Here is a 144179-nt window from a genome sequence, read left to right as displayed (position 1 = left end):
CTTTGTCAAACCGATTGTCAGGGGGTTTAATGAGCTTTGTGCTAGCTAGAGCAATAGCTTTAGTAACATATGTCTGCAGAAGCAATCCTACTTGTGCTGGCTGGCCAAGGATGCCTTCTAAGCAGTAAATCGGCATTGCTTAGCTTAGCTTATGCATTTATCCTTTACATATTACAATCTGGACAGAGCAATTTAAACTTTTCATCCTTTAACCAAGCAGATCAGTTTTTAAAAAAAAAATACACAAAACCAAAAGTGGCTGTGTAATGAAAGGGAAAAAAAGAAAAGAAAAAAAACCAGACATGGGTACACCAGCCAAGCTACATGGCGTGAGTAAACTCATTTTCTTTTAAATTAACCATTTTCCATCACCCTCTTGCTACATTCTGCTTCATGAGCTAATTTGTCAGACTTATGAAAAGCTCTTCAACATTACCCCAAATCTTTAGCAATCCTCCGTTATTCGGTTGAAAGGGCGAGGAAAGAAAAATGACTTTGTAACTAGCTATAACTTTTCTGCAGAATAATTGTTTTAAAGGTTTGCTATTGTATGATGACATATTATATGGTTATAGCAGTGATTTGAGCGGAATTGTTTCCACGAGATGGAACAATGGCAAATTAAATGAGGTATAATTTACTGAGTTAACCACTAATTACAGAATATTATGAAATCCTCTGGGCATATAATTACTACAAAACTTTTTTTTTTTTTTATGACTTTATCACATAATTGTAATGTGACTGCCTGGGTATTTGTGCCCCATAAAATGAAGTAATGGTTGAGTGACTGTAAAAGGAGAAATGCCAAACCTTGTGACACGCTATCATCTATATTATTATAATAGATTTTGTGATACATACACACACACATATGTAGTGCCTTCCTAAATTCTGGAGGCTGGAGCTGAGGACCTTCTGATTTCATCCAACTTGTAATTAATGGTTTTTTGGTAATAATACTGTCCTTTCCTGGATGAAATCGCTTGAGAATATAAATGGTATGTTTAGTTGTACTTGACTCTGGTGTCTTTTAAATAGGGGTGCTGAAAAATTCTCTTGTCTGCTTCCTACTCTTTGTCTTGTACTCTCTGAAAGTTCTAGCAAGTAATTTTGTCTGGGCACCGTCCAATGAACACTCGAGACAACACACATGGGAGAAAGGGCCACTTCATTAGCATTTTAATACCGAAAGGAGGCCGAGATCTGCAGTTGCAGGGGCAGCAAAAACCCCTTTGTGTTGCCCATCGCGGTTGCCCATCCCCATCCTTTGAGGCTCCCCCCATTCTCACCGGGAGGGCAGGCTGCTCCTCGTGTCCTGGATTGGGGGGGAAATATGCAGCTGCAACCAGCTGGAGCCAACTATGTTCCCAAACGTGGGGGGTGGGGGCCTAACCTGCCACGAGGAAGCCCGCCGGAGTGGCGATCCACCCCACCCACTTCAGCAGGGGCAGGGTGGGCAGCCAAGTGTGCCCCCTCAAGTATCTCCCCAGCAGAGACCCTTTTCCTAATGCTTCCCACTCCTGGGGAATGCTCCCTTACTTCTCCCGGCACTGCATGGCCCATTTCACCCAACCACGAGAAAGCTCCCTCTGCACATAGGGGCTCCCTCTGCACTTGAGCCTCCGGTGCATGATGGGTGCTGTCCGCTCGGTGCCCACGAGCAAAGAAGGAAGGGGGGGGCTGTTGCTGTGTCCTTAAAATACCTCTGCTCCCCCTAGCCACAGCCCTCCACCAATCCTCTCGCAGGGGAAGGGGCTCGTGTGTTCCGGCCAGGCCATACAAATCTCCCTGCTTGTAATTGGGCAATCGGGATAATTCTTCTCCTATAAAGTCTGACAGTGTTATAGCTTGTGCATTTGGTGTGTGAACAGCAATCTTTCCCACTGCTGGTGGATGGAATGCTTGATTGACACGTCCTATAAGGCTTTTTGTACCCCAGGATTAGCAGAATATTAACTGGAAAAGTCAGATGGACACTCAGATGTGGACTTGGTATCATGCTACCATAGTGTGCTGCTGTCAGATTTTTGATGCTGGGTAATCAAGATGATTGGAGAACTCTGAAGCATAGCCTGTTCCCATATGCCACATAGTACCCATACTAAGCCCAAAATTGGTTACATTCACCCTTTAGAAACCCTTTCACCCACTCTGCAGAAGTGGATGCTGTGGTAGCAATATTAGCAGAAAGCAGGATGGTACAATCCTAAGCATGCACTAAAATGCTACAAAATGGTCTCTTCAATTTGTTAAGGTTATAGGTTTTTGTATAAGTTATGAGAGGATTGGTGTAGGTTCCCACTCTTGTCCCAATGTGAGCAGGTTGCAAGAAAACACATCAAATACAGCAGAGTACTTTCAGCAGTTGTATTGAGCAAGGGATATCACATTCAGAGTAGTCAGTAAACAGTCCAATAGTCAGCCCGGAGAGCAGTCAATCCACATATAACAAGTCAAAATCAGTTCCAATAATACACAGTCAAAGGTTCAGTCCATAAGTCAGTAGTATCGTATACATACAGTATCCAGCCTCTTGAGTCACTGGCAGCAGTCTCACAGTTATTCCATCAACTCCCCTCCTGCTGCACTTGAGGCTCCAGCAGACTAAGCTTATATAGTCAGCTCAGCCAATCAGTATTGACTTGGTCACACCCAGGGTGTGCCTGTCCCAGGTGCTGGCTGATTCTGCTGAATCATCCCTCTACACCTGCTCCCTGAACCAACATGTAAGCTATGGTTCTGCTACACTCAGAACACAAGCTGACACAATTGAATGGTGTGAGAAACACAAATGGCAAATTGCATTTAAAAAAAAGAAATAAATTGTCAGTTTTTAGTTAATGAGTTTATTGTTAAGGAGCTTACCATATAAAATACGGATACTCTATTATTTATGGTCTATGTCAAAATTTGGCACCATCCGTAAAATATTGATAAAATATGAAACCACATGACTCTCAGCCTTCATAATGGACGATCAAAAGAACAGATATTAGAGTCTGGAGACTTTTCAACATATACATTTCATTTCATTCCTAAAATGTCTTTACATCTAATTTCCTAAGTAGCAGTGGATACTTTACAGTGTAGGGATTTTGCTTTTCACACTTCAGTGAATTTCCTTGAAATGCTATTGCTGGATGTTTATATGTGTATATGGAAATGAGAAACCTGGCCCTGAGTCATGCAGTCTGTGCACTTTTTCTGAAACAGAATTACATTCTAACCCTAACCCAAGCAAATGAGTTCTGAGTTGGATCTTCCCCACTTGTGGGAAAGATGGCAACCACAGAAGAGAGTCCTCTTTCTCGGTGTAAAGACATGCAAATGTAGAGCATTAAGTGCAACGTAAGAATAATTGACTAGAGGTTCCTGATGTACCAGTCCATTGTGATTATTAAACACGCACTTTTTTTTTTCTTTGCAAAGAGAGGCAGTGGTAACAAATGCCACACTTTATATATAATGACATCACCCCTAATGGAGACATTGCCAGCCAGCAAAGTGAGGGACCCTTAAGGCGAAAGACAGAAGGCTCTTAACAGACCTGTTATGTCTGCAAGAATAAATGCTGTCCTCAAAGATGTTCAGGGGAGAAAAGGCACAGCGGCAAATATTTAATTAAAAGAACTGCTTGGACTGATGAATTGCGGTTGCAGCTGCTTAAACAGAGATCTGGTCTTTAAATAAGGCATAGAACGTCAGCTGATAAAAGGAGAGCATATGAAAGAGCTCAAAGGGGCATGTGGCATAATTGCAAAAACCGAGAACCGATCACCCCACTCCCCTGCTCACAGCAGAATCTTTAGCTACAGACTGCCCCATCTCACTGGGTTGCATCATTATCAATTCACAAGTTGAGCCTGAAACTAAAATGTGGGAGAAGAGCAAGTGCCAAAGCTCTCTTGGAAAGAACTTTGGTCTTTTCTCACATTGGTACCTACGAGGCAGCCTGACAGTTTGTGAAGTTCCAATTAGTGTTGCTCAAGTTGAAACCTGGAGAGTCAGGTACTGACTCCCTTACACAGATGATGGGTGAGCAGGCTGCTCATTAGCACATCCAGGAAGCTTTTCGAGTTTTGGATTGAACAACTGAAAAGGCTACCCATCTGCCATTATTCCCCTCTGTCATGCCTCCAAGGCAAACAAATTTAGGACCCAGTCCTAATGAAAGACAGCCCACAGGGTGCAGCAGTACAGTCACAGTGGAGGTAGAAAGGTAAGTAAACATTTCTTTCACTTACCTTACTCTGCGCCTGCATGAGATATCGGATGGCAAGAAGATCCCATGGGTTCGTAGGAAGCCACACTCAATTGTCAAAGCACTCAGCCCCTACCCCAATTTATCAAGCTGGGTTGAGAAGAGTTTTGCCTGGCTTTTGTTGCTGGGAAAACTATGTGAACAATTGCACCTTGCTTGCACAGCACATTTCAACCTGTTAACCTAAGCCACTTCCTGGGAGCCTGAAGTAAAGAACGTTGTTAGAGACACAAAACGTCTCCAAACCTAGCTGTCTTCACTGGCTCCGTGGGCAAATTCAATAAAGAATCTCATGCTTATGAAGCAAATGGTCCCCAGAACTTGTTATGAATTATTTGTTGCACCCTTAGTGAAAGGACAATCATGACATCCATTTCACGACTGAGCAGTCAAGGGCCACCAAGATGGTTCCTTGTTGAGCTCAGTCCAGAAAAGATCTCATAGGCTTCTATGGGAGAAAAAAGTATAAGAAGTTGGATCACAGAGCTCCATGTGTATTTCATTCATTCCCCATCTATCAGACTTGCTGCTATTGTGTTTGTTCATTGATGAACTTTGCCTCTGCTGGTTTGCTAATGAGACTTTGAGCCCGCCAAAGGCAAGCAGGGGACAGGTGGTGGTTGGGTGTTGATGTGGAAGAGGAAAGAAAGAGGGAAGGTCAGGACAGAAGTGGGGCCTCCTTTTGGCCCGGCAGGATTTTCTCATCAACATTAAAGCAAAATGATGTTGATCCAAACAACCATTAAGTCTTAAGTAAGACTTCCTGTATATTGTACTGTAACTGCTTGCATTTAGGACCTAGTCATATGAATGGCTAAGAAATATTGAATTGCTCTTGTTTTGATTTCCTTTCATATTTTTGTAAAACTATCCCCAGAATAAAAGTTGATTACAATTTCACCCTTATGTCCCTCTTCCTTCCTGGCTGAACTATTGAGCTGTGCCATTGGCCACTACGCAGTGCCCAGAACACAAAGTAGGTTCCCTCCCCCATGTTAATGTGTGTTCCGAAAAGCACACCCGATAACAGCTGGGACTTACCTCAGCAGTAGAGTAGCATCCTTACTCTAGAAAGACTGGGAGCACAAGCCTATGTACTTTTCTACTCAGAAATAAATCTCATTGCTTTCAATGGGGCTTACTCTCAGGGAGGTGTGTATAGGATTACAGCCTGAATATTCTTCTTCTTGTCTGATGTGAATACTGTATGTCTTCTAACAGAAAAAAAGTGTAACAATTATTATGGCCCATGAAGAACACATGGCTGCTGATTCCCTGCTTTCTGACATTTATTGATAAGTCACCATTATTCATGTTCAAAATTAATTTTCTTATTAAGTATTCAATTCTCCTGAAAGGTTGAATAGAAAACGTTTTCCTTAGCTGGAGCTACTAAAACAAATGGATGACTTGATAAATTATAATATTGTGCCATTTAAGAGGATGTCAGAGTTTTCTATTAAGATTATATATACAGGTTGAGACTCATTATTCACGAGGGTTCCGTTCCAAGAACTCACATGGATGGCAAAAAACGCACTATAGCAAATCAATTTTAAAAACAGCCTTGCTGACCTTTTGAAATGCACACAGGTCTCTCTCTAGGAGCTTAGGCTTCACTAGGAGGCAGCAATCCCTCCCTTCACCAGGAGCCCCAGCAAGGGGGAAAGAATGGAGAAGGTGATAATCGCTGCCATTGAGCCTTCTTTCATATGCTGGGGGGGGGGAAGGGAGGAGTGAAGCTGGAGAGAGAATGATTGATGGATTGTCAGCCGGCTGCCCTCTCTGGAGTTATTAAATGACTGTTTTCCTTTAATTTAAAGGGTCCTTCTCATCAGCTTTGAGATAGAAGAATCTGTGGATACTTAGGTTATACCTGTAATCACTTGCATGACTGTCTCTCTGCAACAGTAAAAAGCAGTTTTTTAAACTGTGATTTTAAAGGGGTGCATTTTTCCCCTTCTCCAGGGATCAGCACGTTCCTTCTCATTTGCAGGAGCCATTCACGTTGAGTCAAATCCATGCATAAAAAATCCGTGTATAACAAGGCTGGACCTGTTCTCCATTCCACTTAGATCTTGGCTGAGAAGTGGTGCCATTGTTTTCAATCTATGTTGTGAGATCATAAGTATTTAGTGGGGGGAGGGACGTGCAACAATTCATTGAATGTTAGGCATGCTTTCTACTTGTTCATATGCTGTATTTTAAACTTCTGAGCTGTCCTTTTTCTACTGTCTCAGAAGAGGCCTACTCAATAATTACTATAGTGCTTTTCAGGATAAGATAGTCTGAAGACAGTAATCCCCAAATCTTGCACTGGCTTCTATTGAAATAGATGTAAGCTGAGATCACTATAATGGTGATCACCAAATGGTGATCTCTGAGAGCCCTGGTCTCTGCCCCCTTAAGGGGCTAGGGCAGCCTAGAGGTGGGGGGAAGACAGCGCTCAGGGGGCTGCAGGGGCTTGGGTGCACTTACTCAAGCCTCCTGCAGCCTCCCTGGGCTGTGGGGAGCCCAGCGTGACTGCTGGCAGGGCTCCCCGCAGCAGGGAAAGTGGATGCAGAGCGATTGTGCCCTGCCCCCAAAGTGGAGCGAGATCGCTTCACATCCACTTTCCCTGCTGCGGGGAGCCATGCCAACAGTTGTGCCGGGCTCCCTGCACCCCAGGGAGGCTGCAGGAGGCTTGGGTAAGTGCACCCAAGTCCCTGCAGCCCCTTGAGTGGCACGATCCTGGGGATTGCGCCACTGCCTTCCCCCTGCCCCCGCTGCCTTCTCCCCCCGCCCCTGCAAAGACTTACTGGCTCTCAAACTCTCCCAGAGAGTTTGAGGTCCACTGCTGTAATGAATTGATTTGTAATTCGTTATTTGCATCCCAGCCTTCCTCCAGGGAGTTTCCTGTGGCATACATAAGATTACAGGCGTGCCCCTGCATCCACGGTTTTTTTTTGTTTCAGAATCCCCATGGATACCTGAATCCGCAGATATGAGGGGACATCTACCCCCACCCTTTGGAGGCAAGGGGTGGTCCACTCCCCTCACTTCCGGAGGATCCTCTGAATCTAGCAGAAGCCACGAACATCTGTCTGCAGCCTCTGTTGGACTCAGACTGAGGCCTACAGGCGAAAAAGTCACTTATGGTTTTATTTTGTAAAACTGAAAGTGATGTTTTTAATGTCTTACAAGGCATTAGGAGGCCCAGGGAAGCCCTAGAGGGCCTCCTAATGCCTTAGAGCCCAATCCTAAAGAGTGCACGCCAGCTCACTGCTGGCACGCACTGTCACAAATGTGCCATAAGGCATCTTTACGGGCCCTAGCACCAGTGGAGCTCCATTGCTAGCCCAGTGTTGGCCGGTGCTGGGCTAGCGCAGGTGGAACACTGGATCTCTGGGCAGCAGAAAGGTAGGTGGGGGAGTGGGAGAGACGGGAAGGAGGCGTTCCAGGTGGGGGGAGGGGAATGGAGGATGGGGAGAGGTCAGGGAGGAGGCGTGCCGGGGGAGTGAGTGGTGTGGGAGGGAGGCGGGACTGGTGGAGTGAAACTGGCCGCCCAACACAGAGGCTCTTTATTCTATGCCAACATTCAGGTCATCATAGAATCAAGTAACCCCTTTGCGGGGCTACTCGCTTTACCCTGGGGAAGGGGACAAAAGTCTCCTTCTCCCAGTGAGGCGGCAGCAGCTCTCTCGGGCATGCTGGATGCAGCGGCAGCCATTTTTGGCGCCACTGCAGCCCTGTGCGCTGGGCAGCTCACGATCAGGCTGCCTGGCTTCTGTTACATTCGTTTGTTTGTTATCTCTACTTTTGGGGGGTTCAGCACTCCTACTGTAGACAGCTCCTCTATTAAAGTTTCTATTTTATATTTATGTACTTCATATGTATTTAAATGCCTTTTGAGTTGTATCTGCCAAGATAAGCAAGAGCTTCCAGTGACGTGTAAAAGCGATAAAAAAAAACTCAACTCCTCTGAACAAATTAAAGCATCGTTGTCACCACAGTCAGTTCAAAGTAGCAGAGAGCCACAATCAGTCTTACAAATAATTTAAAAGGATCCAATTAAGAATTGCTAGCTAGTAAATGTCAGAGAGAAAAGGAAAGTGTTCTGCTGGCAGACAAAAGTATGTATAAGTATTTACTCAAATTCCCCTGCTCTTTTATCCACTGGAAACCTTCCACAGACATTATAATACATCTTTCAATGGCAAAATCTCAGAATAATGAATAGAGGCAGCCTGTTTTGTCCTCTTGTAATGTGGATTATACTTAACCCCTTCCCTTTAAAATGATCATTTCCAGAAAAAACCTGAGGTGTTTGGCTGTATTTTTCTTGAGTATTAAAAACTACTCTGCCACCTCTTGTGGCAGAGCTAATAAATGTGGCATACTTAGTGGCTATCAAAAAAAGAAAAAAAATTGAACTAGGAGAATTAATTTTTCATTATACAGTGAAGACATCATAGCAAGGCCATAAGCACATAAGAGGCTGTTGTGATGAAATCTTTCATTGTCTAGAGTGACCGAGGGAGTGCCATTTAAATGAGATCGGTGTGGTGTTTATACTTGGATTTCAATATCCATTAATGGCATTATATGGATCTTCATAAGTGCTATCAGTATAAGCAGAGCTTTGCTCAGATCTCTCCTTAAATACAACACACTCTAGATTTCATCACACTGCATTAACCCTTCCTCTCTCCAGGAAAAGACAACACATTCATGCTGAAAGAACCAGTCTGGGGATGCTGATTAAATGTCACATGCCAATTTATTTAAATAGCCAGTTAAATAGCTGGGAGGAGACCATGACGACTACTGAGAGAGATCTTTGAAAACACTATGTGCTGTATGTGTAATAAATTCCAAAGAGGATATTCTTTATGTTGTTGTTCTTTTGTTGTTTTGCTCTCTCTCTCTCTCTCTCTCTCTCTCTCTCTCTCTCTCTCTCTCTCTCTCTCACACACACACACACACACACACACACACACACACACACACACACACTTTCTGAAGAGTGTTCTGTCTTGATAGAAGGCCAGAGAAATCTCTCAAGCATGAACCTCAAGCTATGACAATCACCAGTTAAGAAACTTTCACTAGAACATGAGAGTGACCATTTCAGTGAGACTATTTTTGCAGTATCACAATTGCTCCCACACTACTGAATGCCATGGTTTTCAATGAACAGCGCTAGATACATAGTCTTTTACTTAGGCTGTGGGTAAAGAATCTTTCCCTCATCTCTGTTTAAACAAAGCCAATGAAGAGGTAGAGCTTCATGATGAAAGATCACAGCTTTAGTAATTTTTCCCCAGGTTTATTCAGATGCCTTTAGTGCTGGTATGCTTCCTCATATTTTGAAAGCTTTATTTCAGTCCTGGTTAAACCTGATAAATATCCCTTGAGCTGGGTCAGCTGCCACCAGGCATCCCTTATCATACTGCATATTGCGTGTCCATAGATTTACAGATAGTAACCTTAGTAGAGCGCACCCAGACCAAGTTGAATTTATTCAAGGGAAACGGGGTGGATAATAATATTAGACTCTTTGTAGACTTACAGCCCAACCCTATCCCCTGCCACGCTGTAGTATTCAGCCATGCAATAAGACACATGTTACATACTATGGTGTGGTGGGACAGTCAGGAGACCTGTGACAGGTCAGGGAAAATATTTTTCTCTTACATCTATGTAGGCCTCCTGGTGGCCCGTGGGTGTACTCAGATGTATGGCAACTATATAGCTGGAATAAGTCCAAGGAGAGAAAAGGGGACAGGTGGAGGGAAGAAGATATGGCACATAGGTGCTGCCGGAATCCAGTCTCTTCCTGCCTTAGAATTATCCATACTTTTACCTTTACCAAGTTGGGCAATTTTTGGCACTAAGCATTCTGGCGTTTCTCTAGGATTTCTCCACCTTTTCTGCAGTGTGCAAGGCTTGGTGGACCATCAATTGACATTTGATCTTTATGTCCTTGACAAGTTAACATGCTGGCATAATCCAGAATTAAGAATTGTATTGGCAACCTTCAGTCTCAAAAGACTATGGTATCGCGCTCTGAAAGGTGGTTCTGGCACAGCGTCTAGTGTGGCTGAAAAGGCCAATCCGAGAGTGACAATCCCTTCCACACTGGGAGCAAGTGCAGTCTGTCCCTGGTCTGTCTCCCTGGCTATGGGCCTTCCTTCTTTGCCTCTTAGCCTCAGACTGTTGGCAAAGTGTCTCTTCAAACTGGGAAAGGCCATGCTGCACAGCCTGCCTCCAAGCGGGCCGCTCAGAGGCCAGGGTTTCCCACTTGTTGAGGTCCATCCCTAAGGCCTTCAGATCCCTCTTGCAGATGTCCTTGTATTGCAGCTGTGGTCTACCTGTAGGGCGCTTTCCTTGCACGAGTTCTCCATAGAGGAGATCCTTTGGGATCCGGCCATTATCCATTCTCACGACATGACCAAGCCAACGCAGGCGTCTCTGTTTCAGCAGTGAATACATGCTAGGGATTCCAGCCCGTTCCAGGACTGTGTTGTTTGGAACTTTGTCCTGCCAGGTGATGCCGAGGATGCGTCGGAGGCAGCGCATGTGGAAAGCGCTCAGTTTCCTCTCCTGTTGTGAGTGAAGAGTCCATGACTCGCTGCAGTACAGAAGTGTACTCAGGACGCAAGCTCTGTAGACCTGGATCTTGGTATGTTCCGTCAGCTTCTTGTTGGACCAGACTCTCTTTGTGAGTCTGGAAAACGTGGTAGCTGCTTTACTGATGCGCTTGTTTAGCTCAGTATCGAGAGAGAATTAAGAATAGCTAGATGCAAATTTCTGTGGAAGACCTGAACCTTAGATTATCCTAGGCATCCTCAGAGCATGTAGTAAGCACCACCCTATATGTGGGCGATTCCATTTTGCATTCAAACTGGTAGACACTCATCCACCTGAGTTTGCTATTCGGAGACATGCATACAAACGGAGTTCATTGGTGATGCAGTACATTACAGGACTTCAATATGGTTAAAAACTGGTAAGTTTTCTGATAGTTTGTGAACAAATGAGGTAGTAGAACCTCATCAGCTGGAGTCAGCTTATTAGAAATGCCACATCATCAGCAGTCATTTTGTGTCTCCCTTGTAGACACCATATGGTCCACATGGCTTCTGAAGTCTCAGGAGACGAGAAGCAGCTATTTGCACATCAGACATGGTATTTTTACTGACAATGTAATTTAAAATTATTATGTTAGCAATTTGTAATGCTATAGGCAGAGATACTCATGAATTGTTAGTTTTTGAACTCCCGGGTGCTGTGACATTATGGTGCTCTAATATTATCCTTCTCACAGACATCATTGTTGAAAATGCCTTTTGTAATAAAGCTGCCTGATTGGTGGAACTCTTAATTGTAGAACATACTAGAAATGTTCTAGAACCAAAGATGACTCTAAGATTAAAATCCTGGGCTCTAGAGCATCTTGACTTTATATTGTTTCCCTTTCCATTAGTTGACTGGCTGTTGTCCAGGACTTATCTGGCACACTCCATGCTATCTGAGTGACTGGGAGGCTAGTCGGTCACTGCTGGCAGGTTCAGTGTGGTTTAAAGGGACGATTGTATTAGTAAGAGCAGTGAGAGTTCTGAATTTGGCAGAGAGGTTCTGTTGCAACAGGAAAGAGCAGCAAGCAGGCAATGCTGAGTTGCTGTTGGAGCACAGGATGTGTCACACAGGGAAGAAATTGAGAGTTCCCCCTTCCCGTCCTCTCTGGAGATTGCACTTGTGGAGGTGAAAGTTGATCATAAATGTATAGGAGTTTAATTCTGTTCAATTAATACAATTGTGGCCTTTTAAATTTTCATTTACGGTTGTCTCATATCTTTTTGGGGTGTGGGAGCAATGTGGTTTTTGAGCAATACTTCTGGAATACAAAAATCAATGTTGCTTGTTTCCCCTGACTTTGAGAATAGACATTAGGCACTATCTGCAGTCATAATGTGTCATCTGTTGTCTGTGACATTTCCTGACATTGCTGTTACTCAAAAGTTAAGTAAATCTGACTCATTTTTGGGAAGACAGATGTGTCAGCACAGATGAAACGATGAAGGAGAAAAGTAATAGCAGAGACATATTTTCGATGAGTTAAGCCACAGGAGGGGGAAATCAGGAGGCCTTTGAGAAGTAAGGGGAAAAATTTTTCTTTACATATGTGTGGGCCTCCTGATGGCTATGGGTATCCTTGGATGTATGTCAGCTTTACTGGCATAGGACTGAGGAGAGCTAGGGGGTGGGGTGGGGCAACATAAGAACATAAGAACAGCCCCACTGGGTCAGGCCATAGGCCCATCTAGTCCAGCTTCCTGTATCACAGCAGCCCACCAAATGCCCCAGGGAGCACACCAGAAAACAAAGAGACCTGTATCCTGGTGCCCTCCCTTGCATCTGGCATTCTGTCATAGCCCATTTCTAAATCAGGAGGTTGCACATACACATCATGGCTTGTAACCCGTAATGGATTTTTTCCTCCAGAAACCTGTCCAATCCCCTTTTAAAGGCATTCAGGCCAGATGCCATCACCACATCCTGTGGCAAGGAGTTCCACAGACCAACCACACGCTGAGTAAAGAAATATTTCCTTTTGTCTGTCCTAACCCGCCCAAAACTCAATTTTAGCGGATGTCCCCTGGTTCTGGTGTTATGTGAGAGTGTAAAGAGCATCTCCCTATCCACTCGGTCCATCCCCTGCATAATTTTGTATGTCTCAATCATGTCCCCCCTCAGGCGTCTCTTTTCTAGGCTGAAGAGGCCCAAACGCCGTAGCCTTTTCTCATTAGGAAGGTGCCCCAGCCCAGCAATCATCTTAGTTGCCCTCTTTTGCACCTTTTCCATTTCCACTATATCCTTTTTGAGATGTGGCGACCAGAACTGGACACAATACTCCAGGTGTGTCCTCCTCAACAATGGGGAATAGGATCCTGCTTATGCAGCTGCCACCGGATCCACCTGCCTTCCCAACATACCTCCAGTTCCCCCCTTAAATGTCCCATTACTCCACTTTTCCATTGCCTGCACTTGTCACCAACATACCACTTCACACAGTGGCTGGGTGCTCCTTTGGTGTGTGCCAGCTATTTACTTATCATCACTGTGTCTGCCATGCCTAGATAGGACCTTCCACTGACAGAAAGCTAGTTACGTCAGTGGAAGGCATCTGTAGGCTTGGGCTTTTAGATGGTCTCCTCATGGTAGGGTCGTGCTCAGTGCAAAAGGCGATTTAATATAATGGCACCTTTTAGGAGCCAAGCAGAAGGTGTCCTTCAGCATGGGCATCTGGTGTTTCCAAAAGAACCTGAGAGACTAGGGCTGCAATCCTTTGGTAACCCCTAGTAAATACAGTAGGACTCACTGAGTAGTCACGCATAGGATTGCATTGTTGGGCAAGGTACATAGCAAAGCCATCGACTAGCACGTTCCCTAGTCAGTGTTGGAAGAGGGAGAAAGCAGAGTAATAATCAGCAGAAGCACCCCCTTCCTATTGTAAAAGGGAATCTCCCAACACCCAGGCTAGTTGCAATCAGTACAATACATACAGAGGAGCAAAGGTTTGATTATTATTATTTTTAATTTTTAATAATACTTTACTTACAGGCATAGTAGATTTCATGAATCTTCTGATAAAGATCAGAGGCTGTAACACTTGGGGAACAAGGGATCCTAGATTTGCCCCCTTTGTATGCAAGTATGATGGGGATGGCCCACAAGCATAGAAGCTCCAACTGGGCACATCCTTCTCTTCTGGTGTCTGGAGAATGAAAGCGAGTGTGAGAAGGAGGGGAGGAAGGAATTAGTATTAGGAACCATACCTACTGCAGGAATCACAGAAAGGACAGGTGGATGATCTCGGGTGACTGGACAGCACTTTGCCCTCCAGAGTTCTGCAGGCCATGTTGCACCAAACATCCTACAGACAGGCCACTGAATATGAATTAAAATGCTGGTAAACCAGTTTATTTATTTACTTTATTTATACCCCGCCTCTCTCCCCGAAGGAACCCAAAGCAGCTTGGTTGTCATCCAGTTGTCATCCTGGAGATCTTTTAGACCATTTTGGGTGATGATACACATAATGTAAAAATGGAACTCACAGTGGCTTTTTTCATCTTCGCAACTAAAAGAAATATATCAGTAGTTAGTTGCCTCCTTCAGCTGCAGTTTAATGTTCTGATCTGAAGAAAAAGAAACTGGTTGGTGCTAGACTGTGAAACAGGAAAGACAAAACAGTGAGAACTAGTGTTCAGTTTGCTGGTATACAAATATCTTTTCAGTGGTAATGGCTGGCTTGTAATGTGCCTGCAGAATGTCATGAATTCTCATAGATTAAGTCTGTCTTTACCCATTGTTGAAGGTGAAGTGCCCATGTCCTTTCGGAACACATGCTAATAAGTAGCGTGCCAATGTCAGTCACTGAAAAGATAAAAACAGACATTAGTGACAATTATATGTCAGATTTTCTGGGTCAGTTCACGGTGTTCTGAAAGAGGCAAATATGCCTTAAGAAATAGGCCCCTTAAATGTCCTTTTGTAGGGCAGCTGTTCTGCGTGGATAAGTACAAAGAGAATCAAATCAAAATTGTCAGACACTTCTGCAATCATAAGGGCAGAACAATGACTATGGAAAATAGCAGCGATTTTATAGAGAGAGATTTTTTTCGGTTGCTAGATAGCAAAGGTTGAACTCATACTGCAAGACCACAGTAGGACTGCATTTAAAATCTGTGTGATGGAAATATTAAAATGCACAGCAAAATGGCACAAACATCTTCATATCAGCGTCTGTAGCTATCAAGAAGGCATTTATTTATAACTATCTACTCTTCACAGTTTAAGATGAGGAGGCAGCGTGAGAAACCTATCACTCCCAAAGGTTTTCCAAGCTGTGACTAACTCTGAAATATACACAGAGCAGATGGTTTGGAGGTGATGGTGCTGAAATGGTAAAGTGAAGTCTATTTATGGAGATGGGTCCAAATGTTTAAATCAGACTCAACTAGATTTTGACCAGACTCAAAAGACCACTTGGCAGACATCTTTAGTGATTCTGAATGCACACAGGGATCTTCTTAAATTCTCACCAGTTGCTGCTGCACAGGGTACCCTAATCTTCAGGAACAGCTTTTGAATCCACTTTTATTTATTTATTTATTTATTTGATTTATATTCCATCTTTCTCCCCGAAGGGCACCCAAGGCAGCTAACCCAAGGAACTTTCCCAGTTCCACTTGGACTTGAGCCAGGACTTTAATCAGACTTGGACTTAAATCACTGACGCAGGTCCAAGTAGACCTGTTCCAGTGCCGGAGGCTTACTTGTGGGTAAGGGAACAAATGTTCCATTTTCTAAGATTATCTCTGGGACTACTCCGGTGGCATGACTGCATTGGTGGGAGAGAGAATTGATAGAATTGGGCTGAAAATTGTGGTTCTTGTAGCTCTGGAGCAGTTCAAGAAAACAAGCAGAAGTTTAAAGACACCAATGTTAGTGAGCGTGTGTGCCATCCCACATCTTCTTCAGGGCCTCTGAGAGGCAAGTGCAGGGAGTACATTGTACCTGAGCCTGAGATCAAAAAGGGGGCCCAGAAACCAAAGGGAGCCAAAGAGGGAGCCCGGGGGGGGGGGATTAAATTCTAATTTGAAGAGAAAAGGGAAGGAGGACCAGAAGAAACTTTGTACCCCTGATAAAATTCCTCTCATTGGCTCTGCTCTCTTCGGCTTAGTTTGAGATTGAAATACTCCAAAGGGAGGTTAAGACAGCAGTGTGGTCAATGAAATCATTGTTAGGGTCTGCTGAGAACAGTGGCGTCACTAGGATTCACGTCACCCGGTGTGGGAGGCCTGCGCGTCACCCCATGCAGTGAGCAAGACAACGCCCCAGGTGGTGGGCGTGGTGATGTACCATCACCCCGCCCCCACTGGATTTTTGGCTGTACCTTTTGTTAGAACACATATATTTCAATGTGGTTTGTTTCATTGCATTCTGCATGAAATTACGCATTGATTGATATATAACATGATGGTATTATTCCTCCAAACTCTGATTTTAGTGATTTTGAAAACTTGTAGTTACACACATGCACACCTAACTTACTAACACCATATTGCAGCAGTTCTCAAACTTTTAGCACTGGGACCCACTTTTTAGAATGACAACAACAGAATGCAACAGTTGCTATTTTATCACACTGACTTTTCCCCATTTTCTCATAGTAATTTCTTTTTAAAAAAACGTGCCCTGCTATGTCCCTTTGAACAATGTCAGTACCACAATCAAGACTCTTGTAAATAAGACACTTTAGTTCTCCAACACTAAAGATGGATCATATACATGCAACAAGAATTTTTCAAGAATTTTTTCAAGCCACGGAAATGCCCCTATGTTATCCTCCTTCCTTTAGTCAAGCTGTGTTATTTAAAGATTATAGTTTGGGTATGCAGCTTCAGCTATCTGTCATTCTATAGAGCTACTTAGGCTGGACAAAAATGCGGTTGTTGCTTCCCACAGAGATGAATGACCCCTTAAAGATAGACCAGGCATTCATGATGCCTGCAGAGGGCTGAAAGTGATGTCATTAGGCAGGAAGTGATATCATTAAACAGTTCATGACCAAAAATAAGCACTTTTTCTCACTTGGGAACTCATTAGCTGCAAATGATAGAAGAGAAAATATACTTATCTTGATCATATTCAAGATATGGGAGAGCTCAATTTTCAAGTGGGCTGCTCTTTCAGCAGTAACACCTCAGCATGGCTCAGCAGCTGAGAGCCTGAGGGCCGGATAAAAAGCTTCCGCGGGCTGCATCTGGCCCCCGGGCCTTATATTTGACACCCCTGGACTTTTGACACCCCTGGAGTAGGAGGTTTGCCTACTTGCGAGTAAATGCGGCCACGTGACTTCATTTCGGGCTCAACAGACTCGCAGCTGGGAGGGAGGGGCCTTCTTGGGTGTTTTGGGGAGGCTGCATTCATTGGATAGGGACCATTCAGGTGTTGTTGAATTCCTCTCAGCTTGCCCTTTTCGATGGACTACAGTAAGTACGCCTACTCACGAGTAAACGTGCGATATGGCTCACTTCCACTTTCCTTAGGGATCCATTCATTTTTTTCTTTCTGGTTTTTTGGGCCTAACTTTTGAAGGAAAGGAGCGATTTCAATTTCGTTTTTGCATTGCATTTCACTGGACATTCCACATCCAACAGTTTATGGCACGATGGGGTAGCTCCTAATGCTGCAATTTTAACGCATCACACCCCAGGGCGCCTCACCCCCCCGGCATGTCACCTGGTGCGGCCCACACCCCCTGCACCCTCCTAGCGACGCCACTGGCTAAGTGATTGTACATTGGAGGAAATGAAGTGGGTACTGCAGGGAAAACTGATGGGAGAAAGGATCTGCCCACTTTAAAAAAAAAAAAAGTTTGCACTGTGGGAGGTGAAATAACTTGCCTTATGCTTCTTGGCTTCTGAAAGATTTTGGTATTCAGTCACCCATGCTAAAGTTCAGTTGGCACAAATAACAACAGTGAATAAAGTTGATGTCATCAAGGTTTCCTGAGTCACTATTTTCTAAAATGATAGGCTGTGCTAGGCTGCCTAATGCATATTTATCTGCCACCCCCATTGTAGACATTTATACTGGCATTGCATCCTTCCAGGGCCAGCATAAAGCCCTGGCTTGAGATGCAGCCTGTAGTGTTCCATACGAAATTCTTATTTACTGACAAAGCAGATCTTATAATGGGGCTTTTAGAACTCTGTGCGTTGCAGCAAGCAGATATTCATCAGTGTGTAGGCTGGAAGAAATTAGGGGCAAAATGGATTTATTTCTATACTGTCTAACAATTACCAGACAACAACAGAAGTATGCTTCTCAGATATTAATTTTTCATATGACCTGACCAGAGTGAGTATGCAGGGGCAAGCAGAATCATATGAGCAAGCCCCATTCCAATCTATTCAGATTCAGTTGAATGCCTGTGTAGTTAGTGCAAACATAACACTGTTTATATGTAGACACCTTCACACTCCAGAATCCAGGAAAGCAAGGGTTCCCAATGGGATGCTGTGAGCCCGACATCTGTACCCTTGAATATATCTGTATATTCTTGTACAGGACTAAAACTCACTTTTAAACACAGAAGTCATATATTTGACTATTCTGATTGGGTTCTATTCTTGAATTCTGATAGTATTTGAGGTGAGATTCTGAAGTGCATCTCGCTTCTTGAATACTAAAGAAGAAGAAAAAGAAAGAAAAGGTTTCTTTTCTAAAGAAAAGGTTCTATTTAAAAGTTTATTGCACATTAGGAAAGTTGTGAGTAAGGATCCCAAGGTCTGGCCCCAAATAGCATCCAGCTTTGCATGCATCTCAAGTGAATGTGTCTTAAAGCTGACGCTTTTGCAAAATGTCAATCTTGATCCCTTTCAAAAGGGTCCGGTGGAAATTGGGAAAGTAAGCAGGCGGGTGGCTTGCTGTCAAACTGCCTTCTTGGTCACACCTTTTTGGCCCTGAAAATGTGTGGGTGGGGCATCACCTTTCTGTCTTACAACTGTGCCATTGGGGAGGCAATTTAAGAATGAATGGGTAGACCAGCCATTGCTTAGATGTTAGGTTGCTGCATTTGAATCCTCAAAAGGAGGAAGATCACCCCTTCTGAGGGTAAAACAGAGTTGATCTGAAATTATTTAAAAATCTGTATTTTCAAAAATAAGACCATGAATGAGTGAGTGATGTCATTCCCCATCAAGTGCCTTTGTGGATGGGAATTTTTTAGACCTTCCCTGAAAGCACACTTCTCTTTCCTCACCCATAGCATTGTTGTAGATGAATAAACTGTGTCATATCTCCAGGGAAGCTACTCTGTCCGCTTCCACCATGGACTCCTGCTGTGCTCCTATCATACCCTATATCTCAATTCAATCCTGTCCACAAGCAGGAACCCAGAAGGAACTTCAGGCAGAGATAATTGAAGAGGAGCAGGAAAACAAAACAAGATAGTTCCAGTTCAATCCAAAAGCTTTATCGGCGTAATAGTTAATACACAAAACCAACAATAACTAGCAAATAACATAACAAAGCAAAAGATAGCTAAAACATAGCAAAAACTTGACAAAATCATTATTAACACCACGAAGGGCCCAATCCTATCTAATTTTCCAGTGCCGGTGCAGCTGCAAAGCAGCTCCAAGGCAACGGAACAAATGTTCCCTTACCTTGTAGAGGTATCTGTAGCTACCCTCCCACTGCAGGATACAGCGCACATCCTGTTGGCACAGCTACACCAGGGCTGGAAAGTTGGATAGGATTTGATCCTAAGTCTCAGAAATGGATTCCAGCTGCTTATGGTGTCTCTGCATGATAAGTTGGATATAATAAACTATACTCTTGGTCAACTCCTTATTAGTTCCTCTTAGCATATTTTTAATTTTATCCTTATTGGCCCAGCTGAAATAGAAAGGAGAAAAAAAGAGTTCAGATAAAGCAGGTGAATATCTTGGTACCTTGTACAATAAAACACCATGTGCTGCAATGATTCATCAGCCCCCTGACCACATGCACACACTGTCAACTTTGGGGCTAAACTACTAAATGTGCCAGTCAAGATATTAGAAGGTATGACAGTGTATCTAGCCCTGGTAAACCCCCATTGATTGAGAGGGTTATCCAAAAAATACAAGTGCAGGTGTATGCTACTTTGCGATGTTCTGGCTTATGACGGGATCGCATAACTGATGATCACGGGTGGTGACGTGGTCTTCAGGGGCGCACACCCCAACCCTCCAAAAGCAAGGGGAGCTCTGCTCCCCTCCCCTCCGGAGGGTTGTCTGAGCCTCCCAGAAGCAGCGCACGCCTGCGCTCTGCCTCTGCACGGTTCAGACTGAGGGAAATTGCGTCTCTTGCACGATTTCCGGTTTCCTCTGTGCAACTGGAAGTTGTGTGAGAGATGCCATTTCCCTCAATTTGAGCTCCATGGAGGCAGCGAGTGAATGTGCACTGCCTCTGGGAAGCTCAGACAACCCTCCGGAGGGGAGGGGATTGGAGCATCCCCTACCCTGTGGAGGTATCGGATTGCATCAAGCGCCGCTTGACGACAGAGATCACGGTCCCAATCCCTGTCATTAAGTGGAGTATGACTATAATCTGGTCTCTAACCATAGTGTGGAGGCAACTGGAAGTGTAATGTCTTCAGAGCCACTTTGCCTCTCCATGTCCAGAAGCCTGGTTCACGTTGGAGGCAATAAGCCCAGCAACTCTGGACATAGCCCCATTGTTCTTATTTTCTTAGTGAACAGGGCTAAACCCGATGGCAGTCCCAAGTCTGAGAGCAGTGCCTAGAATAGTGTGTCCTGAATCACTTTATTTATTTGACTCCCCAGAATTTAGTCAGCTGCACCCAGAATTTAAAAAAATCTAATCCAAGCCAGAGCCTCCAATCTATGCTGACCCACTTCGTGGCATAAAGATGCATAGGGGACATTGCAAGGGACTCCAAAGATCTTATGCAGAAACATCGGCTGGAGCCTTTCCACAGAATTGTCAAATGCCGACATCCATATTGGAATGCCATACAAGAGTTGCGCAGTAGATTTAGCATTAAAAATTTTCAGCGCAGCAGTAATAAAAGAGTTTACCCCAACACCCGCAATAAAGACACAAGACTTCGGCTTGAATGGAAACGGGCCACTTTATTAACTTCAACTGCAGCAGGGCAATAAACACTGAACATCAATCGTGCGGGGCAATATGGGGGAAACGGTCCTAGCCGTCTTCCTCCCCCTGCGTTCTCATAGGGCATACCACCTGGCTCAAGGCCCCAGCCGTCAATTGCCAGCTTAGGTCTTTCACCGCCACCCCCCAAAGGGGGGAAGGCAGCCGGACTCCAGGCTAGTCAGCCGAACCGCACCATCCTGTCAGTCCAGACCAGGACCGGCTCCTCCTGGAGCTGGTCAGGCATCATGGGAGCGGTTCAGACTTACCCCTCACCCTGCTGCCTTGGATAGACACCAAGCCAAGTACCTACCTACCCAGCCCCGCACGTACCCTGCCCACACTGGGAGTGACCAACCCAGATTAACCTAAGAACTGCACCACCCCGTGCCAGTCTGAGGTAGGCGAAAAAACAGCCATCCAAGGTCCAATCAGGATGACTGCAAAAAATTCCTATCCGGCCCCCGAAGGCGACCAGCTAATCCCAGACTGGTTTATAGGGCGGGTGGGCGGGGTTGCTGGCCGGGAACAAACTGAGCCCAGCCAGAGCGCGCGCTCCGAGCTGGCGCTCTAGTCCCGCCTCCCCGGCCACTGCAGCCAATGGCTGCCCCAGCCTCAGCCTTGGTGCATGAGGCAGGGAGGGGGCAATCGGCTGCTAGCGCCTGATTGGTGCTAATAGCTGTTCCCAAAATGTGGTAGAAGCTCAAATATCTTGTGCAGAGAGTTTAGCCGCTTTGACCATTGTCTGTTGGTGAACAAGGTAGTTGAATGAGAGATTAGCTAGAATAGAAGGAGGGAGGATTGGGACCAATCTGGCATTTGGTTAGCATTGTTGGTAAAACAAGTGATAATTTTAATAGAGGGAGAGAATAAAATGATTACTTTTGGCATTCCCTTGGCATGAAGTGTGCAAGGAGAGCAGTGTATCAGTATTTCATTGAAACCGCTTATGGTCTGATTTACTGAACCCCTGTTTCACTACTGACAGTTATTGGTAGTATGTTATGATCCAAAGATTTCCTGGTTTGGGCACAAAACACGATCCTTCCTCCACAGAGTAACACCCCTCCTATTGAAACTAAGTTTTCATGTTCTCATTCTGGTGTGGAGCACAAGAAATAATAAAGAAATTTTGTGGGGTGGACAAGCTATGACCACTTGCAAATCTGGAGAGAAAATCCACATCTTCATAAGTGGATATATAGAAAGTAGCAGAGCAGTTGAAACCTCATCATTTGACAGATCAGTGTTCTACCATTGGCCTACAAAGAAGTGATGTTAATATTATAATGTCCCAATACAAATATATGATGTTACTGGCCGTGTTTTTAAAAACACAAGCACACATGGGGGAAAAACAGTCATGTGCCAGGGACCCAGTGTAATAGCCAATGGTAAGACTGTGTAATTCAGCTGTGAAAGGAAAAGAGAGAGACGAGGGCAAAAGTGCACAGAAGTTTTTTATAGAGCTCAGAAACCAAAAAAGGGGGGATTAAACTGGGCCTAAGTGACTCACATTCTTAATCAAGAGCCAGGGAATTCTACTGCTAACTTTCACTTTTTGGGTATTTGGCTTACCCCCTGACTTTGTTTGCCTGAGAATGGACACTAAAAAGATGACAACTACCAGCCCAACCACTATGCCACCTGCCTAAAGTGGCCAACAGTTAACAAGAATTAGGTAACACCTAATCATGAAAAAAAACTCCATCAGGCCACATCAACCTGAGATAGATGAAAAGATCACCAGCCTGGTGCTGAACTGGCTGGTAGCAAAAAAATTCCTACTGGGCCCCCATGACGAATGACCAGTTGCTTTTAGACTGAATGAAGGACTGGTGGTTGGGGATCGTTGACTGGAACAGAGTATGAGGTGGGAAGGCGTGCGGTTTCCTAACCTCACTCTCACTTCTCCCCGGAAGCAACCCAACCAATAGTAATGGGGGATGCCTCTTCCTGGCTTGTGAAGGGAGTGGCAATAGTGGTAGCACGCAGTGCCTGCTACCAGTATTCCACCAGTGTTGGTTGATCTTCTCCTGCTTCTTAGAGCTGTGCTTGGTTCTGATTTGTGTTATGTCAACACTAATGTATCAAGTGAGGAAACTTCAGAAATGCCTGCGCACACCAGCACTCACGTCTCTCTATATCATGCAGCGAAATAATCAACACTTTTAATTCCTGAGGCAAGAAACCATTTAAAAGGGTTCATCTTTTCCACTTGATCACTGGGGGTAACCCTGGAGTTCTAATTTCTAATTGTCAATGACTTTTATGTAGCAACCTTTTAACATATAAGTCACTGGAAAATTAAATCGGAATTTAGCTAAAGAAAAGGTCACCTCCAACATTAACTATTGCCAAATGTATAGAAATCCAATTACTTCATTAATGTTTGCTGCACTTTCTTTGCAAGATCTGGCTTTGAGTGGGTTTGGGTATGTGTGTTCTAAATGGATGGTTTGGTATAAGGGAAAATGGCTTAGATGGTGTCTAGTTGGTACAATATAATTTTGTTTCCTAGCTGCAGAACTATAATCTGAGATTTTGGGTTGTCATGCTGCTAGAATTTATGAGCTATTTTTAATATAGCAATTACATGTAGTGAAAAATGCTCAGGAGCTTTAGCAGATAAATGGAATTTTAATATTCTCTGTCCTATTTGGTTGTCCAATATTTTTGCGTACGTGCTGTAGGAAAACGTAGCGTACAATGCAGGAATCAAGAACGACGTGGTTCCTTAATAAAAGAGGTATATTGCAAAATTGCTGGGCTGCAAGTAAAGGGCATCTCATTAAACAAACAAATGAGCTGTCCTTAAAGCAAACAGTATTTACTATTAGTGGAAGGGTACATTAAATCGTGAATTGTAGGTATGGAAGTGTGGGTAATTATCCACAGTGAATTCAAATTATCTCCTCTAAACCTTGACTTGAGAAAAGGGAATAAAATAAAAAGAAGGCAGAATAATATATTCCCTGCATCACTGTTATTATTTTTGCTGGGAGATGAGACGTTTTTTAATTGAGCTGGCAACCTTTTGCTGATTCAGCACTGCAGGGGCCAACCTCCAATTCAGAAAACATTGTACAAGCTACTTTCATAAGGCTATTTGCAAAAGGCTCAGAAGTTACTGCTCCAATAAAAGAAGGCTTACATAGTAAGAAGGGTTGATGTTATTACTCTGAACTACAGCATGACTACTTTCAAGAGTGGTCAGACGGGCTTCTTGATCAGCTATACAGTGGGCCCTTGGCATTCACAAGGGATCTGTTCCAGGACCCCCACCCTGCATGTATACTGATTCCTGCACACAACCTCACTGCGCTTCAGAAAGCCTCCTAGACATGACTGGAAAGTGCTTCTGGCTGCACCCAGGAAGTCCTTGATGCCCTCCAGACATGAGCTTGGCCCGTGCATTGAGTCAAATCTGTGGGTGCCAAACCCACAGATAAGGAGGGTGGTTCTCTAACCTCACATTGGCAGATATAGGCTAGCATTCTTTGGGAGAGAGTAACCTCAACTCAGGTTGCCTTTTCTTTTATCTTGATCTTGCAAATCACTCACTGAAGATAAAAATAACACTTGATTGAAGTCGGTTCTGTGTGAAAAGAGGCACACTTACAGCATCTCTAAAACTGCAAAAATGTTTCAACTTTACTGTTATGTATGGGAAGAGAAAGTTGCATGTTTTGACTTTCATTTGTTGTAATAGTGCCATTTTGCAATAAACTAAATAATAATAATAATAATAAAACTTTATTTTTATCCCGCCCTTCTCCCCAGAGGGACCCAGGGCGGCTAACAACATATAAAACAGATTAAAACATAATTTCACAAACAGATAAAAACATATTAAAAAACACATTAGCAGAACCCATAAAAACAGTAGTCAGAAAAGTCAGAATAAAAGAGCATAAAACAGTAGTTCTTAGAGGAATCGGGCCTGTAAAAAAGCAACTAAAAGATGTATAAAAGATGTTAAAAAGGCCATAAAGTCAGAAGGCTTGGTTAAACAACAGGTCTTCAGGACCAGCCAAAAGGTCTCAAGAGAGGGAGCCATTCTCAAGTCAAGGGGAAGGGAGTTCCACAACGTTGGTGCCACTACTGAGAAGGCCCTATTTCTTGCCGCCGCCCTACGTACCTCCTTAGGCGGCGGTACTTGTAAAAAGGCCTAAGATAAAATCCTAAGATAAGCAGAGTTGAAACACATTCCTGGAATAATACTAGGAGCAGCTCCGCACTGGTGCATTTGCACCAAAAACAGGGATGCTGTATCCAGTGTGTGTGTGTGGGGGGGGGGGGGGAACAGAACTTCAGAGGGGAAAGGGAATTTAAATCCCCTTACCCCTCCATAAGCTTCCCACTCTGCAATGGGTCTCTTTGGACTTGTACCAGCAATTTCGCTGGAACAAATCCAAGGAGACAAAGGAAGAAGGGAGGGTTGAAAAAGAGTGGATATGATCCAACATGCATCATTGCCACAAGATCCAGTCCTCCGACAGCCTCCCTGCCTGCTGTTCTGCCCTCTTCCCACCCTGTTTTGCTCCTCCTTGCCCTGGTCGCTGTTTTACTTGCTCCGGCACGTGCTGGGCTGTCTAGCAATGGTCAGGAAGTGGTGTCACCTTCTGTAGCAGTGCTCCCAAAATGGCCACTGGTGGAGCTTTCTGCACTTCCTTGACAGCCATTTTACAACAGCAGAACAGTGTCCCACTGTTGTTAACACCCTGCGCATGCTGGCCTGTAAATGTGCTTCTGTCCGCTTACAATTTTGCGTAAAGTTTTTGAAAGACAGAAATCATTTTGGGTCAGATTGCTGATGGGACTGGGTTGAAGCAGCCCCAAAACCTAGAAGTCTAATGAGATTCCCAAAACAGACCAATTAGTGAGCCCATTTTCTAAATTTATATTAAATCTAATTTTCCATTTGGAGAAAAAAAAAGAAAAAATTTGGGGATAAATTGTTCCAGAAAACTGCTTTACTGATAAGTGGAATAATTATTACTCCATTTCCGCCAAACCATGTTATAAATGTAGTTTGTCCTTTTCAGTGTATTACTTCTGCGTTATCTGTCTTTGTCCCAAGTTATTCAGGGCAGCGTTCCTAGCAGTGTATCCATTTTATGTGTAAGTTAGTCGACAGTCTGAAAGCGACTTGCTCAAATCTTTATTGGTGAGTGAGTTTTAAGTTTGAGGGCCTAATCCTATCTAACTTTCCAGTGCTGATGCACCTATGCCAGTGGAGAGTGAGAGGCATCCTGCAGTGGGGCAGCGGTCATGGAGGCCTCCTCAAGGTAAAAGAACACGTGTTTGCTTAGGTCGGTGCTGCATTGCGGCTGCATTCGTCCTGGAAATTTGGATAGGTTTAGACCACAAGTCTCTCATATGTGTCTAGTTCTTTGTCCTTTTGCCTACAATGGAAACCAATCTGAGTCTCCCCTGATTCAGCATTTCAATTTCAGTTCTCTTTCCACTTTAGTTTTTACCATGAAAAAAAGAGTCAGAACAAGACAGTACAAATGGGAGAGAAAATCTCTGAATATGAAATTCTGTCAAAGCCCCACTCATTTAACCTTGGCATTGAGTCAAAAAGCTGCTGAGATCTCCATAATTTCTACCCAGTCATAAACCAATGGCCTGTAACACCCTCCCAATAATTGCTGGTCAGCCAGCTGTTTCTTGCTCTCCCTCTGGGGCCTTATAAGTGTCACTTTCTGGCTGGCTGCCTTCCTCCTCTCTCTAGAATAAGAGCGAAAGGTAAGTCTGTTTCTCCAGTCAAAACTGCAGTTCAGAAAAACTCTGATTAAGGGGACACAGGGCCCAATCCTATCCAGTTTTCCAGTGCTGGTGCAGCTGTGCCAATGGGGCGTGTGCTGCATCCTGTGGTGGGGAGGAAGTCACAGAGTCACATTTGTCCCCTTACTTTGTGGCTGCACCTGTGCTGGAAAGTTGGATAGGATTTGGCCCACAGTCACCTGACCTGCCCTCAGTGTGACTGGGTGACTCTTTCCTGTGACAATTGTTCACTAGGAAATGCTGACAACTTTTTGTGTTTGTGTGTGTGCAAGAGAGAGAGAGAGAGAGAGAGAGAGAGAGAGAGAGAGAGAGAGAGAGATTTGTATTCATTTCATTGCTATTACAGTTTTCAAAGAACTAAAGATGGCTTTGTGGTTTTTCCTTCTCCACTTTATCCTTATTTTTTATTTTTTTTATTAGATAAGACCTTTATTGGCATACATAACAAACAAACACAACACAACAAAGAGAACAACAGCAGTGAGTACAAGCCTATGATATATAATACATAACAATTGAATAAGTCAGGTATATTTGTCCCATATAAAACATAGTGGCCTAACATATAAAATATACTGGATAGCCTCTCTTGGGTCTACTTGCCACCATCATCTACAGATAGATTGCCACCCTCTCGGTGAAAGGACTGAACACATCATTCAGCTGTTATGGCTTATCACCGCCATCATGAATTTTGAAACCTTTTTTCAATTCTGAGGGTGAGCAATCATTTAATAACAACTTATTTTTTTCCATATCTGGAAGACCCACTTTATTAACCAGGATGGGCATTAGATAGGTAGAGTAAGAGCTATTATGCTGTGGGCAATACAAAGTACGTATATGTGGGAGAGATTCAACCGACCCCATGTTACAAGGGCAGAGACGATCTTGATAGGGAGTCTTATGATACCTCCCAACGGTCACCCTTGAGGGAATAACGTTGAACCTTGCCAGGGTTATGGCACAACGTTCTGTGGGGTCTGTCAGTGAGGAGAGATAGATTGCCATTTTCCCTAACTGGTATGGGATGGAATAATATAAAGGCGAGCATTTATCCTTATTATAATCTTGCAAGGTAGGTTAAGGCAGAGAGATAGTAACAGCCCAAGGTCACCTAGTAAGCTTCATGACTAGGTTAGGAAACTTGGACAATTTGGCATCCACTCAAAACAAACAAACAAACAATAAAAACCCTAATCTACTCAAAGAGACACAGTGCCACAGAACTTCTCTTTTTGCTACGATTCAGTTGAGATACTAATGTGTGCCTTCATTTTTTGTTTGAAATGCATTTTTTAAAACTCCTTCATCAGGAGTAGTTATGGTCCAGGCTTCTTGTAATGCTAGCTTACCTCCATGTACACCAGCACCAGGGTCTTGCCATCTACATCCTGGTGTGGCAGCTGCTGGAGACTACTACAGGTTGCTGGTGTAGCACCTGCAAAGCTGCATATTATCATCAGCGTGACAGAGACCGGCTGCCAGAGGAATTCTGCCAGTGGAGATGTGCCAGATCCCAAACCCCTGTCCCAGGCCAGGCAGGCCCCCAGCAGGCTCCTCAGAGTTATTTCAGCAACAGAGCTGGCGTAGCTTCTAGGAGTCCCATAGGCAACCAGGACATGCAGGACATAGGGACATGCTGCAACCAGTAAAGTAACAACAGTGTGTCTCCTCTTCCCCCTCTCACTAACCCATTCTCCACATAGGATGCAGTGGATGCTGAGCCAGTAGCCCTGCATCCTATGCGCCTTCGTTGGATTGGATTGGTTCCAATGCTTAATTGCTTCCACCTTCTGCCATTTTGGCCTTTTGCTGCCTGAGCCTAGGACTTATGCGTGAGGCTGAACTTTTCATGTAAGTAGCACCTGAGAAAAGAGCAGCAGCACCTATGAAGTTTTTAATGTTATGGTTCCAGCCCAGTTATTTTGTTTTTTTTTTTAAATCAAGTCTTTTCAAACCTTGACCCAGGAACCATATCTGGGGATGGGGGAAAGCCCTCCACTCTGTGAGTAGAGCTTACCGTTCTGCCTTCACGCTTGCGAAGCACAGCCAACAGTTGTGACTGCCCAGAGAGTCCTGGTACCCAAATCTGTGAGAATACATGTGGCACAGAGGCAGAACAATAAGTGCCGGTCTGAACAGGGGCCGCTTTTTTGGCGGACCGCAGTTTTTGTCGGACAGAGTTTGGCGACTGCTATTTCAATGATAGGATGAACTTTCCTACTTTAAGAGCACAAATTAAAGGTAAGGTTATTCAGGCTCCAAATATTCTTCTTTACGTTGTTTTCTTCCCCGCTAATTGCACTCCAAATTGCATTTCTCTTAATTAAAAACAAATATGAATGGGAACGATTACAAACATGACAAGAAATTTAGCTACTTTTTCCTCTCATATGGAAGCAAAAAGGTAATTAGATTTCTGTGGTGTAATTGATTTTGGTGGTTTCTTCTTCTGTTTTTTTTTTTTTTTTTTTAAATGGAGGCTCAGAAGGGAAAAAAAGAATAAATTACAATATATATGTTACTATGATTTATGTTTTAGCTTATACGTCTTGACTATTTCTTCATTTTCCTAACACAATTAGAGCCATGGAGCTGATGCCGTGAGTGAGTTTATTTATGTGGCTCTTTTTGGCTTCATTTTCAGGTTTCGTTCTTCAGGGCTGTATTTTAAATGGAAGAAGCAGGGAACCGGCAGGCACCTTTCAATCTGTTTGGAATCCCTGCTTACAGAAGAGAGATGGAGATGCCATTAAACACAAAAGGGATCACTGTGTGCCTGCTTCTTTTTGTATCAAATTTGGCAGCAGCTATTGAAATACCACTTTCTGGTAAGTTGTAGCTATTTTACTGAATGTTGAGCGTTCCCCTCCTGCTGGAGAACAGATTAAAATCCCTGTCGATGTGCTGTTTCCATTTGGAGGTTTATTCGGCTCTAATATCCTTTTGGGAATTCATATGTGATAGAAATGTAAGTTCTTTCTTTCTTGCTGTTCTCTCTTGCCTGGTTCATGCAGAGCGGTAAATACGTATAAATAGCCTCTTGTAAGGTAACTAAACATAAGAATTGACTGTGACTGCCTAGGTGAAAGCATGACCTTTAGATTGTGTCCAAATATTCAAATTTTGGTTGGTTGCCATTTTGGAATTTTGTCTGGTATCCTGGGATAATAGACATCCAAAATATACAATATCAAAGTAAAAATAATTGTATTACCTAGCAGCTGTTTCAGTAGCTGGCCTTAATGATGTTCCCCTTCCCCTCCAAAATACTTATCACTGCTATTGAAGAACTCCAGTCATTGATTGATCTTCTCTTATATGAAAAAAAAAAAAAAAAAAAAATCTGTTCTACTGTTGTTGGTCCAACAACAAAAGAAAACAACCAACCGCTGTTCAACTTAATAAAGTTTCTTCTGTTGAACTGGTCAAATACTTACGGTGAGCCTGTACGTACGCATGGTAAATGACTTGCAGCAAAATTGTGGACGTATCTACTCAGAAATAAATACCATCGTGTTCAGTGGGTCTTACTCCTAGGAAAATGTGTATAGAATTAACTCCTAAGATATTCAGATGGTCCTGTGGAAGGCACTGGGTGACATCATGAAAGTATCTGTTCATACATCAGTACTCATAAGAGTTAGTAGTGGTGTCCTCTGAGTGTAGTGACAGAGCAAATGGAGAAAGAACATGCTATTTTATGTACTCAATTAGGTGTCATTGAAGCAGGAAAAATGGACTGAGTCCAAAGTCTTAACAGAAAACATGGTTTTTAAGGAGCAATTTGAAGGAAGTAATGCAGAAGGCATTATGAAGTGATCTGAGAAGGAGTTCCAGGGGCAGCAAGGCAGAAAGACTGATGTCATTTGAGAGAGTGGAAGGCTTTTGGAATGCTAAAGGTTGTGAAACTGGAGCAGCAAAGTTCATGGCTCCACAGTCTTCACAGAAGAAGACTTCCTGCTTGCTGACTTGGAGGAGACTTTGCCTTGTGCCTAGTCTAAGCTGGATGCCAAATACATCTCAGAAGCATGAAATCATCATTACCCAATCAAGGAATAGTTTTGAAAATCAGCATTACTGGATAAGACCTGAAACACATTTTCAGCAAGGAGCTTCATGAAGAACTTAAGATATGACTGGAACTGACGATGCCTCTGGACTCTGGGAAATCAAATACTAGGTGCTTTCTTATGCCTGAGTATTGAAATAGTTTGCGGGAGAGTATTTTCCTAATCACATGTTGGCAACCTTCAGTCTCAAAAGACTATGGTATCGCGCTCTGAAAGGTGGTTCTGGAACAGTGTCTAGTGTGGCTGAAAAGGCCAATTCGGGAGTGACAATCCCTTCCACACTGGGAGCAAGTGCAGTCTGTCCCTGGTCTGTCTCCCTGGCTATGGGCATTCCTTCTTTGCCTCTTAGCCTCAGACTGTTGGCCAAGTGTCTCTTCAAACTGGGAAAGGCCATGCTGCCAGCCTGCCTCCAAGTGGGCCATTCAGAGGCCAGGGTTTCCCACTTGTTGAGGTCCACTCCTAAGGCCTTCAGATCCCTCTTGCAGATGTCCTTGTATCGTAGCTGTGGTCTACTTGTAGGGCGCTTTCCTTGCACGAGTTTTCCTGATGATGCCTCTGTTATTCCATCCCTTTGATCTGCATTTAATATTAATATTCAATTAATATTCAAAAGCAAGCACAAAAACTACTTCAGGCCACATAAACGAGGATGACTTCCCCACTTTAGTAATACATCACAGATAGAACTCTGCTGATGAGTCAGTTGTTGGTTCATATTACAAGCAAAAATTCAGTGCCAGAATTTTGAGATGAATGTCATTAAAGTTCCACAAAAAAAACTCTCTTTTTCTTGTCAGGGGTCCACAGCCCAGCTCAAAGATAAAATGACTTAAACTTTAAAAAAAAAAAAAATTTGAAATGCACCCTCATTGTCTCACAGTAGGCAGTGCAGATTTGATGCCAGGGATGGGCGAGTCCACCGTGGCTTGACTCAAGTTGAGTCACAAGTCTCTGCCCCCCCCCATGATTCAAGTCAAAAACGAGTTCTAATGGGCAGACTTTCCGAGTTGCCCAGAAAATTTTGGCAACTCGAAAAGAGTCATGAGTTTTTCCCTTTAAAATGCCAGCTGCAGCTTCCTGGGGAAAAACAGCTGCTGCCAGGCGCTCTCTCTCTCTCTCTCTCTCTCTCTCTCTCTCTCTCTGTGTGTGTGTGTGTGTCAGAGTTCTCTTTAATCACTCCTCTGCTGTCCCCATCCCATCTGTAAACAAGGCCGGAGCAGATGGTACAGACTACGTGAGAGTGGGGACAGAAGCGGCAAGAGGGAGGAGGGTCACGTGCAGCAGCTTACTAGTATGGCTCAATCCTTTGCAGCTCTACTTAGAAGTAGTCATATACAGCTGGTCATTCATCGAGGCTTCGTCCTCCCAAGTAAAAACGGAACCCTAAGGAAGTTGGAAAGCATGACTGCTACAAACCCCTCCCCCTGGCTTTCCCATCTCTTTCCCCCCCTCCCTCACTTAAATTGTCCAGCCAATTCTAAGGCAAGAACCTCCTTGGGCTCTTCCTTTTGCCCCGCCTCATCTAAACAAATCTGACCACCCATGCTTCGTCCGATGATCATCGGTTTCTTCAGAAATGGACAAGAGAGCCCGCTCCCGCCTCCCCCTCTCTTTCTTCATGCAAAAGCAAAACATTAACCCTTCCCTGCATCCTGGCTGGGACTTCTGCTTGCCCAGTCTGAATGGTGGCCCCACAAGGTTTTTCACACTGCGAAAACCGTAAGCAGGCACACGCAGACAGACTTGAGTCTGCATGCATGGGGATTGAGTGCTGAGTCAGTGGCCTCAGACTCGAGTCAGTGCCTGAGTCATCAACGCAGGTGACTCAAGTCTGCACAATCAACGAAAAACACATGTTTTTGTGACTTGGACTTGAGTCACCTGACTCAAGTTCCCATTCCTGATTGATGCACTATGCAGATGAGAACTTTGTACTTTAAGAAATTAGAGCATAACAGAAGGATAGGTATTCTGTAGGATATCTACATTTCAAAAGTTGGAAAGTGTTCATGGAGGACAAAAGGGGAAATGCATTTGCAGAAGAGCGTCATGGCAAGCTAATACGGTGTGATGAAGTCCAGTGATATTTTTTTTTCCAAAATGATCCTCACGAGGGGGTGTGTGAAATGGGACAGAGTGATGGGGTGATCACAGATGCCTTAGAACTTTGCCTGCACTATGGTTCCAATCCTGATTACTTTAATCATTAAAAGAACTTCTATTCCCTTGCTGTTTTTATCGATTTAGCTGTAACTTTTTGAAAAAGCTCTCTGTGCTGTCACTGTCACTCGCTCCAACCCCCACACCTCTCACTTTGTTCCTTCCTCCACGTGGGCTCTTTGAACAGGTAATGTGGGACTTATTGCTGCCAGCATGCTCCAGATTTCCTTCTTCATTTAAGGACCTCATGTAGAGGAAGGAGTGAGGTTAGCAAGCAGGATCTTTGTATTCCAGTACTCAGAAAGTAGTGATCTGTCCCCCTACCTTCTCACCTTGTTCCTTTCTCTACTGGGCTCTTTAAACAACATGCAAAATGAGAAGGGAGGTGTTAAGAACACTGTATGCTGCAGATCAGAATACAGCAATTTTGCTCCCTCCTCAATGCTTCATCTTCTATCTTCCTCCCCACAAGAGCCTGCACAGAGAAAGAGGCAGGTAAGGAGACTGGTGCCATTGGTGGCAGACAAGAGGGAAGTGATGACCATCTGTTCTCTCCTTCCCCCAATCTGCTGCCCAAAGCAGATATTATTATTCACATCATGGACAGATCCCAAAGGATCCCAAAGGATCTCCTCTATGGAGAACTCGTGCAAGGAAAGCGCCCTACAGGTAGACCACAGCTGCAATACAAGGACATCTGCAAGAAGGATCTGAAGGCCTTAGGAGTGGGACTCAACAGGTGGGAAACCCTGGCCTCTGAGCTGCCCGCTTGGAGGCAGGCTGTGCAGCATGGCCTTTCCCAGTTTGAAGAGACATTTGGCCAATAGTCTGAGGCTAAGAGGCAAAGAAGGAAGGCCCATAGCCAGGGAGACAGACCACGGACAGACTGCACTTGCTCCCGGTGTGGAAGGGATTGTCACTCCCGAAACGGCCTTTTCAGCCACACTAGACGCTGTTCCAGAACCACCATTCAGAGCGCGATACCATAGTCTTTCGAGACTGAAGGTTGCCAACAACAACATGGACAGACCAGTCCTGGTTTGGACACGAGTACAAAATTGTGGAAACTGACTGTATCATAAGAGGAAGAGAGCAGCATTGAAGAGCAGGCTTAGAACGAGTATGTCCCAGAAATAAGAAGGAACTGATCCTTAGAGAATTTGAACTCAATGGTACTTCTAAGTAGTCATGGTTAGGATTTGCTGTAAAATGCACAAAAGATAGACAGCAGACAGAATGTACTATATAGGTCCCATTTAGGCATAACAACAGGATTCTAGTTTGAAATCTTAACTTCTTTTCTTGCTTGTGAAGGGAACATGGGTGCATGCAAGCCTAAGACTCAAGCACCTAACAAACTAGAGAAAAATACACTTGTTAAATCAAATTAAACAACTCTAATTCCTGAACTGTGTTTTCTAGTAACTAATGACCACTGTTAACGTATATACTTAAATAAGTACATAAATGACATTTGTCTGTTTAATTCGGACTCATGGAGTCATCATTACAATACATCTGTTTATTTGTACACATCACTACACAGGAATAGGGAAGTGTAAATGTTTCTATTTCAGAGTTAAGACTATAGGCTAAGAAACCAAATGGCTTGTCCAAGGTCTTATTCATATTTTATGATCCAGCATGGAGATGGATTTTGGTCTACCTAATTTGCCTAATACCTGGAACCATCCCTCTCCCTATAGTATCTGAGCCTTTTTTGACCCTACATTTCTATTTGATTCTTAATTTCTGTTAATGAGGCATTTTTATGGATTTAATAAACATGAATTATACCCGGCTTTAAGTGTGCTGAAGAAAGTGAGGTGCTCTCTGAGATGGAGAGGATGAGATACCATATGGTGCAGCAAGATACCAGATTTTGTATGAGTTTTCTGGTTCACTGGCTTAAATAGAGTCTAGCCAGTACCCTAGTATTCATTCCCATAATTTATAACACAGTGGTAATTCTATTATGGTCAATTGCTCTTCAGGGCATCATTTCCATTTTTGTAGTTTGGTTATGTGGAGATTCACAACACTTTAATTTCGGCAGGATAATAATGATAATAAAAAGATGTAAATCCATGAAATGGTTTATTTGCATAGTAGCGAGCCCCTCTTATTCTTCTATTGAAGGTGCAATTTATGTTGGTATCTCATCCATGAGAGAGAGAGAGAGAGAGAGAGAGAGAGAGAGAGAGAGAGAGAGAGAGAGAGAGAGCCTTTCTTGCTTAAGCAAAGAGCAGCAAAGTGTCTTGTGGCACATGAAAGACTATTTCATGTTCAGATTATGGCTAAAGAATTATTTGTTCCATTTTAGCTTTGGGGCCCCTAATTTTCTTGTTGGTTAAGGGTGGGCTGCAGTGCTTAAAAGCAAATTAGTGATATTGTTCTGGCATTGCTTTTTGTCATTGTTGGGTTTGTTTTTGTTTCTTGTCATATGAAGTCATTTTTATCATATTTCATTGTCCTGTTTTTAGTATGCTGTTTGCTGCCTTTCTTATGGTCCAGACTTCACCTCGTGAGAAGAACAACTTCACAGCTACCCTGTTGGGGATCTTATTTAAGCAAATATTTAAAAGCCAATAAAGAAATAATATACTGAATCAGTTTTTAGCAATGTCATAGGCTCCCCTGTTAGCCCTGATCAGGACATGGAATATCCTGAATGTGGGGAGAGGGAGTCTATATACTTTGACAACAGTGACTCCAGGCTTAGATGCAAAAGTAAATGCTTACAAAACTTTTGCTTTCTAAGTAGTGAGATGGTTTCATGCTCTCACCCAGTGCTTTTAGCTCTAGTTCCCCAGTGCCTTGCTCCTTGAAGACCAAACAGGGCTAGTCTGTGAAAACACCCTGTTTTCAGGGAGCAGCAAATGTGTCTGTAGGAAGGACACAACTACCAAAAGGAGGGGTACAGGGAACTTGGGTGAGGCAGGAGTGGAAATTTATGGATCTTTTGCCTATTGAATTATATTGCTTTGAACCATGTTTGAAAGGCTGACTATGTATAGCTGAACTTTGCACATGATCTGAGAACATTCTCCTTGTGCCTTGATTGGTTAACCTGCAGTAAACAGCTGTATCTGCACCTTCCACTCGGTGTGTTATTGGATCACGGCACACTGGGCACTCCACTTGCCCTCAGGTTTTGGGGGAGGTAACATTAGCAAGTTTGTTTTCAGGACTGGTTTACATTGTGTTCCTTGGAGCTATATAGCAAACTCAAAGAACGCTTTTCTTGCTTACCAAAAAACTTCAGGCTAAGGGAGTTCCATGACTGCATTGATGTTGCAATCCTAGATATGTCTATTCAGAAGTAAGCCCCATTGTGTGCAATGGAATTTACTCCCAATTGCTCACTTTCTGGGAGTAAGTTCCAGTAAAGTAGTGGGACTTACATGTCTAGGATTGCAGTGCCAGTCACTGACAGAGCTTCTCTATATGAAGTGGTTCTAGGTATACATGTGTACTGTGTGCATAGAATAACCCTTGGGCACTATCCACCAGAAGGTTCTGCTGTACAAGCCAATTGAAATGAACGGGAGTTGTGCAAGACCATCACTTTTGTGCTTAACGGGGAAGTTCAGCATCTTAAAGCCACGTATGTCTACTATGCTTGCCTTCCTAACTGCCCAATTTTATCCCCTGACTGTACTGCTGGAACTCACATTCCAGTAGCACAGCATCATTTGTGGCATCACAAAATGCAACTTGCTGCCACACACTGCTGGGTTGCTGGATCCCCTGGCACTGGTAGGGTGGTGTGGGTGTGGGCAGAGTAAGGAAGTTATGGGCTAGGGGATCAGGGTCAGGATCAGGGCTGTCAGGAGGCAGGTCAGGGACGGCAGCAGGCAGATCATGGTGGCAATGTTGTTGCCAATATCCTATGTCTATCACCCGGTCTTGCCACGCCTCCTTGAGGCCACTTGGACTAGCACCAGTCAAGGGACTGGCACAGATCCAAGCAGACACATAGGGCAACAGGGAGCTTACCTTGAGGTAAGAGAATGAAAGTTCCCTTACTTTGAGAAGTCTTCCTGATCACCTCCCTGCCACTAGATGTATGTAATAGAATTGGGGTATAAGTAATTCAGTTGATCTAAAAGTTATAACTTCGCATCACCATCTTAATTTTTTAAAAAAGAAATTCTTACAGTTTTCCTTGGAAGATGCGATACCCCCCGTAATGCTGTTTCTTTGAGCTCTCACTTGTTTCAGCGTTCTTTGTCCTGGCGTGATTGACAACTATTGTATCCAATGAAAACAGTGCTTTTTGGAAAGCACAATCAGTGCTCAATTTCTTTCCTTATCTTTACTGATGCCTCCTATGGCACTCTTTCACATACCAGTAAGGCAGCGTTTCACAAAGTGTGCTCTATAGGCCCACCATAAGTGGCTGCCATCTGCTCCCTGCCCAGTTTGCTCTTTCTTCCCCCCCTCTCCTGTTTGTGGCTCTCCTTCCTCACTCTTCACCAGTATTTAGTGTTGGGCTTGGTGCTGTGCCACTACATGCATGTGCCAGTGCTCTGTGGCACCCCAAGACCCTGTACATGCACTGCTGAGGCTCTCCGAGACTACTTTCAGGAGTGTAAAGAGCTCCATAGATTGAAAAGTTTGAGAACTGCTGTTGTAAGGTAGCCCCTGCATTATTGGATTATGCTGCTGTATTATGCCATTACGAGGGCTCAGGGATCACAGTCCTCCAATTTTTTGTATCAAACCCAGGCCTACTAATTTCTTTGAAACTGCTTCAGAAGCACTTTCTTTTGCAATTACTAGTCCAGAATTAGATGGGAGTTGGAGTAGAAAGTGCAGAAATAAAGCATTTCTTGACAATGAATTGATTACAATGTGAATGTGCAGCATAGAGTCCCATACAACTAGTGGACATTTTTGATATATGATTGCACTTTCTGCTTACTGCGTCTCAGGATTTTACTGCCCTTTCCAAATTTATTTCATTTTGAAGCTTGTGGAAGAGACTATTGTTTGTAAAATCTCTCAAACCTGCCTACTGGGATGCAGATTCATTAGAGGAGCTTTGTAAAATAGTTAATACACCCTGGTGTCCTTAGTGCTTCACTGACTAATGCTGAGACTTCTTGGTTTTTTTCATGAGTTTTCTTTCCCCTCCTAATCTGATATAAAGTTATCTTTACCTACAGTGGTGTGTTGTGTTTCACTCTACAGCTTCCTTTACTGTACATCCTCCATTATCGATTCTACCAATCATTCCAAGTCATTCAGTTTCCTTCATTGATCTTACTCCTCCCTCTTTCTCTCAATCAATCAATCAATCAATCAATCAAAGCCTGCAATCCGATATACACTTACCTGGAAGTAAACTTCCCTTTATACTTAATGGTGCTTACTTCTGAGTAACCATGCATAGGATTGCACTATAAACATATTTATTTAGCATTTTTATATCCCCCGCTTCAGCCAGAGAAGTGCCTCCGGAAGTAACTGGAGGAAGTAACATTCTGGGTGCCATATCCCTCTCACTTCTGACATGCCCCAGCCCTTCCCAATTCTGCCCTGTTACACCCACTCTGCCAACTTACTAAGTTTGGTGGGACTTTTCCTCCTCACCACCATGCACAGGGCCTCCAAAGCATCTGCAGCTGTGATCCATATATACTGTTCCAGTCCACATGTAGCCTCTGTGGGCCTCAGAATACTCTCCGGAAGCATCAGAACGCCACGCTTCAGATGGCCTTATACAGGTGGAATCTTTATCCACTGATTTGATTCACCACTGATACCGGGGGTCCATCTTTAAAATGCCTTGTAACAAGAGGAAAAAGTGCTAAAATCCCATTTCCTACCTTTGTCCTGTTCGTGCTGCACCAGTTCATACCGCACCAGTTGCAAGCTTCTCAGGGTTAAAGATAGCTTTAAAGACTCACTTCCAAGTTTCTTGCTCCCCCATTTTTGCCCCAGAATGCTCTGTATGGAATAATTTCATTCCATTAGATTCCATTATTCATTCCATCTTGTGGCTGAAAGCAGTATAGCATCTATATCTTGTTACAAGGCATTTAACTGTGGACTCCCAGTATCCACTGATATAGGTTTCAACTGGGGTTCCGGAACAGTTCCACTGTATATAAGGCTATTATTATCTTCAAGCTGGCTGTAGCTATATTGTTGTCTGATGTATAAACTCTTTCAAGCAGAAACCTGACTGTTCATTTATCTCTGCACAGTTTCAAGAACAGGTATGGCAGTATGTCATAAATATAATCCAATAAAATGAAAGGGGTATTAATTAATTAGACCATAGTAAAATAGTCAATAAACTGTGATTGTGTTAGGAAATGACCAGCCAAAATTGAAGTTCAAAAGTTCCACCCTGTTTTTGTACAGGAGGAGGAAGAATTTGTATTTGTGTGTGTGTGTGTGTGTGTGTGTGTGTGTGTGTGTGTGTGTGTGTGTGTGTGTGTGTGTGTGTGAAGAGAAAGAGAGAGTATGTTTGCATGCATTCTGGTTCATTTATTCTTTCTGAATGCTTTATCTGAATTGCCCATCTCTGTTTCAGTGCGACAGCTCCCAACAATCACAGAGCAATCAACCAGCGAAGTTGGATTCCCTTTTGATGAGGAGTTTACAATCAGGTGTGAAGCTAAAGGAAACCCACACCCACAGTAAGTATTCTGTAATCACTTTAAGATAAACAAGAGAGTTATGACCTTAAAATGTGGTACTTGTTACCTGCTGTTTAACACTAGTTTCTTTCTGTAAAAGTTGTTGTCACTGTTACAAAAAAAAACAAAAACACCTTATTAATAATATTGTACTAAATTGTAATTTGTAGTTTAAATTGTAGTAAATATTGTAATATTGTACTAAAACACCTGCATGCCTATATCTGCAGGCTACTCAAACATGGATAAAATATCAAGCTAGCATGAGGTAGTCTTACCTCTATACTCGGGAGCTGGGATTTTGTCAAACTGGAAACACATAGCAGTACAGAGTGAAAACAGCCTACTCCAGTGTCTGTCAATCACTTCCAGTTTGTCACTCTAATTTTGTAGGAAAGCCCTTGGGAAGAGATTGTATGCCTTGAACGTCTTGGTTAATAGGCATTTAGACAGCACCAGCTATACCACTGGAGTTAAACAAATGTGGAACTGTAGCTGTCAGAATTATTTCTGTGATACATGTGTTCATCTAGGCCTTCTTGAAACCCATAATATTGATCCTTTGGTGATCATTCTTCATGTGATGTCCAATTTTTCACTGCATTATCCTGCCCTTACCACATGAAATGCAAAATGTAAAGGCTCCATGACAACTTGGGTATTCACTTCTCCCCTCAGGGCATCCAGACATGGTTCAATTAAATCAGGGAACTCCTGCCAAACTGAGTGTCATGGGGTTGGGGGCTGTTGTGAGGAGAAGGCAGAGTGTCTAGCAAGCATAACTGAAGTCTGTAGATTGGACCCTGTCTCTTCATCAGTTGCCTGGAGAGAGAGGGAGGGAGGGAGGGAGAAAGAGAGAGAATTGAAATCTGGGGTCACTGATGGTCAGCAGTGGGGCAGAGAGAGATGAGGAGAATATTATGAGGAGGGATGAGAAGAATCCACCCTCTTTGATCACCCAATCCCTGCTCTCTTCGTAACGAGAGCCTGTTCTAAAGAAATTAAATGTTATTTATTATTTATTTCAAGTCTTCCTCTCCCGCTGTTTAGCCAACAAGTTTGCCAGAATCACTTCCATGCAGTCAATGAAACCAGCAAATTGTACAAACAAGAAAATGAATTAATTGAATAACTGTATGCGCTGTATTCAAATGCACAGTGATGAATCAGTGATTTATTGAGGAATCTTCCCAGGGGTGAAGAATAAGAGCTAAAACAAATGTGGCTTAGGAGGTCCACCTATCAGATCTCTGAATGCGTTGTCCTTTTTTTAAATAATTAAAAGAGTTGTGAGGGGCTCTGATTTTGGAAGAAGCAATAATTGTATAATAACAAGGTTAACTGCAGTCTGCCTACATTTTGTACAGCTTTGCCTTCCAACCATCACAATATTTTACAACTATCCACCATGTCCTCACAGCTGACACATTTATTTGGGTATTGTTTATGTTCCTAATAGTGCTCAAAGTGTAAATTTTTTTTTTTTCATGTAAAAAATAAGCAAAAAAGCTATATATATATAGCTATATATATATATATATATATATAAGTCCAGCAGACTGCCAGGAGATGTGCTAACGACTACTGGCTCCAGCTCTGCTCCCAGATGCAGGTAGCAGTTGACACAGGCAACATCAAGGGGATGTATGATGGTATCAAGCAGGCCCTAGGTCCAACACAGAGGAAAATTGCCCCTCTGAAGTCTGCCACAGGCGAGGTCATCCAGGATCGGGCGCAGCAGATGGAACGCTGGGTGCAGCACTACTCTGAGCTATATTCCAGAGAAAATGTAGTCACTGAAGAAGCGCTGAACAACATTGAGTGCCTGCCTGTGCTGGAGGAGCTTGACAGTGAACCAACCCTAGAAGAACTTCACGTGGCCCTGGACTCCCTTGCCTTTGGCAAGGCACCTGGAAAAGACAGCATCCCTGCTGAAGTCCTAAAGTGCTGCAAAGAGATCATCGCTACTGAGCTGCATGAAATCCTCTGTCTCTGCTGGAGAGAAGGTGAAGTACCTCAAGACATGAGGGTACTTCACAAACATCATCACGCTGTACAAACACGCTTCACAAACATCATCACGCTGTACAAGAACAAAGGCGACAGGGGTGACTGCAACAACTACTGCAGCATCTCTCTCCTTAGCGTTGTAGGAAAGTTGTTTGCCCGAGTTGCACTAAAGAGGCTCCAGGTACTTGCAGAGAGCGTTTATCCAGAATTACAGTGCGGATTCCGAGCCAGCAAGTCCCCCACTGATATGGTATTCTCCCTTAGACAACTGCAGGAGAAATGCAGGGAACAACGACAGCCACTCTTTATAACCTTCATAGATCTCACGAAGGCTTTCGACCTGGTCAGCAGGGACGGCCTCTTCAAGATTCTCCCCAAGATCGGATGTCCACCCAGGCTCCTCAGCATCATCAGATCCTTCCACAAGGACATGAAGGGCACTGTTGTCTTTGATGGCTCCACATCAGACCCCTTTGACATCCGAAGTGGCGTGAAGCAGGGCTGTGTTCTTGCACCAACCTTGTTTGGGATTTTCTTCGCTGTCCTGCTGAAGCATGCCTTTGGAACTGCAACAGAAGGCATCTATCTCCTGACCAGATCAGATGGAAAGCTCTTCAACCTCTCCAGAATGAGAGCAAAGTCCAAAGTCCAGCTGAAATATCTTTGTGACTTCCTCTTTGCCGACGATGCAGCTGTCACTACCCACTCTGCCAAAGATCTCCAGCAGCTCATGGATCGTTTTAGCAAGGCCTGCCAAGACTTTGGACTGACGATCAGCCTAAAGAAAACACAGGTCATGGTTCAGGATGTGGACTCACTTCCCTGCATTACAATCTCTGCGCATGAACTGGAGGTTGTCCATGACTTTGTGTACCTTGGCTCAATGATCTCCGACACTCTTTCTCTCGATACTGAGCTAAACAAACGCTACCACGGTAAAGCAGCTACCACGTTTTCCAGACTCACAAAGAGAGTCTGGTCCAACAAGAAGCTGACAGAACATACCAAGATCCAGGTCTACAGAGCTTGCGTCCTGAGTACACTTCTGTACTGCAGTGAGTCATGGACTCTCTGCTCACAACAGGAGAGGAAACTGAACGCTTTCCACATGCGCTGCCTCCGACACATCCTCGGCATCACCTGGCAGGACAAAGTTTCTAACAACACAGTCCTGGAACGTGCTGGAATCCCTAGCATGTATTCACTGCTGAAACAGAGACGCCTGCGTTGGCTCGGTCATGTCGTGAGAATGGATGATGGCCGGATTCCAAAGGATCTACTGTATGGAGAACTCATGCAAGGAAAGTGCCCTACAGGTAGTCCACAGCTGCGATACAAGGACATCTGCAAGAGGGATCTGAAGGCCTTAGGGATGGACCTCAACAAGTGGGAAACCCTGGCCTCTGAGCGGCCCGCTTGGAGCATGGCCTCTGAGCATGGCCTTTCCCAGTTTGAAGAGACACTTTGCCAACAGTCTGAGGCAAAGAGGCAAAGAAGGAAGGCCCATAGCCAAGGAGACAGACCAGGGACAGACTGCACTTGCTCCCGGTGTGGAAGGAATTGTCACTCCCGGATTGGCCTTTTCAGCCACACTAGACGCTGTGCCAGAATCACCTTTCAGAGCACGATACCATAGTCTTTCGAGACTGAAGGTTGCCAATAATATTATCTGTCTTAATATTTTATTATAAACTGTCTTTCAAATATAAGCTCTCAAGAAAATGCAATCAGTGAGGCTGTTTCTCCAAACTTATTAAAATAATCAGTAAACTCAATGGAGTACAGTATATTACTGTAACATTATTTGTGTGTTATGTGGATTACAAATTCACTCTTCCAGAGCATCAGTAGATTTTAACATACAGTGTTCATAAAGTGAGAGTTGTTGTGAGTAGAGATGAGTATGAGATGAGATTAAGTGACAGAGTGTTGAATGAGATTCCTATTATTGTCCCAAAATGACTTGTGGATAGTTCACGGCTGACAGAACTATTGCCGTAGATACTTGCCTATAAGGATCTCTCAGATAAGGGCCCAATCCTATCCAATTTTCCAGTGCTGTGCCAATGGGGTATGCACTGCTTCCTGTGGTGGGGAGGCAGTCACAGAGGCCTCCTCAAGGTATGGGAACATTTGTTCCCTTACCTGGGGGCTCCGTTGCGGCTGCACCGGTGCTGAAAAATTGGATAGGATGGGGCCCTAAGTTGAGGGCAAGTTTTGAGCCAAAAACCATGGAATGTTCAATGACCCTCGGATAAGTTGGGGTGGGGTTTAAACTTAGGGGGGGTGTCTTTGTCTGATTTTACCCTAGGCCAGATCCTAAAAAATAGCCTACCGGTAATTGTTACCTAAGAACTCTACAGTCTCTAATTTATTAAAAATATAGTAAAAGACCATAAGATACATTTTTATTCTTTAACTTTTTAAATTCTGGTCTTCACAACCTTTTTGTAAACATGATCAGGGTACGTGTACTGTAAACAACATACCAGCAGAACAGTCGTTCTCAACCTGGGGTACATGTACCCCCAGAGGCACTCAACAGGACCTTTAGGGGTGCTTGAAAAAGAATTGAATAATGGCAGAAAAAGGCAGGTAGTGCTCCAGAATGCCTTGCAAGGTCAGCAAGGCAGGAAGGGAGGTAGCTAGTTGGCTGTGAAATCTCCACCAATAGTTAGTTTTTGATCATCAATTAGTGTATGAATCAATGCTCATAAACCAGCACAGTAAAAAAAAGCTGAAACATAATATGGAAAGTGATCAACTGCCAAGAATTTCTCAGGACACTTCTGGTGCAAAACAGTGAAAAGAATTTGATTAATGGTTCTTCTGCAGTGGCTCCCAAACTCTTTTTTTCACTTGCATACCCCTTGGCAGCCTATTTCTATAAATTGTAGCCCTCATATTAGCTAAGTGTTTGTAATTAGTATTAATAATATAAGCCCTCATCTCCTCTATATGAAAAGCCATGCATTCATCACAGTATTTTCTTTTTATCTGTTTGAAGAACTGAAGACTATGGCGCCTTCTTTATGGTGCCTGGTGTGTTAAGCCAGAGGCTCTGCATATAATATACAACTTATAACACATAACTGGGAATGTGCAATTCAATTTACAGCAGAGAGACAAGCAACAAGGAATGACTGTGAGCAAGTGCAGCTGCACATAGTTGTAACCCTATTTACTTAGAAGCAGACCCATTGCTTTCCATGGGTGTTATTCTTAAGTAATGGTGTGCTGAACTGTAGCCTGGATCTTTGTTTAAAAAGCGGGCGGGGGGAGGAGTTGGAGGAGACCCATTGGGGCAAGGAGCCCTTACCCAGTGGTAAGGGCAAAAGTTTCCCCTTGTCTCTGGCTAAGCCACTGCTGGCCACAATCCTGCACTGGATACAGCACAAGCCTCCTGGCTTGCCTGTTCCAGCGCAAGTTAGGATTGTGCCCTTCGGTTGGTATTTATCTGATGTGATTCAGTATCTATACAGTATAATCCAGAGACTTTCATTTCAACTAGAGGGGACAAACTTTCAGAAGTTTTGATGTGAATGTCAAAATTTGCATGTTTGATGAGGGAGAACCTTTCACTGAACTTCTAAGCAAAATGCCCAAAAATAAAAACTGCTTCTTGTTCAAGTCCTGGATACTAATCACAGCTCAGAAAGGGCTGTGTTTAAAAAAACAAAACATTAACAGCCTGATTTTTAAAGCTGCAGGACTATTCAGTCCCTGTGATCACAGGGCACAGTTTGAAATTAAAGTAGCTTTGAAATCCTCCAGCTTTTTAGACATAACTGAGGCCAGGTACCTTCTTAATTGGAGTAGAACAGTGACTAGAGGGAAGACAATTCTCCAACACATGGCTGCAGGCAGGACTAGGACTGGGACTAGCACAGGTCTGAGAGGAGGGAATACAGTGAACATATATTGTCAAAGCTTTAGCTCTGTTGGATTGGGAGCTTCTGAGAACTTGGTCAAGCAAGGAGAGATTTCACACTTCCTTTGCTCCAAGGTTCAAGGGCTTTCCCAAGTTTTGCCCTCAGGGACAGCATATCACCTTTAAAAGAGCAGCCTTGAAGCATATGTCCTTCTAGGTTTCAGGTCTTGAACAAAAAATGAAAATTCAAGGAGAAAGTTGGAAGCACACTAAAAAACAAAAGAACTGTAATTTAAAATAATAATGAAACTGAAATGGAAACAATTGCTTTATATTATCTATAATTTCAGTGCTTCCTAATACTAAAGAGCATTATGCAAGACCAAAGAAAGCAATACCTATTTTGAAAAATTACATTGTTTTCCTTGTGATTAAATTTGTTGTGTTTCTTTGAAATACCTTCCTGTGTGTTTTCCATTCAAGTTGCAAAAGAAAATGGGAATGGAAGGCTTGTTTATTCTCCAAAGGTTGAGAAATTTCCTCTTTATTCAAATGATCCATTTAAGACTGCTGCCATAATATGGTTTGTGTGGGCATTGGCTCCACCTTGCACAGTCCTCCCAAATTTTGGAAGTATGAAAGTGATTGACTTACTATGTGTTGAGAATCTGCACACGACCCATTTCCCAGTTCCAGTGTGGGATAATTTGAGCAGTGAACATATAGTCACTCATTTGTGCTCTCAGTGAGTTTGAATATTATCTCCTAAACATCTCTGCAATTAATTAGACCCCTGATGTCATGTAGCATTGATTGGGCTTTTTATCTTTCCAAATGAATTGCATTTGATTTTCAATGGGGAAAAAAGCACAGCATGAGGAGCATTAAAGTCTTGAATCTTGTCGACGGCATGAAATACGTGAATTTTTGCCAACAAGTTTTTGTTAATAAGCAGTTGAAATTAAGTAAGTCTCAACAGCTTTTAAAAGATTCCCAAGCAATGCAGCCCATACTGAATAAGAATCTTTGGTAATTATTCACTAACCTAAGTGTGAGCTCTTGTCAAAATTCTAATTGTGATACTCATTGTTCCTTACTTTAGCCAAGTAAAAGATCCAGATTTTGATTCAATAGAATCAAATAATTAAGCTTTCTCTGGACAATATAGTTTCAGGTCATACATAGGAGGGATCTCATTCATTAATATTTCCCTATCTCCCCCCTCCCCCCCCCCCAAAAAAAACACTTCCTTGCACATACAAAACCAGCAAACTAGAGAAAACAATTCAGTCTGCCTTTCTTCCTAACATGCTGTTTTCTAAATGCAGGGACTTTTTGGTCCCTGCAGTTAGAGATGTCCCTGAGCATTCAAACATAACAATCCCATCTCTGTAGTCTCAAGTGGCATTGTCCACAATGCATAATAAGACATTTGTTTCAGTTGTTGATTTTGTCTGCAGCCCTGCATTTATATTTCATGTCAGAGTGAATTGCCTTAAAAAAATACTTAGAAACAAAGACCATTTTCTAATGGCCCAATCCTGTCCTTGCTGAATGCCATCTTGGCACCCTCTCTGCCAGGCTGCAGAGCCCTACCACCAGTACAAAATCCAGAGCAGTGCACACCATCAACAGTGCTGGTTAGTCTGACTGCTGGTGGGTTTCTACCGACAGGGAGGTAAAAAAGGTCAGGAATTGGGGGAGACTTAGGGTGGAACAAGGGCGGATTACAGCGACACCAACATACACCATTTCCAAACTCCTGTTCCAAGCCTGATATGCTTCTAGCAGAATTCTCAAATCTATGCCACCAATTAAAAAGCTGACATACTGTAGATCTGAGGAGTCCCATAAGGGACAGGCAGTGGCAGGTGAGGTAACTAGTACAGTGTGCACAGGATACAGAGGGCACCACCCCAGCAGCCCTGCATGCTGGCATGGGATAGAATTGAGCTGTAACTCTTAATTTCTTCAGCCATATATTTCTGGTAGGGTTTGGATCTACGCCTTTTATGCATTCAAGCGTTGTGTCCAAATTCTTCATGCCAAACTCTTATCTTTTCAGTTTTAACTGGACGAAGGATGGGAAACCATTTGATCTACAGGGAGATTCACGAATAGTCACATCCAGAAATTCAGGAACATTCATAATCAAGAACCATGGAACTACATCAGTTTTTCAAGGGAAATATCGCTGCTATGCTAGCAATGAAGTAGGCACCGCTGTGTCAGAGGAGATTGAACTAATAGTTCCAGGTGAGCATTTATTTGTGCTGTGTCAGATTGCATACTCCAAGGAGCAAAAATATGTGCAAAAAGCTGGCATTTAACTCATGGCCTGTGGAGTGTAGGATTCAGAGGTACACTGCTCAGAAGCTGGATCGTTAAAACTTACAATTGTCTTACTTTGATGCACTATGTACTTTTCCTAAGGACTCTCCATATACTAGATGAATGTGAACTTAAGTGTTTCCTTTGTTCAGCAACATTCATCAAAGACCAACTGAGAATTCTGTACATTAGTGGTTCCCAAACTGGTGGGTCACGACCCACCAGATAGGGAAGCACTTGTCCCTGCTCCTTTAAGGGGGGGGGGAGCAGCAACGTGATTCCCAGGATTATGCAGTGCTGCTGGGGATGGGAGGGAGGTTTTCATTTATCAGCTGCCAGCATCAAAGTCCTAGGGGACCTGGAGGGTGCAGGGAGTCCTCCTCTGGGCTCTCCATGCCTTCAAACATGTAAAAAGAGAAGGAAAGGACACTTCCAGTTTTCGCTGTGAAACCAGAAGCATTGGTCCTTTTTCTTTTTTTTATACGTTTGGAGGCACAGGGAGTCTGTGGAGGGCTCCCTGGGCACCCTCTCTGATCCCCAGGACTCTGGTGCTAGCTGCTGGTAAGTGAAAAACCTCCCACCCCCAGCAGCAGCAAGATCCTGGGGATTGCGTTGCTGCCATAGCCCCTCCCACACATGCACCTACAGTGCTCCCAACTCCCTTGTAGGAATTTGGGAAGCACTGCTGTACCTGGGGCGAGGCTTCCCATTGCTGTAGATTTTCCTGCAGAAACTTTTGCCTGGGCTGTGCATTCTTGTGAATTCAGTAATAATGACAAAGAGGCAAAGAAGCTATATTGTTTCATTTTTACTCAGTCAGTTTGCTAGTGCCGTAGCATTATGCTGCGTGTGTGTTTATTGTAGATATTTGTACACCACCTTTCAATCGCATTTTCTCTGAGGCAGCTGTCTGAGTTGCCCACCACTGCTAAACTGCATCCCCTTCCAGTCCCTACGCTGTTTCCATCTAACTCGACAAGCAGTTGTGGTCTTGGAGAACAGCTAGGAGAGAAGTGCAGGGTGGACATAATTGTAGGGGGGGGAGGAAGCAGACCCTCATTGTGACCCAGTTTGAAAACATCTGGAATAAATACAGATAAATCTTCAGGATGCAAAACTGCCACAAAATGCTACTTTTTAAGGAAAGCTATCAAGCTTCCATCCCAAAGCAACTGTACTGAGCTTATAAAACGCTTGGTTGATTGGGTTGCATATATTGTCCTCGCTGTTTAACATTTCTTGTTTCGGGCTACTTGCTGACTATTCCCACCATGCAGCCTCTCTAAGGAATAGGCCAGCAGGCATATTGAGAAGCAAGCAATTTAAACAGCATCCTCCAGAGAACTGAGTCCTTAGTGGCAGGAAATCATTTGGTTTTTCAAATCATATTTTAATTGCTCTCAGAAAAGACTTGCAAGCCTTGTCCTTCTGTCCATAGAAACGTACAGGTCCTCTGAAAGAAGCAAGCCCTTGCAAATTCACTGCCTTTTGTCACAGGTGATCACAGAGACTCTTCCATAAATGTGTCTCATCCTTTTCTAAAACCATCTAAACTAATGAACAGAACCGCATGTAAGGAGATGAATTCCGTACTTGTGCGTTTCTAAAGAAGTTCCTTCCTTTGTCTTTGCATTTACCTACAATGAACTTCATTGACGTTATATCTTTAATATTATGTAAGAGAGCAGGAATCCTCTGTAGTCCTTTAACGGCCTAATCCTAAAGGCCGTACATGCTAGCAGAATGTGCATTCTGCTGGCATAAACAGCTTTATGGCTGTCACAAACGCAACACTGGCAGTGTGTGCAGCTAGGCCACTCAAGTGGCAAGTGGCTGGGTCTGTGCAAAGACAGGTTCTGAACACCCACTGGTACAGGTAAGGCTGCTCACAGTTAGGAGGAATGGGGTTGAGTGGAACAGTACAAAGATGGGCCAGATTGGATCCAGGAAGGGGGCAGGTTTGGTGGCAATGACCACCTGGTTCAATCTGCCTTCTTGGATTAATGCTATACAGTTGGCACAGGTCTGAGTTGACCCATGGCAATTGCTGGAGCTTATCCCGGGGCAAGGGAACAAATACCCCCAAGGAGGCCTCAACATGCTGAAACTTCCCCATGGGATACAGTGGAAGTCATTTTGGTACCACTGCATCATTGTGTAGGAAGTCAGTTAGGGTTGGGCTGCAACAGTATGTTTAGCACTACCTCTTCCCAAGAAGCTGGGACATTGGGTTTAAGCCTCCTCTCTTCTTGTTCCTTCCTACTATTAAACTAGACATGATGGAAGATGACATGAGAGCATCTTGGGAGCATGTTCTGAGGGTGCATTGTTCACTTAACAATACATCTTAGGGCGCAATCCTAATCCCTTATGTCAGTATTTTCCAGTACTGGCATAGTGGTGCCAATTGGGCATGTGCTGCATCCTGCAGTTGGATGTCACTCATGGAGGCTTCCTCAAAGCCAGGGAATGTTTGTTCCCTTACCTCGGAACTGCATTGCCCTTAAGTCAGTGCTGGAAATCACTGACATAACGGGTTAGGATTGCACCCTTAATAATGTAAATACTAATAAGAAAGCAACCCTACATTTGTTCTTGAGATTAGACATTATAGAAAAGGGTGAAAAAAACATGTGAGTGTAGCCCCTGCCAACGAGGGTAACAACTGGAAGGGAAGAGTGAGAACAGCTGCCAGAAAAATGGTTTACTATGCACATTTTGGATTTTGGCAATGATGAAAATAAATGTATAATCAGTAAACAAGGGAAGAAACCCTTAAGTATATTCACTGTCAGGACAAAATATGATAGCATGGCAAATGGCAAGTGTTTATTTCCTGTTTACTTTTCAAGTATTTGGTCTTATAATTACCTCTGAAGAAAGCATCCCTACACTGAACGCTTTGGGTTTACCACAATAAATTCTATTGCTAGCACCTGTCGAGAATTCCATCTCTTCCCTTTTTCTCTTGCCATCGCTGGAACCAAAGACAATAGCATGCTGGATGGCAACATTTGATAAGTGCTGCTACTGCAGGGCTCAGAATAAATCAGTTTGATTTGTGCAGAAACACAATTGGAACCAGGCCTGGTAGGTGTGAGATCATTGCGTGCCTTCATGATAACAGCCTGGTCATTGGCTGTACTCGAGCAATGGTTTCCGAGGAAGGTGCAAGCTGCCTGGCAACTCTGCATCCCAGTAAAAGTGAAAAACAGGAACAAGTCACACTACGTAATGCTTCTGAGGATAAATTGTGCTATGCAAGCCATTCAGCAGCTGGACACTCCAGCTCAATGACGGTGTGACTCCCAAGTAAAGCCAGGCTGTTGCTGACGGGGAGAACAAAAGCGTTGTTTACACACCACTGTTTGCCCAACAATGCAATGAAAAAGGCAACGTCATTGCTCCTCTGCTGAATTTCAGTGAAAACAGCCACACGTTGCCTGGAGAATGGAGACACAAGCTTCAGAATAACGCTGTGAGAGCTTCGTACGGCTTCAACCCAACCGTGCAAATGTTTAATGCTCATTTTACAGTTATGGGAAATTAAAAAAGAAAATTTCAATAATTATGCAGTACCTGCATAATTGAAGCCAATTATATAGGCAGAGGCACCAACCGCTGAGCTATTTAACTGAGACAATCTATTCCTTTTAATTATCAGATGCTCCCAGAGCCAAAAAGGAGGAGGAACTGCTCCGGGACAAAGATATGTTAACATGCCATTTCATTGACCATAAAGCAGCAACACAGCCCTTTTTGTGCACCCTTCCCCCATACCATACTTAGCATATTATAGGCTTTGCTAGGGCCAAAATAAATCAGACACTCTAAAGGCTGGAGCCGATTCTAAGGTCGGTTTCAAGCACTTTCTTTTGGACTTCATAATGGAAATGGGAAGTCAGTGTTTGATTCTCAGAATGGCAACTGAAAATTCATTTTTAAATGTATAAATTAAGATATGTTTAAGTTTATAAGTATTTGAAGTTGAGCAGATGCTGTTCTGTAGCATAAAACTGTCCTTGTTTTAATTGTTCTTGGGCATAATTTATTACATTTATATTCCACCTTTACTCCATGGTGGCTCTCAAGGCAGAAGGCATTTTGTTCCCAGATGTTCTCCCATTCAGGTACAGGCTATTGCCAGACCCAGCATTTCTTTATTATATAAATTTTGTGACATATAAATAAATACTATCACTGATTGCTGCTGACTTTTTAAATCTCTGTTTTTAATATGAATGTTTTTCCTTGCTGATTTGTGCTTTTTATAATATTTTTATTGTGTGTTTAATAGCCCCCTTGAATTATGAAGAAAGATGGAATGTAAATATTTTAAATACATAAATAGTGCCCTAATCCAAGAGGAACATCCATGTGCAGGAGCAGGATTCCATGCATACAACTAATGTCAATCTTTCCAGGCTCATCTGGGGGTTGGTGGGCCAGATGGATGCACCATTTAATGTGTGGGGAAGAACATTGCCATCTGGGGTCAAGAGTTGCTCCATATAGCGTGAGCTGTATTGGGTCTTAGGTACATAGTGCAAATGGTGGAAATGGAAAAGGTGCAGAAAGGAGCAACCAAAATGATTACTGAGCTGGGGCATCTCTCCTTATCAGGAAAGGTTACAGCTTTTGGGGCTCTTCAGTCTAGAAAAAAAGCGCCTGAGGGGGGACATGATTAAGTCATACAGAATTATACAGGGGATGTATAGAGTGGCTAGAGGGATGTTCTTTTCCCTCTCACACAACACCAGAACCAGGGGATATCCACTAACATTGAGTGTTATGAGAGTTAGGACAGACAAAAGAAAATATTTCTTTACCCGGTGTGTAATTAGTCCCCTTGCCGCAGGATGTGGTGATGTCATCTGTCCTGGATGCCTTTAAAAGGGGATTGGACAGATTTATAGAGGGAAAAGTCCATCACAGGTTACAAGCCGTGATGGGTATGTGCATCTTCCTGATTTTAGGGGTATGCTACCTAATAATGTCAGATGCAAGGGAGGGCACCAGGATGCAGGTCTCTTGCTGTCTTATGTGCTCCCTGAGGCAGCTGGTGGGCCACTGTGAGATACAGGAAGCTGGACTAGATGGGCATTTGGCCTGATTAAGTGGGGCTCTTCTTGTGTTCTTACATAAGACTAAGTGGAAACTTCTACAGATTTGATTGGATTATGTTGCTGCCTCTTGTGGTATGGATTGAAATTATTAAAAATTGACACTTGCAGTCTAATCCTTTAAACATTACTGTTGCAGTGAAACACTTGTGTTGGTAGTGCCTTTTTAAGAGTACACCCTTCCTTTATTAAACTGCAGGACAACTGTGCAGCACTTGTCCCTACCTCAAAAGCGGTTGCCCAGCCTTTAAGTGCACTTCATTCCTTGGAACAGCACTAGAGTGAAAAGGAAAAGAAATACTAAAAGTGCAATCCTATGCATATCTATACATAATAGCCCAATCCTATCCTTCCCCCTGCTGACAACAGGTGTGCCAAAATGGACCATGCGGCAACCTGCAGAGGAGCAATACAGGAGGCTTCCTTTGTGTAAGACTGGGGTCTTCAAACTCCAGCCTGGGAGCCAAATCATGCTCTTTGGAGGATTCTGTCCAGCCCGCATGTTTCTGCAGCCTCTCAGGGCTAAAAATAACTGAAAAGATATACTTCCGGGTCTCCTAGCATTGGTATTTACCGCATTCAGCCATTAGAAGTGCTGAATGTAATGCAATGGAATAATTCCTGTCCATTCAGCATCTGTAGTGGCTGAATGCATTAAATCACATCTTTACAATCCTTTTTCAAAATGCATTCCCCCTCTTCCTGTACAAGTCAGTTTGCCCTCTGCTCCACCCCTCCTTCCACCCCACCCATTTCTTGTATTCAATCAAACTCTTAGCACATCATTTCGCCATGTATTTATTATTTATTTTTCTGGCTCTCGGCACCGTGTCAGATATATGATGTGGCAATTGTGCCGAAAAAGTTGGAGACCCCTGGAATAAAGGGACACTTGTTCACTTACTGGGTGGTAAGAACAAAATGGCTGGCACAGGTCTGCATGGACTCAGGCCACAGGATTGGGTCCAGTAAGTGAACCTATCCCTTCCCAGTCCTGATCCACTCTCCCCTGCCCACCATTCTGCCCTCATGCCACCCTCCCCTGCCCTTTCTTGCCTCTCTGCCAACTTACTGTCATCAGCATCTAATGATCCATCACTACATGCGGAGCTGTTTCCGTTTCACCACTGCCAGCAGCCTGTTTGCAGCAGCCATGAAGCACTCCCTGCTATTGGAATGCTAGTTCTGGTGGCAAGGAGGGCATGTAGGTTTGGGCCATAAGTCCAGGGTGACCAGATGTCATAACTTCAAAAGAAGGCAAGGCATTCCAAAATGCAGGACATTCAAGATATATGTAGGACCTTACAAAATAAAAGCTAAAATGCTTGTATATTGATTTAATGTAGTTAATTTAATTTATTAATTTATTAAATTATTAAATTAAATATTAAATTAAATATAATTTAAACACTATATTATTATTAAATTTTGAACATATTGTCAGGCCTTTGGCATCCCAGGCCCTGAATTGTTATAAGCCAGGATGTGGCAGGAGGAGCCTCGATGTCCAGGCCTGGTGTGAAATGTAAATTAAAGGAACAGCAGCACTGTATATGTATGCTGATGTAATCAGCTGCTGCACCTGTTTCAGGTGGGAGCCATGTGACCTGGAAGGATGTGTGCAGAGTCACGTAGGCTATGGTGGAGTGCTGCAATGCACCACTGGACAGCCAGTCAGAGTGGGTCACAAGACTGTCTTGTGACTATGAGGTCGCCCTACTCTGACTGAAAGAAAACAAACACAGGTCATGGTTCAGGATGTGGACTCACCTCCCTGCATTAGAATCTCTGCACACGAACTGGAGGTTGTCCATGACTTTGTGTACCTTGGCTCAATGATCTCCGACACTCTTTCTCTCGATACCGAGCTAAACAGACGCATTGGCAAAGCAGCTACCACATTTTCCAGACTCGCAAAGAGAGTATGGTCCAACAAGATCATACAAGAGTATGATTCAACAAGACGGAACATACCAAGATCCAGGTCTACAGAGCTTGTGTCTTGTGTCATGGACTCTTCGCACACAGCAGGAGAAGAAGCTGAACGCTTTCCACATGCGCTGCCTTTGACGCATCCTCAGTATCACCTGGCAGGACAAAGTTCCAAACAACACAGTCCTGGAACCAGCTGGAATCCCTAGCATGTATACACTGCTGAAACAGAGATGCCTGCGTTGGCTTGGTCATGTCGTGAGAATGGGCGATGGTCAGATCCCAAAGGATCTCCTCTATGGAGAACTTGTGCAGGGAAAGTGCCCTACAGGTAGACCACAGCTGCGCTACAAGGATATCTACAAGAGGGATCTGAAAGCCTTAGGAATGAACCTCAACAGATGGGAAACCTTGGCCTCTGAGCGGCCCGCTTGGAGGCAGGCTGTGCAGCATGGCCTTTCCCAGTTTGAAGAGACACTTGGCCAACAGTCTGAGGCTAAGAGGCAAAGAAGGAAGGCCCATAGCCAGGGAGACAGACCAGGGACAGACTGCACTTGCTCCCAGTGTGGAAGGGTTTGTCACTCCCAAATCAGCCAAACTATCAGCCACACTATTCAGCCACACTAGATGCTGTTCCAGAACCACCATTCAGAGCGCGATACCATAGTCTTTCGAGACTGAAGGTTGCCAACACTCTGATTGGCTGGCCCCGGTATATATGGGGGCAAGAACAGGCTCCAGCTGTGGGTTGCTGTGGTGACGTTTCTGCGTGTCGTGCTGCTGGTTTGTTCTGTGACTTGGTCTGCTTATCGTGACTGTGCCTCTCTGTATCTCTGACTCCTGGACCATTTGACTGACTGCTCTTCTGCCTGCTCCTTTTACCAACACATGCTTCTGCAACAAACAAGCCTGTGTCTGCTTCTTTGGCTCTGTTTGGGATTGCCTGCTTCTTGTGCTGTCCCCCTAACGCCCCCTTGCCACTCTGCTATCGGGAAAGCAAGGGCTATCCTCCCCTGCTGCCCTGACACATATGATTTATTAATTACAAGAAGGCAATGCGCTGCCTGCAGAGGCCCATTCACAGGAAAAAGGAGGACATTTAAGTTCTTTTCCAGGACACAAGAATAAAAACAAAACATGTCCTGGAAAGAGAGGATGTCTGGTCACCCTGCATAAGTTCCACTATGTCCAATGGGGCTTACTTTCAGGTAAGTGTGTATAGAATAGAAGCCTAAGTGTAATCAAAGTGCTTGTGCTGGGAATCCAAACCTAAATGTATCCTTCGTATTGTTGTCCCATCTGATCTCTCACTGCCACATCTGATTCTCAGTAATGGAGTTAACACACTATTCTGTGATCCAAATTCTGTGTCACTGGATCCTGGCAATGTATCAGATTCAGAACTCGAAAGTCCATCATTTTAAACAATCATCTCAACTTTTTGAAGAATGTTATTTCATTTCTAGTCTCTTTGCACTTAGAAACTATGCTTCTTCAGAAATCTGAAGCAAGCTCTAACTTACACCTTCATTGAGAACGTGGCATTTTTTTTTACCAATGCTTTTCTTAATAAGAGAGCTGACACATTACCTGCCAGAGCATGTGCTGTAAGACGACATTTGTCTATCAAGGATGGCTAGTGTCAAAACAGCACTGCAACCAACTTCCATTAGCACTCAGAATAATGAAAGTCACAGGGTCGATTATCTATGAGAGTTGAGGTTTTCAGAATTTTTTAAGTACATGAGCATCTTTCATCTACCATATTACAAACCAGATTGAAGTTGAGCAAGCAATTTTTTTTTAAGATGATGACCTAAATCATATTATGTTATCATTGCCTGGCAATTTTCCTGGGTAAACCTAGATGCATCAGGGACTATAATTTTAGCACTTGAGAAAAGAGAGCACATTATGGCATTCATCTCTCTATTATCCCTCATGCAGTTCTCAAGGATGTTCATGCATATTCACTTGTGACTTAGTTGAGTGTCACTGTGGCATACATTCACCATTCAGTTCAAAATGAGGCATCACACTTGCAGTGCCATTTCTGGCACTCCTGCTATTCACAGACATTTTTTGATTTACAAAAATGGTTGATTTTTGAAAAGACTGTAATGGGAGTGAGAAATGGCAAGTCTGGAATAATGCAAAATGGAGCAGATGGAGTAGGATACTGATAGAATTTAAAAAAAACTTCTTCCCTGGAATTTACTATGGAAGGATATTCTTTCTTTTTAAACTCTTCATTTTATAATTTTTTGTTGCGTTAGTAACTAAGTAAGAGAGTCCCTTTTGTGTGGAGCATAATTTATAGTATTTATAGTAACACTAACACAGTATATATTATAGTCATTATTTATTATAATACATTTTCAACAACCCTTTGACAGTGTTGCTGACATTAGATCGGCGTCTCCAAACCCTGGCCCGGAGGCCAGATGCGGCCCGTGACAAGCCTCTATCCAGTCCGTGGCAAGCCTCTGGTTCCCTGCAAGCCTGTGGCCTGCTCAACCAAATGTGACCAGAGCTGTGCTTCAGTTGTGTCTGGAGGGTGTTCTGAGTGCCAGGGAGGTCATGTGCCTCCCCTCAGAATGCCTTCTAAAGGCCTAAAATAATAACTTTCTGGTTTTCCTAAAAAAAATCCTGTCTGAAGGGTTTAAGGTTGTCTTAAGACCTTAGGCTTTCTGAAACTTTCTAAAGTAATATAATTTTATGCAGGTGTGTACCGCTTAACAACGGATCACATATATGACGGTGATCAAAGCACAATAAAGCTGCTCTTAATGAGGCAATTGTGTTTCCCATAACCTGCAGCAGAGTGTCTGTATAGTCAACAGAGAGGCTCTTAATGCACAGAAGAGGCAGTCTATCTCTAGTAGCCTGTGCAGCTAGTTAGTGTCTGGCAGGGAGTGTCTGTTTACACAACAAAGGCAATAGATTCGACTGAATGTTCACTTAATGGCCTAATCGCATAACAACGGGGATAAGAGAACATATCCCTGTTGTTAAGTGGCACACACCTGTATTTAAAATTTATTTTTCTGGCCCCCAGCTCCATGCCAGATTTTTGATGTGGACCTCTGGCCTAAAAGTTTAAAGACCCCTGCATTAGATGATAATGATGATGAAGACAATGATGATGATGGAAGATGATGATGCTTCTCAATCTTGAAAGGGCTTAGAATTTGGAGGGCAAGGGAACCAACAATTTACAAGAGAAACACTACCAAACAGCTACTGCCATGCTTCTCATACTTTTTTGAATGGCATCTCCCTTTACCTACTGGACCATTGGCCACAATTCCCCAATACAATCCTATAAATTGTACAGCGAGGCAGGTTTTTTTATGAGAATTCAATGGCTCCCCTGGCTAGTTCCCATGGTTTCCTGGGGAGCCACAGCTCACAGTTCAGGAACCACTAAGCTACTGGATTGGATGATGTTCTGCAATGAAGATGGACAATTGTTCTCCTGCTAAATATAAGAAAGCCACTTCTTAAAAGTTGCCTCTATTCAATTAGAGGGATTTCCTTTACCAGGTGGTGGTGGTAGTGAGCTGGTTATGTGATATGGTTTACACAGGCTGACCTATGTTCTCTTGCATATTGAAGATCAAATTTTCTTGTGTTTGTCCATCACTTGATGGCTATTATATCAGAGGATGACTTGCATGAGTGAATAGGCCATCAGAAGTATGACATCATAGGTAGAACTGAGATCACCTCAAACACAAGACTTTACAGTCATGAGCAGAGTTATTTCATACATTCAGCTGACACCCATTATGCATAGCAATCAAGCAATCAGAAAATGAATGATGGATGTGTATGTGGACCAACCCTTAATCTTCCCAATTTGCAAACAACACATAGACACTATAAGAGAGCACTGTTGTCAAACAACTGAATGCAATGTAGTCAGAATGTCTCTGTTGTCACTATTCTGTCATTACTTCCCATAACGTTGTGAAAATTAGGAACAATTCACTAAAAAACCCTTTTTTGTATGATTACTGTTGTTCCAGTCATATGATTACATGAAACTTAACCCGCACAGTAATTGATGTCTGTCCTTCAATACTGATGCATCAAGCATAGTAACAGTCTGAATAATGTTTCTTAGATTCCATCTTATATTCAAGTGTCACTGAATTGTGGTCAGCCCAGATACCTAGGTGTTTCCTAAAGTGTTGTAAAAGGTTGTATTTGAATTAATTGTGTTTGTAAATGAAACGGAAAAGTCACGTTGAGCTGGATGCTAAAATGTGATGCTAAAATGACTCTCATCCACTTCAGGTTATGGTAAACCAGGGTAGCTTGTGGGAATTGGAAGCCAGTTAGATTAAAACCCAATCCTAGCCCCTGCCAGCCCAAAACATGCACTGCTGCTGAAAGAATGTGTGCTGTGGGCTAGGAGCCAGATGGCCAGGAGAGGTAAGTAAAAAACATACCTCTCCATAGGCCACCTGTTCTCCAAGGGGTAGAGTGTTTGAAAAAGTGTTATTTTTTTACTCAGAAGTAAGCCTGTTGTGTTCAGTAAGACATAAACTGTAATCCTGTCTTAATCACCAGAAACAAGCACCTCTACCAATGGGTCTCCTCAGACCTATGCCAGCTGCTTATCTGGCATGAGCCTGAGGAGAATTCTGGGCCCATGTCTGACCTAGGAAGTGGGGATAGAATCTTAACATATGCAGCTGTCACCAAGATCCTCTCCCTCCTGCCTCTAGCTTGGCCCTCTCCCCACCCCAATCCACCCATGATCCTCCCATCATCTTGAAGATGGTGTAGGTTCAGTGGGATGCTGATGTGTACTCGTCCTCCAGGCATTTGCACTAGTGGCAGTGGCCTGTCAAACAATGTAGCGGCTTTCATGCCATCATCCTGGGACTTCTGATGTCAGATTAGGAAATCTATCACCATAAGGCCCATGTAGGCTTGGACCAAAATGCTGCAATCCTGTGCACACTTTCCTGGGAGTAAGTCCCATTGTACACAGTGGGACTTACTTCTGAGTTGACATGCATAGGCTTGTGCTGTAGGACCTTGATTTGGGAAACCTGTGTTCAAATGTGCTTTCAGCATGAATCTCAGTAGGTAGCATTGAACCTCTCTTTCTTGAAATCTCATGTTCATTCCAAGTTTGCGTGGATGATACATTAGCTGTGTGTGTGCCCCTCGCTTATAGGCAGTTCAAGTGTAGGGCATGCAAATGTGATCAGATTCAGGATTTGTTACAAACTAAATTAAATTATATCCTTGGTGTTGCTCATGAAATTGGTCATGGACAATGATTCAAACATGTGCTTGCAGTATTCTCCTAAGGGAATGTGAGTGTCTTGATTTGGAAGACCGACCATCAATAGGTAACAAATAGAGAACAACATGAACAGGAAGGTAATATAGATACTATTCCACAATGTCTAAAGATTTTTCTTTTCCGTTATCATAGGTATTCCTAAATTCCCCAAAGAGAAGATTGACCCTATAGAGGTAGAACATGGTGACTCAATGGTCTTGACTTGTAATCCCCCCAAGGGAATTCCACCATTACACATTTATTGGATGAACATTGGTGAGTACGATTACATTCTCTTTGCATCATTTAAATCTCTCTCTCAAGGCTTTCTTCCATAATTTCAGTTCAATTAAAATGGTAAATGTTCATTGAAATGTCTCTTCTGGCTGTAAAACACAAAAATGAACTCAGAAGTGCCTTAAACAATGGATAAGGAAATGCTGAAAACTTATTATATAGATGAATGTGCTGTATCTTAACTACTTCTACTCAATCCATCCAGTAGCATAGCTAGAGGGGGGCAAAAGAGTAAGTACTGCAGGTGCCACAATGCACCTGTGTAAATGGCCCCCCCACTTGCTATCAAAGCCATTCCGGGCAGTGATGGCAATACACATGATGTGCCATTTGGTTCGATGAGTGCCTTCACGTTGCTTCGCTGCCCAGAATAACTCCAATGACGAGAGGGAGGGGATCCTTACATAGCGCACTGCGGTACCTTCAGTACTTACTGTTTTCCCCCCTCCAGCTATGCTACTCAAGCCATCTCAGAATATGAGAAGATAACATGATGAAGCTAGAGACAGTGGACACAATCCAGTGACCTACAGCCCCTTCATATGCATGCAGGAGATTGCCAGAATGGCTAAACTATTTTCTAAAAATGTGCAAGAAACTGGAAATTGGCAGCTTAATTATTGTCTTCCCGCAAGCTGCCTGTAGCCAGCGTTTGGGAAGAACTGAACATTCTAAGTTAATTCTGGATGGCTTACATTGGTCTTTGCACTTGGAAGTACTGCTATTCAGGATGAAAATTCCTGAGTCAGAATGCTGACTGCCAAAAGCAGTAAACTAAACAGGGTACAGAACACAGACTATAAGGACAAGTGTTGTGTGACAGGACCACAGAATGACTTGGCAGCTATGATGTTTCTAATATGCTAATATTGATACAGTCAGTTCTCGTTATCTGCTAGGGTTAGGTTCCTGGAAACCCTAGTGGATAGTGAATTCACAGATAATGAACCATTGATCCTATGGGATCAATGGAATTAGGTATAAGGGGTACACTGGGGGAGGAAGGGGTATCTTTCCTGCCATCAGAAGGACCCAGCAGAGACCCTCAGGAACCCAACAGAGTGCCAAAATATCTCTGAATGCTGCAGAGACCTTCCAGAGGCTGCAGGGACCTTCAGAATGTCACCCACAACCAGCGTAGACCCCTTTAAAATGATGGAAGCTTCCACTGGCCATTTTAAAGGGGTCTGCACTGGTCACAGGGGCAATTCTGAAGCTCCCTGCATTCTCGGGTTAGTCTCTACATAGCAGAGGCGCAGATAATGAGAGAGGGTAGCAATTCTGCTCCTCGCAGATAAGTGAATTCGCATATGTTATGTGACAACTAACTAACTAACTAACTAACTAACTAACTAACTAACTAACTAACTAACTAACTAACTAACTAACTAAGTTGTTATGAAGATAACTAACTAACTGCTGGCTTGAGCCATTTTTTTTTCCCGCAAATACAGAACCAAAACAATGCATTCTTGATTGCAAATCTTAAATTCTGTCCAGGTTCAGCTGAAACCGAACTGACATTGTGCATCCAAATTGTACTGTCCCCGTTTTTGTGAACAGGTGCATATGTATGCCCTCCCCTACTGCCCACCATCACCTACACCTCCCTATCTCATCTACTGCTTAGTATCTTTTCAAAACTGCCTGCCCCGGGAGGATCCTGAAAGCAAAAGTCAGCAGAGGAAGTAAAGAGGAAGTGATCCTCTTCTCCAGAGTGATTGGAAGCTGGCTCCAAGAAAAGAGAGCAAGAAGAGTGCCCCAACAAACTGTGGGCTGAGGAAGGCAGCAGACAAGTGCAGGATGCAGGAGGCCCCCTGTCAGTTTGCAGCCTTCCCCAGTCCTCCACTCAAAGCACCCACTTCATGGGTGGACTGGTCTTGATTCTATCTACTGAGTATTTTGTAATGGATACCATTTGCATTTGGTGGCTGTGTATAAACACAGATATTTATCCTGGTTAAACAGCCATAGTCTTTCGGTTAGTTTTTCCTCTTCTGGATGATCTTGTAAAGAACTGATGTCTACAACCCTGGTTAAGAAAGCATCAAAACACAAGAAAAGCCCCGCTGGATCAGGCCAAAGATCCATCCAGTCCAGCTTCCTGTAAGTCACGGTGGCCCACCATGTGCTTCAGGTGGGCCTGAAGCCACACAAAACACAGGTGGGCCTTCAACACACAAGACACAAGGTTCTTTCAGACTTCGTGACTCTTTCACATCAAAGCTCTTTCACTCTTTCCTTCCTTCGGAGCAAGCATTTGACAGAAAAACAAGCCTGTTGTCATAATGGGGGAGGGGGGATTATTACCATATCATCATTATATATGTACTTTTTCCTTGCTAGATCTGCAACACATCCCGCAAGATGAAAGGGTTTCGATGAGCCTGAAGGGGGATCTTTACTTTGCAAACGTGGACGAAAACGACAGCGGCAGTGATTATTGCTGCTTTGCTGCTTTTCCGAGACTAAGGACAATTGCACAGAAAATGCCAATGACACTGACAGTTACGCGTTGTAAGTCGGGGAATTCAGTCCCCTCCCCCCACTCTTTTCCTCCTTGTTCCTTTCATCCCCATCATAATGCCTTTCCCTAAATCTTCAACTCCTCTGGGAATACTTAACATGTGACATGTGTCTCTAATATGATTTTTCCTGAAGAAAATATATGCTAATATATTTATTTTGGGCCTGTTATCAGCGACACACGAGCAAGGCCTAACTGCAGCTGTTCATCCTCCAAAATGCTTCTGCTCTCCTTCTGTACTTGGTGGCTATGAAATCTAATCACGATGCAGGATGGAAATCAATCTCTTTTCACTGAATGGAAGCATTTCCCATTCAGTACCAAAAGAGGTTCTGAGGAAAGTTCTTGTTCACACAGGAAGAGTTCTTCATAGCTTGTTTTCCAGTATTTGATAGATGCTAAGTGCAGCATATTCTCAGAATACAGTCTGGGAGCTCTAGGTGATTTAGGAAAAATCTAAATCTATCCATCCATCTTGATTTTGAAATGTGATCAAATACACTCTACTAACAACTCATTCACACCCAAATCCCCCATCACCAATGGAGTACGTATGCTGTATCTGCAGGGGGACAATTAGAAAGGTCTCCCTGGGATAAGTGAATTTTTGTTCACTTAGCCCAAGGAAAACCTCCACTGCCACATGGGTCTCCTCTGATTTATGCCTGCTGTTTAGCAGGTGTACATCTGATGTGTGTAATGGCAGCGGTAAGAGAGACAGATGGGGTTAGGATATCAGTGCACACAAGTGCCACCATACTGCCCCCAGTCTGTCTCCCTTCCTGCCCTCTGCCCTGCCTGGGATAATCCCCATTCTTTCTCGCTCCATTTCACCCTGCGACTATCGCAGTTACCTGTGCTGATCCAGCGGTGGGCCTCCCATGCTGCAGCTGGTTATGGAAGTGCACTCAAAATGGCTTTGAACTATAAAACCTCTAAGCAATAATAAGAAAAATAGTCAGTTTGGACATGATGCTAAGTTACTGCCAATTCAGCACTACCTGGATGAGCTCAGGAAATGGCAGGAGGTAGGAGGAGGAGTGAAATCTTTTGCTTGTACTTTTGAAGAAAACACTGTTATCTGAGTTCATGTGTAATGCAAAACTGTGATTGTTCAAACTCTAGTTTATTAACAAACTAGGCTTTTGTCCACAGAGATCTTCATTCTCAATGGCCAACCTAACTTTACAACACAGGTTAAAATGGTCTGAATTGGACATCCTTTTGGTGTTTGCACTGTGTGTACATCAGTTTCTTATCACTGTTCATGCTTGCATTACATGGTTATACTTGAATTTGTTTTAAGTGAGAATAATGTGTTTGTAGCCAAGATCTGCATCAAGCTTGTGTCCTTTTATTTTTAGTTGAATGGCTTTTTTCCTCATCACACAGCAGCTTTGGAGAATTTCAAATGCTTCTTGCAATGTGGTACAGTATAGATATGTAGGATACTATATATGTGAGAGTCTAATTTCCAAAAGGGTTTGCAACATCACAGCCTGAAATGCTGGTTTAGTTTGATTTGCTTCCATCAGAGCTTTAATAAGTTTCATGATCATACATGTTTCCATTTGGTTTCCATTTTCATTTATTTCAGCCAATGATTCCAGTTCACCTAGTGCTTCTAAGGGTGAGTTGTCTCTACTCAGCTTGAACCACTATGTTTATAATATGGATTTGAACAGAAGAAGAGAGCTGAAGTAGGAGTTACTGCAAAAGAGAAGTATTTTACTTGATACATAACTGAAATAACAGTTCACATTTTGAAATAACAGTTCACAGTTCACAGCCTTTGGACAAATGTACATTGCCAGATAATGAGGAATAAACTCAGTTAGGAATCAGTGGCTGCAATCCAGAGGGCCCCATTGATACATCTACCATCTTGTATACATACATTGTAGCTGTTCAGTCGTTTTATTTCCTAAGAGCTACTTAATGCTGCGTTGTAAACTGATTCTAAAACAGTCCCAACTCGAAATTCAATATGGCTATGTCAAACCTTTCCATTTTTATGTGAATGTTTACCTCCTTGGCCCAGAGAAACAACTCTTGCTGCCAATCCCCCCCCCCCCCACTAATCGCTAAATATGTCTGCAGACCTACAAGTGACTTGGAGCACAGATCCACAACTGCAGATATTTGGTTTTGACTTTAGAAATAGAAAACCATGGATATTCCTTGCATTCTTAGAAGTAACCAACAACTGAAAACATAGATATCAAAACTTGGTACATGGTTATTGGATTCCCAACTGTGCTTAAACCATGAATCTATGCAATTAAGTGAGGAAATTATTATTATTTGTGTTCCAGATCTTATGGGATTAGGGGGTGTCACTTAAATTCTAATAACAGGAACCATGCAGGAATGATCACCCAGATTTTGTAGATTGTGACTGATCATATCAGGAAGAGTTGAATTCATCTTGCTTCAAGAGGTCTGAAATTGCTTTTTCTCCCTTTACAGCAAATTTAATCAAGGACAGAAAACCAAAGCTGCTTATTCCTCCTGAAAATACTGGCTACAGCTCAGTAGTGTCTGTCATGAAAGGAAGTACCCTTTCATTGGAATGCATTGCTGAAGGACTGTGAGTACAGCCATTTTATAGCTTCTACTAAAAAAAAACCTATGAACAAAAATAAGCAGAGGTTGCAGTTGCTGAAGCAGTTGCCCAAGATTTATATCCATCTCTAACTTTAAGCCTGGATTTAGGCAGGGGTAGTAGGTCAATCGAGGAGGCATAGTGGCTGAATGGTTAAAGACCCTGGACTGTCAGGTGGAAGGCTGGCAGCCTAGGAGTTTGAGACACTGGTTGTGTGGTACATGGTGAACTCCTGTTACTTGCCTCAGGTCCTGCCAGCCTAGCAGTTCGAAAGCATGTAAATGCAAGTAGATGAATAGACACCACTTCGGTGGGAAGGTAACAGCGTTCCGTGCACTTTGGTGTTTAGTAATGCTAGCCACATGACCATGGAAGATGTCTTTGGACAACACTGGCTCCCTCAGCTTGGAAACGGAGATGAGCACCGCCCCATAGAGTCAGATACAACTGTGGAAACCTTTACCTTTAGAGTAGCTCAGTCATGGAGCATCTTCTTTGTACCAGAAGACCTCAAGGTTCAATCCTGAATTGCTTAGGCTGGAAGTACACCTGTCTGAAATCCTGGAGAGCTACTGCCATTCATTGTAGACAATGCTGACTTAAATACACCAATTGCCTATAGCCAGTGTAATAGTTCTGACTTTGGGCTGTTGAGTGCAACCATTTATAACTGTGAGAGGGGGTGGAACCAGTGGTGATGGTGCATGCCTGATCCTGCCTTCCCCTTTTGCAACCTCCGTGCTTGCTTTCTCTTCTCAGATATTCACCAACTGAATATCTGAGAAGCACAGATTCACCAACGGAATATCTGAGAAGCACAAGAAAGAGGAGATCCATTGGGGAGCATGAGCTTATGGAGGGGTAAGGAGATTTAAATCTCCTTTCTCCTCCAAAGACTCCTGATCTGCCACTGTATCCACTGGATATAGTGCTCGCTTTTTCCATGTGGCTGCACCAGTGGGAGGGAGGGGAAGGGTAGGATTGGGCTCTTCCTGTGCTCCTGTCTTTCTTGGAAATACAAGCAGGTTTGCATCTGTAGAACTATGTAGCTGACTCCTAATAAGAAGAAATGTGTTTGAGGTACTAGAAAGACATGCAATAAAATTGTGAACAATCAAGAAACGCTGCAATTTAATTTATGGGTAAGACCACTAACAGACCAGACAACGTCCAGATTACTTCTGTCAGGTGTTTGACTGGACATCTCCTGAGCTCCAAAATGCCTTTCTGTTCATTTAGGCAGCACTGCTATTCACAGGCATTTGGGATTATGTTTTATTGGATTCAGGGAGATTGATTTCCAAGTAATCTTGCACAGAAGCACACCTTAAATACCCACAACATTAAAGTTGTCATCCTGCTCACAGTGTGCTGACTAGTCTGTGTGAAACCAATGAAACCAGGTTGTCCATGTGTAAGTGAGATCAGGCTCGTAAGCAAAGAATAAAAATGCATTTTCTCATCTGAAACACACAAGGCATTCTTACAAGGATAAATGCCAAAAAATGGTTGTCAGTTTTTATGTGTGTAATAATTTGTAATTGGTTTCATAGTTGGGATTGCATTTTAATACTGTAAAATTCAGTTCTTCAGGAGCTATATATAAAACTAGAGCACAAAGTAAAACATTCACAATCCAGGATGGCAAAGTGTATTTATTCTGAGGACAAAGAATTGAACAAGTTTATTTCAATGGCTTCAAAGTTTTCTTGGATTGACTAGCAGCAATGAGTATATGTGAAACTATCATGTGCAGAAACACAATATGGTGGCCTTCTCTGAGGGTGGCATTGTTACATATGCTAAAACAGCATTTTTTTTTTTGCTCTCACAGCACACTGACCTCTATGGTTTTCTGTATGGTCTTTGCCTCTTGTGATGTCACTTGCAGCTTCAGGGAGACTCTTCTGGGTTCTGCAGCTCTGTTCTAAGGCAACTATCTGTAGTAACGAAATGACTGCCCACCTTCCTCCACTGGTGGTGCCGGCGGAGGATGACGTAGACAATCGATTCTATTATGGGGTACAAGCCATGATGTGTATGCGCAACCTCCTGATTTTAGGAATGGGTTAAGTCAGAATGCCAGATGTAGGGGAGAGCACCAGGATGAGGTCTCTTGTTATCTGGTGTGCTCCCTGGGGCATTTGGTAGGCCGCTGTGAGATACAGGAAGCTGGACTAGATGGGCCTATGGCCTGATCCAGTGGGGCTGTTCTTATGTTCTTATGTTCTTATGATTACTACAGGCAGTTGCCCTAGAAACAGAGCTGCAGAACCAAGAAAGATTTTCAGCAATTTTCAACCACTGCTCCAAACTCCCAAAGCACACCTACAACACACCACTGTACTGTGGCACACCAGTTGAAAATCGCTGTGCTAAAACCAGCTGAATGAAAGGGTTTTAGGGTCAAGTATGGCTCCACTGTTATTTCAGGGGGGAAAAAAATTGTATCTGCTATCAGAAGTTTTGGATATATGTATTAGTATAAAGACACTGTATTAATACTGTAGCAAGGTAGCTTGTGACATGTGCTGCATTTATTCCAGATGTGTGCATTTTTTGTGTTTCAGGGGATTATTGCTTTCTGTGTGTCAGGGATAAGAGAAAAGTGATTTTTTTATTTTCATGTTGTTTAGATTTTATGTGGTTTGCCCTTTCTTAGGAGGTGACTGCTGCAGATTATTGTGTTTTACTATCATTTTTAAAGTTGGTTTAAACCAGAGGTCTCCCTCTATCTGACCCACAGCCAGCCTCTGGTCCCCTGAGAGCCTCTGAACTGAACATGACTAGAGCTGTGCTCCAGTTGCATCCTGAGGGTGTTCTGAGGGTAGGGGAGACTGCATGCAACCTCCCAGACCTCAGAAGACTTTCTAAAAATCTAAAAATACCACTGCCTGGTTTTCCAAGTAACTTTTTTTGTGCCTTAGCAAGCTTTCTGAGGGTTGGGGAGGCCTCCATTTGGGAGTCCATTTGAGTATGTACTTTATTTTGTGGTGTGTGTTAGTGCTTTGGAAAATCCTTGAAATTTGAACCTATTCATTCATTTAGGGCAGCCATTTTCAATCACTGTGCTGTGGCACACTGGTGTGCCACAAGTGGTCCACAGGTGTGCCACAAGTGGTCCACAGGTGTGCCACAGGAATTTGGGGGAAGGTAATTTATTAATAGGGCCAATGGGAGATGTGAGCCCCCACTGGCAGCATGGTGTGCCTTGTCAATTGTCAAAAACCTGGTGGTGTGCCTTGACCATTTTAGTGTGCTGTGAGATGGAAAAGGTTGAAAATCACTGATTTAGGGCATAATCCTAACCCTTTATGTCAGTACTTTCCAGCCCTGACATAAGGGCAATGCAGCTCTGAGGTAAGGGGACAAACATTCCCTTACTTTGAGGAGGCCTCCATGAGTGACACCCAACTGCAAGATGCAGCACACATCCCATTGGCACCACTATGCCAGTGCTGGAAATCACTGACACAAGGGGTTAGGATTGCGCCGTTATTTGTCTTAAGTTCCATTGCTATTTTATTTACTTAAATTTTATATTTAAAATGTGTGTATTTTTCTGTCCCTCGACACCATGCCAGATATTTGATGAGGCCCTCTGGCCAAAAAGTTTGGAGACCCCTGGTTTAAATAGTTATTTTAATCTTTATTTGCAAATTATGTTGTAAATGTAATTTTTCGTTTTGTAAACCACTTTGAGTTCCCTTTGGGGAGAAAAATGGAATACAAATAAATAAACAAATAAATAAGAAATATAGTTTCATTGAGGGCTACTGACACTATGATGGCCCTTTAGGAAGCAAAAAAACAAAATTGGGGGCTTCATAATGCTAATTTCTTCTGTAAGGTATGAAAAGCATGAGCTCCTAAAGATCATTTTAGGCCCGCGCTGAGTTTGCCTACAGTAAGCCTTGCCCTGACCTAGTCTAACCGGATATCACCAAATTTTTCTATGTTTGTTTCAGAAAGGAGTTCCAAATCCAACCCCTCCCCCCTGAATGATGCAAACTCTGTTCAGGCAAATTCCTCAGAACTGAGGAGAAGCGAACTCTCAAAACTCTTTTTTCCCCGAGCCAAAGTTTGAAAAATATCAGTCCTGCCTCTCCAGCCCACCCCACCAATCTTCCAAAAATCCTCATTATGGCTATGTCAATTACAGAAGCCCTCACAAGACTTCAATCCCATAAACCAGTGGTTCCCAGACTTTTCTCACTGGCAACTCCCTTGACCAGTTTAAACACAGTTTAAATGTGCCATGCTAGATCCAATGCAATGCTAAATCCAGTGCAATGAAGGCAGGGAATAAAGGAAACCCCCTCAATTTTGTTGTTGGCAACCTTAGTCTCGAGAGACTCTGGTATCGCGCTCTGAAAGGTGGTTCTGGCACAGCGTCTAGTGTGGCTGAAAAGGCCGATTTGGGAGTGACAATCCCTTCCACACTGGGAGCAAGTGCAGTCTGTCCCTGGTCTGTCTCCCTGGCTATGGGCCTTCCTTCTTTGCCTCAGTCTGTTGGCCAAGTGTTTCTTCAAACTGGGAAAGGCCATGTTGCACAGCCTGCCTCCAAGCGGGCCACTCAGAGGCCAGGGTTTCCCACTTGTTGAGGTCTACTCCTAAGGCCTTCAGATCCCTCTTGCAGATGTCCTTTTTATCACAGCTGTGGTCTACCTGCAGGGCACTTTCCTTGCACAAGTTCTCCATAGAGGAGATCCTTGGTAAGTAAAGAGTGAATGCTGACAGGGAGGGTTTCTGAGAGATGGGAGAATTGGCAAAAGCATTTATCAACTTGAGGCTCCATAAAGCATCCTACTTTTTCCTATTTTTTTGAAGAAAAGGTTGGATTATCTTTGAATGAGTCAGCGAGCAAGCTCATCTCTTAGTATCCTGAATTAGAAGGAGGGAATTAGACTGGGGAATGTGTACCTGCGGCTGCTCATTCCACAACCGTAATCCCTCCCTGCAGGGTAATAGAAGGGACTCAAGCCAACTAATTTTCTTCCCTTGACATGCTTTCCATCTTTTTTTTTCCTCTTTCCTAAAGTGACACTCATAACCCTGAAGACTCAGTGCTCCTGGAGGGCAATAAGCATGGTGTGTTTTACATGTGTGCATGCATACCCATGCACACGCATTGCATTTAATTTACAAATGTCATGTTATGGTACACACCTAAATCCCCCGAGTATGACGAAACCTGCAGTTTGATTTGTGGATATCCCTGTTTTGCTTCCCTACCATTCACTTTGAATTTCATGTTGGTGTTGAGAATAAAGATGAGAATGAGGTACATATAAAGCCATCACCAAAATTATAAAGGCCACTAATGCATCTTTCTGTTATGAAGTGCATATGTTACAGCACAAACTTTCAGCTGGACAAAGTCCAACTTTCCACATAGGTGGAAATATATTAGCTTTTAAAAATATATGTAAAGAGAATGTTGTAGGGTTGATCAAAGACCCAGTAAAATGTGGAATGAAGAAAAGAAATGCCACAACTGTCAACATTCTGCCCATGAAAGTGCATAGTACATTTTTGGAATCTGGAGTTAAGACTAACCTGGGGCTTGGCATGTTCCCATCTCAACAGATGGACACAAGAGTAAACAGACCTGACTCTGGTCTAAGCATGCCATGTATAATGTTGGCACCAGGGAAGCCAGCTGGAAATGTGACGTTAGCAGGTTGCCCTGAACTTCTGTCTTTCTTGTTATAAGAGTGCCCCATTAATTCAGCAAAGCACAAAGTCACTTTTATATTCAGTTGCCTAGAGAAATAGCTCTTGCTGGGCAGGCATAGAATTGATTAGTGTCATCACAGTGAAATCTTTAACTCTAATTGTGACTCATGGAATGGGATGAAACAAAATTGCTGAAACTACACACACAGGCACACACATGCGCACGCATGAACATGCATGTGTGTATGCATGTATGGATATGTTTCTGTGGCATTTTGACCAATTTATTAATCTGGTCATGGCCACAGACCATGCTCAGTGGCTCTCAAACGTTTAGCACTGGGACCCACCTCTTAGAATGAGAATCTGTCAGGACCCACCAGAAGTGATGTTGTGACCAGAAGTGACATTATCAAGCAGGAAATTTTTTAACAATCCTAGGCTGCAATGCTACCCACACTTACCCAGGAGTAAGTCCCATTTACTACCATTGTTTAAAGGATATACATAGTAGCATGTTTAAAGTACAAATCTGTAACATTTCCCAAATGCATTCACATATAATGGTAGCCTCAAAAGTTTAATATATTAAAAATAAAATATTGAAATGAATGGGTCCCACTGGAAATTGACTTATGACCTACCGAGTGGGTCCCGACCCACAGTTTGAGAATCACTGCTCTAGATTGGGTTGTGACCCACCTGTTTGTGTAAAGCTTTCCCTGTCCTGAAGGGGTGAGGGCTGGGGAGGGGGGCAAGGTGGTGATTTCACTTCTTGTAACGTAGATAGGGTTGCTGGAGGCTTAGAATTTTCATAGCAAGAGATCACAAAGCACTTCCAGTTTCTAGGAGGTGCTTTGCAATTGCTCGCTGTGAAGATTCTAAGCATTGGGGAGCCCTGTGGAGGGCTGTACAGGGCTCCCTGCACCTCCTGGAGCCTCCAGCACCTCTACCTATGTTACAGTAAGTGAAAGCACCCCCTCTTGTCCCTCCCTTAGCGACACCATGCTAGGAATCATGTCACTGCCCTCTCACCTCCCCCGCGAAGACTTACTTAGGGAAAAAGTCTCCCTAAAAGTTTGAGAACCACTGCTCTAGAGATATTCAGTGGTGTCCTTTAATAATGAGACAGTATAAGTACTGGGTTAAAGGAGTTTCCAGTCTGAAATTTCAATGGTGAACTGAGTTTACAGAGAGGTGTGCAAAGGGGAGGTGACAGTGAAATGTTTTAAACCCAAATATTTTGTGTTCCTTTCTTTTTTCTCTCTGCCATAGTCCAACACCACATCTAAGCTGGAGAAGAGACCGTGAAGACATTGCTGACAGAGGAGTAATTGAAAATTATGGAAAGGTATTGAAGATAGAGCAGGTCACTGCAGCTGATAAAGGGTTCTATGAGTGTATCGCCAGCAATATTATGGGAGAAACAAAACATGAGTTCGCCGTCCATATTGAAGGTACTATCATTACAATAATGTCGGTTTGGGTTTGAAGTGTGTGTGTGTGTGTGTGTGTGTGTGTGTGTGTGTGTGTGTGTGTGTGTGTGTGTGTGTGTAAAACTGATAATTCAATTCTGTACTTTCAAGTCAGTTCTATTGGTGTTCATAATCCCTAAGTGGACAATGAGGTAATTTTCAAAGTACAGTGGGCCCTTCTTATCTGTGAGTTCAGTAGCCATAGATTTCAGTATCGTGTGGCCTCCCTGGATGTATCCTGAAGGCACTTCTGGTTGCTGGTGAAAACTGGAAGTGCCTTTTGGATGTGTCCAGCCTGCACTTCAGAAGGCCTCCCTGACACGTCTGTAAGGCACCTCTGGTCACACCCAGGAGGTCCTGTGAGGCCCTCCCCACAGATTTGATTATCCATGAAAATCAATATGGCGGGGTCCTAGGAATGAATCCCCTGCAGTGGCCCACTGTAGTGACTATTCATCCCAACATCACATCTCTCTCAGTTGCTAATGGTGATGTCGCCCTTGTGTGTGGGTTTTTTTTTTTTGGAGGGGAGAACCCTTTGGGCATAGAGAATCTTTGTCTCATTCCTTTGATATCCTTTTTGCGGAAAAGCAAAATATAAAAACTCTAAATAATTATAAAATGTAAACATACCAGGCCTTAAAAATTCACAACCCACTTTCCATCCTAGCAGCCATGTCTTCTGACCTGCCTGATGCTTAAAACCTCTCTGTAGTCTCAAGCATAGCATCTAAACTAGGAGTTTTATTAAGCTCCTGATGGGACCACTGTCCCATGAGATATTCTAGCTGTGCTGGGTCACAAGTTGCACAGGCCTAATCTAAACCAATACTTTCAAGAAGCTTATGCACTGTAATACTAAGTAAAGATTGGTTTGAATGTCCTAAGTCAGAAAGATCAATGGCAAAAGAATGCGATTCACTTCTTATTCAGCGGACCAGCTGCAAAACCCGATGTTTTAGTTAAAACAACCCAGACCTTCTGAGGGATACTTCAACCTGTGCTTGCACTGTCACATGCAATTAAAAGACCCTGTGTCTATTTCACAGCATATATATGCCCAGGGACATGCCAAGACTTCCTGATGCCTAGAGCAGCATGTCAAATGCAGCCCTTCCTTACCCAACGACTTGCCAGCCTCTGCTGCTCCCACTCTCCAATGTCCAATATCTTATCTCAGTACTCTGCTCCCATTCACATTTCCTAAATCGCTCTTCCTTTTCCAAGTCAGGGAGTAGAAGGAGAAGGGGGAGCTGTGGAGGCAAATAGGCAGACCGATATGGGTGTCCCAACCAATCTGCTGCCTGATGAGACATCTTCAGTTGACCTTATGAATGACCATGTGCATGCCTCCAGATTACACTATTAATCATGATTGTCAGATTGCGTAACTGTAAAATAGATACAACTGTTCTTTGCACATGTTAGTATCTTAATAAAAAGTACATAACTTATGAAATTGAAGTGATATTATGTGTAAAAATATGTCCAATATACAGTACATAGAGTCCTTACGTGGCTACACATCTGTACTTATTGGTTTCAGAGCAAATTGCAGAGCTGTAACCTACTTTCTGAACCCAACTCAGAAGCACAAAATAATAACCCTTGTTAAAGCCACAATTAAGCAAAGGTCATGTCTGTAATACAACACTGAATCAGTTTTATCCTAGTAGTTTCAGCCAAAGAATTCTGGAAATTTTTGTTTGGTAAGGGTGCAGAGAGCTTTTTGCTAAGTTAATTCTCAGCTAACTACAGTTCCCAGAGTTCCATGGGGAGAATGAATTACTATTGTCATCTTAAGTCTGTGGTGTAGCGTATTTTTAATGTTGCGTAATAGCAGCAGTCTCCAAACTACAGTCTGGGGGCCATATCCAGCCCACCGCAAGGTTTTATCCAACCCACAACAACTTAAAATATTTTTTCTCAGCAATGCAGTCAGACCGCTCTGTCCTCCGCACTCCTTTCCATATGGCCAGAGCGCTGTCAACCTGGCTAACCTTCATTTTCAGTCACCTGGGTCATATGCTTTAAGACACTCAAACCATAATGATTCAATGTTAGCCTCACCCCTGCCGATAAAACAAATTGAACCTCCACCTGTTGACTATTCAGTAACACCATAAAATTATTGTGGTGAGGAAATAGCATCATTTTTGCACATGCGTAAACAAACCATAACAAACCGGGTTTCTGCAGTGCACTGGACAGACAGAGTGTGTCGTGCATTGCTCGTCTCCGCACTGTATAAAGCTGATGTTTTTTCATGCACAAAAATGTGTAAAATATATGTCGTGTCCCTTGTACTGAAAAGTTTAGAGACCCCTGCTTAATAGGAATGAATAATACTAAGGGAGAACTCACACTTTGAGGTTTCACTGCTTCAGTACTTGAAAATATGTCAATGCTACCATGATGGATATTTATCATCATCAATTATGCTCTCTAATCCCCTAAGGAAATTGCCTAATGGAGGGAGGACTTGGATGTAAATACTCTGTTTATTTCCAGCACTTAAACGTTGTGTGAATGTATGCTGCTATACCAGTGTGAATGCTATGAAGTCAATTGTTGTTCTGTAACTTAGCTGTGGTAACTCTACCAGTTGGTAGGCTTAGCACATGCATATTCCTACTGCGAATGGCTTTCAGAGTTACACACTTCCAAGGACAAACATCAAGCCGTGTGTTTCACAGCTTGTTCTGGAACAAATCGCAGAAGGATTGCAAATGCTGCCAACCCAAATAATCTGAAAAGGAGAAAAAATTCATGAAGAAGAAAATGATTAAGGCTGAAATGCCTTTTTCAGATAAATAGCTCCAATAAAGTTGTGTAGGATAATTATATTAATACTAGCTGGGAAAGATGTCCAAGATCTGCCTTCCTAACAAGCCAAGCTTGTTTCTGCACATGAAAATAAAGAGATGGCCATACAAAAGACCCTGTTGCTTTTGAATGGATGTCAGGTATTTTTATATTGGAAAATATAAATTGGAATTAGGATAAACATAAGAACATAAGAAGAGCCTCGCTGGATCAGGCCAAAGGCCCATCTAGACCAGCTTCCTGAATCTCACAGTGGCCCACCAAATGCTTCAGGGAGCACACAAGACAACAAGGCACAACCTGCATCCTGGTGCCCTTCCCTTGCATCTGACAATCTGAAGTAGCCTACCTCTAAAATCAGAAGCTTGCACATACCTACCATGACTTGTAACCCATGATGAACTTTTCCTCCAGAAATTTGCCCAATCTCTTCTTAAAGGCATCTAGGCAAGATGCTATCACTACTTCCTGTGGCATGTAGTTCAACAGACTAATTACACACTGGGTACTTTCTAACTTCATGGTTACAGTCTCCTGTAAAAACAAATCATGTACAGTCAACAGCTTATTGTTGTAATCATAGACGGGCAGCCCAATCCTGAGCTGCCCGGGGTGGGCGGCTGCAGCAGCGCTGAGAATGGCTGCTGCTGCATCCTGCACGCCTTGGGCAGCCACGGACAGCACAACGAGAGAAGGGGTAAGGGAAGCAGCCCTGCAATGGGGCTACTCGTTTCACCACTGACCAAAAGGAAAGAGTGTTTGTGTCAGGGGGCAAGCCCTGCACGAATGCTCTGGATCAGGTGGAGCAGAGCCCCATCGAACCCGCCTCGCTGCCTTTCCACTCCCACCGCTCCGGCACACCTCCCGCCCGCCCTCACTCTGCCTCTTGCCTCCCCATCACTCCTCCTCCCCACCCTCTTTCTGCCCTCCGCCATCCTACCCCCTCCTTGGAACACCTACTTCCCGCCCCCCTCCCCATCTCCGCTTAGCATGCCATGGCTAAGTGGTCCGTGAGACCACTGAGCAGCGGAGGCCAGGCACTCAGCAGGTTCCCACCAGGTGCTAACCCAGTGCCAGCCAGCGCTGGGCTAGCATGGGCGCTAGCTCAGCGGTATGGCTCGCAGACGTGCCTTACGGCACATTTGCGACAGTGCGCGACGGTACAAAGCTGCTGCACCGAGCCCAGGATTGGGCTCTTATAGCCCAATCTAACCTTCCCCCTGCCCCCATGAAGCTGTGCCATTGGAGCACATGCTGCATCCCATGGGTTGGGGGGCAGTCCCAGAGTCTCTTCAAGGTAAGGACGCATTTGTTCCTCAGCTGCCCCAGAATATGTTCTTCTGATTTGTGTCAGCTATTTGGCTGGCTCAAGTCTGAGTAGACCTGGTGAAGTGAATTGAGGCCAAGAAGGAGGTTGGGGTATTGGCGGAGCTGTTGCTGCCGATAACTGCCTCTTCCTGCCTTCAGTACACCCCATTCTCACCCCCTCGTTGCCCAGAAGCTTCCCCTTTCCTCCCCCTCCCCACCCTCATTGCCAACTCACCAGCACCAGTGGACAGCAGCCTCTTTGCTGGCCCAAGTGTGCGGCCAATAGCCATTGTGCTGGCAGCCTTGCTGCACTTGGAATGTCCATTCTGGCATCATCCTCTCACTTCCTCCAGTGGAAAGGGGGGATAAGATTGGGCTGTTACTTTTTGGAAGTGAAATTAACATTGTATGCAAATATACATAACAAACTCAGTGGCTTCCACCTGTCCTTCCTCCTTTGGAAAAAAGGAAGTTAAAGAGAGTATTATCTGGAGACAACAAGCTGTCCTAAGAAAACTTAATGTTATCCAAAGCTCCTTCTCCATTGCAAAGTGTCCTCTCTTTTTTTAAAACACATGATTGGAACCCCACTGAAGTTTTCTGGAGATGTGGGGTTCTGTCTGGGAAGGTCAAGTGGAAGCGGAGAAACTGCAAGTAGAAAAGGATTAAGCTCACAGAGACACACACAGACCCAGAGGTTGTGTTTCATCTCCAGATCATCTTTTCTTGAAGTGGCGTTCTTCTAAAAAATAATAAGCGGCTATCAGGATTTTGTTACACAGATCTTGCATATAGCATTTATTTTGGCATTTACTCCCCTTGAAAAAGTGGGTCCAAGTAAATATGGTTAGGATTAGCCTGCAGATGAAAAGCCTTTTTTTCTTGAAAAGCCATGTGGGTGCTGATCTTTGTGATGAGCGTATGTACCTGCTCATCACATTGATTTGCTGACTTGTTTTTCCCCTACTGGCAGCAGCATGTTTCTTGGCCAGGTAAGACACACACGCGCGCACGCACACACACACACACACACACACACAGAGAGAGAGAGAGAGAGGGGTGTACGTACACACACACACACACACACACACACACACACACACAGGATTTGCACATGTGGAGGCCAGGACAGAGGAAAGAAGCCCCCACATGGTTGCTTTTAATACAGCCAGCACAAAATAGTGAGTTCTTTGTGTGGTCTGAGGTAGGGCTCCCTGGGCACTGTCTTCCATGCAGCCAGGTTTCAGCCACAATCCCCATGTTATGCTTTCTGTAGGGTGATGTAACTAGCTAGTTTATCACTAGGGTATGGTGAGTGTGGACACAGATCTTTCTCATGGCAGTTAACAGCTATGTCTGATGATAAAACTGCCGATTCTACTGAGGGGAGTGAGCACTGAGAGCGTTAAAACTGCACACATCTGCTTGATTTTAATATGTATTTCTCTTTTCTCATTTTCCTGGTATCAGAGGCAATCTGGAGAGGAAATACAGCAATCAAATATTTATTCTTCATTTTCTTTGTTACCATTTCAATTGCAGGGTCATTTTTTTTTTGGGGGGGGGGGCGATGAGCCCTGACATTATTTGTCATGATCAAGAATTGCTTGTCCTGCGCAGGAGTGTTTGGGGGGGGGGGTAGGGGGGTGCATAGGGAGCATGAAACCACGACTGTGCTGTGCAAAGAGCTGACTCTTAGAAATCATTCCAGATGGCTTGAAATGTTCCTACAGCAGCTGAATATCTTAACAATCTGTCTGAGGATTTTTTTTTTTTTCCAAACTGAAAAAGCTGAAGCTTTCAAAAGAACTGCAGGAGCTGCAGAAACAATCAAATGCCAAGGAAGTCGTAGCAATTAAGCTTCTCAAAATAATGGTCACAGCTTCAGACCAGGAAAAAAAAAAATGATTACGCCAGTTCATTAAGATACAAAGAGGCAAATGCATCCACCTCAAAATAGAGCATCGTGAACACAGGTTTATGAACACTCCAGTCTATTAAACTCTCCTGTTATGACTGACAAGAATCAATAGCATTGATAGGAATTCTGCTTATTATCTGGAGTCTTTCCACATATAGGAGACCAGAGGATAATTGTAACCAACTCTCTCTCTCTACCATTCCCAAGCAGTAAAATGTCACTGCAGTTAATCACAGGTTGACATATCCTTTCCCACTCCATCACCTGCTAAGGACCCAGTGCTCATTTGGTATAAGAGAACTTAGCTTTGCTGAACTCACTGTCTATAATTGATTCCATTGGAGTTAGTCAAGCTACAACCAGGTTATGCTCTTCCTTTCTTTCCTAAAGATCAGGGACAACATAAAAATAAAACCTGGAGGCAAGACTACTTACTATTCAGTCACTAATCCTGTCTCCCCCACTCTGTTTATCCTTTGTCCTGTTGGCAATATGTAAGTCAGACTTTATATCAGCCATTTTCAACCACTGTGCTGAGGCACACTGGTGTGCCGCAAATGGTCCCCACATGTGCCGCGGAAGTTTGGTGGAGAGTCATTTATTAATAGGACCATTGGGGATATGAGCCCCCCACCAACCGCAAGGTGTGCCTTGTCAATTGTCCGAAAACTGATGGTGTGCCATCAGACGAAATGGTACTGATTTGAGTGCCATGAGACGAAAAAGGTTGAAAATCACTGCTTTAGATAGTCACAGATTTTCTGTCCTACCTTCATGTAAAAATATAAAACATTTTTTTTAACAGCAATCCTAATGGTTGTATGTTTCTTGCATGCTGATCTGACAGATTGCCTGACTTGTACATTTGTTAAGCTTGCATATAAGGGTTGACAGGTTAGGCCTCCCATCTCCTCCAACATTGTCTATATGTATTTTCACATGTATGTTTATAGTCATTTAGAGCAGCGGTTCCCAAAGTCCAACTTGAACTTTGGGGCTGCAGTAAGTCTTTGCAATCAAGAAACTGGAAGTGGTTTCTGATCACACTTTTTAGCTGTTTACAGGCTTGACATCTACGGGGCTCCCCACACTCCCCTGGAGGCCGGTGCTTGATGATATGAGTAGAAACAACCATCCCCCGGCCCCAGCAGCGGCACAATTGGGGGGGGGGGTTATGTCGCTGCCATCCCTGCCCTGCCCCTTAAGGGGTCAGGGAGGAGTGTTTCCCTTCCTGGTGGGTCAAGACTTACCAGTTTGGGAACCAGTAATTTAGACAACACTAGTGACAACATATGGGAACCACTGATTTAGAGCTATAACAGGAGGTCAGTTATTGTTTCCCTTCCATACTTAATTCTTCCAAGTTCTCCTCTAAAGCTAAACTATATGTGGTTTCTTTAAGTAAAAAGCAGCCACTGGAGGCAGTTGTTGGAGTGGAGGAGAGGCAGGTCAAGGAAGAGATGCTTAAACCTTCCCCACCTGCCCTCTTTCTAGTCCTGTTTCCAGTCCCCAATGACTCACTTTCATTCCGAAGAATGCTGGGGTTCATTCACATAGCACTCCATGTAAAATGCAGCTCAAAGTGAACAGCCCAATATGAGACGCTTCTTTAATTATTTATTTCATATACTGTACTGCCTTGCTATCATTAAGTGAAAAGCAATAGTGACAACACATGAGAATCCTTTATAATATCATACTGATTACAGATGAAGTGGGGAGTCAAGTGGGGAGGAAGAGAATGATTTGTTGAATGATTGAATGTTCTATGGTTCTATGATATTTGGCATCCAAAAGAAAAGGAAAGCCTCCTAGTGATTTATTGGACTTAAGATAGATAGAATAGAGAAAAACAGAGAATGCAATGTAAAATGAGCAAAGATTGCTGTGTTCAATGGAGAACAGAACTTGTTTGCTCTTAATTGCTTTCTAGAAAGGGGATTCTCAACAAGTGGAGTTTTGTTACTGCAGCAACAGTACTATACAAAAAGCTGTCAACTGCCAGAATCTTCCCTCTAGTATAGCCTCTGTTTCAGGGTCATATTCTTCTATGTGTATTCCACACATTATAAGGAGGCATGGTATATTGCATAGTAATTCTAAAGCAAGCATTTCCCAGGCTTTGCCTGAACCTTAATTTCTGAGAGTCTAACACCACCATGTGGAAGGTTTGTAAATTTGTGCAACCCTAGGCAGACATCATCACACCCATTAAGCTCCAGTGATTTTGGTTCGGTCCTGTTGAAATCAATAAGAATGTGTCTTCGCATACTGTGAAATTTCACATTCCCCAACTGTACCTGACCCTTGTGCTGATCTACAAGACAAGGTGATGGTCGATGGGAAACATTCTATCCATCACAGGAGCTAAGACCTTCACAAGCTTAATCCTCTAATATTTTAAAGCCCCAGAGCTGCAAACAAGGCTAAATATTTAGAACTATGAAGCTTTAAAGGTCTTTTCTGAAAACAATCAGAGCATAATACGTATTTTTAAGCCCAATTTTTCTCTAAGAACAAGCAATCAAACCAACATTAGAAAAAGAAACTCAGGTTCCCAGAATAAGTGAATTAAAAAACAAAAAGAATTATTACATAAAATGAAAAACAGTTCCCTGAGGTGCAGTTTACTTATCTGGTAAAGAGCTTAAACAGTTTCCCAAAAACAAATTCTTGATCTTACAACCATCAGAAGGACTAAGCCAGGAGATTGTCCCCTTAAAATAAGTCCAGCAGATGTCCGTCTGGCAGTTTTTCGAGAATACACAAAGAATACAATTCTGAAGCTACCTTATTTACCTGCTACACTGCTTACTAGAAGAATTCTTCCTTATGATCAATTTAAACTTGCCTTTCTGTTGCTTAAAACCATTTTATTTGCCAGGTTCCTGGTGACTTACATGGGAGAGGTTTCCATTTTTCTCTTGGACATATTCTTCATTCTGTGATTACATACAAGATAAAAATATGTTAAATAGAAAGTTAAAATATTTATCTTTATCTTATCTTCTAGAAAGATAAAAATGATAAAACCTATATCATATGAGTTTGATATCAAAACTAGGTCATTATCCCACCACATCCAATCTGTTTTCATGTAATTTTTATTCATCAGAATAGAGAGTAATATATTTTGACAGTCGTGTTGTGGTCCCATTCATTTTAGTGACTAGAGATCTTACTAGTGGTTCATAGCCTAGGTGATGTAATGGCCCTGATGGAATCATTGGACCACTGCCTTGTGTAGATCAAACGAAATTTTCTCCTCACAGCCTAATCCTAAACTGCGCTGGCGCAGCGGGACTGCATGTCCTCCACTGTATCCAAAACAGATTTGCAGCAGGCTGGAGGTCTCCTTGGGGTAAGAGGATATTTTTCCCTTATTCCAAATAACACTCCAGCCTACCCAGTTGAGTTACTCAGCTCTACATCAGCAATTCGCTGACACAAGTCTGAGCAGCTCTGGGTAAGGCGTTCAGGTCCAGGAGAGAGGATAGGATATGATGTAGGCCTGCTCCGGTGATCTCTCCCCCTTGCAGGCCTGATTTACCCCATTCCACTCTCCCCCACCCAGAAGCACCTCCTCCCTGCCTCCATTCCACCCTCCCTCTGCCCCTCTACCTCCCAGTGTGTCTCTTGTCTCCAACAGCAGCTGATCCTCCGGGTGCAGCATCACCAGGGCAGTACAGGCCTCCTCACTGGCTCTGCTTACTCTCTGGGGGCCACAAACGTATGTTACAGCATGTTTGCAACACCCTCAACCAGTGCAGGGATCATTGCACTGGCAGAAGGAAACCTTTGGATTGCACTGTCAGTTGAGAATTCTAGTTGATTACTTCATAAGAAAGTAATCTATCATAAGGTGCAGTGGAGGACTGCAACAATGATATTTATTATAAAAGTATATACTGCCTTTCATCTCTAAGAGCCGCAAGATGTCTTACAGAAATTTTTTAAATAATCAATATAATTCCAAAAACCAACTACTAGCAAGAATACAATTGCAAAAAGCCAAGCAAAAATAGTCAGACAACTAACAAAAAAAATCGAGAGTACCCAGAGCTCTGTTGTACAAGTCGAATATTTCATCTTTGGCAGGAAGGGAGGCAGGCACAAATTAGATGGTGGGGTGTTCCTGAAGGTGCGCCCCCAAAGGATCAACTTTTAGAGAGTCTGGGAAGAAAGTTAGCAACCCTTAGCAATGACAACTAATTTGCACTAACAACAGTTTAACAACCAGCCGTCTTCAAAAGATAGAGACAGTGGTTTACTAGGGACAGGGAACAGAAAATAGGGAGTGTCCCTTGTAAAAGGAGGATATGCCATTCAGCACCAGCCATCGGGAATATCATGTAGTCTCCAAGTTTATTCTGCATATAGTATTTCAACCTTATCACCTGGATTTTGGGAGAGAACCAATATTGGTAAGCTTGCAAGCCCCTTCAAACCTAGTAGCAAGAAATTGCCATGAAGCAAGCAGAATTGTAAATGCAGTCAATGCCAGCAAAAGTAGAAGATGTAACAAGAATTCACATTTCTTTTTTACTCTTTGGTAACACCAAAGCTGAAAATAAATAGGAAAATTCTCTCATGTTCTAATGTCCTTCCACCCGCACTTGCTGTCTCAGTGTGCCACCTGCTGGCAAACTGAAGCAAAAGCCTTGCTGAATATACCACCTAATTTTCTCTTTCCTGGTTAACTGTTCCTTCTCTACTTTAATGACAAACATTTTGCTTTTTCATGCTCCTTTTGATCCTACTTGTAGCTCTTCTCTTGATTTTTTTCTTGCCCTTTAATTGACTCCCATTCTTCATGCTGTGCTCAGCCTGGGGAGATCTCCAGTGACCTTGACACTGGCTCATCTTCAGCCAGTTGCTCTGGCTTCTCCTTTGTTTGGAACACTCTGCTTCTTAATATCTGTCATCTGTTTTCTCCTTGTAAAAGTGTTGTCCAATATTAGGACAAGGATCCCACCGGGAGGCTGAAGCTAATTCTTCTCCACTTCCTTTTGTTTCCATCCCTCTTTTTCTTTTCCACTCTTTTTTTTTTTCTTATTGTGTTGATCCATTTCAAATAAAGTTGTGAACGAGTTGGGAGTGGTTGTCTGGTTGTCTTTAACAAACTGTGTAGTGCCTCATAATTGTAGCTGCTTTATGCATGTTAGGACACAAACCTAACCAGGTCTACTCAGAAGTAAGTCCTATTTTGTTCAATGGGGCTTGCTGTCAGGAAAGTGTGGTTAGGATCGCAGCCTCAATTTCAGTGGGAGTATGTCATGGCTAACCTTCAGTTATTGCAAACCAAAATGTAAGGCGGAAGCTACAGACATCTCTAAAACCTTTTTTCCACAGCAGTGCCTAAAAACTGGTTCTTCTCCACAGAGCCACCTACCTGGGTACAGAAGCCAAAAGGTGGAGCTTTTCCTCTTGGTGGATCCGTTGTATTGATGTGTCAAGCAATTGGCTATCCTGAACCAACTATAAAGTGGAAGATGAATGGTGTTCCTATTGAGGGTAAGCGCAGTTTGTGAACATTTGTTACAGTATCAAATAGCTGGATAAATGAATCGAGATTTTGGGGAGGGTGAGGCTCCTTTTTAAGAGGCTCCTTTTTAAGAAGCTCCTTTTTAAGAAGGGTTTAATCTGGTCCATCAATTAAAACATTCCTTACAAATTATAGAAGGGTTATAATTAGCACCAACATATTCAGCCTTTATGGTTGAATGTATTATACAAGAGGGAAAGTTGGTAAGAAATGTCTGGGAGCTGGTGAAATGACCATGTTCCCAGTGTCCATAGACTAGAAAAACTATTTATTGTGTCTCTTGCTTTTAAAGTCAGATCTCTGATTCAAAGACTATGAATTCTTGCATAGTTCTGTGGAAGATGACCTGGCCTATTCAGAGCACAGTTATATCTTAGCTTTAAGGTCACTGTGAGTCATGTGAAATGTTTGTCTTTTGACATATTTTGGCAATTGCAGAAAGTACGCTCAGGAAGGGTATTGTTACAACAAGGGAGGTCAGTCTCGATAACCTGCAGCTGCAAGACAGTGCAGTGTACCAATGTGAGGCGACCAACAAGCATGGCACCATCCTCGCCACAGCTAACGTGGATGTCCTTCGTAAGTTCTTGTCACTTATTATAGCAATTTATTAAAATTAAATTACCTAACAACCCAATCCTAACTCCCTGAATAGCGGTGCAACAGTGCCAAAGTGGCTTCCACTGTATCCCATGATGGAGTTTTGGCATGTTGAGGCCTCTTTGGGGTGAGGGAACATTTGTCCCCTTTCTCTGTGGTAAGCCCCAGCACCTGCCATGAGTCAAGGTGGAACCGCGCCAGTTCTATAGCTCATGCAAGTCTGTGTTGACCCATGAAGGCAGATCAGGCCCAGGAAGGGGTATAAGATTGGGCGAGCACCACTCCATTGAACCAACTCCCCCTTCTGGCGCCCTATCTGCCCTCCTCCCCACCCATTCTCTCACCTGCCCACCTTGACCCCTGTGCTGGGAGACCCAGTTCCACCTCCTCCCTGCCTCCCATCTGACCCCTGCACTGTCTTACCTGCTGCAGCGGGCATCTGGTGCCCATTGCTTATGGCAGCAGCCAGACCACATGCACTGGTGCTGTTGCATTTGTAAGTAGGACTGGGCCATTAGAGTTCGATATCTCTTTCCATTCTGAATGCAGCAGAACCAAAATGTCTACAAATTGAGTTGGAACAATTGTCCTCTGGAATATAGGCACTTGGGGCGAAAAAACACCAGACTTGGTATGTCCCCAGATACAGCTGCTTTTGTTGTTGTTGCTGTGATTCACATGAGCATGGCTGCTCAAAACTGTGCTGCTAGCTGCATTGACAAAGCACTCATTGGGATGCCTTTTATTTACATTCTCAGTAGCCCTATCCAAGATGGGCTGCAGGGGCAGGGCTTTATGACAACGGAGTGACAATTTATTTTTTAAAATTCTGTCATGCTTTTCTGCTCACAAAAGTCTTGTTATATAAGAATATAACATAAGAAGAGCCCTGCTGGATCAGGCCAAGGCCCATCTAGCTTCTTGTATCTCACAGTGGCACACCAAATGCTTCAGGGAACACACTAGACAACAGACACAATCTGCGTCCTGGTGCCGTCCCCTGCGTCTGGCAATTAGAGGCAGCCTACCTCTCCCTTGTACATACCCAGTGGCATCGCTAGGGGGGTGCAGGGGTTGCGGGCCACACAGGGTGACGTGCACGGAGGGGGTGACGTGCACTGGGGGAGGTGACACGCTAAAATCGCGGTGGTTAGGAGTAACCCCAGCATATCATATACCGTTGGATGTGGAAGTTTGAGCGGAATGCAATGCAAAAAACCAGAGTGAAATATCTTTCTGTCAAAAGTTATTGCCAAAAAACTGGAGAACAAAAAATGCATGGATCCCTATGGAAAGTAAAAGTGAGTTGTATCGCATGTTTACTCGTGAGTAGGCGAACCTGCCTTAGTGTATCAGAAAGGGTAGGCTGAGAGGAATCCAACGACACTTGAATGGTCCTGATCCAATGATTGCAGCCCCCAAAAACACCTGAGAAGGAAGTCTCTCCCTCATAAGAATATAAGAACATAAGAACAGCCCCACTGGATCAGGCCATAGGCCCATCTAGTCCAGCTTCCTGTATCTCACAGCGGCCCACCAAATGCCCCAGGGAGCACACCTGATAACAAGAGACCTCATCCTGGTGCCCTCCCTTGCATCTGGCATTCTGACATAACTCACTTCTAAAATCAGGAGGTTGCGCATATACATCACGGCTTGTACCCCATAATGGATTTTTCCTCCAGAAACTTGTCCAATCCCCTTTTAAAGGCATCTAGGCTAGACGCCAGCACCACATCCTGTGGCAAGGAGTTCCACAGACCGACCACACGCTGAGTAAAGAAATATTTTCTTTTGTCTGTCCTAACCCACCCAACACTCAATTTTAGTGGATGTCCCCTGGTTCTGGTGTTATGTGAGAGTGTAAAGAGCATCTCCCTATCCACTTTGTCCATCCCCGCATAATTTTGTATGTCTCAATCATGTCCCCCCTCAGGCGTCTCTTTTCTAGGTTGAAGAGGCCCAAACGCCATAGCCTTTCCTCATAAGGAAGGTGCCCCAGCCCCGTAATCATCTTAGTCGCTCTCTTTTGCACCTTTTCCATTTCCACTATGTTTTTTTTGAGATGCGGCGACCAGAACTGGACACAATACTCCAGGTGTGGCCTTACCATAGATTTGTACAATGGCATTATAATACTAGCCGTTTTGTTCTCAATACCCTTCCTAATGATTCCAAGCATAGAATTGGCCTTCTTCACTGCTGCCGCACATTGGGTCGATACTTTCATCGACCTGTCCACCACCACCCCAAGATCTCTCTCCTGATCTGTCACAGACAGCTCAGAACCCATCAGCCTATATGTGAAATTTTGATTTTTTGCCCCAATGTGCATGACTTTACACTTACTGACATTGAAGCGCATCTGCCATTTTGCTGCCCAGTCTGCCAGTCTGGAGAGATCCTTCTGGAGCTCCTCACAATCACTTCTGGTCTTCACCACTCAGAAAAGTTTGGTGTCGTCTGCAAACTTAGCCACTTCACTGCTCACCCCTGTCTCCAGGTCATTTATGAAGAGGTTGAAAAGCACCGGTCCCAGGACAGATCCTTGGGGCACACCGCTTTTCACCTCTCTCCATTGTAAAAATTGCCCATTGACACCCACTCTCTGCTTCCTGGCCTCCAACCAGTTCTCAATCCACGAGAGGACCTGTCCTCTAATTCCCTGACTGTGGAGTTTTTTCAGTAGCCTTTGGTGAGGGACCGTGTCAAACGCCTTCTGAAAGTCCAGATATATAATGTCCACGGGTTCTCCCACATCCACATGCCAGTTGACCTTTTCAAAGAATTCTGTAAGGTTCGTGAGGCAAGACTGACCCTTACAGAAGCCATGCTGACTCTCCCTCAGCAAGGCCTGTTCATCTATGTGTTTTGAGATCCTTACTTTGATGAGGCATTCCACCATCTTACCCGGTATGGATGTTAGGCTGACTGGCCTATAGTTTCCCGGGTCCCCCCTCTTTCCCTTTTTAAAAATAGGCGTGACATTTGCTATCCTCCAATCTTCTGGCACCGTGGCCGTTTTGAGGGACAAGTTGCATACCTTAGTCAAGAGATCTGCAACTTCATTCTTCAATTCCTTAATAACTCTTGGGTGGATGCCATCAGGGCCCGGTGACTTATTGATCTTTAATTTATCGATGAGGTCTGAAACATCTTCTCTTTTAACCTCTATCTGACTTAACTCCTCGGTCAGGAGGGGCCGTTCAGGCAGTGGTATCTGCCCGAGGTCTTCTGCCGTGAAGACAGATGCAAAGAACTCATTTAATTTCTCTGCCATCTCTAAGTCTCCTTTTATCTCCCCTTTCCCTCCCTCACCATCCAGAGGGCCAACCGCTTCTCTGGCAGGTTTCCTGCTTCTAACATATTTGAAGAAGCTTTTATTATTCCCCTTAATGTTGCTGGCCATGCGTTCCTCATAGTCTCGCTTGGCCTCCTGTATCACCTTCTTACATTTCTTTTGCCACAATTTATGTTCCTTTTTATTCTCCTCATTAGGGCAAGACTTCCATTTACGGAAGGAAGCTTCCTTGCCCTTCACAGCCTCTCTAACTTGGCTGGTTAGCCATGCGGGCACCCTCCTGGATTTAGTGGAACCCTTCTTTCTTTGCGGTATACACCTCTGCTGGGCCTCTATTACTGTTGTTTTAAGCAGCCTCCATGCACTCTGGAGAGATTGGACTCTTTTTACCCTGCTTTCAACCTCCTTCTAACCAGCCTCCTCATTTGAGGGAAGTCCACCCGTCAGAAGTCAAGGATTTTTGTTAGAGATTTGCCTGGTATTCTTCCCCCAACATGCACGTCAAAACGGATCGCAGCATGATCACTGTTCCCCAATGGCTCAGTAACGTTTACATCTCTAACCAGGTCCTGCATACTGCACAATATTAAATTCAGAGTCACCTGTCCTCTGGTGGGCTCCGTGACTAGCTGCTCTAAGCCACAGTCATTTAGCATGTCAAGAAATCCGGTTTCTTTATCGTGACCAGAACACAAATTGACCCAGTCAATATGAGGATAATTGAAGTCCCCCATGATTACAACCCTGTCCCTCCTTGTCACCTCCCTGATCTGTTTCCTCATTTCAAGGTCCCCATCAGATTTCTGGTCTGGAGGACGATAGCACGCCCCCAGTATTACATCGCTGCACAAGTCTGGTAATTTAACCCACAGAGATTCTACAGTGGAGTCAGACCCACCTTCAGTCTCTACTTTGCTGGATTCTATCCCTTCCTTAACATAAAGGGCCACCCCACCTCCAACACGCCCCTGCCTGTCCCTCCTGTAGAGTTTATAGCCCGGGATTGCGGTATCCCACTGATTTTCCGCATTCCACTAGGTTTCCGTTATGTCCACTATGTCAATGTTTTCCCTTGTCACCAGACATTCCAGTTCTCCCACCTTTGCTTGTAGACTTCGGGCATTTGCGTAAAAGCATTTGTACATGGAATGCCCCAGGATGGGCTGCTTATTCGCTCCTTTGTCCCCGCATCCTCTCATTGTGCCAAACCGTCTATCACATCCCATCACACTATCTTTCCCAATTTCTTCTCCTACTCTGCCTTTGTCTTGTTGTTCTCTAACCTCCCCATCCTCATCCCATAGGGATGAGGAGTCCCAAACCGGATGCCCCTTGGCTCCTGTCGGCCTTCCCCCAGGGATCAGTTTAAAAGCTGCTCTGCCACCTTTTTAATGTTATGAGCCAGCAGTCTGGTTCCATTCTGGTTCAAGTGGAGCCCGTCCCTCTTGTACAGGCCCCGCTTGTCCCAAAACGTTCCTCAGTGCCTAACAAATCTAAACCCCTCCTCCCTACACCACCGTCTCATCCATGCATTGAGACCCCTGATCTCTGCCTGCCTAGCTGGCCCTGCACGTTGAACAGGTAGCACTTCAGAGAACGCTACCTTTGAGGTCCTGGCTTTCAGCTTCCTGCCTAAAAGCCTAAATTTGGCCTCCAGGACCTCCCAGCTACACTTGCCCACGTCGTTGGTGCCGACATGCACCACAGCCGCTACCTCTCCCCCAGCACTGTCTACTAGCCTGTCTAGATGAGAAGTGATGTCCACAACCTTCGCACCAGGCAGGCAAGTCACCATGCGGTCCTCACATCCGTCGCAAACTCTCCTCTCTATGTTTCTAATAATCGAATCCCCCACTACAAGAAGCCCCCGACCCCCCTCCCGCCGAGGAATATCCTGAGTGTGTTCGGATACGGGCCCATCCCCTGGAGAAGGGGTCCCCCCTAGGGGATTGTTTCCCTCCTCTCCAGGATGACGTCCTCCAGTCCCGAGACTTCCCACCCGGGCAGCCGAGGAGCTGCACGCCTGAGGTTGGGACAAAGCCTGATCATCCCCGGAAATCTCCCCACGGTCCTCCTCTGCCTGCCGCGCTTCTCCAGGTCGACCACCAAGGCTTCAAGGGAGCGGACGCGTTCCCTGAGACCCTGGAGCTCCTTGCACCGAGGACACACCCATGACTTATGCCCCAGAGGCATATAATCATACATGTGGCACTCAAGCAGATGAATTTATTGCGCCCTATGGAAAGCAAAACTAAACCTCACAGTCGTGTTTACTCGTGAATTAACAAACATGCCTTGGCTGATGTGGAAGATCAGGTGAAGGAAAGTGCAAGGCTACCAGAATGGTCCTGATCCTATGCACCTGGAGTTAAACAAGTGCTCCAGAAGGCAGTCTCCCCCCCCCCCCCCACACACACACACTAAAAATGATCAAAATAGAGGCTTTAGCTGATAAGGTGAACCTTTTTGAGACTTGCAAAGCCAGGTGGATCCTGACAGCAATCTGGTTTAAACAGAAGTTCTTAAATTGAACTGGGCACTGGTAGGGCTGAAAACCTTACTGATTTTGGAGGGGGGGGGGGTCTTATTGCAGGTAGGCTACAGAGGAAATTCACTAGGTGGAAAAGGGCTGGCTTCTGCTTATTTAATTATTTGTTTTAATTTAATTATTTATACTTATTTATTTTAATTTGCCTGATGATGTTACTTCCACCATGACATCACTTCTGGTGGGTCTTGGACAGATTGTCATTCTAAAAAGTGCATCCCAGTGCTAAAAGTTTGAGAACCGCTGCAATAAGGTGTTAGCAAGTTGACACCCTTGGGGGGGGGGGGTGACACCACTAGTGATCAAAATCACTAAAATCACAGTTTGGAGGAATAATACCAGCATGTTATATATCAGTCAATGCGTAATTTCATGCAGCATGTGTTCTATCTTTGTTCTATCAAAAGGTACAGCCAAAACACCAGTGGAGACGGAGTGATGGTACATCCCCACACCCACCACCTGGGGTGTTGCCCCGCCCACTGCATGGGGGGGTGACGCGCTGGCATCCCACACCGAGAGACGCAAACCCTAGTGACGCCACTGCACATACCTACCATGACTTGTAACCCATGATGAACTTTTCCTCCAGAAATTTGTCCAATTCCCTCTTAAAGGCATCTAGGCAAGATGCCATCACTACTTCCTGTGGCAAGGAGTTCCACAGACCATTGCAGTTTCACTTAAACAGAAATCAGATTTAAAAAAAAAATTATAAAAAATAATATCACAAATGAAATCTGAGCAGCAAAAGCAAAAATTAAAACAAAATGATATGGAAACATCCATGGCAAAAGGCAAACAAATTTTCCAAGGCTAGAGGTGTTTGTTTCAGGTGAGTAAGGTAGGATTGCAGCCTAAATCTTACTGAACACAATTAGCTTACTTCTGAGTAAACTGAACAAAACTGTTTTTCAAAAACCTCTACCCAAGGCCCTCCCAGACAAAATGGAATTCATCATCTATTGACAAACGAGGAGGTAAGGGGTGAGATGTGACCACCTGGTGAAGGAATTCCAGAATACAGCTGTGGCAGCAGAAGAAACTCTGGCCCATATACCCACATCCAGAGTCCCTGAAGGAGGAAGAGATACATAGCAGGTCCTCTCCTAAAGATCTCAGGGTTTGCTTGGTTAAAAGAAAGAGTCTTTACTCCAAACAAAGAGAATCTCTGGGTGCCACCCTAAGGTTGTAGGCAGCTTTATATAGGTCGAAAAGACAGTCCTTTGGATATGTTTATCGCAAGCTATTTTTTAGGAATCTCACAGCCCAACCAACCCTAACCAACTTACCAGTGCTGATACAACTGCAATGCAGCCCTGAGATAAGGGAACAAATGTTCCCTTACCTCGAGGAGACCTCTGTGATGCCCCCCTCCCATTGCAGGACACAGCTTACATCCCCTTGGCATGGCTGCTGGCAAGTTTAGCTAGGATCAGGCTGTCCTCCTGTTACTTTTCCTGAATTTTGCTCAGATTTTCCCATGCTGATGGAATAACATATGCGCCCAAAAGTTTTATTTTTACAGTTCTGTAGTTTCAATATCATTTTTAATTTTTGCTAATTCCCATATGTTTTTTTTCAGACATTCATCCAGAAATACTAACGCCAGATGATGAAGAATACGTGGCGGTCGTTGGTTACCCAAGTTACCTGCACTGTCAACATTTTGCGGTACCCACACCTGATGTCAGCTGGTAAGCTGATACTTAGTTCTCTTTTACCTAGGTGAATACTGACATCTAAAGCATTCCTTAACCGATTTTGTTTGACCTTAGGCATGTAGGTTGCATTGAAACAGCTTCATTGATTATTTCTGAACCATCTAATAAAAATTACTGTCACGAGATGCCACTCAGGTGGCTTAAATTTGCTGGCGCTTAAGGATTTCAAAGCATTGTAGTGTGACAAGGTTAATGACGCTGCACCTTGTTTGTTAGCGGTGACGACGATAAGGTCCCCATGAGCTGGTGTTCCATTTCCTTTATCTCCAGTGAGGCAAAGGTCAACAGAGCTCAGTTTGCTCAGAGGCCTTCCCTGCTCAGGAGCAATTTAACTGGATTACTACAAAGCAAATGTTGTTTTTGAACAGTGCACTCAAACCCCTCAAAGGTCCCGATGGGTTTGTTCAGGTATTCACATATGTTCACTTCAGAATTTAACATGGATTGTTTAACTCTATAGAAAATTGTTGTGCATTTCCATAACTCTCTACTGCTTGTGGGACTCATTTTTCTGTGATTGCTCTTTGGGTATCCAGTTGTCATCCTCAAAGACCTCTAGTTTGACTTGCTCATATGGATTATGCTAATAGCATAATCTCGTTCCAGCTGCTATGCATGATTGGAGGGGTTCTAAAATGGCCACAGTCCAGAATATGTTGTAATATCCAGTTGTATTATTTGTTAGAGTTCTGAGAATACTATTCTAGTTTAGAAAACCTGTGAGAAAACTTTAGGCGAACTTCATAACAGAGCTGGGATTTCAAGTTGTTTTCCACATCCAGTCCCAGGTTAGGTCCTCCTTACCATGGGCTTGGCATCTATAGATTTGAGCATCCATGGATGCCAAGCCCATTGGCTGAAGGGCCTCAGAGAACCTGCCAGACATGACCAGAAGTCATGTGCCAGTGATTTTCTGACACGACTGAAGGTGTTTTGAGGCACCGGGAGACTTCAGAACACGTGCCAGATGCAACCAGAAGTTGAGCTGGAAGTGACTTCTGGTTGTGTCTGGGAGGCCTTCTGAGGAACTTGGGAGGCCAACCCAACCTCCAGAGGGCCAAGCACATCCCCCAGATAAGTTATTGTGGTGCTCCACTGCCCCTCCCCCCTGGATTTAATTATTTGTGGATTTCAGTATCCATGGCGGGGGGCTGGAGCAGATCCCCCACAGATACAGCGGGCCCACTGTGCATCAAAAAGTTTAAACTATCCCCTAGCTTGGGTGCTGGCAGAGTGCATGCTGCATCCAATGATGGGGGGGGGGCGATTAGACAGCCAGCAGAAAGTATTAGCCCTGCTCAGCTGCCTGATTGCCTATGGGTCTCCTTGGATCTACACCAGCAGTTTTACTTGTGTGGGTCCGAGGAGAGAAAAGACACTGGGTGGCAAAAGTAACCTATGGTTGTGGTTGCCTCACTAGGAATAATGATGACAGCACAGCACGTCTTGACAACGTATATCCAAATGGAACCTTGGAGATTATAGAGACAAGGAAAAGAGATGCTGGGTCTTATACTTGCTTGGTGACAAACACTGTTGGAAGAAGTGCCATCACTGCTACCCTTACAGTCAGAGGTACTTTTTAATATCAAACTGAAGTTACTATGAAAGTGCTCATATGCAAAACCTTCCCATTAATTTTTTGCACATATAGTCACCTGTGCAAAACATTGTAACATATATTTTACATTCAATCACAAGTAATTATGATAATGTTAATGATGCTGTTACTCACCTGCTTGCACTTCATTCCCCATTTAGGGTCACAAAGTAGTATAATGCAAAATCAAACCAATTTTAATACCATGAGAAGTTAATTGTAATTATACTCCTTTTCCCCCATTCAAAAGCACATTGTGGTTTTATTATGTATCATTTCTCATTCCAAAACACAGGCCTTTTTATCGAACATCTTTCCCACTCAAAAGTACAAACCCAGCACTGATCAGCACTGATCAGAATTGCACATTTTTTTTTAACTGGGCAACATAGAATTAATTATTTTTCCCCATAAGCTGTTATTTGTAAACATCTTGCCTCTTTGGGTCACATCCTTGCCCACAGTCCTATTATGTGCTGCAAAGCTGCTAGTGCAAGCATCCAGAGGCTCTGAGTGCCTGTCAGTGCATCCCATTTGCCTAGCAAAGCGGGTATGATGACGGTGGGGGATCCAGGGGGAAGTTTGATGGTGGGAGGGGGAAGATCTTGGCAGTAGTAGTAGTAGAAGTAGTAGCAGTAGTAGTAGTGCACACTACTACTAGGCACCAGGATGCAGGTTTCGTCTTGTGTGCTTCTTGGGGCATTTGGTGGGCCGCTGTGAGATACAGGAAGCTGGACTAGATGGGCCTATGGCCTGATCCAGTGGGGCTGTTCTTATGTTCTTAACTACAATTCCCAGGAAGCCTTGCAGGTCTCTTGTTATCAGGTGTGCTCCCTGGGGCATTTGGTGGGCTGCCGTGAGATACAGGAAGCTGGACTAGATGGGCCTATGGCCTGATCCAGTGGGGCTGTTCTTATGTTCTTAACTACAATTCCCAGGAAGCCTTGCAGGTCTCTTGTTATCAGGTGTGCTCCCTGGGGCATTTGGTGGGCCGCCGTGAGATACAGGAAGCTGGACTAGATGGGCCTATGGCCTGATCCAGTGGGGCTGTTCTTATGTTCACACTGGAATCTTATGCCCCGTTCCTGGCCTCAACCTGCCTCTCCATGGACTTACTCCAGTGAAAGAGCTGGTGTACGTTCGAGGAGATGTATTCACAGCCAAGTGACCTGTAAGTAAATATTCTTACTTGCTTCTTCCACACTGCCTGATTCCCACCACAACCACCACTGCAGGCAGCATGTGCTCTGGCAGTGTGGCTGCATAGTGTAAACAGTGGGGGTAGGATTTGGCTATGATTATAATAAATGTATAACCCACCTCTTCAGACATATGGGAGGTGGATAATTAACACCAAATGACAATGCGATTTACAAATGCTTGTATTTTTTTTTCATTAACTTATTAGATGCTACCAAAATTTCTGTTCTCCCTAAGAACCCACACATTTTGAAATCACATTCAGTTTCATTGAAATGTCATGCTCAGTATGACTCACATTTGAAGCACCATTTTAAAATTTCTTGGAAGAAGAATGGAGAGGAGCTTGGAAAGAACAGCACTGAGGATGGCAGGTATTAAGAGAGTTTTCTCTTGACTTATATTTCCTCTTGACACAAATTTAAATGTGGTGTGTTTTGTTTCATAGAATTGTGATAGGATATGATAGGATTTATTTCCAAATAAATAAAAACATTCATTTCCTTAGACTATCCAAGGGTAAGAAAATAATCCAGGCTGCCTGCTAGACCTCCGTAATTCTCCAAGCCATCTTCTATCATCAAATAGTCCCTAGCAAAGTATCAGAGAACTGTTCTGTTGCTTTACCCGGTGGCTGCATTTTTAGAGCAGTCCCAAGGAAAATTGGCAGTGGCCATTTGTTAAGGGCAACTGTAAAAAAGCATCAAGAAACATTTAATTGCTTGACTTTAGGGGTCTGTTTTCAGAGATACCCCCAGGAAAGCTGGCATGGCTGAAAGGATGAGGAGGAGGGTTTTGACCCTAACTGGCAATCTTGTTTCCCCCCCCCCCCCACAACAAAATAGTCAACAAAATGTGTGTTGGCCTGTGCTATTAGAAGCAGAGGTAGCCCATAAGGAGTGTCCTTATGCTGCAAGAATATCCATGGACAGAGGGGATTTATGCACTCATGACTGATATAGATGCAAGTGTGCTTTTTATGGCCCGATCCTATACTCACATTCCATCAGTACAATTCAGGTTAGTAGGCCATAGGCTACTGCCTATCCTGTCTAACCTTCCAGCACTGATGTAGCTGTGCCAATGGGGTGGGTGCTGCATCCTGCTGGTAATCTTGTTGGTGACTGGTGTTTAATAGAAGGGCAAGCTAAATTGTCTGTCACTCAAGGTTTAATGCACACATTTCTTTGATCCTGCATGTTGATCCTTTTATTTGTATTAGTTGATACCAATGCAAACTTTTCTGCTCATGCAATTTGCTTAGGAGTGTGTGAATTGGATCAGAACCATGGTGAAGCAATGCACCTCACCCGTGCAACAGTTTAAATCTTGTTTGCAATTTATAGACATAAAAGTGTCAACATGTGCATTTAAAATAATGTGTGCATTTTGACTCTTGAATTTTAATCCAAGCTGGAATCTGGCACTTGCAATATTTATCTCTCTTCTGAAGCAAGCAGTTACTGAACCCCCAAGTCTCATTTCTGGGTCTGAGCCTAGGAAACCTTGACAAGATTCCTAGTGATGCTCTGGAATGGAGCATTGTGCAAGATCAGTACAATCTGTTGATTATCCATGTGTATTTGATCCTGTGAGGATCAGACAGAATATCAAGGAGAAAACGTTTTGTTGTCCTGATGAAACTGAGGGAATTTTGTTGATTTTATTAAGGCTCTGTATTAGTTGTTAAAGCCTATGAAAAATCAGAGATTGGAAATAGTGGGGAAGAGATTAGATCTACTTTCTACTTTATTAAGAGAAAAGGTAGTCGATGTGTTATCCTAGAAGGACCTCTAGTGGTGACAGTATGCTTCTAAGGCTGTTTTAGGTTTTATACAAATCATCAAAGAAGTTGAATGCAAGTATAATGCACTGACCAAACCACCTGAAACTATTAAATATAAATACAATTTCACTGACATGATTGCATGCTTAGATATTGCGATGTGCTATAAAAATTAATGTGAAAAATGTCTAGTCAAAAAGAAGCTTTTTATAAATCCCTGTTGGAGATTCGTTTAAGGTTTAAACAACAGTAGACCAGTTTACTCTCCCTGGAACAGGTTTATCTGACCCTAGAGATTCTATCAATATGTCCATTTTACATCTCCTTGGATATTATTATTATTATTTATTATTATTAACAGTATTTATATACTGCTTTTCAACTAAAAGTTCACAAAGCGGTTTACAGAGAAAAATCAAATAACTAAATGGCTCCCTGTCCCAAAAGGGCTCACAATCTAAAAAGATGCAAATGAATACCAGCAGACAGCCACCAGAACAGACAGTGCTGGGGTGAGGTGGGCCAGTTACTCTCCCCCTGCTAAAAAAAGGAGCACCCACTTGAAAAAGTGCCTCTTACCCAATTAGCAGGGATAATGAACAGGATACTGTTCATAGTATGTAAATGTACACATTTGTGTGCAATACTATGTCTGACCACATGTGCATTGTTCCTGTGAAGTCCTTATTATACCTACTTTATTATATTATTCCAACTGTATTATGATACTGATCGTTCCTAGTTGCTGATCCACAGCTCAATTCTAAGCTTACCACCGCCCGCCAAAGCAGTGGCACCAATGCGGCTACCACTGTATCCAGTGGGTGCTGGGAAGAGAACAGGAGTCTCCTCAGGAAAAGGGACTTTCATCCCCATTCCCTGGGGAAAGCCCCAAGCCCTTCATGCGGCTTCTCAAGGCTGCGCTAACTAAGCTGTGTTGGGCTTTTCAGCCTGACATGGAGTTCAGGATCTGACGGAGCAGGGGTCTGCTGGTCCCACCCTCTCCCGGACCGGTTCCTGCCCCTGCCCCACCTTTGCCCCTGCCCTCCAAAGGCTGCACCACCACCAGGTGGTCTCACAGCTCAATCCTGAGCTGCCGGAGTGCAGGGCTGCCATGGCGCTAAAAACAGCTGCTGCAGTGACCTGCGCACCCTGGGCAGCCGCTGCCACCTGCTAAGGAGAAGGGGACTTTTGTCCCCTTACCCCAAATAAGGGAAGTAGCCCTGCAATGGCCTACTCGATTCTGCTGCAGCTCTTGAATCAAGGAGCCCACACATGGGGCTCAAGATCCGGTGGACTCAGCTCCACCGGTCTCACCCCCTCCCCCCTCTCTCTGCCATGCCTCCTCCCCGCCCTCCTCCATCTCAACTCCTGCCCTGGAACACCTCTCCCCGCCTTCCCCCACACCCCCACTCACCTCTCCACCATCCAGGTGATTGCCTGACCCATGGTAAGGGCTTGTGCTGGTGGTAATCTCAGGATCGGGCCCTCACTTATTCCTGGCAGCAGCAGATACTCATTCTGCCTGCACTGGGCCCAGTGTCTGATTGGCACAGCAGCAGGGCTCCCTATTCCCCAGGTGCCATAAACGTGCTTTACGACATGTTTACGGCACCCAGTGTGGGTGCTGGGGCTCAATATTGGAGCTGAGGGAGCTCGGAATTGGGCCCCCAGTGTCTAGAGAACAGATTCCACACCACTGATACTGATGCTCCTTTGCTTGTCCCAGTCACAAATATGATCTGTTGATTTAATAGGCGTCCTTGGGATAGTATATAAATGTGATGAATAGATGTTGCAACTTTAACACTGTTATATATACATTTATAAAATATGACTTGGGCCACAATCCTATACACACTTTCCTGGGAGTAAGCCCCATTGAACACACTTCTTAGTAGACATGCGTAGGATTGTGGTTGTTGTGACTTTGTTTCGTGCCATAGGTAGACTTCTACAGGTAGATGTTGAAGTTGGGACATCAGAGAGAAACAGCAGAGGTAATTTAATATGCTTACTCTTTGATTGCTATTTTATTCACGTGTAATTTATATTTTCCCTTACAGAATAATTATTGAGATGAACACACTGTTTATACCAAAGGTACAATTAGGAGATCAAGGAGTGTACACTTGTGTGGGCACTACATCTCTTGACAGTGCTACAGATGACTCCCAATTAATTGTCCTTGGTAAGTAAATTTTATCCATTGCTTCCAGACATCCAGCAATCCTATGTGTATTCACTCAGAAGTAAGTTCCACTGTATTAAATGAAGCTTACTCCCAGGTAAGCATGCATACGAATGCAGCCTCAGTATTCATGCTGGGTTTAATCCATTTTTAGTTCTACTCCCTCTGGAACCAAAACTTGAATTTCCTGGTGAATTTTGAGAGCCATCACACTTTCTTTATGTCCTGTGGTCTTGCATATACATATGCATACTTTGAACTGTGATGTCACACTGGGCTATGTTGTGTCCAAGCTGCAAAGGCATCAAAGTGTTTGTATTGCACAGCTACACAACTGTGTAGTGCACAGTTTGTAGTGCATGTTTAAGAGTCATGCAGCAGTGATGGGGAGAGGGTAGAAGCAGACCATATTCAAAGTTGTGAAAGGTGATCCCATGGAAATATATGCGATTTGAGGAGATATGTGGACAAAGATTGCAGACCTAGCATAGCCTTTGTCAATAATTTAAGAGAGGCCACTTGCCACTGGACTGCTGTTGTCACCACTCCTCATCTTCCTGCTCTGTTCTTGCTATTTTGGAGCCTTTGCTTTCTCCTGTCTCTACTGCTGCTACTCTACAATTATCAGTCATAAAAGGTCAGCTACAAATTCCTACTGTAGTGGCTGAGAAAGTAGGTGCATTCATCACACCACTAAAGCTGCAGAGCATTTTTCTGGCTGCATGTACAATGGTAGCAACATTAGGGATTGGAGAAAGGCTATGACTCCAGCAGTACGATCTGAATCACGTTTACTTAGAGCAGTGATTTTCAACCTTTTCCATCTCAGGGCACACTGACAAGGCACTAAAATGGTCAAGGCACACCAGGCTGCCAGTGGGGGGCTCACATCCCCATTGGCCCTATTAATAAATGACCTTCTCCCAAATTCCAGTGGCACACCTGTGGACCACTCATGGCACACCAGTGTGCCATGGCACAGTGGTTGAAAATGGCTGACTTAGAGGTTAGTTCTGTTGATTTTGCTGGAACTTACTTTCAAGTGCTAAGTTTCATATTTCAGCCAAAGTGCTGCAAACAGCAAAGACACAGAATCAATAGCAAGAAAAGTTGGAGGGACAAGGTAAGGTAAGGGAAGGGCTAAGGTTATTTTAAGTTTAGGCTTGCCCAGGTCAGCAGAAAATTGAATGGCTGAGATAACAGGAGAACATAGCACAATCACAACTTTTGCATTAGATGAACAGAAAGCTTTTGTGAGCATGCAGCAGGCAAAATCTGTTAATACGTACAGGGTAATATGATGTGTTGACTGAGGCAGGCTGCTCATCAACATGTCAAGGTCAGCAATAGCCCTGCTAAGTGTTCCAGTGGCTCAGAGTGGGATTTGTGTTGCACTTATGGCTCACTCCGACTGGGTCTCATTCTTAGCAGAACATGTGACTGCTGTGCACCATCAAGTGTTTTCTGACAGTGCACTGAGTAGCATGCTGCTGGGCTGCTGGAGAGAAGGCCAGAGCAGGTAAGCCAATAAGAGAGGTGGGAAAGGTGGGGGAGGGCAGAACAGGGGTGGGGGGGAGTGAAACTGGGCAGGAAGACTGCAAGAGAGGGTGGCAATGGTGCACACCAGATCCTATTTCCTCTGGCAGCAGCCTCCCTGCCTCCTTTCTCTCCTCTTGTGTTAGCAGAATTACTAGTACAGGTTCAAGGAGAGTGGGAAACTTCAGCAGGGGTAGGAGGATGCTGAAGACTTCCAATTCATCCTCCCGCCTCCCCCCCAGTACAGCACACCCATCTTTGCCATGGCTGCACCAGCATTGGGGGGTGGATGGGATTAAGCTGTTAATTCAGCTTTCCTAGAGCACAGAAATACCAATCTTCACAGTGCCTATTGTTTCTGAGTACAATTCAAATGCATATGAATGAGGAGGCATCATGTAAATTGGATTTATTTTGAACCTTTCTTCCCTTTTCCATACACGCATTTCGTTTCATACTCGGCTCCCAGTTCCACGGTGCTGGAAATGCTACCCCCCAACTGTGCTCCTTGAAGTTCCAGATCTATGGCATTTCAGATCTAGCTACTAGACAACCACGTCCTGCTGTATCTTAAGGATCAGGCATTTCTATTTTTAACCATCTATTAAAATGACATATTTATATGGATTCCTTCTCTAGCTCTGCCTCATTGCTTTCTTGCTACTAGGACAGTTGCTTAATAAGAACCCTGCTGTGGCTGAGACAAGGAATAGAATTTGACCTTTGCTGGAAAACATTGTTAGCCATCAAAGCAGTACGTTTTTTTCTCCCCCTTTCGGTAAGCAGAAGGCATACTTAGTAAAAAGAATCTGCATGTCTGTTAACCAGCAGACATGTCCATCTCCCCCACACCAGTCTGTAGGTTACATAGGAAGCCACTTTATACCAAGTCAAAAATCCAGAAACCAGTCACATTTTAGAAAGCTCCCCTGCTGTTTCAAGGGCTCTGGACAGGATCAGTCCATCCATGACAGCCAACTGAAGCAGTTACCGCAGGTGGCAGATGGTTGGAGGATTGCCCAACTCTGTCTGCCTACCTACCTCTGCTGTTCCTCCTTCTCCTTCTACTCTCCCTGGTAAAAGGAGCAGGAGACAGAGAGGAAGAAGAAATGTGAAAGGGAGGAGAGTGCAAAGCTAGAACTTTGAGAAGGGGTAGGAGCGGGGTTTTTTTGTTAAAAAAAAAAAAGGTGATGAAAATCACAACTTTTTCATCTTTTATTGCTTTCTTTCTTTCTTTCTTTCTTTCTTTATTTATTTATTTATTTATTTATTTATTTATTTATTTATAAACCATTTTTTTATTGGAGAAATAAAAATTTTTTTTATGTGCTTCCCCCCTAAAGATGAACTTACTCTGAGTAGACATGCATAGGATTGGGCTGTCAATCTCCACATCCCCTTCCCCCTAGCTACTTTTTCTACACATGGGGAAAAATACTGTACAGGTGCACTTGTAGCGTGTAGTATGTAGTGTGGCACTACTTCGAGGAGAGGAAGCAGTGAATGGATTCTGAAAAATGACTTACTTGAGTCCCATGTAGTAAAATTACTCTAAGCAACTGTGGGAGTAAGACCAAAAAAGGAATTCTTACACGAGAGGGGTCCTTAGGTGCACATAGAAACAGCTACATTTGCAAACAAGCGATTAAATATGGTTTAATTCAGGTATCAGAATACTCTGTGTCTTTGGGAAGACAAAGACAAAGACAAAGCCTGTTGGCATGCTGCCTCAGGCTGTCAGAGGGCTTGGGCTGGTCCTGGATGTAATAACCAAGTCATGGAAAGAGAAAGCCATGAAAACATCACCATTTGACACAACCATTGCACAGAATGCATCTGCATGTGCGGTAGAATGAGGCAAGAATGCAGTGATAAAATGGCAGAAGAGATTGAGAGCGCAATCTTATGCACACTTTCCTGGGACTAAGCCCCACTTAACTCAGTGGGACTTGCTTCTGAGTAGATATGCATAGGATTGGGCTGTGCGTCACTTCGGACTTTGAAGAAAATCTCCATAGATGTAGAAAATTTGCACAGTAGGAAGAAATCTGAGCTAGAAACATTTGCCCTGACTGATAGTTAGATTGCCTTGTTTTGTTTTGTTTTCCTTGCAGGGACTATTTTACTTGAGGCATCTTTCAAAAATAGGATTCCTAGGATGCAGCCTGAAGTGTAGAATATGCCACCTTAGGGCTCAATCCTATCTAACTTTCCAGCACCGGTGCAGATGCAATGCAGCCCCTAGGTGAGGGAATAAATGTTCCCTTACCTTGTGGCAGCCTCCATAACTACCCTCCCACCACAGGATGCAGTGCATGCCCCACTGGCACGGCTTCACCAGGGCTGGAAAGTTGGTTAGGATTTGACTCTTATTCTGCTATATGCAGAGACCTGGTCATCCCGAAATGCAGGCCAGCAGCTCCTGAGAGATTTTTTTCCTAGCCAGTTCTTGCTTGGCCTCAACTCTTTCCTCAGGGCTGAACCAACCCATTTACTTCAAGAGAAGCGAGCCAAAATAGAGTATTTGCTATGGTATTCTATATGTATATAGGAAATCTGGGTTAAAATATTCATTTTACTCTATGAAGTGCCTCAAGTGTCCCTTAAATCACTATTTCTTAGTCTACCTTGTAAGGATCTTGTGAAACTTAAATGTTCTAAAATACTTAAGGGATGGGGCTGAAGTTCAGTGGCACAGCACCAGATTTATATACACAGATCTCAGGTTCAGTACTGGCATCTCTGAGGTAAAACTATCTGACATCCTGTTAAATAGACAATACTGAATTGACTCACTAGAAAGCAGGTTCATATATTGTCCCTGATCTCCTTGGAATAAGCAAATGCCTGAGGGATACTAATAAGAATTCCATTTCCAATTTTAAAAAGGAGACAGAACCTCCTTTCAGCTTCTTCAAAATAGCTTAAAAATGTGGCTCACAGCCCAATCCTTACCTGTGCTGGAACAGGGTATCCAGAGCAGGGTTGGAGGTGACTGTGGCACAACTTGAGGCATGGAGATATTTTTCCCCTTACCCCAAGCACTGCCCCAGCCACCGCAGTGGGGCTACTCAGATCTGTGCCAGTTTAGTTGGCACAGATCTGAGCAGCCTGGAGTTAGACCAGGCTGATCAGAAAGGGGGGGTTAGGATCCAGCCTAAGTGCTAGAGGCCAGTCCCAATCCCCTCCCGGGTCTGGCCCACCCACTGGTCCACCTGCCCTTCACCTGCCCCAGAACTCAACTGAAACACCCTGCCCAAACCCCCATGCTGGCAGCATGAATTTACCACCACCATGGCTTGCTCAGGCATGGGGAGGCTCGCACGCATCCTTGCGCTGGCCTCCCCAACTCAAAAGGAGGCACAGGCTTGCCTTATGGCACACTTGTAACATTCCCAGCTAAGTCCCTTAGCAATCTTAGGACCGATCTTAGGAGTACGCTCTGAGTGATTCTCCCCCATAGCGTAGGTACTTTATGGCTCTCTTTACGGCTGTCTCTCTCACTAGGTTGTATTTTTCCCTATGTTTGCCTACTATGTAATTTTTAAAAATTTGTTCTCATCCAAATATACCTACCAACTTTCTAGCCCAATTTTCACATTTGACAAAGTGATTGCCGCCCTCAGAAACCCCAAGTATAATCATCTAACATAAAGTTAGGGTACAATCAGGTTCTTTGCTGATACGGCTCTTGAGAGAGCAACTTGAGAGCTCCTGATAGAAGGAGGAAAAAGTTAGGAGCTATCCTGTGGTTTTTCCAACACTTTCTTCTGTAACATCTAATGCTGGTTGCTGTTGGGGGGGCTGGATGAATAAGCTATTGCTCTATCAGCTTTCCATTCCGATGTGTTCTGCAGCTCCTTTGAAAACACAGTGTTGGCAAAATATTGCCGCCTCTGCTGCTCAGGGCAAAACAGCACAACACAGCTGCCATTCTTCTCTCATGTCTTCCCAATTCTTTAGATGTCCCCGGCGCACCAGAAGACCTCCGCCTCTCGGAAAAGCAGAACAGAAGCGTTCGGCTGTCATGGACTGCTGGAAGCAGTAACAACAGCCCAATTAACGGTAAGGCGAATTCCAGTGCCATTACCTCTCTTTTGTTAAACAAGTGACAGCAAGTGATCAAAACTGGAATAAGCATATGACACTGAAAGCTCTGCGTAATTGGTTTCATTGTTGAAGGGTCTTTGTTGCTAATCATTTTCTTCTCTTCTTGTCAATCCTTTTCCACGGACTTTAATTCATATTGCTTTTGTGTGTGTGTGATTTCTGTCTCCTGTCCTTCGCAGAATCTATTGTGGAGTTTGAAGAGAACCGGTGGGCTCCCAGAAAGTGGCAGGAATTAATCAGGCTCCCAGGGAACGAGATGACCGCTGTTTTACCACTGGCCCCTTATATAAATTACCAGTTCCGTGTTGTATCTATTAATGCCGTTGGGAGAAGCCAGCCTAGCGAACCATCCGAACGCTACGAGACACCACCAGCTGGTATACATGGTTCTTTCTTTCGTGTATTTCTCTCATAGATGATTAATGTTGTGTACGCTTGGGAGCCCTGAACATATCATCCCTTGCTTGCTTCTCTCAGAAATAGCTCAACTAACCACAGAGAAACAGGTGCAGGCCTGACCAGTTTTCCCATCTGCTGAGCTCCATCCCCTACTCGGATAGCCTCAGTCAGTGGCATAGCTAATGATCGTGTAGCCCGGTGCTAAGCTCAAAATGTTGCCCCAGAAGTGATGTCACAACCAGAAGTGATGTCACTCTGGGGCTTTTAAAAAAGTGAAAATTGGGAGGAACCCACCTCCTCTCCCCACCTCTCTCCTCTCTCCTCTCTCCACCCACTTGCTCTGCTACCTCCCCCCAGTCAGTGGCATAGCTAAGGCATCTATCTGCTACTGTCTGGTCAAAGAAGATTTGTAGCCAGCCCCAGACAAAATCAAATTTAACTAAGTTAATAAATAAAAAGCATGCCCCTGATTTGTTTGAGACATTGTGCTGGGGTGAAGAGGGATGGTTATTCTCCCCCTGCTAAATATAAGAGGGGCACCACTTGGAAAAGTGCCTTTTCACCCAATTAGCGGGGGTAACTATATTATAATACATGGAAATGAGAACTGACTCATATTAACAACTTAATAGTTTCATGCTGTATCATGATAACATGTCATTGCAACATGTCAGTAACATAATAGCATGTCATTGGATCTCAGAACAATCAGTTTCATAGGTCAGTTTTGAGTTAAGAAAATCCACCTTTTGTTCCATAAGGCAGTTATGTTTTCATTTTCTGGTTAATTGGCCATAACTTTTGATAGAATACAGATATTCCAAATCAGTTTGTTTCATTGTGTTCTGCATTAAATTACTTTTCCGATGATATATAACATGATGGTGTTATTCATACAAACCAAGATTTTCACAATTTTGGTCACTAGTGTCAAGCTCAGCTTGTTGCCCCCCTAAAGCTTGATGCCCGGTGCAACTGCTACCCCCTGCATCCCCTTAGCTATGCCACTGGCCCAATCCAGCACATGGCTATGGTTGTACCGGACATGAGTTTTAGACACGTGATAAGGATTAATTATGTGCAGGTGATCACAAGATGAAAAGTAAATCTCTTTACCCTTTGTGGAAACATTTCCTCACTGTCTGTGGCAATCTCCAAATTAGCACCGAGAAGGCTATATTCCCATTTGGAAAATCTGGTACTTCTTCCCACCCTGAAATCATGCCAAAATCACACAGACAATCATGCCCTGGCTACCTTTTTATTTATTTATCCCATTTTTATACCACCCTTCCTTCAATGAGCTGTACATAGTTCCCTCCTTTGTTCTCACAACAGCATTATGACAGCATTATGTGAGCAGCATTAGGTGAGGTTGAGAGACAGTGACTGGCCAAGGACACCCAGGTAGCTTCATGGCTAAGTGGGGATTTGAACCTGGCTCTTCCTGGTTTAAGTCCAACTCCTGAACCACTACGCCATCCTGGTTTTCCTGCCTATGCGAGGTAGGAATTGGCTGCCACTGGAATGTAGATTCAGTGTCACGTTGCCACCCCTTCTCCCTGTTGGGCGTCTATCTGCCAACTGACAACCCTCACACTGAGTGTCCTGAGAAGAAAAGAAGGTTGAAAATATCTTGACCAACTTTCTTTGTTTCTCTCCCTCTCTCTCTCACACACACACCAAGCCTTCTCTGGGTAGCATGCAAGGCTGAGCAAAGCATCAGAGATGGGAGACCAGTCACTCTTCAGGTTAAAGCAGGTCAACTTTAATCAAATCAAAGGAAATGCTTTATTGGGAAATAAAATGGAACAAGGAAAAAGCAGGCAAGCAGACAAATCAAATTCTATAACTGAGATCAAGAGGCAAAGTTCACAATAAAGTAAAAACAGATTCTAAGACTTCCCTGACTAAATGAGTCCACTTATAGTTCAACATCCTCCTGTCACGAGAGGGAAACATCTTCTGAGTTACTGGTAACTCTTTGCAAGTTAGACAGCACCATGGCATTCATCTTGGCTTGACCAGCCTCTTGCAACTTACATCCTGCACCTCCTACACTTACTGTTCTTCCAATCCAGTTGGGCAGCAAGGATGCATCCTAGAGAGTTGCATCCTAGTTTGCTTGTTTGCTTGTTTACTACATTTTTATCCTGCCTTTCTTCACCTGAGGGGACATAAAGCGGATTACGAGCAATTCGTACAACAAACCATCAAATAACAAAAGTTCAAAAAATAATAAAACCACAATCAAAAACATTACAATATTAGCCTAAAAACCTGTAAAACCTTAAAACAGCGGCTCCCAAATGGTTCGCAGTGGGTCACAACCCAATTTTTGGTGGGCCATGAAACTGACAAGGCTGATAAACTGAAATTTTTCGTTTAGGTGTGTTCCAATGCTAAAATGTTTGAGAAACACTGCCTGTAAACAACCTTAAAACAATTGCAGTAAAACACAGTTAAACACAAAGGCAGCAGCAAACACCTTATAAGAACATGGCCAAACCTGTAAAAGGAAGATGTCTGTGTTAAAAAAGGCCAAGAATTCATTAGGCTCATCTGAAAAGAAACATCTTCAGGCCCTGCCAAAAAGTCTCTAAGGAGGGAGCAAATTGTAGATTGAGAGGGAGGGAATTCCATAAGGTTGGTGCCACCACTGAGAAGGCCTAGTTTCTTGCCATCACCTTCCCTCCTAGCAAAAGCAACGGCACTTGTAAGAGCACCTTCCCTGATGACCTGAGGGGACATGCTGGTTTGTACAGAAGTTCGCCTAGCCCCCCAAGATATGGTAGGCTGGTTTGAAATTAACAAATGTTCGCATCTCCTCCTCCCAAGATAGGTGAGACACTGAACTAATGACCTGGCATTATCTAAGGGCGCAATCCTAACCCTTTGTGTCAGTGCTTTCCAGCCCTGACATAAGGGCAGTGTGGCTCCGAGGTAAGGGAACAAACATTCCCTTACTTTGAGGAGGACTCTGTGAGTGACACCCAACTGCAGGATGCAGCACATGCCCCATTGGCACCACTATGCCAGTGCTGGAAAGCACTGATATAAGGGGTTAGGATTGTGCCCTAAACCTAATACGGAACCAGGAAGATTGCAGTCAAGGCTCTCGTTCTCTAGGGAGACCAGACAAGTCATATAGGACTCCAATTTACAGTTGAAAGAAGAAAACTGTGAAATACAACTTCAGCTTCGTTATGCACGGGTTCATTATACATGGTCTTAATACACCATGGGTTCTGAACCCGTGGTCTAGGGGTAGACCTGAGCTCCAGTACACAACTGAAGATATTCTCTGGTCACATCTTGGAGCTTTCTGAGGCCTACAGAGACCTGCACTACCTCTATGGGCCACAGAAAGGCCTCTGGAGGTCCTTTAAGGGCACTTGTGGTTTTCAGCCAAAAACCAGAAATGCCCTTCTAGGATCTCCAGAAGCTTTTCTGAGGCCCATAGAGGCTGGATGCAACCTCTGCGGGTCTCAGAAAGGCTCCAGATGTGAGTGGAACAAGGTTCCGGTTGCATCTGGAGGCTCTGTGGGTCAGAACCAGCAAAATTCATTATCCACAAGTTTCAATATCCGTGAGGGGTCTGGGAGCTGATGCCCCACAGATACTGAGACTTCACTGTGCTCTAGTCAGATTGTGGAATGTATCAGGCTGCTTACTAGGTCTGCCTTAATCTACACCAAGGGTCTCCAAACCTTTCAGTATGAGGACCACATCATATATTTTACACATGTTCACGGGCCGAAAAAATCAGTTTTATAAATGAATGAATGAAATTTAAATGAATGAATAAGTTTTATTTGGATCTTTTTTTTTTTTTTTTTGTAATCGGCATGATTTGATTCACCACAAAAGAGAAATGTGACAATTACAAAGAAGCAAAAAACAATGCTATGCTTAAACTGAGAAATGATATTTAATCAGTAAAAATGTGAAACATTACCAAATCTTCTGCCCCCCCCCCCCAAAAAAAAAAGTTGTTGTGGGCCAGCTAAAATGGTGGGTCGGATGTGACCCCTGGGCTGTAATTTGGAGACCTCTGGTCTACACAGAGGGTCTATACAGAAAGGGGTTGGTTGTTTTTCAGGAGAGGGTGCTTACCTGATTACCTGGTCTAGAGGGTAGGAGGTCTGGTCTAGAGGGTAGAGCCTCCGTCTGCCTGAAGATAACATCCACAACGTCGCCAGTTCGAGGCCACCGGCACCGTGCGACCTTGAAGCAGCTGACAAGCTGAAGCCGAGCAATTCCATCTGCTCTGAGTGTGGGAGGATGGAGGCCAGAATGTGAAGCCAGATCGGAATGAAACACCTTGAATGTAGTGGTTCTTGAAAGAAAGAACCTTCTTTGAAATTGTAAAAATCCCTATTTAATAAGGGATTTAAATAAAAGCCTGCCTATGTAAACCGCCTTGAATAAAGACCAAGAAAGGTGGTATATAAATACCTGTTATTATTATTATTTTTTATTATTATTACCTGTAGAACTGTTTTCCTAGAAGGAAGATGCTATGCCTTGGGGCTATGTGAGTTAATATTCCCTACTCAGCTGCAATTCCTACAAAGTTAATGCTTTTAAAACTCTGTCTAGCCTTTTTAATGTAGAAGCCATTTCTGCATAGGGTATTTAGCAAGATTTATTGCAAGCCTCCTCGCAGCATGGGGCTCGGGACAAATTTCTATTCACAAGCCATTTCTCTTGGTATAACATGAAATAACTGGTTCCTGAAAAATACTTTTATAGAACAGCTGTTCTGCAACGCTTATTCATTTATATTCTCCTAACATTTTTTTAACATTGTCTCTGTGCCTTTCCCAGCTTTCCAGTTCTCTGCCTCATACTAATGATACACCTTCTGTTTTCCCAGTCCCATCGGGCCGTCTCTGTAGAATAGGCCCTGCGAGCATCTGGTGCTTTGTGAAACCACCATTTAATTTTTGTCCAATCACTTTAACCCAAGTGACTGAAACCATATCCTTTGCGTGGCCCTTTTTGCATTTTGAAATGTCAGCGGAACGTATTGTTCAAGACTGTTCTAGGGTGGATTTATGTGCAGAGGCAATCCTTTCATCCTGCAACATATCTCCTGTTTGAAATTAGTATCACAAGAAGCTGTCAGTGGTTATCATCCTGTGCTGTGAACCACTGCAAAAGGTCCTGTGTGCTGGGAGTGCCAACTCTATTACAGTAGTGAACATGGTGTTTGTTTGACGTTTTGCTAATTGTGTTTACCTGCTTTTGTGCTATGCTATGCAGTTGTTACAAGCCTATCCGCATCATTAGGGGGAGAGTTAATCTCAAAATTGTTACATTTTCTTGAATGTTCTGGAGAAAAAGATCAGACTGGTTAATTAAAAGGCATTCTTGTTGTATTTTTGCTGTTGTTTTTTGGTGCATAGCTCCAGACAAGAACCCAGAAAACATCAGAGTGGAAGCTTCTGAACCACATGAGTTGGTCATGACCTGGGAGGTAATGCCATAATTATTAAGAATGTGTATGTATGCCATGTATTCAGCCCTATGCCCATTGACTGTAATGATACTTAGAGCCCAATCCTATACGTGTGATCAATGAGATTTACTCTCAGGTAAGTGTGTATAGGGCCACATCCTTACTCCTGAGTAAATCTGCACAGCATTGACCTGAATGTGCAATTTTCTGAATGAGAAGCATCCTCTAGGGAAGCTTCTCATCTAGAGAACTACTTACATTTTCACTCTCATCAGTTTTGCTTTTTATTCCTTTTGAATTCTATCTTTTGTCTTCCCTTCGCATCTTTCCTCACGCTTACTTGCAAATGATGTGCAACTAGCAAGGAAAGTCAGAAAGCCAAATTTTTGAAGAAAAGAATAAACTTTATTATGCAGCATTATTATGCAGCAATCTCTTCATCAAGGAGATTGTCTGGTTTAGATACCTGCAGTACAAAATAGCATAGGAAAAGTAGCTGGGTAGAAATGATAGAATGAGCCCATACTATTACCTTTTGGCCTTTGATTTCCCATGAATTGTCACTGGCAGTTTCAGTCACTGGTTCATAGTGGCTTTCTTCATCAAAATAGTTCATGGATTGCATTTCCTATCCAGTAACTGGAGAAATTATGTTGTAATATAGTCACTAGTACATATTTCTTCTTGTCTATAAATTACATTGCTAAGCCAGCGATTTTCAACCTTTTTCATCTCACAGCACACTGACAGGGTGCTAAAATTGTCGACTTATAGGTGAGTATTTGCGGTATGCTCTCAGGAAAGTGTGGTTAGGATTGCAGCCTAAGTTAGGTTTATTTATTTATCACACTTTTATGCTGCCCTTCCTCCAAGGAGCTCAGGGCAGTGTACATAGGTCCTTCCCTCCTTTTGGCCTCAAAACAACCCTGTGAGATAGGTGAAGCCGAGAGAGAGTGACTGGCCTAAGGTCACCCAGGAAGCTTCATGGCTGAGTGGGAATTTGAAACTGGATCTTCAAAGACCAACTCCCAAACCACTAGGTCAGCTGGGAGATAACAACTGGTCGAGTGTCACCTATTTGCTTCCTGGCTGAGTAGGCATTTGATTTCAGTGGTCTTCAGCAATGGCACTGGAAATCAATTATGTGCCAGGTTCATAACGTGTAGATAAATATTACTGTTGTATAACTGAATCATGCTAGATAAATGTCAGAAATAATTCATAAAGATAGTGCTAGACATGAGCCATTAAGTTATTCAAATGTAGTTTAGGCTTTTTTTTTTTTTTTTTAAGTTGAACGTTAATACTTTTCAGAGTCATCTTATGTTTTAATGACCAAACCCCCTATGGAACATTAAATGAAAACCTGGCACTCTATAACCACGATAATGATAACACATTTTTAAATGGGCTGATTTCATTGTACAGCAAGAGCAAACTTAGTGCCAATTGAGAGGTAATGTCTCCAACATAAAAGTATATACTTTCTTAATCTACATGGGTTTCAATCCTTCTGTTTTGTCTCTTGCATGCTTTAGGAAAGCCACAACACTTTTTTCCCCCTTCAGTTGTCTTGTGATGTAGGTTCATTCTCCCCCTGCCCCCGCACCATGACAACTGACCATTCTGTAAAATAACTTGTTATTTTAAGCTGCAGTTTTTGCAATGACAGACTGACACATTTTGACTTGGTTTTCAGCCATTAAAGCCCATGGAACAAAATGGGCCTGGGCTGGAGTACAAAGTGAACTGGAGACAGCAGGACAGTGCTGAATGGGAGGAAGAAACCGTAAAAAAAAACATCCTGATATTGAAGAACACCCCAACATTTGTGCCCTATGACATCAAAGTCCAGGCAGTCAATAATTTGGGGTATGGCCCTGAACCCAGTACAATCACTGGCTATTCAAGTGAGGACAGTAAGTAATGCAATCATCTTCTTTAAAAGCTACTCTATAGATTTTTGCTTTTCCTTTTCAGGAAATGAATATGAAAAGGAGAAAAAAGTGTTGAAGACATTTGGGACTTAAATTATTTAAATGACACTAGGCTGAGATAAGTAAAGAAAAAAAAAAAACAATTCTGTAGCCCAACTTCTTCTTGGGGGACTCTAGCCAAGTAGAGAACAATTTTTGACACAGATGCAAAAAAAAAGTCAGTTGTTTACCATTTCAAAGAAAAAAAAATGCAGAGGATTCTCTTCAACATGAAAATTCCAAACACTGTTGTGATAAAACTGACCGTTGGCATTTACCTTGTTATTTTGAAAGGAAACTGTGACTTTATCATCCTAAGTTTCCATATGGATTGATTCACACACAAAAAAAACAACCCCACAAAAAACACAGGAGGATAACAGGAAGAGGAACTCTTGTATTAAAAAGTATTGCGGAAATGCATATATAATATACCCAAAGTATGTTAATAGTTTCATTGAATTGTATGTTTAAAGTTTGATATGTTTTCATAGTTTTGACATTGCTCCTGGACTGGATTTACTAGGATTAATGGAACAAAATACAGGTTGGCATTGGAAATAAAGTGCCAATTAAGACAACAAGTCTGAACTGGTCTGCCTCCCATGTGATTAGAGGCAGGATCACACACATTTTGCTCCCCTTTCTAACTTCCTCCATCATATCACATAGGTAGGGGTTCATCAAGTCCTCCATCCAAATGTGGTGTAGGTTTTAGTTTAAGGCAAGGGTTCTCAAACGTCTCCCTGCTGTGACCCACCTGTTCTGCAGCAGAGGGTACTGCAGCCCACCTCCTTCTCTGTCACCAGACTTAACTACAGTTTACGTTTAAATGATGCATTTCTCCATTCTGATCACAGACTAATAAATGTGTACTTTGTAGGTGTGAGGAGGAAATTCAGTCTATTAAAATAGAAATTTAATTTAAGTTTTAAAATGGGTGATCAACATCCACATATTCCTAATCAATCTCATAATCCTCTGAAATTTGTTGCACAGTGAATATGGGCAACCCAATCCTGAGCTGTCCAACACGCAAGGCTGCAGCAGTGCTGAAATGGCTGCCTCTGCATCCTATGGATGTCAGGCAGCCATGGGCAGCTCCCAATGCCTGTTTAGCCAGTGCAAAGTAGTCCTGTATTGGGCCAAGAAGCCTGACGCAGGGCTTCGGATCCAGCGGAGCTGAGCTCCACCAGTCCAGCTCTCTCCCACCCCACCCCTTATCTCTGCTACATCTTCCCCCTACCTTCCCTCTTGCCCTGGAATGCCTCCCCCCATGCTCCCACTCACATCTCTACCACCCGGTGCTTACTTGGAGGTCAAGGTGGTGACTGCCCATCCTCTGCAGGGCAATGGCCTGGCAGTAAGTGTTGCGGGTGTGCCTTATGGCACATTTGCAACACTGCACGCCAGTGCTAAGCTGGCACATGGTGGATAGGATCAGGCCCTCATTTCCCTTTCCAACATCCCAGAATTAAAAAGTGAATATTCATACACAACTCCCACATAAGGATGTGCTGAACTGTAAAGTGGCAAACAAAGTGTGTAGAAAAATGCCCGCATTTGCCATTCCAGTTCAGCCGTCACCATTATACAAGCTGTTTGAACAGCTCTCACATGTACATCGATCACATATAGCAAATCCATCTTCCACACAAGCAAACACTGTCTTCTTCTATTGCCTCTGCTTATGATAGCAGCATCTTCCGTCCTGCCCTCCCATTAGCACCACTGCTGTCATAAACTGCTGTGGTGGCATTTAATATAAGTGCACAGGAAGTGATTGCCCTAATAGAATAACTGGAAGTGAATGGTCGTAGCACAAAGCAATTGTTTTGTATGTGAAATATAGAACACTGAAAGCCTCTGCTCCCCTGTTGAGAAAATTGGACAACAGAATTTGCTGCTGCTACATTGTCATTTTTACTTTTACCATTTCTCTTATCTTGTTTAGGAAATAGAGTTTTTGTGTGTGTGTGTGTGTGATACACATGCTCTGAGTGTGCATGCACTTGGAGGATTATAAGCCTTCTGCAATGCTGGAAATCAAATTCTTCTGCAAACTAATCAGCTTCCCCCCCCCCCCAAACAACAGCTTTCAGGGATTTAAGGATTAAGACAAAAAAAGAGGAAACCCCACCGTTATCATTTAAAAAAGGAGAAGCTAAAGGCCCTTGATGTGAATGGCATATGCACAATACGTTAGTACTTAGCAGCTGGAAACTGATGCTATGATAGTGAATAAGTTACCAAATGGCTGAAAATTGTACATATACACCATCATGCAGGGGAACTTGATTAGTTAAGCCAGACAGCAAAAATTGTTTAAGGCCTCCAAGAGTATACAAAAGAGGTGTGGGCTATAGAAGTCCCAGAAGGTTGCATATGGTTGCTTTCTTTTATTTGCAGGCTCTTTGGAGAATGTGAGTTTTCAGTGTTGATCTTAATGGAATATTAAATATGAGCAGTAATAATACTGTAGAGGTTCCTACATAGTTCCTTCTGAAGTATAGAAAAATATAGAATTGAGCCAAAGGCAGACTCTTTGTATGACTAGTTACTCCACTCACAAAATGCTCCCTCTAAGTACTTCCTCTAGTTTCTGAAGTTTGTTGGAAGTGCACAAAAGAGGTGCGGAGACACAGGCAGCATGACATCCCAATTCAGATTCAAGTTGTATTTGAATTGCATGGTGCCTCCACTTCTTTGCAGTACACACTTGCCTGCTATGCGGGCAGTGGCTCTGCTCTAGAGAAAATGTAGCTCATAGAGGCCAGTCAGTGTACCAAGATTGTCCAAAGAAGTTCCGTTGGAACTGTTCCCAAGATGATTGCACATAGCACAGCAGCCTACATATCACAAAGCTTTAGAGTAGTCGAAGGCTTAGTGGAGCTCCTCTTTGGGTTTCATACGTAATATCATGGTATATTAAATATTGCAAGCATTGTGCTCCTAGGAAATATTTGTTAACCCTGGGATCGGCTGGTTTTCGAATGTCAGAATGTCAGCTACTGTATGTCTATAACTGAACCTGGAGGATATTGTCTCCCCCCCACTTGGAAACGTAGAAGCAAATGTGATGCAGAGTAATTCGTTAACAGTGACAATTTAGGGACTAGCAGTGTAAATGTTGGTTCATCTTCACCATCTTCACTCCCTTCTCAAGAGAACTAGTTGCTGATCATTCACAAAAGCACAACTTCAGAACTTGTTCCACTGAATAAAACAACTAACACAAACATGTCTTGCTACCTCTCCAGTTCCAGAAGCAGCTCCTTCCAACGTAATTGTTCACGTCATCAACAGCACTCTGGCTAAAGCCATCTGGTCTACAATTCCAAAGGACAGAGTTCGTGGACACCTCAGAGGCTATAAGGTGGTTATCCCTCTCCTCCTCCCCCCATTTACTTCCTGTGCTTTCAAGGCTCTCATCAAAGCTTTTGTAAGATGTGGGTCAAGGTTTCTCTTTGCCTCAATTTGACTCTCCCACTACAGGTTAGCTGGTGGAAAATACGAAATCGGCTGGATGGAAAAAGTCATCACCCTGAGAAACATTCCCTTACGTTTAGCGCAGATCGCAATGACGGAATGATTCCCGGTCTGGAGCCTTTTAGTGAATATCGCTTAACAGTTTTGGCTTTTAATTCTAAAGGAGCTGGACCAGAAAGTATTGCGTATGAGTTCCGTACTCCAGAGGGAGGTAAGGAAGGAGAAGGAAGGTGAGGGAGGTGAAGGGAAATTGGCCAACTTTTCATGACTATATATTCTTACTGCAGCTGTGTGCGGCTCACTCATCATTTCTTCCATGCCCAAGCACTCTCACACTCAGAACAATCAGCAAACATTTTTAAGTTCATGCCATGTGTGTCTGCCCAGACTTTTGTTTATATGCTGTTCCTCATGCACAGCTGGACCAGCAAATGCAAATGCGTGATTACCAGCTTTACAAGATAATCACTGTAATTGCACATTCATTGGGCCTCCCACAATTTTTGCTATTGTGTTCAATATGAATGCATATCATATCATTTTCCTTCCCTGGGTAGCTTAAGAGGAGAATGGATAAGAATCAGTCAGTGGTTGGTCTAGGCCAGGGCTGTAAAAACTTTTTGGCAGGAGGGCCACATCATCTCTCTGACACTGTGTTAGGGGCCGGGAAAAAATAATTAATTTGTATTTAAAATTGGAATAAATTTACATAAATGAATATATTAGAGATGGAAATTATATGAATGAATGAAGGTCTTGCAATAACTCAAAGCCTATAAAAGGTTGACCTTTCCTTTGCTGCCGCTTCACAGATGTGAAACAGCAAAGCAGCAGAGAGAGCCCTTGGCCTGCAGCTCACGTGTGAGGGCAATCATTTGGCCCTGGCACTGAAAGTGGTTGTGTTGGGTCACGATGGGCTCCATGTCTCTAGAGGGCCAGAGGCTCATTGGAGACTGGGGACTCCCCTTGGGACGGACTAGGGGTCACTGAGGGGCACAAATGGCCCCCGGGCCAGGGTTTAAGCACCGCTGGTCTAGGCCAACAGCGCTCAAACTTGTACTCACTGCACACCAGGAATATGGTCCCGATCCGTACTTCATCCAAGCGTTCCACCTGGGCACTGCGCAAAGTCCTCCTTGTTCAGAGGACAGGGACGCTCTGAGCAGTCGCGTTGTCGGCCCAGCATTCCAGAAGGCTGCACGACAGGGCTTCCAGGCAGACACTACTGCGCAGAGTATCCCTGTCCTTTGAAAAAGGAGGAAGTTGCGCAGCCCCTGGGCAAAACCAAAAGGTCCGCTCACTGGGCAAACGGATCCACACAAATGCTGGATTCGGCTCCCAGGCTGCCATTTGCATGCCTCTGGTCTGTGCAACCCAGGGTATAACGTCTGAGTTTACACTTGCAGGCAGTGAGGAAGGAAGCATGAGCCATACATCCAATTTTCCTATTTCTTTCCCACATGCAAACTGAAAACTTGTGCATTTCCACGCAAGGTAGGTACATGAACACATCTGATCATATGAAGGTGTTTTATCTGGAGTCTCATCCTTGGCCCATTTTTCAGCATTCACCTAGCTAAGATTCATTGATGCACCAGTTGCATGTATCAGTGCAGCAGTAGCTGGTCTATTATTTCCTGTGGCTCTTTTAAAGATAGCGCTTGAAAGCCAATGTGGTGTGTTGGTTTATTGCATTGATTTATTATTCAAATGCAAACTTGCCCAATTTTGTGCTTTGCAAAAACATGGCATGTTATTTATGCAATATTTTCCCCCTAACGAATGGCTGTTAAATCCTTAGTAATACGGATTATAATTAGGAATACTGCCATCACCAGCAGGGCAGGGAAACAGACCCAGTTTAATCATTACAAAGAAGTTTGAACATACAATGTATTTGGTTGAGTTGCTTCGAGTTCAGACATCTGAAATCTCCCTATGAGTCTGAGAAATGATCCTCTTCAGTAAAGGTGGCTAAATTAAGTTTTGAAGGATGTTTTATCTTGTTGCATAACAGAAAATATTACTTATTTTTTGAAAAAGTTTTATGCACTCCCTTTTCACTCCCAACAGGAAGACATCCAATGGGATTTACAATAAAAATAAAAAAATTAAAACAGCAACATTTAAAATACAACAAAAAGATAATTTGAAGCAGGAGAGCAAAGTTTTGTAGCATTACAGCAGGAAGGAACAAAATAATCGTAAGAGCAGAAAACCAAACCAGATAAAACAAATGAGTTTTTGACTTTCATTAGAACACAGAGAGGGAGCCAATGTGATCTATCAACTCAGTGAGTTCTACATAGCGGGTGCTACCACAGAGAAGGCCCACTCTCACTTCATGATCAGCTGACCCCAGCTAGCAGCCGAACATGCAGCTCCTCCTCCCCTTAATGGCTGACATTGTGTCATTTCATAGTAGAGCAGAACAGTGGTTCTCAAACTTTTAGCACCAGGACCCACTTTTTAAAATGAGAATCTGTCAGGACCCACTGGAAGTGATGTCATGACCAGAAATGAAATCATCAAGCAGGAAAATTTTTAACAGTCCTAGGCTACTATCTTACCCACACATACCCAGAAGTAAGTCCAATTTACTATCATTGTTAAAAGCATATACAGAGTAGCAATCTGTAACATTTCTCCAATACAGTCACATGCCATGGTAGTATGAAGTCTAATATACTAAAAATAAAATATTGAAATGAATGGGGACCCACCTGAAATTGGCTCACGACCCATCTAGTGGGTCCTGACCCACAGTTTGAGAAACACAGCAATAGAAAACATGTAGTGCAGTGAGATGCTCAACACTATTGGCCCATTATGAAATCTAAAAATTGAGGAGTTCCTCAAGATTTTGGGGGGAAAGGCATTAGCAGTAAGGCCTTTTGATTCTGGAAGAACACTATTTTCACCATACACGATACTGAGATGTTGCTTTTATCTTCTGCAAAAAGTTGAGGCTTGCATGGTGATTAGCATTTAAATCTACAGCTTTGTTAAGAGTCCTGCATCCTGGCCAGTTACAACCTTTTGGTATTACCACCACTTCTGTTGTCTCACAGAGTTGCCATATACTTCATGCTGATGCACATATGTGCAAAAGTAAAATGGCTGCTGTGTGGTGTTTGGACGCTGCAGAAAGAGTAGAATAGGTAGGAAGCTGGTGGAGGAAGCCAAGTACAGTATGGGTCTGGAATTCTAAGCCTGCCTAAAGTGTCCAAAGAAGTGTTACACCTATATTATCTGAATAGGTTGACCAGACCAACATGGAAAGTTATCAGCATGTGTATGAGACTTAATGAGCTATTATTATGAAAGTTTAATACTTTTTTTGCTTGTGTTTTACAGTTCCTGAAAAACCACATTTTCTAAAGATACTAAACTTTGATAAAGATTCGGTAACGTTGTCATGGGGACCGCCTAAGAAACCAAATGGCATTGTCACTGGATATATTTTACAGTACCAGATGAGTAAGTAGATGTATATTTTAAAAAGAAAACCTTTGAAATCACATTGCAATACTGGGCTTAACGTATGAGAATCATCACTTGAAAGGTGGCTTTCTGTTGGATTAGTACAGAATAAAGGTCCAGACTGATTATCCACATATTTGGGATCTGTGGTGTTATCTAACCATGGGTTTCAAACCGGCCGGTTTATCCAGACCAGGTCTTCTGAACGCAACTGGAGCTGTGCTCCGGTCATGTCCGGAGCACTCTCTGAGGGCTGGGGAAGCCATTCATGGCCTCCCCGACCCTCAGAAGGCTTTCTAAGGCCTCTGAAAGGCTGAAAATTGCTACTTCCGGTTTTCAATCAAAAACCAGTAGTTGTGATTTTCGCCTTTCAGAGGCCTTAGAAGGCCTGCTGAGGATGAGAGAGACTTCCTTGGCCCTCAGAAGGCCGTCCAGATGTGACCAGAATGCAGCTGGACTCATCATGTTTGGAGAATTACAGGGTGCCTGACCCGCGGATATCATTGTCCACGAGTCTCTGCATCTGCAGGCATTCCGTTCCTGGAACCCCGGCAGAAGCCGATTCGCAACTATAAAGTTTTCTAAAGCCCAAAGATCCTGTCTTTCACCCCATTCACCAGCTCAACTTCCAGCTAGGAAGAGAGTACCTTTGCAGTTATATCCAGGTTATAGACATCCACATTGAGGTTGGAGGTTGGTTAAAGGCGATAAAAGTTGTATATGGTATGTTTATAAGAGACTCCTATTACAAGGTGAAAACTCCCGCTCTGATTCTTAAAACTGTGTCTCACATGATAAAATACAAGTTACAACCATGACAAGTGGTTCTCTTAATACTTTGTATAAGGAATTAGTCAGTGTTGTCCTGTACGCAGGTGCACATTTAGGTGAACTGTGAACACAGAATGATTATGTATATTTTTCTATTCTGTGGTAAATTCTCTGTTATAACAAAGTTATAAGGATGAAGTATAATCATTTTGTCCCCTTCCCCCAGGTAAAGCAAGTAGCCCCACAATGGGGCTACTTGATTCACAGCCAACCCAAAGGTCAGCGGTGAATCAAGACAGTGCAGGCCCGCAGTAAGCTGGCGCACACTGTTCAGGATCGGGCCCTGAATCATGCTAAAATAGACCCTGCATGGTAGTCAAAACAAATTAACCATTTCTAATTCCATATGGATTTTGGTTGGGTCTTTATTGAGCCATCCTACTTGATCCGTTTATCAATGTGCACACACACTCCTCTTACACACTTCTGACCCATTTTCAGTGTTCATGTGGTTTACCGCTTTTGTTGTGGTGCAAGGCTATGTAAGTTAACAAGTTGAAAAATGTCAAAGGACTTAATTGAGCATAGCCTTGGAGTCAGGATAGGTATTTGCATTATTCAAACTTTTTTCAAACTATGTCTTTTTTGAGATGTGGCAACCTGTTGCCTTGCACATCCCTGATCTTGTCTGATCTCAGAAGCTAAGCAGGGTCAGGCCTGGTTAGTACTTGGATGGGAGACTGCCTGGGAATACCAGGTGCTGTAGGCTTATACCATAGTCTTTCGAGACTGAAGGTTGCCAACCAAACCAGCAGATTTCTTGAACTGATTCACACCTTTGAAACTACAACCGAATAGCTTTGATTATTTTACTTTGTCCTGGCACTACCCACAAAATACACAATCAGCTTTGGTGGTCATGTTTATTCAATGAAATCAGTGGTATATAATATCAGCTTGTAGTGGGTCCTTACAGTGCCAAGTCTTCTCCTTCTTTTAGTGAAGCACCTACCCTGGAGGAGCATCTCCCTCTTGGGGGCCATTACCCTGACTTCAACCTGAGGTCACCTCCTGATGACTCTAGCTTTTCCATGTCAACCCCTCAAAAGGGAGTTGAAGCATCCAACTAGTTTCGGCCATCCCAAGCCTGACAGCCTTTGAGATAGACTTTGCCAATCAAGCCTGAGAGGTCACCAGTGTACATCCCCAAGCTAGACAGCCTCTTAAAATCAGTTCTGGTACTCCCTCTGACTCTTGCTTGCCTCAAAGTGAACACTAAATCCCTGGTCCTGCTCCCTGACTCTAATCCCTATACCTGCCAGTCGTGACCACCCTTTCTAAACACTACACCTCAGGAATAGAGTGGGGTAGGCAAAAAAAGAAAAAAAAACCTCACTGACTTCGGCCCGTCAGACAAACAGCAAATGCTTCCTACCTAGCCCATAAACAAGCAGCTAATCTCAGGCTATCCTGCATGTGGGTGTGCTCAGGTATGAGGTCATCCTGATTTAAAGTGCTAGGGACAGGACTCAGGGTTCATTCTTGCCCCACTCTTAGTCAGCTCTGAACACCAATCAGGTACCAGTCCTGCTGTTCAGCCTCATGCAGGGGTAGAGCCAGGCAAAGAGCTCCAAATCATCAGCAGGGGAGAAGCATTTTTACAGGTTTTGATTCTATCACTGGAATACTATTTTGTTCACTTGGCGCATTTTGTTTTTTTGATGTCCACATTGTGGAGGAAACACAGACTGCATGAGAGAGGCTTTTACTTTCATAGAACAGAGATCAACTTGCAGGTCATAAAAATTACGCATTTTGTAATGTGGGCATAGCTGTTTAAGTGCCTTTTTAGGTGCATGTACCCAGATCAGGAGCCCAGTACATGAGGCATGTTTGTAATAGAAGTTGCTGTCTGAGTGACCACTATTCTTTGCTGCCTTTTTTTTTCAGTTAATGAAACAGATGACGTTGGGTCTTTGCATGAAGTCAATATTACGAATCCATCATCGTTCAGCATGAGACTTTCTAATCTGAGCATCAGCACAAAGTATAAATTCTATGCAAGGGCCTGTACTCTAGAAGGCTGTGGGAAGCCAATCACAGAAGAAGGAATAACAACTGACGGTAGTAGTAAGTTCAAACTGGGACTAAGTTGAATTTCTTGCATTTCTAACTAAGGCCTATCTATATTTTTCCTTCAAGTCATGGTTATTATCAAAACTCAGAGATTACCCTGCACATGCCTGATCTCATCTGATCTCAGAAGCTAAGCAGGGTCAGGCCTGGTTAGTACTTGGATGGGAGACCGCCTGGGAATACCGGGTGCTGTAGGCTTATACCATAGTCTTTCGAGACTGAAGGTTGCCAACCATGCATGACTTTTCAGATCTCATAGACCTCACAGAATGTCCTTTTAATTGAAGGTGTGGAAAACCATTGGACTGGGTGTCAAATATTAAGACACAAGCACAGAATGAATCTTAAGATTTAACAGCCCAATCCTAATTGAATCCCCATGCACTGGTGCTAGCCCAGCTTCTGTTGCATCCTGCAGGGGATTTTTGGCTGCTTACTGTCGCCTTGGGGTAAGGGGGCAGGGCAGATTGTCGGAGGGTGCTTTGCAACTACCATAAAGCAGCAGCCACAAAGTGCAGTACATTAGTGCCTGGATGGCATAGGATTGGGTCATAAGTAGTTTAGCTCCCATTAAAAAAAAACTCTTCAGGAAAAAAAATATAGGATATCAGGAAGAAAAGTTGTAGCCCAGGTTAATGCTTGATGTGCTAGTTCTCTACTTCTAGGTAGGTTTTTATACTGGGGAATTTAAAAAAGTGATTCCTTCAGCTGCAGACTGAAGTGGTACCTTCTGTTCTACCACATTGGAACTGCACCATCTCACTCTTATGTATAAAGTCTAAACCAAGCAATGCTCAGGACATGTCTGGAACTCCTTCCAGTACTTGAGAAGCAAAACATACAGTTCAGAGTGTGAAAAAAAAAATACTTAACAGTTATTGGCTGCAATCCTAACCACACTTTCCTGAGAGTAAGCCCCACTGAACAAAATGGGACTTACTTCTGAGTAGACCTGGTTAGGATTGTGCCCATTGCCACAGAAGCTCATCTACCCATTCAAAATTCTTCCATGAGATGCATCCAATCTGTCCCCAGAGACGTGTTTGCTTGGAGAAAGCACTACTTGGGCCAAATATTGTGGCCGTTTCCACGAGCACCTTCCCATATCTTCCTGCTGCTGCAGTCACAAGAATTGTGTTTGGGTCACTGTGACTGTATCCATTAATGATCTATGTCACAAACTGTGTCCGCTACATGCACGTCTCCCAAGAACTTTGGGGTTGCTCCTGTGGAGAAGATTATGGATATTTGAAGTACCCCCTAATATACTCACCACCAATCAAAAGTATGAACTTGAGTATGCTCAGAATGTGATGTCTTGAAAAATAGTTGGCTAGGAGGTACACTTAGTTATAATGCATATTACTATGGTTTTAACATTCGTTCCACGGGGGGCAAATGTTGCCCAGTTCTAGTTTAAATTTCCACTTTGTTGCATTAAGTTATTATTCAACTACAAGCCTGCCAACATTTTGTGATAAGTGTGTTTCATAACAGACCCACTTACTTTGGGGGAAATAGTAAAACTGTACATCTTTGGGGAAGGTTTATCTCATTTTCCCCACAGTGCCGTAAGTTCTCATAAATCTCCAAACCCAAGAGAAATCTTCTGAAATTGCAGTTCAGTGTTTAATGTTCACATGAGTCCCTTGGCACAGGAGAAAGGATAAGGAATGCTGGTGGTTTGTTTATTTTAGTATTGCTTCTCTCCTTGTGTATATTAAAAAAAAAATTAACTTAACTGTTTTGGGTTTTCTGAGTTCTACTTCCTACAACTCCGTGACCTTTCAATGTGTTGGCCATACAGTTATTTTATTACCACTGTGTATTCGCTTTTATTTTTCTGAATTCTCCATTTCTTTTTCTGTTCTAACCGCAATCATGCACTCACTTACCAACAATTCTTTTCCACAGAGATGATCACACCGAACAGGATTACTTGAAAGGAAATTGCTAACCAAATAAGGCTACAATCCTATACACACTTACCTGGGAGTAAGACCCATTTACTATAATGGGATTTACTACTGAGTAGACATGTATAGGCTTTGACTCTAGATATTCTACATTAACCAATGAATTCTGGATGCTAGATCCCCAGAGAACAAATGTTGAACAGAACAATCCTATGCATGTCTACTCAGAAGTAAGTCTCATTGTGTTACTTGGGGCTTACTCCCAAGAAAGTGGGCAGAGAATTGCAACCTTAGTATCACCGTGGCTTTTCTAATAAAATCCAACACCGTGCCCCAAAATCACAGTGAATACCGGGTGTCTGGAAGATGTTATTACATCAAAGAAACCCAGGGACCTTGATGCCCATTATATATCCTACTGTACATGATACCTTCATTTCTGTGTCCCCTTAAATGACTGCAATGGGCCTCAAAGGTAAATGTCCATGTGAGGGTGGGAATGGAAAGCCCAATGTAGTTCAACTTTTTCATGTACATTTCAGGTGAAGCATTTCACCCGGACTCCAAAATGTGTTTTGAAAATAAAAAAAACCCATGCATCTACGCATCCAGCACTCCCATTCAATTTTGGTTCTAGAGTTCATTCATCATCTGCTGAATGATACCTGAACATTAACTTGGGTTCGAGTAACAGAAATAAAGCTGTACAAGTTATGGACTTGTAGAAACCGCAATAGGAAAATTCCATAATGTTACAACCATTGGACTAGTGGCTACTGTCCTGAAGGTCACAAGTGTCACAGCTAATGGGGCAGCCCAATCCTGAGCTACCCAGTGCCCAGGGCTGCAGCAGCACAAAAAAATGGCTGCCGCTGCATTCTGAGTGCAACCTGGGCAGTGCCGGCAACTCCTCGGGAGAAGGAGAGTTTACCCCCTTCCCCCGGGTAAGGCGAGTAGCCCCACAATGGGGTACTCAATTCTATGGCTACCCAGGATTGCTGTAGAATCAAGAGCCTCTGTGTTGGGCTAGCAGCCCAAAATGGAGGCTCAGGATCCAGTGGAACAAAGCTCCACCGGTCCCGCCTCCCTCCCGCTCCATTCCCTCCCCTTGCACACCTCCTCCCACACCGGAATACCTCCTCCTTGCCTACCCCCACACTGCCACCTACCTCTCCACCGCACAGCACCAGCACTGATGGCTGCAGATGTGCCTTATTGCACATTTGCAACACTGCATGCCGCACTGTATAGGATTGGGCCCTAAGTCGTGATAGCTCTTGAGTCTCACCAAGGGTGAACTCTTGCCTTTCCATAGCCACCTCTACATAAATTCCACGAGTCTTCATCTTTTTTTTTTTTTTTTTCCTGGATCAAAGACATAACCATTCTTTTACTATCTCCTTGTTATGCAGCACATAACATATGCATCAGATTTCAGAATCTTTTCTGCGATGGTTATTATTAAGAATTATTATTATGAATATTTATATAGTTATTTACTGGTGTCTGCATGTATTTTTGCATACTTTTCAATTTCTAGCCATCAGTGTGATTACAGAAATCAGCTATAACTGGCAGAATTCTCCCTTTTGAACCATTTGACATACAGTTGGCTTTCGTTATCCATGGGGGAATCTGTTCCCGGGTTCTTGAGGATCCCCTGATGATTCTGAAACCAGTGGATAAGCGAATCTACAGTCTAAGCCATCAGAGATCTCCTGGTGCAACCTTCGGAAGCCTCTCCAAGCCTCAGAACATCTTCCAGAGGTGTCGGAAGACTCTTCCAGTTGCATCCAAGAAGTCAACCAAGGCCCTCCAATGGGGGTTTGGAACCTGCGCTGAGTCAAATGTGCAGGCTGCGAACCCACCTATGTATTCTTTTACATTGTTAGGAATATTGCAGAGCCTTATATAGGCATATTAGTATTTTACCATTGTCGGATCCAGAACTACAAGGGCTTTGGCATTTTGAGCAGAAACTTTAACTTCTTTGTTTTGAGAGATCCATCCCCATAACATGACAAACTGCTTTTCAAACTTTCCTGTTTAAAAAGAAACTTGTCGTGCACTATGGGGGGCTGCTGTTCAATAAACACAAGTTCAGATCTTCCTTGGACACATGAAAATAATCTTATGAGTCTTTGGATACAACTCCATGATGTTCAAGTAATATTTGAACACAGCCTGAAGAAATGAACAACACAGAATCACTATGGGGTATTTCCTAGACTAAATCTAGTGGAACATATTTAGTCATCAACGTGCAACAAACCTCTCTGAAAGCTTTACTTCAATGACTTAAATATCTGAAGTTGGTCAAATATCCCTCTGGCTACCCGGAGGATAGGAATTACTACTGCACTTAAAATACAATTTGGATCCTCACTCTCCTTTTTCCATTTAGTTCTTAATCTCATGTAGTTGACATTTTCAAATGGTTTGCAGTATTCAGTATGAGAGAAATGTGACACAACAGGATTTATTTTTGGTCCAGTAGCCTTCTAGACAGCAATTCTGTTCAGACATAGCGACTCTGGAAAAACATAATTAAAATATGATTTGTAATGACCTGCTCCTTAATTTCGGGTTTGATTAGAAAATGCAGTTTCAACTTCATGGAATTCATTTAGCAAAATCTACTCCACCAGATAGTTTTAATTATGCTAAAACCTTTGCGTCAAAACATTGTTAATGTGCCCATCAACATGTTCAGTCTAACTCTCAGTGGTGGTATAATAATTAAAGTACTGATTGTAACTGATGGATTGTTGTCTTGGAAAAATGTATCATATTCTGCCCTCTTTGACTATGTCCACAATGTTCTTAATCTTTTCTCTTTTTCTGCAGTTTTCTCCCGAGTGCTAATCTCTCAAAGCTTCTGTTTGCTTGCTTCCTAGCTTCAGAACTAATGATCATTACTTAAGCATTAGACATGCAAATTGTTCTATGAGTTTGCAGGCTCTGCCATATATATTCACCAGGCATCCTGTTCATAACAGACTTCGAATGTTAAGTTAGATTTGTTTGGCACATTAAACAACCAACACAATTGTTTGGGCAAAGTTTGGCAATCTATCCAGTGAAATCTAAAGAACAGAAATCTAAAGAACAGAACTTGGGTCTGGGAAATTTGTTTTCAGGTCAGAGAGGTCTCCTCTAGGTAAGGGAACTTTTGTTCTTTACGCTGGGACATGCCTCCACTCCCCCAAAGGGCCTTGGCTCTGCACCAGCTCTTTTGCTGACACATGTCTGGGGAGAGTAAGGGAGAGGGAAGAGGATAAAGAATGGGGTTAGGGGCCAGTGCACACTGGTGCCACCAAATCCATCCCTTCCCTCTTCTGTTCCACCTTCCACCCACATTCCTCCTTGCCCAGAAACTCCTCCGTTCCTTCCCTTCCCCACCCTGTTCAGCTGCTCTTTGCCCCTGCCACCAGCTTGGAGGTAGTTGGCAGCAACAGTGGACCTCTGGAACCACTGCCATTTGTGGTTGTGGACTCAAAATGGCCAATGTAAGTGTGTGTTGGTGTCATAAATGGGAGCCCAGTCCTAGTTAGGATTGGAAAGTTATTATTCAAGAGTCATTAAAAAAACACATTACCTAAAATAGATCTAAACTTCACATTTTTTATTCATTTTGATTTCCATTCAGTCAAATGCAGGACATATGAATATAAATCTCCATGCATTTGAGTGATATACGAGATGTGTCCTAAATGATTCCCCAAGGAAACACCGATCATATTTCTTTAAGTGCATACCGAATTCCCTTACGGAAAACGTGAAATACATTAATTTTAATCTATATTGGTAGGATACTGGCTGTGTCTGAAATAACCTGTACCTATGCATGCCAAGGCCTAACCCAGTTCATATATATAACTTGACTCTGTACATTCCATAGGTAAAGCTGTCGGGAAGATTTCGGAAGCAGTAAAGCCCACCCCAAAGACTCAGCCTCATGAGTTGCTTGAGCCTGGAACTGCATACACAGTTCGCCTAGTGACTAAGAATTGGGTTGATAATAATAGCATTTCTGCAGATGTAATTGAGACAAGGGGGAGAGGTGAGAATTGACATTCTTAAGGCCCTTGACAAGCGTTATTTTTAAAAGCAAAGTTTATCAGTAAAAGTGTATGTTGTGTCAGGAAGCAGTTGGAACACATGACTCTGCTGGCACCAATGTCAATGAGATTTCTAGATTGATTTCCAGAGGTGCAACACTACCTATATTCACAATCCTCAAACCACTGTCTGTTAAAGAATGCACTGGTCTTGAACTAATAGTTCCCTCTGCCAATTCATTTGAAAGCTAGATGGCAAGGCTTCCTGGCACCTCCTTCACCTGTCTGGATGAAGGTATCTTATAGTCTTGTGTGCTCCCGGAGGCCACTGCGAGTTACAGGAAGCTAGACTAGATGGGCCTTTAGCTTGATCCAGCAGGGCTCTTGTTATCTTCTTTTGTCTCATTAGGGGACATTCCCACCCTCCCTTGTTTATCTTTACTAGCAAGATATATGGTTAGGAAGGACAGAGGACATCACTGCCTCAAAGTCTAAATATGCATAGAAGGTAGGATAGGTTCTTAAAATCTCAATAACACCCAAGATGAGCAAAATGTCAGAGATCTACTGCAGAGGCACATGGCTCCCCCTTTCTTCCTCTTCGTAATTGAAGAAATGTGGAACAGACATTCAAACTGGATATATAGAGAGATTAAGACCTTGATGGAATATCAAGTAGACATGAATCCTTCCAAAGCCATGAAGATACAATAGTGTAGATGAAAGGGAAGGGAAGGAGAGTGGCATTAAAAAGCCAGACTCTGCAAAAGTGGGATGTCAGTATAACACAGAACGTCTAGAACCCTTATGGCACATCAGGTATTATATGTATCCATTCAGATGGAATGGGAATAGCCTTCGCCCAGAGATAGATGAAGAGCTGGGGTGTAATTTCTTAGATCCTGGAACTGGAGGTCCAGAGGAGGTGCACATTATTCTAATAGAATGGTACCATGGAACCATAGAACAGGAATGAGTGTTCATGATTTACAAATAGCCCTGCATCGTTCATCAAAACGATTTTGAAGAATGTATTCTTCAAATAAGGCAGATGAGATCAGGTGTGTTATGTAGTCTGAGCAAAGCAATGAATAAGGTAAATGGCAAGGCAGTTTGGAAGGCAATGCTGTCTGACTTGTGGATAGGCAGTTCTATCATTTCTTTAGTGCAAAATGTTGTTAATGGTTTCATCTATCTCTAAATCCACCTTGCTGCTTACTATGATGCATTAGTTCATCCAGTGGCAGATCTCCCCAGCTCTGTGCCCTGGGGCAAAGGTCCTCAATGGCGCCCCCCATAGGATGCCACCACTCCCCATTCACAAATCTGCCCCCCCCCCACTTACCTGGAGCACATGGTGCCTTGTGTGACTCCAGGATGCATCGGAGTAGCTTCCTGAAGGTTCCCTGATGCTTTAAACTGTGCTTTCAGAAAACTGGAAGCACAGTTTCCAACTCTGTCAGGAGCCTCAGAGAGACTTCCATGAGGTCCTAAAGGCACGCAAGGCTCTACACCCATGGCATTTGCCCCATCAACTGAATGGGGCACTGAGTTCAAGGCTTTACCTTCACAATCCCCAATAATCATGCCCAGATCTCTCTCAATATGTAGGTCTCTCTTGGGAATTACTCTGAAAGCAAGGTATACCCAGGAGAAACCTTCTTGTACCACTGCAGGTGAGTTGGATGCTACTTAAGGACCTACTCTAGTCTTATTTTAGGCACAGGGCCAAACTAGATACAATTATAATCATTTTATTGGCAATGGTCTATACAACGGTCTTGCTCCTTTCCCCTCATGTTCTGGGGGGTGGGGAGAGTGGGAAGCTTCAGTTAATTTCAATCAGAGCTTTTTTAGTAAATAGAGTAAGTTGGGATTTGTGTGTGTGTGTGTGTGTGTGTGTGAGAGAGAGAGAGAGAGAGAGAGAGAGAGAGAGAATGCACACATACTCTGGCTAATTAGGGGATTAAAATGACATCCAATTTGGCCCAAAGTGATTTGAGGATTGTGACTAAGCTCAAAATTAGGCTTTGTACATTGCATAGCCTTTAAAGAAGAAACTGAAGTGATTGCAAAAATGTCCATTGTGTATTATCCACAGGTTTTAGCCACTAAGTCAATCCCAGGAGGGTAGGTCCCTTACCTCTTGCATCTTAAGCGTGGCTAGCTGAGCACTTGCATGTGTTCTGCACCTCTTAACTCTGTTTCTATTCCCCAAACCGCTTTTGCATGACAGGCTTAGCTGGGTTCTGTATTGACTTTTCTATTTGGCATGAACCTTTTTAATCAAAAGCTGACTTGGAATTCCCATTCCAAAATATCAATAGCGTGTGTTGCAGACTCCTTCTCTGCCTTTAATATAAACGTCTTTTGCCCCAAATCCTGTTTTTTTCTGCCTTAACCCTGAAATTAATCCCTCTGCAAGTTTTTTTTTAACAGTATAGAATCCATTGAAAAACCTAATGTTTAAAATACATACCCTGCTTTTCTTACTCATATACCTCTTATATTTTCTTTTTTCCTTACAAAGCATACATTGGACTTTATGAACGAATCTCCACACAAGGCTGGTTCATTGGGCTAATGGGTGCCATTGCCTTACTGACACTGTTCTTGCTCACAGTCTGCTTTGTTAAAAGAAACAAAGGAGGGAAATATTCAGGTAAATAAATGTGTGCCTTCAGACTTATTGCACTTTAACTATTGATTTGCTAGCCGTCTCCTGCCTGGTCCCCACAACTATAGTGTATTTGGGCTGAAAGCTGTAAGCCGCATGATCCCCAGCAGAAAATAGCACTATCTGCAACCGTGGAGAGGCCTCCTCTTGTGTTGAAGTGAGCAGTTTCCACTACCTGTCATTCTCTCTCCCTTCTCCAATTTAAGGCTTCCCTGTTGCTTGGGGAAAGAGGGGGGGCTTGCAGGGGGTTGTGCAGAAGTAGTTGGGATGTTCGTTAAGAGTTGGGCCCACGTTAAAGGGATTTTGAGTGGGCAATTTTATATTTCAATCTTCTTGTCCTCCACCAAGCTTGCCCTACCCCATATCATGGGGGAAGTCTCACACCATGATTAATTGCAGCAGCTGCTAAATGAATTGCCGGCCTATTGATGTGCATAGTTGCCCTTTATTCGACATCTTCCTGTCCTAACGCTGAATTAAAAATTGTTAGGCAAATGCACTTTATATGCAGTGCACAGTTGACACGCCTGCCTTTTAATAAATAATATCTCAACAAGATTTTTGTAAAGACTGTGCATACCCCCCAGGTATGAATGAGGGCCTTACCTCTGCCTTCCCCCCCCCCTTGCGTGAAGCAAGGAGGGAAAACAGGAAACAGTCAGTAGGCTGGTGAAATGGTGGAGAAAGACTTAGTCTGAGGTTAGCTATTCACCTTTTGGAATCAGATAGACATTTTTTTCTCTTCACCTGATTGGCTTGTGGTGGGTGGTTTTGTTTTGTTTGCCTACTCCAGACTATTTTGAGTGGGTATGATATTTTCTTTAGCCAGGTGGTTGCACCTGGCAGTTATAATGTGGACAGGGATTAAACATAGGGATAGTGCACTCTTTGAGGTGACTGGATTGAGCAAAGGGTTTGACTGAACTGATCACAAACTGTTTTGCAGAGGCTACATGACTGGGGATGCTGGCTGAGAACCCCTTAAGCAAGGATTCCAAAGTTTCCTTCAAAACCTGCTCAGCTTTTTTTTTTTTTTTTTTTTTTTTTTTTTTGGGGGGGGGGTCTGAGTGTATGTGACATTGCAATTGAGATTTTCCTCAGCACTTTTATATACACACAAACACATTAACTGTGCCCATTATAATCCAAATATTTTATCTCATGCATTATTGGTCAATGAGATTTCATGGATCACATCCTTTAGCTTCTCCTTTGTCTTTTTCCATTTGTATATTCTCAAACAAAACTACAGTGCTTTTTTCAGAACTGTATAAGGTGGTTTAGTTATAAGTGATTGAATACTATTGTTGAGAATTACCGATGTCGACTACATCCTTTGTTATTTGCACCCTTTCAATTCACACAAAATACTTATCCTAAGTTTTATGCTGCCATCGATTTTTACAGTTGATCTCAAGTGCCTGTTAAAATGAAACTAACTAAATAAATAAATGGAAAGAAAACTACTAACAGTTATGAATGAATAACCTTTGTTTTCGTACAGTGAAAGAAAAAGAAGATTTGCATCCGGACCCTGAAGGTCAATCCATAAAAGATGAAATCTTTGGTGAATATAGGTTAGTGCAATCAATTGTTTTTTAATTATTATTTTAATTTTTTCATAATAATATTGGATTATCATGAAGTATTTATTTGAATGCCTTTTGATAAGGACATTACAAGCAATAATGTTGTGCCATTTCCAAATCAATCTCATGGGATTAGATGGTGATATGAGGTATCACCATATATGGAAAGCTGAAGTTCACTCATATTTTGAGTTATGTGTGTTGTTGATGAAATTGTGCTCAACTTAGATCTATTTCCTACCTGGAATCTTCTAAATATGTTAATGGGGTTTTATGTAATGGGATAAAGATCATAATCTTAAACAATATATGGCAGTCACCTCGTAAACATTCCTGGATTTCAACAGGAAGAACCATACAAATGAATTTTAGCAAACTGTGGAATGCTCTTTGGTAGCAAGAGGCAGGGGGGCTAAAGTACCCCCCTTTAGGAAACATAGAATTATGTAAGAAAAAGCAGGCAAAACCCACAGAAAAAGGAGTAGAACAGGTGTGAAATTTTTTAACATGGCCACCTTCCAGTTACATATTTTTTGAGAGAAGATCAGACATTTTATGTTTGAGTCCCTTAAGAACTCCTAGGTGGATGCCATTGGCACTCAATACAGTGGATCCTCCTTTTCCGTGGGTTTGGCACCCATGAATTTGACTCAATGCAGGTGCCGAGCCCGTGTCCAGAGGGCCTCCCAGATGTGACCTTCCAGTTGTGTCCAAGAGAATGTCTGAGGTGCAGGAAGCTTGCACGGAGTCTCACCACAGAATGCCCCCAAGATGCTTTGGATAGGTACTTCCAGTTGCTGGAGTGCTCCCCTCCCCCTACTGATTTAATTATCAGCAGAATTCAGTATCCACAGGGGGTCTGAGGATGGATCTCCCACAGATACCAAGGACCCACTTTACTTTGTTGATTTTTAATTTGTCAATATGATAGAAAGTCATTCCTAGTCTGTTCTATTTTATTCAATTTTTCAGACTCCTTCCTTGAGAAGGTCAGTTCAGGCAGAGGGACATTATATGGGCTAGTTGTTCAGTTCTTGTTCTAAACAATTTTAGAAGTTTTGAGAATACATTTGGTGGAAGGAGCTGTTTCTGAAGTGCATCTCCAAATTGTGGTAAAAGTGTGTGAGTTATCCATGGGGTAACAATGGAGGAGAAAGTTACTGTTGGGGTGTTTATTTGTTCAAGTTCTGGTCAACAAAGAAATTTATCACTTTGAGTGGGGATGTGGCTATGGAAAAAAAAGAGTGATGCATTTCTGCCTAAGCCCAACAGATGTCCTATATGTTACGATTCATAATATTACTTTCCGCATAATTTCATCTATATTTAATTTTAATGCTTTCTAACGGGACAGGTAATTAGAAAGGTAAGACAGTTGTGTAGCTGGTATCTTTCAGTCCCCCAGTGAAGAGTTAGGTCTACTTTCCTTTGTTGACTACCCTAGCTTGGATTTACCACTTTGATCATCATTACTGACATCAGTATTATTTTTTCCTCAATCCTTGATTTCTGTTTCAACATAGATGTATATATAGTAAACTTGTTATCGGTTCACCTGTACGATCCTATTTTTCCTGTTCCCCTACTCTCCTTCTTTGTGTGGACATGCTCCTCTTTGAAATCAGCAGGATGCAAATTTATAGTATATGCTGATAAGCGTACATTATAATGTAACAGTTTGCACCTCTGGCACAGCTAAAGATTGTCAACTGTTTGCCATCCAAATTACAACATATATTGTCTGTCTTCCACCAAAAAAGACATTGAACCCAATATATCCATGCAGAAATGATAACACGTAATCATATGTCAGTATGGACAACGGTTTGCAGAAATTTAGGAACTTCAATACATGATTATAAATAGCACTCCAAACAATCCAAACTATGCCCTAGACCGGCGCAAGTCCCTTGCGCCAGCTTTCGGGTATCGCAAAAGTGCCATATGGCACTTCTGCAATGACTTGAGAGCAGGTCATACTGACAGAAGGACACTGGCGTTCTCCTGTTGGGTCTAACTCCAATCCTGGTAAGTAAGCGCCAGCATGGTGCAGAGGTTTGGGGAGGGTGTTTTCGGGGTCATTCTGGGGTGGGGGGGAAGGGCAGGCAGCAGGTGGGCCAGTGGGAGGACCAGGTCCTGGACGGGGGTGGTGCCAGGATCCAACACTTACACTGGATGCTAACCCCCCTCCTGAACAACACAGACTTACACCAGACTGCTTGAATCAGTGCCTCTGCTGAGTAGCCTCATGGGGTAACTGCCCCGCAACTTGAGGTAAGGGGAATGAATTCCCCTTGCTCTGAGTAGCGCTGCAACATGGTCTAGCCCGGCTCTGGATGCAGCGCAGGCCAGCCAGCCTGCCTGCTCCAGGGCATGTTAGGATTGGGCTGCCCATGTTGTACAGAGAATAGGGGACTTGAAAGAAAAGTAATCACTCTGGAAGGACCAAAACATAGTTCTAAGTAACAGCCCAAGGAAACAAAACAGGCAAAGTCAAAGTGTAATTTCTTATTGGAACGTGGAGATATTAATTTATTTTCTTCAACAAGCATTTTTGTCTCACTTAATTCTTCAAGCACAGATTCAGAAACAAAACATAATCAAAATAGATAATTCTACATCATATTATGACCTGCTCTGTGTAGTTTTTGCTTGGATGATTCTGCAGCTTTTTAAACAAAGTAAATAGACCAAACGTTGTCAACTGAGAGCCCAATTCCGAGCTTTTAATGCCGGCCCTCCGTCTGTGCTGAGTGTCGCAAACACGCTGGAAGGCATGCTCCTGACACTTAGCAGCGAGTCTGTGCTGGTACTGGCTCAGCACTGATCCAAGCTGAGCCCAGTGCCATTGAGAGGCCACACCGCAAGTCACCCGGAACAAGGGAAGAGCTCCGGGTGGTGGAGAGGTCAGTCGTGGGGGGGAAACATCTGGGGTTGGGGAGGTGGGGGGGTGAACTGGGGCAGGAGGGGGTGGAACACTCTGGCCTGATAGGGAACTCTCAGCTCTGTGCTGGCAAAATAGGTGATGCAGACGAGTAGCCCTCTTGCAGGACCTGCACCCTTACCCAGGAGAAGGGGACAAATGTCCCCTTCCCCCAAGTAGATACTGTAAGCTACCTAGCATGCATAGGGTGCAGTGGCAGCCATTTTGGCTCCAATTGGGTGCCGGTTAATTCAGGATTGGGCTGTGAATTACTATAAAGGATAGGAAAGTTACACAGCCTTTGTGGAAACAACAAAATGAATTTAGGCCCCAATAGAATTGGGGTTTTGTGCTGCTAGTGTTTCTGCAGTGCAAGGCTTTTTACAGCAGTGAGAAAACCCATCCACTATCACCTGTGTCTGCAATGGGCAGCAGCACAGCGTGCAAAGCAGAGACCCCAAAAACTTCGATTGGTCCTAGTAAGTTCTAACAGAGGCATTTTGTGGGCAGGGAGGAGAGGGCAGGAGGCATTTCAGGGAGTATTAAGAGGACAGACAGTGAGGGAAGGGCATCAGCAGCATAACAATGTGCCAGGTCCTATCTATAAGAACATAAGGACAGCCCCACTGGATCAGGCCATAGGCCCATCCAGTCCAGCTTCCTGTATCTCACAGTGGCCCACCAAATGCCCCAGGGAGCACCCCAGATAACAAGAGACCTCATCCTGGTGCCCTCCCTTGCATCTGACATAGTCCATTTCTAAAATCAGGAGGTTGCACATGCACATCATGGCTTGTAACCCGTAATGGATTTTTCCTCCAGAAACTTGTCCAATCCCCTTTTAAAGGCATCCAGGCCAGATGCCGTCACCACATCCTGCGGCAAGGAGTTCCACAGACTGACCACATGCTGAGTAAAGAAATGTTTTCTTTTGTCTGTCCTAACCCGCCCAACACTCAATTTTAGTGGATGTCTCCTGGTTCTGGTATTATGTGAGAGTGTAAAGAGCATCTCCCTATCCACTCTGTCCATCCCCTGCATAATTTTGTATGTCTCAATCATGTCCCTCCTCAGGCGTCTCTTTTCTAGGCTGAAGAGGCCCAAACGCCGTAGCCTTTCCTCATAAGGAAGGTGCCCCAGTCCCGTAATCATCTTAGTCGCTCTCTTTTGCATCTTTTTTCATTTTCACTATTTTTGAGATGCAGCGACCAGAACTGGACACAATACTCCAGGTGTGGCCTTACCATAGATTTGTACAACGGCATTATAATACTAGCCGTTTTGTTCTCAATACCTTTTCTAATGATCCCAAGCATATAATCGGCCTTCTTTACTGCTGCCACACATTGGGTCGACACTTTCATCGACCTGTCCACCACCACCCCAAGATCTCTCTCCTCATCTGTCACAGACAGCTCAGAACCCATCAGCCTATATGTGAAGTTTTGATTTTTTGCCCCAATGTGCATGACTTTACACTTACTGACATTGAAGCGCATCTGCCATTTTGCTGCCCATTCTGCCAGTCTGGAGAGATCCTTCTGGAGCTCCTCACAATCACTTCTGGTCTTCACCACTCGGAAAAGTTTGGTGTCGTCTGCAAACTTAGCCACTTCACTGCTCAACCCTGTCTCCAGGTCATTTATGAAGAGGTTGAAAAGCACCGGTCCCAGGACAGATCCTTGGGGCACTCCGCTTTTCACCTCTTTCTCTTTCTCTTATCCCCTCTTTCTCAGGCTATTAGAAGCTTTTAGAAGCATACTATTAGAAGCACACTGTTAAACACACTATTAGAAGCATGCAGACTCACAGCCCAGTCCTGAGCTGCCCGGAGCACCTATGCTCGGCAGCTCGCACTATCGCTGGAGGCTCCTCGGGAGAAGGGGATGTTTGTCTCCTTCCCCCAAGTAAGGTAAGAGGCCCTGCAATGGGGCTACTCACTTTACTGCTGACCAAAAGTGAGTAGAGGTGCTCATGTAGGGCACGCAGACCTGCACGAGCACCCTAGATCCTGCGGTGCTCAGCTCCACCGATCCTCCTCCTGTCTGCCCCCTGACATGCCCCCCACCCACCCCCACCAGCCTCCCCCCTCCCCGGATCGCCTCCCCCATGCCCCCGTCCATGCCCCCGCCTCCCATTCCACAGCCCGGCAGTCCAGGAGACTGCCGAACTGTGGAACTTGGGCCACCGCCCGGCACTAGCGGAGCCCGGTGGGAGCCTGGCGGTGAGCCTTGCAAACGTGCCTTATGGCAAGTTTGCAACTGTGGCCGGTGGCACGTAGACATGCCACCGACCACAGGATTCAGCTCTCAATCCGTGCAGCTACTTTGGCACCAATGGTGGTGGATAGGGTTGGGCAGTATGTATGTAGCCCATGAAACTGTAACGTGCAAGACATCAGGTATTTATCTATCTCTAATAAACTTGCTTTGCAAACACGAGCAGGTGTTCACATTTCTTGAGTACTGTCTTCTGTGCATTCAGATACAAGTTCTGACTTCCAATCTCTATTCCCAATCACTCTTTTCCTCCTGTGTCTATGCAGTACAATGGATACTTGCGGTGCTGCTCATACCTTTTTGCCCTTTTTCAGTGACAGTGATGAAAAGCCACTCAAAGGGAGCCTGCGGTCTCTCAATATGGACATTAAGGCTGCAGAGAGTGCTGACAGTCTGGTAGATTACGGAGATGGCGACCACAGAATGTTCAATGAAGACGGTTCCTTTATTGGCGCATACACCGGATGTAAGGAAAAAGCATCGGTCGACAGCATTGGAAGTTCTACAGCAACCTTTCCTCTCCATGCATAAAATATCCGCATGAATGATTCATTCCAAATCACCATATTTATCTTTACTAGTCATCAAATATCATACCAGTCAGAAGTAGGCTGCAGAAAGTCCAAGACCTCAGCATTCGGCCTATGATAGAAACAGGCAACTGCCTACAAAAGCTGATTTTTTGAAACTCTTCTTCCTCGAGATCCAGGCATTTTCAGGTCATTAAAAATATGACTCATTGCTGCAATTTGGTAAGACATATGCCACTCAGTCTGGTAAAAACCACAGCTACTTCAGTGTTATATATGTATATAGGGACCTGATACCCTCCATGTTTCTAACTGCTCAGTCATATAGATACATGTAGCTATGACAACACATCCAATTGTTATATTGAAATAGTTTCCATGACAGAAGTGGATATGCCTGTCCTTCTATGCTGCTTACCAGTTGTCATGCCATTATAAAAGGTTACGTCCAGATAGTTGGATGTGTAGGTTTGTGCCAGTGTGGTTGACACTGCTGTGGCCTATGCCTTTAAGGTGGTATTAACTATTAAGCCAATCATTTCCAGTCCTTCCTCAACTACATCCTCTCTGTTATTCAGTTGTAATGCTGCATCTAAGTTGAACGCTAAGCAAGTGCATCACATCTATCAGTGGTGGCTGTGACCGGTTGGGCTTTGGCAATGTAACAATGTGACGCCTTGCATCAGGAACAGCACCAGCACAGTGCAAATTTTATATGCGCTTCACCCAAAATACCTATTTGGCACATTGCGGCAAATAGATCCGGTGCTAAAAGCGCTTCCTTTTTCTTGTATATTTTGTTTTCTTCTGTATATACATTTCAAACCTCCTTCCCTACTAGGCCATAATAACCCCAGTATTGCCAGGATCAGACTCCAACCAGGGGAAACAACATAGGTTATACGTATATAGAAGCAAAACATTATACAGTAAATCTGTTCAAGAAATAAATTCCATAGTATATACTATTTAATGACCCAAAGGGAACTGCCCTATTGATTTGAGGATTAGTATTCTGTTCTGATGTCAAAAATGTGGGCTTGCTGTGTCTGCCAACAAGAGGGTTTCAGTACACTGAAGCATCAGGTTTTAATTCCTCTACATCCTTTCCCCACTAGCTGGCACTCATTCTTTATGCAATCAGCTACAATAACATTGGTTTAAGAGAGCAAATGACTGATTCAAACTGCTGGAGTACCAGTCAAGGCAAATCATAATAGATTTTTTTTTTCTCCTTAAGGCAAAAGTGAGTTCTGCTCCTGCCTCCATCAATTCCAAACTAGGTTTATCAGCACCCTATCTGTATATTTGTATGTCTGCACACCTTTTTTGTGAATTATTGTACATATTATGTTGATATTGCTATGATCAGGCAATCTTCAGTACTTTTCTTTTGCAGCAAGACACAACAGTAACACTGTAGCTGGGTTGTAATTGAGATTTTACCGTCAAGCTGGGTTTATAGGAATAAGATCCTTTTTTTATACAAAACTCATTGAGGAACACTCTTTCGTGTTGAATTGTCCCCATTCTCTTCTTTAAAAAAATTATTTCAAATCCTCATGAATATTTTAAAACTTAGTTGAGTTGCAACTTATACAGTACTGAAAACTGATCAAAGCAAATTTCATTACTGAAAATAGCTTTTATATATGCTACTTTTGTCTCAGAGTGATTTCTTTGGGCATGTAAAGTCACTGTTATTCAGAGCTAACACTCTTGTAGTGCGTAATGCACAAGGGAAGTCATGTCAATTACAATGATGTCGAGGCTATTCCATGAAAAATTATCCTGGGGTAATGTATCTCAATTGTTTGTGAACAGATCCTTAATTTGTTAATCAGCCTCATTTCACATTATTTGGTAGGCATTTACATATGCAGATTGTTACTGTTGAGCTGGCACTTGTGTTTTCATTCTGAGGATGTCCTACTATTGCATTACTTTCATTCTCTTTTGAGGTGATCATTGCAACATGTCACCAAATATTGATCCTGGGTCACCCTGGAACAGTCAGTTACGACTTGCAATCCTGCTGTCTTCTAACAGCTTTGGCCTGGTGCAAAAAATATCTGCAGCAACTTCACTGCCATCCTGGTTACTTCAGGGAAATTGTTGAAACATTTCTGGTTGTGTCCTATTAAAATAGTACAGGCCAGCCGTGCAGTGCTTCCAGCTCATTGCCCAGTTAACAAGGGAGACTGTATAACTAACAGCCAAATCTTAAGCAATTGTCCAGCACCAATGTAGCCCCAAGGTAAAGGAGCAAACGTTGCCTTACCTTAAGGAGGCCTCTATGACTGCACCTTCACCAAAGGATGCTACATGTATCCATTAGCATGGCTGCATCAGCTTGAAAGTTAGTTAGGATTGGGCTATATGTCTGCAATCCTATCCACGCATACCTGGGAATAAGCCCCATTGACTATAATGAGACTTCCTTTTGAGTAGACATGCATAGGCTTGGGCTTTGGAATGAGCTATGTTTCTGAATTGTAGAAAGGCCCAGCTCATGTTATTCCTTTAACACTGCTCACTACTTCATATTTTAATCTTGATCCTTTTTATGCTGCCTTAGGGCCTTAGGGCTTGGAAGGGATTGTCACTCCCGAATCGGCCTTTTCAGCCACACTAGACGCTGTTCCAGAACCACCTTTCAGAGCGCGATACCATAGTCTTTCGAGACTGAAGGTTGCCAACTAAGGAAGGGCCTAATCCTATCCAATTTTCCAGTGCCAGTGCAGCAGTGCCAATGGGGCATGCACTGCTTCCTGTGGTGGGTAGGCAGTCATGGAGGCTTCCTGAAGGTAAGGGAATGTTTGTTCTGTTATCTCGGGGCTGCATTGTGGTTGTACCAGTGCTGGAAAGTTGGATAGGATTGGGCCCTAAATCATTTGTGCATGGTTATCCATCTATATTTTAATAGTTGTGTTTAACATCTCTCCCTGAATAGTAACCTACACTAGGCACAAGGTACTGCAGCCTTGAAAGGTCATGAGGGAAATTGAAAACAGAACTCAAGATGAGATAAAAATATATTATTATTGATGAATGAAAAACAGAACACAGTGAAGACATACCTTTTACCCCATCAGTGGTATTCTGAAAGTCAGTGACATTTGGAACTAGATATAACAAATGGCTACTCTAGCAGTTCACGTCAATATTGTGCACAGGTAATAATGGAAACATCTGAGGTTGGCAATGCATTAGAGCAGGGGTGTCTAAAGTTTTTGGCAGGAGGGCCACATCAGTTCTCTGACACTGTGTTGGAGGCCAGGGGAAAAAAAAAAGAATTAATTTACATTGTAAATTTATTCAAATTTTAATAAGTTTACATAAATGAATATATTAAAGATGAACTTATATGAACGAATGAGGGTCTTGCAATAGCTCAATGCCTATAAAAGGCCTTGCACAAAGCAAGGCTGGCCTTTCCTTTGCTGCCGCTGCTGCGTCACAGATGTGAAAGAGCAAACAGTGGAGGGAGCTCTCATCTCACAGCTTACACGAGAGGTCAAACAGTCGCCCTCACGCTGAGAAAAGCTGCGTTGGGACAGTGCGGGCTTCAACAAATCTCTGGAGCGCCAGAGGCTCATTGGAGACTGGGGGCTCCCTGAGGGCCACATTGAGAGGCCTCAAGGGCCGCAAGTGGCCCCCGGGCCAGGGTTTGAGCACCCCTGCATTAGAGCCAAAGGGTTGAATTCTCTGCACCTGCAGTAACTTGGTGTAAGTTCCTCTCCTAGACAAAGATATGGTCACATGGCAAGACAGTTCTTGGATGGAGTTTTGGTAATTTATTGGTGTTCAATTACCTTTTGGTATTTTAGTTCTTCTTTTAAAAATTGGATTGAATATGTTTCATCAGCTGCGGTTTTTACTGGGTGTTTTTTTTTTAATTGGCTCATCTTGCTTTGCTCAGTTTTAATTTTTATGTGCTTGTTTTAATGAATATTTTATTGAGTCAGGTTTTGGTACTGTTAACCTGCTTTGAAGAATTGTGAAAAGGTGGGGGTGTGCATTTCTTAACAAATACATAAAACAAATACATAAAATTCAACTGCAGGAGGAAAGTATGGTTGAATAGACTCCCTTATAGATTTAAGCAAAAGCCCACACCTTGCTGAACACAGAAAACTCCATTTCAGGAAAGGATTCTAGCTCAATTGCCTGCCTGACATGCTTATTTACTCCATGTAGGTTTTTCCCCCTTTGGGAGTGAGAACAAACATGGAATCTTCCCACTGCATTTACAAGTGTTAGTATCTGGCAACAATTTACCATAAATTATTTGAAGAATAACTAGTTTTGATATTTGGAGAGATGCACTATGGTGGAGAGTATGACCCTCTAGTCCAGGAGTGGCCAACCCATGGCATGCGTGCCACACATGGATACTGCCTAAGTAGCACACTCAACGTTGCCAGTCATGGCTACACTAGCCAATGCTTTGCTCTAGCACTAGTACAAAGTGCTTCTCCTGGTGTAAAGCCCAAAAAAGGAGAAGAAAAAGGCCCGGGCAGGGAAAAGATAGCCAAGAGGAGTCTCAGTAGATTACTTGAGCCAGCAGAACCAACCCAAGCAGGTCTAAAGAGGGTCGAAATAAGGTGAAGTGGCATGTTCAAGATTCTGTACATCAAAAGTGGCACATGGCATGCTGTGGGCTGGCCACCCCTGCTGTAGTCTAACCAAAGTGGACCAAAGTTCAGAGGCAAGACTCCTTGCAGAGTGAAAAGAAAATTCTACACCCACATTAGAAATGAGGAGGGCTGGAGATAGAGCCATCCCTTGGGTACAGTAGTTGACATAGTCGCCCTGGGCTTTCATGACCAGTATATGGCCATGTTGGGGGGGGGGGGAATGCACTGGTTGAATTGCCCTAGGCCAACACCCTTCTAGGGACAGCTCTGCTTGTGGGTACTATATTGACCATCACATTAGAAAGCTGCAGCATATATCAACATTTAATACATGTGTATAATACTGCCATCATATTCCTCCATTGCCTACTTTTCATATGAATGCTTTGATAGCTGTGGTGATTTTTTTTCCCTTCAGAAAATTTAAATGTGACAATTCCATCATATCTGAAAGTTTGTTTAAAAATCACTGAACACCAAGCACACACACACACACACACACACAATGAACATTGTAAAATTAGCATTGATTCTTATGTGCCCACTCAGTATTGAAGAGAAGTGTTTATTCTTTAAGGTGGCTGTCATTATCTTTCCAAGGACAGTTTCTAAACACTTAGGAACACAGTACCAACGATGAATGTGTATATTTCACCTTCCCCCCTTTCTTAAAAAAAATAGTACAGAGGGCCAAAACAGCCTGAAATCAAAATGAAGCTTCAGCATTTAGTTCCCTCTTCACTTTCTATACCAACCGCGCAGCGACATGCATGCTTTTCTTCGTTTAAAAAAGAGCTTCTGTTGAAAGCCAATAGAAACTTTTACATGAG

At 43.5% G+C, this 144179-nt stretch overlaps 1 protein-coding gene and 1 pseudogene across 1 annotated transcript; both read left to right on the top strand.

Annotated features, from left to right (window-relative positions):
- Nucleotides 1-29519: 29519 nt before the first annotated feature.
- On the top strand, nt 29520-138773 carry CHL1 (cell adhesion molecule L1 like). The gene is made up of 27 exons (XM_066618471.1): nt 29520-29610; nt 39560-39665; nt 47612-47802; nt 60391-60513; nt 62881-63048; nt 63391-63402; nt 64659-64691; nt 65531-65651; nt 72621-72802; nt 84258-84389; nt 84859-84999; nt 92455-92566; nt 94014-94168; nt 95602-95767; nt 99246-99370; nt 104870-104971; nt 105196-105393; nt 110827-110897; nt 112579-112798; nt 116116-116231; nt 116351-116555; nt 119702-119824; nt 122549-122728; nt 128552-128713; nt 131242-131373; nt 132893-132965; nt 138494-138773. The coding sequence occupies exons 1-27, from the start codon at nt 29520-29522 to the stop codon at nt 138708-138710; spliced, it is 3657 nt and encodes a 1218-aa protein (XP_066474568.1). The 3' UTR covers nt 138711-138773.
- On the top strand, nt 122818-122932 carry LOC136643309 (5S ribosomal RNA; annotated as a pseudogene).
- Nucleotides 138774-144179: the final 5406 nt, after the last annotated feature.

This window comes from Tiliqua scincoides, chromosome 2 (assembly GCF_035046505.1).
Source record: "Tiliqua scincoides isolate rTilSci1 chromosome 2, rTilSci1.hap2, whole genome shotgun sequence".
Classification (NCBI taxonomy): Eukaryota; Metazoa; Chordata; class Lepidosauria; order Squamata; family Scincidae; genus Tiliqua; species Tiliqua scincoides.
Note: the sequence above shows the minus strand (reverse complement) of the source record. Positions and strands in the feature narration are given on the sequence as shown.

Coding starts and splice junctions, on each gene's coding strand:
- CHL1 (XM_066618471.1), top strand. CDS start 29,520: ATGGAGATGCCATTAAACACAAAAGGGATCACTGTGTGCCTGCTTCTT. Junction 92,567..94,013: donor CCCACACCTGATGTCAGCTG/GTAAGCTGATAC, acceptor TTGCCTCACTAG/GAATAATGATGACAGCACAG. Junction 119,825..122,548: donor TATTTTACAGTACCAGATGA/GTAAGTAGATGT, acceptor TTTTTTTTTCAG/TTAATGAAACAGATGACGTT.